General features: G+C 34.9%; 14 protein-coding genes across 20 annotated transcripts; 8 read left to right on the top strand and 6 right to left on the bottom strand.

The window, feature by feature from the left end:
* The first annotated feature begins 15,575 nt into the window (after positions 1 to 15,575).
* Positions 15,576 to 19,453, top strand: LOC111478209 (probable serine/threonine-protein kinase PBL1). Its single transcript, XM_023122371.1, has 5 exons — positions 15,576 to 15,829; positions 16,700 to 17,377; positions 17,894 to 18,151; positions 18,386 to 18,511; positions 18,677 to 19,453. Exons 2-5 carry the CDS (start codon positions 16,751 to 16,753, stop codon positions 19,304 to 19,306), a joined length of 1,641 nt encoding a protein of 546 aa, XP_022978139.1. The 5' UTR covers positions 15,576 to 15,829; positions 16,700 to 16,750; the 3' UTR covers positions 19,307 to 19,453.
* A 334-nt stretch (positions 19,454 to 19,787) lies between these two features.
* LOC111478274 (protein FATTY ACID EXPORT 3, chloroplastic-like) lies at positions 19,788 to 23,143 on the top strand. The gene is made up of 6 exons (XM_023122457.1): positions 19,788 to 20,501; positions 20,730 to 21,120; positions 21,273 to 21,440; positions 22,211 to 22,257; positions 22,367 to 22,404; positions 22,629 to 23,143. The coding sequence occupies exons 1-6, from the start codon at positions 20,247 to 20,249 to the stop codon at positions 22,699 to 22,701; spliced, it is 972 nt and encodes a 323-aa protein (XP_022978225.1). The 5' UTR covers positions 19,788 to 20,246; the 3' UTR covers positions 22,702 to 23,143.
* LOC111477724 (phospholipid-transporting ATPase 1-like) lies at positions 23,055 to 29,038 on the bottom strand. Its single transcript, XM_023121603.1, has 8 exons — positions 28,892 to 29,038; positions 27,304 to 28,822; positions 26,219 to 26,555; positions 25,302 to 26,076; positions 25,066 to 25,189; positions 24,719 to 24,938; positions 23,968 to 24,426; positions 23,055 to 23,860 (listed from the first exon to the last, which is right to left on the bottom strand). The coding sequence occupies exons 1-8, from the start codon at positions 29,036 to 29,038 to the stop codon at positions 23,653 to 23,655; spliced, it is 3,789 nt and encodes a 1,262-aa protein (XP_022977371.1). The 3' UTR covers positions 23,055 to 23,652.
* A 3,201-nt stretch (positions 29,039 to 32,239) lies between these two features.
* Positions 32,240 to 33,359, bottom strand: LOC111478322 (high mobility group B protein 13-like). Its single transcript, XM_023122525.1, has 3 exons — positions 32,841 to 33,359; positions 32,662 to 32,730; positions 32,240 to 32,557 (listed from the first exon to the last, which is right to left on the bottom strand). The coding sequence occupies exons 1-3, from the start codon at positions 33,270 to 33,272 to the stop codon at positions 32,477 to 32,479; spliced, it is 582 nt and encodes a 193-aa protein (XP_022978293.1). The 5' UTR covers positions 33,273 to 33,359; the 3' UTR covers positions 32,240 to 32,476.
* Positions 33,360 to 35,511: 2,152 nt separating this feature from the next.
* On the top strand, positions 35,512 to 39,874 carry LOC111478215 (serine/threonine-protein kinase STN8, chloroplastic). The gene is made up of 4 exons (XM_023122380.1): positions 35,512 to 36,158; positions 36,767 to 36,940; positions 38,038 to 38,442; positions 39,338 to 39,874. Exons 1-4 carry the CDS (start codon positions 35,586 to 35,588, stop codon positions 39,686 to 39,688), a joined length of 1,503 nt encoding a protein of 500 aa, XP_022978148.1. The 5' UTR covers positions 35,512 to 35,585; the 3' UTR covers positions 39,689 to 39,874.
* Positions 39,875 to 43,186: 3,312 nt separating this feature from the next.
* Positions 43,187 to 46,648, top strand: LOC111478170 (receptor-like protein kinase FERONIA). The gene is made up of 2 exons (XM_023122316.1): positions 43,187 to 43,342; positions 43,565 to 46,648. The coding sequence occupies exon 2, from the start codon at positions 43,645 to 43,647 to the stop codon at positions 46,339 to 46,341; it is 2,697 nt and encodes an 898-aa protein (XP_022978084.1). The 5' UTR covers positions 43,187 to 43,342; positions 43,565 to 43,644; the 3' UTR covers positions 46,342 to 46,648.
* A 431-nt stretch (positions 46,649 to 47,079) lies between these two features.
* On the bottom strand, positions 47,080 to 50,987 carry LOC111478337 (thioredoxin H-type-like). Of its 2 annotated transcripts, none has more exons than XM_023122544.1 (5): positions 50,767 to 50,987; positions 50,141 to 50,212; positions 48,661 to 48,783; positions 48,264 to 48,386; positions 47,080 to 47,564 (listed from the first exon to the last, which is right to left on the bottom strand). In XM_023122544.1, exons 2-5 carry the CDS (start codon positions 50,159 to 50,161, stop codon positions 47,412 to 47,414), a joined length of 420 nt encoding a protein of 139 aa, XP_022978312.1. In that variant the 5' UTR covers positions 50,162 to 50,212; positions 50,767 to 50,987; the 3' UTR covers positions 47,080 to 47,411. The 2 variants fall into 2 exon arrangements, with proteins under 2 accessions (XP_022978312.1, XP_022978310.1); XM_023122542.1 differs by lacking the exon at positions 50,767 to 50,987 and adding an exon at positions 50,610 to 50,701.
* Positions 50,988 to 52,351: 1,364 nt separating this feature from the next.
* On the bottom strand, positions 52,352 to 54,987 carry LOC111478335 (ubiquitin-conjugating enzyme E2 28-like). Its single transcript, XM_023122540.1, has 5 exons — positions 54,758 to 54,987; positions 54,539 to 54,611; positions 54,184 to 54,311; positions 53,967 to 54,071; positions 52,352 to 52,760 (listed from the first exon to the last, which is right to left on the bottom strand). Exons 2-5 carry the CDS (start codon positions 54,606 to 54,608, stop codon positions 52,617 to 52,619), a joined length of 447 nt encoding a protein of 148 aa, XP_022978308.1. The 5' UTR covers positions 54,609 to 54,611; positions 54,758 to 54,987; the 3' UTR covers positions 52,352 to 52,616.
* Positions 54,988 to 55,560: 573 nt separating this feature from the next.
* LOC111478191 (probable inactive receptor kinase At5g58300) lies at positions 55,561 to 59,544 on the bottom strand. Of its 3 annotated transcripts, none has more exons than XM_023122347.1 (3): positions 59,203 to 59,544; positions 56,518 to 57,829; positions 55,561 to 56,416 (listed from the first exon to the last, which is right to left on the bottom strand). In XM_023122347.1, exons 2-3 carry the CDS (start codon positions 57,758 to 57,760, stop codon positions 55,767 to 55,769), a joined length of 1,893 nt encoding a protein of 630 aa, XP_022978115.1. In that variant the 5' UTR covers positions 57,761 to 57,829; positions 59,203 to 59,544; the 3' UTR covers positions 55,561 to 55,766. The 3 variants fall into 3 exon arrangements, with proteins under 3 accessions (XP_022978115.1, XP_022978116.1, XP_022978117.1); XM_023122348.1 differs by lacking the exon at positions 59,203 to 59,544 and adding an exon at positions 59,095 to 59,202; XM_023122349.1 differs by lacking the exon at positions 59,203 to 59,544 and adding an exon at positions 58,963 to 59,070.
* A 4,991-nt stretch (positions 59,545 to 64,535) lies between these two features.
* LOC111478201 (uncharacterized protein YMR317W-like) lies at positions 64,536 to 68,317 on the bottom strand. Of its 2 annotated transcripts, XM_023122361.1 has the most exons (6): positions 67,878 to 68,317; positions 67,455 to 67,560; positions 66,550 to 66,673; positions 65,255 to 66,160; positions 64,750 to 65,170; positions 64,536 to 64,633 (listed from the first exon to the last, which is right to left on the bottom strand). In XM_023122361.1, the coding sequence occupies exons 1-5, from the start codon at positions 68,050 to 68,052 to the stop codon at positions 64,769 to 64,771; spliced, it is 1,713 nt and encodes a 570-aa protein (XP_022978129.1). In that variant the 5' UTR covers positions 68,053 to 68,317; the 3' UTR covers positions 64,536 to 64,633; positions 64,750 to 64,768. The 2 variants fall into 2 exon arrangements, with proteins under 2 accessions (XP_022978129.1, XP_022978128.1); XM_023122360.1 differs by having other exon boundaries at positions 64,536 to 65,170.
* An 11,631-nt stretch (positions 68,318 to 79,948) lies between these two features.
* On the top strand, positions 79,949 to 81,784 carry LOC111478301 (acid phosphatase 1). The gene is made up of 3 exons (XM_023122498.1): positions 79,949 to 80,402; positions 81,181 to 81,393; positions 81,477 to 81,784. The coding sequence occupies exons 1-3, from the start codon at positions 80,017 to 80,019 to the stop codon at positions 81,652 to 81,654; spliced, it is 777 nt and encodes a 258-aa protein (XP_022978266.1). The 5' UTR covers positions 79,949 to 80,016; the 3' UTR covers positions 81,655 to 81,784.
* A 904-nt stretch (positions 81,785 to 82,688) lies between these two features.
* LOC111478297 (acetyltransferase NSI-like) lies at positions 82,689 to 86,837 on the top strand. Of its 2 annotated transcripts, none has more exons than XR_002717429.1 (8): positions 82,689 to 82,945; positions 83,154 to 83,239; positions 83,669 to 83,729; positions 84,310 to 84,496; positions 85,049 to 85,148; positions 85,241 to 85,341; positions 85,459 to 85,784; positions 86,534 to 86,837. XR_002717429.1 is itself a non-coding variant. In XM_023122493.1 (8 exons), the coding sequence occupies exons 1-8, from the start codon at positions 82,833 to 82,835 to the stop codon at positions 86,611 to 86,613; spliced, it is 822 nt and encodes a 273-aa protein (XP_022978261.1). In that variant the 5' UTR covers positions 82,691 to 82,832; the 3' UTR covers positions 86,614 to 86,837. The 2 variants fall into 2 exon arrangements, 1 of the variants encoding a protein (XP_022978261.1); XM_023122493.1 differs by having other exon boundaries at positions 82,691 to 82,945; positions 85,691 to 85,784.
* A 2,484-nt stretch (positions 86,838 to 89,321) lies between these two features.
* On the top strand, positions 89,322 to 101,524 carry LOC111478168 (probable LRR receptor-like serine/threonine-protein kinase At1g06840). The gene is made up of 21 exons (XM_023122314.1): positions 89,322 to 89,533; positions 89,639 to 89,765; positions 90,875 to 91,025; positions 91,459 to 91,530; positions 91,642 to 91,713; positions 92,505 to 92,648; positions 92,756 to 92,827; positions 92,917 to 92,988; positions 93,648 to 93,719; positions 94,111 to 94,179; positions 94,279 to 94,347; positions 94,526 to 94,597; positions 94,771 to 94,854; positions 95,029 to 95,097; positions 95,432 to 95,937; positions 96,932 to 97,087; positions 97,154 to 97,437; positions 98,212 to 98,278; positions 99,384 to 99,640; positions 99,831 to 99,965; positions 101,024 to 101,524. The coding sequence occupies exons 2-21, from the start codon at positions 89,678 to 89,680 to the stop codon at positions 101,372 to 101,374; spliced, it is 2,862 nt and encodes a 953-aa protein (XP_022978082.1). The 5' UTR covers positions 89,322 to 89,533; positions 89,639 to 89,677; the 3' UTR covers positions 101,375 to 101,524.
* Positions 101,525 to 104,106: 2,582 nt separating this feature from the next.
* On the top strand, positions 104,107 to 109,397 carry LOC111478198 (putative zinc transporter At3g08650). 2 transcript variants are annotated; one of them, XM_023122355.1, is made up of 6 exons: positions 104,107 to 104,227; positions 105,070 to 105,797; positions 106,125 to 106,409; positions 106,907 to 107,035; positions 107,897 to 107,994; positions 108,274 to 109,397. In XM_023122355.1, the coding sequence occupies exons 2-6, from the start codon at positions 105,363 to 105,365 to the stop codon at positions 109,085 to 109,087; spliced, it is 1,761 nt and encodes a 586-aa protein (XP_022978123.1). In that variant the 5' UTR covers positions 104,107 to 104,227; positions 105,070 to 105,362; the 3' UTR covers positions 109,088 to 109,397. The 2 variants fall into 2 exon arrangements, with proteins under 2 accessions (XP_022978123.1, XP_022978124.1); XM_023122356.1 differs by lacking the exon at positions 104,107 to 104,227 and adding an exon at positions 104,878 to 104,974.
* Positions 109,398 to 109,967: the final 570 nt, after the last annotated feature.

Below are 109,967 nucleotides of genomic sequence, written 5' to 3' on the forward strand. Positions count from 1 at the left end.
TGTATATAATATAATTGTTTTAATGTTTAATGTATTAAATGAATAAATACATTTTTTTTCTCTTATCACTAATTTATTTTTTATCGTTTTACAGAGTGAACCGTATCAATAGCGTTACTCGAATATGGACTAACTAGTCAATCGCATACCGTTGGGCCACTTTTCTTGTCGGACGAGTATACTCTGGGAGCTTCTTAGGTTGGACACCTGTTAGAATTAATAACCGTCATGGCAGCATTAGGTAAACATAATAATCGGTTTCCTACCTGACCGTCACAGCATTATGATAAATATAATGATAGTTTTCTTGCTTGGTAATCACAGCATCATGATTACCATAATGATCGTTTTCCTGCCTCGTAAAGTACGCGTCTGTACTATCGTGAAAGGTAAGGAGTGTCCCTCAATGCATGAGTATACAATAATGCATGAGGTCCCAACATTTTTTCATTTTCATTATCATTTAATACAACCCCGCTAGCATTCCATACATATCATATCGTTTATCATATCATTTATCATATCTTCCATGCTTATGCCGAAGTTGTATTTCATGTTCGCCGTTTTGCATGACAATCATATCATATCATTCAAATTACATAAATGCATCTCATCATAATATTACATGCTTCCAAACATAACAATTTTCATCATATATATATCATACCTAACATATCGCATCACAATATATCATATCATAAACATGTTAATTTATCACATATCTCGTACCATAGTATATTTCATATCATATCACAATAAATATATATATATATCCGTCATTCACATGTCGTATTATAATCATATCATATCGTAAACACTTCGTGGTTATATCGTTACCTAACTTATCATAGCCTTAACATTCATAGTCATATTGTTATGTAAACGTATCTTAATCATATCGTTACAGGAAAGTATCCTAACGCTGTCATTCTATCAATCTATCTTAATCTGATTCCTTTCTATCCCTAACCTAACCATATTCTTTTATCAATCGATTGTGATCATGTCGTTTTTTATCAATCTCACATATCTGTAGCATTTCAATACATAACCTAACCTTAACGTTTCATGAACATATCTTACTTACTCCTATCATTACATTAGGTCTAATGCATACTTCTCATATCTTATCTCAAACATATCATTGAACACATCGTATCATAAATGTTATCATACAAGTCGCATATCATAACATATACATATCATAACATAAGTATATCGATCCATAAACAATTCACACATATCAATATATATGACACATGGAGAACCATAGGGCATGTGCCAACATCAAATACAATCATATCGATAATAAGACCACTTACTTGATTAGCTTACGTTGTTGTTACGAATTTATCCTTAATGAAAGTTCGATTATGTCTATTGAAATTCAAGTCAATCAATGTGAGCTCATGACATCAGTTAAAAGTTTTGACGTATACAAAATTGTTTCTCTAGTTTACGTTGGTCCATGTTCTAGTGTTTAGATGAGTTAAGTCTTGAATTACTTATATATGATTGTAATAATATTACACCCAATTTTTAAATCAATTATTATTTTTTCTCTAACGTCGCTACAAGATTTTCTAAAATTCATACAAAATTATTTTCATTTAATTCCTAATTTAAAACTAATTAAGTTTAACGAAATTAATATTATTTAATAAAATAAAATAAATATATAAAATACCACCGACTTTTTGAAAGGTTATCCCCTCGATAAAACTAACTTCTTAATTTTTTTTTGTTTTTTCTTTGTTTTTGCACAAAGGAATCCGACATCTGATATTTTATTACTCATAGGTTGACAGTTAGAAGAGGAGTGGTGAGAGATTTAGGAGGGAGGAGGGATCCTTACCTTTTTTCAATTTTATTATTTATTTTATTATTATTATTATTATTATTTTAAAATGGTTATATTTATCTTATCTTATTATCTGATATATTTTGTTTTAATTAGTAAAGTATATTAAAATGGGTTAAATTTAAAATATATAAAAATAGTTAAATATAAATTTAACTAGGAACTTCAAAGATTTAAAATTTATTTTTTTCATAAAAAAAATTTATGTAAATCCTATTAATTAAATTTGATTATGCATTATTCTTTTAATTCTTTAGTCTCATCTATTTTTCATCCCTCGTAAATCTTTAAAACAATTTTGTTTTACAGTACTTAATCAACTCTTATAAAACTAAATGAGTATGTGCGGGAAAATGACAATTAATCATTAAACCTGATAAATAAACCTTAAAAATATTTAGAGATTGTGTATCTATGCATTCATTTTTATGTGTTTATTAAATACTTGAGTTTTCATTATTGTATGGAAGAGATTTTTAATATATTCGATATTAAAAAAAATCATGTATTGGTGGGATACAAAATTTTAAGTTTTCGTCCTTCAAAATAAATGAATTTACTTTAACAAAACCATTCCTTTTAAAATGGTTGAAGTATTTCTATATTAACTATAAATATAAAAATTTAAAATTTTATTTGTCATATTTAAAGTTTAATGCTACTAATACAAAATTAGTAATTTAAAAAACGCTAAATTAATAAAAATACTCATAAATTTTGTACTTTGTCTCGAAAATATCTAACGTTTAAAAGTCTCAAAAATACCCTTAAACTTAAAAAAAAAAAAATCAAAAATACCCTCTTAACTTTTAATAGTGTTTAAAAAATATTCATAAATTTAAAAAGTTTTATTAATATCAGGCAAGGTTAAAAAATACGTTATCATTCGTACTATTTTTTAAAAAATAGCCATAAATTTTTTAAAATAGTATTAAAGCACTCTACTTTTATAAAATAATGTTTAAAATTCTTATATAGTAAGAGAATGGTCCGATGGATTATATATTAATAAAACTTTTGAAAATTTATCATATTTTTTAAATCCTTTTAAAATTAGTATTTTTTAAATAATGTATTAATGTTTTGAAAAGATAATGTGTTAATAATGGATTGTTGATTTTTTAGTTGGTATTTTAAAGATTTTTTTATTTTATTTTTATTTTAAGAGTATTATTGAAACGTTTGAAATTTTAATATATTTTTTTTAAAGGAAGTGTCAAATTTAAGAATATTTTTATTAAATTAGCATTTTTAGTAGAACTTTGTATACTAGGTGGAATTAATTAATAATTTAATTTCTTTTTAAAAAAATACTAAATTTATATTATTTACAAATAAAATAAAATGATTACAGAGACCATGATGTTAGTCTGATAAAGGAAGCTAAAAGTGGACAAACTTTTTATAACTAAGGTAAAACTAAAATAAAATTATGTTATATTAATCCATATATAAATAGGGTTTTAATATAAAATATTGTGGGTGACACTTAAATATTTTAATTTCATTTTATTAATTAATTTAGTCGAAATAATTTTAAAAAAATTATTTATCTATTTTTTATTTAAAATTTGAGGATAATATATATGACATAATATTTAATAAATTTTTATAAGTTACACAGAAAAAAATTACTTTAAAAAATTCAATATTTCAAACCGTATTTTAGAAATTCGAATAATTTGATTTTTATTTTTGTAAATTTATTATTACTTTGATCCGTCTCACTAATAAATTAAATATCAAAAAATAAAAATATAAAAGAAAAACTAAATTAAAACTTTAAACAAAAATACTAAAGACTTAAATATATAAGTATTTGAACTAATGGTACATTTATTGTTATTATTATTTTTGGATTGGAGTCATAGAATTGGTGGGCCATAGATATAAAAAGAATGAGCACACTCTTTTTGGACATAAATTTTATTTGGTTTGATTTGGTTCGGTTGAATTATAATTTATCAATTTTATTTTTAAATTTTTAAGTTTATTTTACTGATTTTGTTCTAAAAATATTTATTCAATCATTATTTTAAAAAAAATTGCCATTTTAATTTCTAAATTTTTTAAATTGAAAATATATATTTTCATAAATTAAAATATTCTTGAATTGCAGATATAATTTTGAGACAACAGTCACATTATCTACTCCTCTCTTGTTAAGAGTGAAGAGTATCCCTACAGACTAACACGAGTTCTTCTATATGCTTTGTTCTTACTCACATACATTTTAGAAAAATTCTGAAGAAGTCGCCAACATTAAAAGTTATCTAAAAAAAGAATACAATTAATTCACGAAAAAGAATATAGACTTTGTTGGTATAAGTCGTAATTTTCATTTTTGTAAAGTCTTTTTTAGTCATCATATTTTTAAGATCATTCTCATTTGAACGCAGTCTTCGTTCATTCATCCTTTTACTCACAGTTGAATTTATAGTTTCTTATTTTAAAACATAAGTGAATATGATCAACACATATTTTCTAGGTCAAATCCATCGTAACAAAAAAAAAAGGGAATAGAATCGTGATCCTAATTCTAAACTATTTTTTAAAATAAAATAATAAATTATTTTTCATCTTATCTTGCTAATTTAATTTGTTACATTAATTTCATATTTTTATTAAAAAAAAATCACAACTCTCCTAAATTAAATTAGTTCAAATGTTCATACATAATTTTTACAGTTTTATTTATTTTTAATATATCATCTTTCAAATTAAAAAAAAAAATAAGAATTAAATAGAAAAGAAAAGGCTTTAAATATTTTGTATTTTTTATAAAAAAAAAAACTTAAACAAACCAAGAGAGACAGAGGCATGGTCAGTCTTTATTCGTTCACTCGTTTTTTATGTAGCACAACTCAGATTATTATTTGTATTATGAATTATTAAATTTTATGAAAATACTTTAATTTTTCTTAATTTCAAATTTAATTTTAAAAAATGTGAATACATTTTTTTTATAAAAGAATGAATTTAGTTTTTAAATATTGATTAGGTAACAATTTCAACATTGATTGGAAAAAAAATTATATTTATACTTGAAAATAAATTAATTTTGACTTTAAAATTGTTTTATTTTTTAGAATTTAAATAAAAATTATTGTTACTCTTTTTTTTGTCTTATCTATTTATTCAACTCTTTTTTCTCTGTCATCTTTATTAGCATTTATTTCATTACACAAAATTCTATTTTTAAAAATATATTTGAATATTTAATTTACCTTTCATTTTTTAATATTACAAAAATTGATTTTTTTATCGGGTGGAAAAGTGTAATTTTGAGTTCGATTTAATTTTGAAATTATTTTTAACTATGTTTTCAATGGGAGATTTTTTTATCCATAAATGGGTGGAAAAATGTAATTTTGAGTTCTATTTAATTTTTGAAATTATTTTTAACTATGTTTTCAATGGGAGAGGAGAACGGAGCATTACTTGTAACGGTGTAAACATCTCTCTTTAGTAGACGTGTTATAAAATCGTGAGGTTGACGACGATATGTAACGAACTAAAACGAACAATATATACTAGCATTGGATTTAGACTCTTACAATATATGATCTTTTAATCTTTGATTTAATGCTTAAAGTTACGATTATATTACTATGTAATAATGGTATAAAAAATAATAATAATTAAAAAAAATAGTAACCCATCCCTCTCTTCCTTAATCTCTCGTAGCTTATTTCAACACTTATCATTATTTAATTCCTTGTTTTCTAAAACCAAAACAAACCAATTTTCTTTAAAAACAAAACAAACAAATTTCCTTAAAAACAAAACAAACATATTTCCTTATAAACAAAACAAACCAAAATAAAAAAGAAAGGTTTTAAGGAGATTTATGGATGCAAAAACAAATAGAAAAAACAAAAATGTTGCAATTTAGTTTTGCTCCGACCAGATTTTATTTTATTAAATGATATTAATTCAATAAAAATGAAACAGAGTAATAAAAAAGAAAATAAATGAAAAATGTTAAGGGTATTAAATGTTCGGTATGAAAATAATACTATAACAAACATATATAAATATTTCAAGAATTAACTCATGTTGTAACGTTCGCGTGAAGTATAACACATGAATCAATGTAATTTAGAGAAACAATATTGTAAAAGTTTAAATTTGAAATTGATGTCATAGGTTTACATAGGTTGACTTGGATTTCAATGAACAAAATCGAACTTTCATTATGTATCACATTGTGACATCAACCTAAGGTAATCAGGTAAGTGGTTTTACTATCGGCATGGCTATACTTGATGTTGACACGTGCCTTGTAGTTCTGCACATGTCATATATATTAATATGTGTGATTGTTTGCAAATTGATATGCTTATGATATGTTATGTACATGTTATAATATGTGAATGATAAGATAATACTTACAGTGCGATGTGTTCAATGATATGTTTGAGATAAGATACGAGAATGATGCACTAAACGTAATGTATCGATAGAAGTAAGATATGTTCCGCATAAAATGTTTATAATATGTATACAATAGTGACTTTAGGTTAAATAAAAATCTAGGGTCGCTACAAGGTTTCTACAAGAAGAGTTGCAACTCTACGTAGGTTTAGTCCGAAGTTCATGACGAGTAGACAGAAATGGTAACCAAATAAACAAAAGTCAACCAACTACGAATTACTAGAGCTAAAGGAATCACTTTATAAAGTAAAAAATAAGACTAGGGTTGGAGAACCCTATTTGTTCCGCTTCTCGAAATAATCTAATTAATGAAATTTTTTTAAAAAAAATTATACGATTTTATATTATATTTATTTTTTTCTTTCTTTTCATTCTTTCTTTGTTTTTTCTTCTTATTCCTATCAATTCTTTTTATTAATAATTTATTATAGTTAAATATAAAATTAAATAAAATATGTGAGGGAGGCCTAATGGGCCTCATGAGGTTTGGGCTTCTTAGTTTTAGGTAAATGAAGTCAAACTAAATTCATAATTAATGGATATTTCAATTACTATATGAATATAAATATAATTTTTTTCTTAATTATCTCTAATACTATTTAAATATATTTATAAATTTTATTAATTTAGTACTTTTTAAATACTCATTAAAATCTACATTTTCGCTAAGTTTATTTTTTCTCATTTACTTTACATAAAAACATCATATCATAACCTAACCTAGATAAAACAATTTTTATCATAATTTTTATTCAAAACAATTTTTTTTTTTCAGTAGTTAAATTTTTTTTTAAATTTCAAGAGTATTATTGAAACTTTTAAAATTTTAGTATTTTTTTTTTTTAAGAGAGTGGCAAATTTAAGGATATTTTTATTAAATTAGTGTTTTTAAGCATAACTTTACATATTATCGAAAAAATATATTAGACATTTTTTTTAAGTTGGTGGACTTAATTAATAATTTAATTAAAAAAATAGAGATATTTTAAAATGTGAGTGAATATTAGAAAAAAAAAATGGGAAGGGAAGAATTGGGAATAGAACCAACAAAAATTGAAAGGTAATAGTTCTAAACTATTTTTTAAAATAAAATAATAAATTATTTTTTTTATGGAATCATCATATTCTCTAGAATAATAAATTATCTTGTTTTTTTTGGAGAGGTCGTTAATTTGTTACATTAATTTCATATTTATTATTAAAAAAAAGTGGTAATTTAGTTTTCTCTTACATTAAAAATAGAGATTTAAAATTGAAAAGAAAAGGCGAATTTAAATTATTAATATTTTGTATTTTTTTTAAAAAAATTTAAGACAAATCGAGATAGAGAGGCATGGCTACTCAAATTGTTATTTGTATTATGAACGGTCAAATTTTTATGAAAATATTTTAATTTTAAAAAATAAGAATAAAATTTTTAAATAAAAGAATGAAATGAGTTTTTAAATATTGATGATCTACACATTTGAACATGGAAAGAAATTATATTTATATTTAAAAATAAACTAATTTTTTACTTTTGTTTTTTTAGAATTTAATTTTTTTTTTTTTTTTTGTCAAAATTATATTTTTAAAGATAGTTTTTATCAATTATTTTATAAAAATAAACTTGGATATTTGATTTACTGTCTCATTTTTTAAAATTACTAAAATTGATTTCTTATCCATGAATTTGATGAAAAATATAATTTTGAGTTAATTTAATTTTAAAATTATTTTTAACTATGTTTTCAACGTGAGATGAGAACGAAACATTACTTGTAATGGTGTGGACACCTCTCTTTAGTAGACGTATTTTAAACTCGTGAGGTTAACGACATATGTAACAGGTTAAAGCGAAAAATATATGCTAGCGGTGGACTTATACTATTACAATATATAATCTTTTAATCTTTCATTTAATGTTAGAAAAGTTCATATTCCCCATGTAATAATGGTAAAGAAAAACAACAATAATAATAATTAAAAAAAAAGATGGTAACCCATCTCTCTCTTCCTTAATCTCTATTCACTCATTTCAACACTTTATGTGTGAATTGTTTGGAAATCGATATATTTATGATATGTTATATACATGTTATAATATGTGAATTATATGATAATAGTTATAGTGCGATGTGTTCAATCATATATTTGAGATAAGATACAAAAATGATGCACTAAACGTAATGTAACGATAGGAGTCAGATATGTTCATGGAACATTGAGGTTAGGGTTCGTATCGAAGTGTTATGGATATGAGAGAGTGATAAAAACGATATGGTCACGATCGATTGATAAAAGAATACAATTTAAGTTATAGTTAGAAAGGGATAGGATTATGATAGATTAATAGAATGATAGCGTTAAGATACGCCATTGTAACGATATAACTAAGGTATCTTTATGTAACAATATGACTGTGATATGTAAAAGAACGTTAAGGGTATGTTAAATTAGGGAACGATATGACCACGAAGTGCTTACGATATGATATGATATGATTATGATATGACATGTGAATTGATATATCTAAACAATCCGTCATTCACATGTTATATTATATCATATCATAAACATCTCGTGGTCATATCGTTTTCTAACTTATCATAGCATTAATATTCTTATACCAGTTATAGTCATATTGTTACATGAACGTACCTTAGTTATATCGTTACAAGAACGTATCATAACGCTGCTATTCTATCAATCTATGAAAATCTTATCCCTTTCTATCCATAACCTAACCATATTTTTTTATCAATCGATTGTGATCATGTCATTTTTATCAATCTCTCATATCTGTAACACTTAGATAAGTAACCTAACCTTAACGATTCATGAACATATCATACTCCTATCATTACATTACGTCTAGTGCATCCTTCTCATTCTATCTCAAACATATCATTGAACCCATCGTACTATAAATATTATCTACAATTCACATATTATAATATATACATATCATATCATAAGTATATCGATCCTTAAACAATTCACACATATTAATAATATTAATAATATCATTTAATAAAATTTAAAATATATAAAAAATAGTTAAATATAAATTTAATTATTAAACTTCAATTTTTTTTTTTCATAAATTTTCAATTTAGTGTAAATTTTATTAATTAAATTTGATTATGCTTTATCTTTTTAATTCTTTGTCTAAGTCTTGAAATATTTATATAGTTTTTAATAATAATATCTTTTAATATTTTTAAGATATATATATTCTATTTAATATCTTTTAATAATTTAAAGATGTAATATTTTTTTTTTCTTTTTTTTTCTTCCTTTAATTATATTCAAAGTCTTCCCATTTTTTTATCCAAAATTATTTTAGCTAATTTTTAAATAAATTCTTAGGTTTTCTTTAACCATTCGTATAATTTTTTTTTCATTTAATCGGTAATTCAAAATTAATTTAATTGTTACTAAATTAATATCATTTAATAAAATAATTGAAAGACGTAAAATATCACTCATTTCTTGAAATATATATTTGCTCGTATGAAACTAGCTTAAACTTTTTTAGGTTAAATAAAAAAGATATGTATACAATAGTGACTTTAGGTTAAATAAAAATCTAAGGTCGCTACAAGGTTTCTATGAGAAGAGAAAAGTTACGACTCCACGTAGGGTTAACCCAAAGTTCATAAGAAATTATAACCAAACAAACAAAAGTCAACCAACTGTTCGGATGAAAGTTCCACACCGACTAATTAAGGAAATGATCATGAATTTATAAGGGGAGGTGTTGGATGAAAACCTAAAACAAAATCATGAGAACTTATACAAAAGTCTGACTAATTTTATGAATAAATTTTGTGACCATTTTTAACTCAATCTGAAATTAAATAAAATATGAGAGGCCCATTATAGGAGGCCCAATGGGCCTCGTGGGCTTTCGGCTCCTCACTTCTTAGTAGGTGAAGTCCAACTAAATTTAAATATATTATAGGAATATAAATATAGTTTTTTTTTTTTTTTTTAATTATCTCCCATGCTATTTAAATAAACTTGCGAAAATATGGATTTTAACGATCATTTAAAAAAGCACAAAATTAATACGAGCAATATTTTAATATATTTTCGGTTTCATTCACCTTCTTGCGACCCGCTCGAATCACATAGGATAAAAGGCTAAAAGATATTTTTTAAAAATAAATAAAATTTTGTCGCATGGCACTTTAGATGACTCGTAGATGATAAAAAGTAGGTGTACCATGCGTATATTTGGGTTGTACATTATGTCAATTGATTACGTAATTGTCAATTATATCATAGCTCTCGTCATGTCAAACATATGTCATATCATAAACATATATTTTCATTACATATAGCATAACATTCATATATCATGTTGTACATATATCATTTCATAAGCGTTCAAATATACGACCATATGACACATGCAAAGCCATGGGCACGTGTCATCATACAACAACATACAATTATAACCAGACCGATAATAAGATTACTTGGTTGACCTTAGCCGGCGTTTTTCTAAATTCAAGTACATTTGCTTTTCGTCCCTCAAAATTGCTCTAAGTATCGCCTGTTGTCGTTTTCTATTAGAACGTCCATCTTGTTTTGTAAATAAATCAAATTTCTTAACTCAATTTAACTTAAATCGAGGAATTGAACCTTAGACTAACCTCACCTGTTTTCCAAATATCTCACGTCAAATGAAATATATAACGAAATAACTCACAAAATTTAGGAGTTATTTATTTAGGGGAATCTAAAGACTCCATGAAATGAATCGCCCAAATATTTGGCAATCTGATGATTCCAAGCACAACTTAATTAGTAGTGAAAAGCGTTCGATGATTCCAAGCGCACAAAACGGTAAATTTGATCATGGTTTATGTTGTTTCCATTTGTCTACTCGCCGCTAGTGGGAACCTTGGTTTTATGAAGAAATTGTGATGTTGAGACTCACTATACAAGTGCTTTCGGCATCACAAGTGAGGGAGAGAGGTAAGCGGAGGAGCACGGTGGCCGAATCTCAAGTGGAGGAACGTCGAAAAGAGAAGCTTGGATTTGAAGAGAAAGAAAAAATTGGGTGAGAAAACGGGAGAGTCGGGTGAGGAAGAGAAGGGATCCACGGGTCTAGAGTCGGGTTCGAATTTGAAGCAACCCAACTCTACCTTGTCGAATCCACAACTTAGGAGCCTAGCGTCCAGACCACGAGATACGAACTACACACCCGAGACCAACCTGTTTCGATACACCTGTGGCTGTGTACACATCCCAGCCATTGCATGTGCACGACGTGTGCTTCCACCCCAGCTCGCTTGACGACTTGATTTGCAACTCGACTCAATGGCTCCGTCACTCGGCTTGGCAACTTATCTGACTCAATAAAGGGTATTTGGTACTATCTCCTATGTTTTGGACCCTCTTGGAGCTTATTTAAATAAGTTATGTGCGAGATTTTGTCTTGATACGATATCTTGGCAATATAGGTTGAAGCAAAAGATAAGGAGCGTTACAACCCAATTTTATGATTATTGAGTAAAGTCGATCCAGTCCAATCAAGTAAGTGATTCTAGTATTAGTTTCGTTAGAAAAACTATCTTATGTATCAGTTTGGTTAGAAAAACTATCTTATGTATGATGACACGTGTCTCATGACCCCTTCATGTATCATGTGATTGAATGTTATGTTATGTTGCTATGCTATGCAATGTAATGTTATGTTATGATATGATATTTTATGGTAGGATAAGTCTCTATTTTAAACAATATATATTTTTTATCTTTCAATTTTGTATCTAATAAATATTTGAACTTTTAAAATAATAAACCTTTAATATTTTAATTTTATAATAATAAATTCTTGCTTTTGTCTCAATATTTTATTTATTTATTTATTTATTCTTGCTAAATTAATAAAAATATTTTTATATTTTATATTTGGTCTTAAAATACCCTTAAATTATAAATTATAAATTAAAAATATCCTTAGTAATATTTATTTAAAAAATACCATTTAATTTTAAAAAAATATTTCAAAAAAAATATATATATTTTTTTTATTTTACATTTAAGTTTTCAAAAATTTTATTAATACTTTACAATTTTTAAACAAAATTTAAAAAAAAAAATCCTTTTGTAAGTACCACACTAAAAAATAATCAAGAACTTTCTTGAACGTTAAAAGTTTTGATAGATGATTTTCGTCCATACATAACAGTGATAATTTTTAAACTTTGTGGTATAAAGATAAAATTTATTAACGTTATTTTTAAAATTTCATGATTATTCTTAAAGCATAGTACTAAATAAAAGAGTAGTTTTTAGTTTTTTTTAAAAAGGTGGAGGGATATTAATAAAATATTTTAAAGTCGAAAAGTATTTTTAAAATAAATATTATTAAAAGTTTAAAAATATTTTAAAGATAAAATTGGAAAATTATGAATATTTTTATTAATTTATTAATATAAATCTCATTTAATTATTATTATTATTATTTTGAAGAAAATAAAGTAAAAAAAACACGTGGTGATAATGATAGTCTAACTTTTTTAATAATTAAAAAAAAGGAAGAAAAAAGGTTGAAAAAGCGAGTCCAAATTAAACACCGCCGGTGGGGCCGACCGCTAACGTCGACCGCCAACCGCCGACCTGCGACGGTGGAAACATCCACAATTTCACGGGATTTTTGCCGCCCCTCAATGTTTGTTAGCTGTTAAATGGATTTCCTTTTTTCTTTTTCTTTTTTTTTATTTCTTGACAAAAAAAAAAGTTATTATTATCTGTGGGCCCCGCGTATAATTCAATGCTACTGCATCGTGCCCGTCCATCTCTTCACCGCTACTGATCTGACGGCCTATGTCCCGAGTCAAAGTTTATCTAGATAGGTGTCGTTGACCATATAGGGAACATGTTTTTTTTTTCTTTTAAAAAATTAGTTTTTTTTTTTAAATAAAAATATATAATTTGAAAAACAATAATTTAAAAATAATATAATTGTCAAACTTTTGACTGGTGTTTTGCCACCTCCCCCCAATCTTAATCTAGGCGCTGTTTAAATTACCATTCTGCCCCTGCGCGTGCCCATTCCCTTTTTACCCTTTCTCTTTTTCTTTTAAAGTTAATTATTTATTTTTCTTTTACTTTCTAATAAATTTTGTGCTTTTTTAACCGATCTAAATTAATAAAAAAAAAAACCTTAAACTTTAGATTTTCTCTATATTAAATTTTCAAAAATTTCAATAATATTTCTCAATTTAAAAAATATAAATCTTTTTAAAAAAATTTAAATTTAAAAATAAAATAAAAAATATCATTAATTTTGGACGAAAACATTAAATTAATATTTCATTTCATAAATACCTTTTAACATTAAAAAGTGTGTTTTGAAAAATTTTATTAATATTCTTAATTTTTTAAAATTCCAAACCCTATTAATTTATTTTTTAAAAAAAATTCAAAAACTTCTTTTAAAGTTTTTCAAAATATTAAAAGATATCATTATCATTAGTATCATACTTCAAAAATACTCGTGAAAGTAACATTAAAAAAGGAAATGATTTATGAAGTGTCAATTGACAATATATTTTTTAATGTTTTTTTTAAAAAATTAATTAGGTTAATATTGTTTAAAAAATGAAAGATTTTAAAATATTAATAATGAAAGGTTAAGGGTATTTTTAAAATTAAAAAAAAAATGTATTTTTGACATTCTTTTTAAAATGTAAAAACTTTACCGAAACTTTTAAATAAAATACAAAATTTAGGGATATTTTTATTAACATAACCTATCTTTTATTATTTTATTAAAAAATAATTTATCAAAATAATTATTTTTTAGTTTATTTACGAGTTATCTTTCTAAATGAGTTTCACTTTTTGAGTGTGCCATTATTAGGTCGGTGAATTCATTTATATTCATATTTTTGCATGCATTTCACGACCATATTACAATGCCCCATATCTAAGAAATGAATTAGGATTTAGAATTTATATTCAATATCTAATGATACCGACAGTCTCCTGCATCTTTTACGACATGACACGTCTCTTACTCAATATTTGAGTGAAAACTATCATACTGACCAACACGAGTTCTTTCAGCATGTTTTGTCCTCAATCACACACTTTTTAGAAAAATTAACGTTAAGTCACCCAACCTATGATTGCTCCAAGCTAAATACGCACAACTTTTTACTCAAAACCAAATACACTTAACTATAAGGTTCCTATGATTGAGTCACCAAAAAAAGAAAATGCAAAAAACAACCTATTAAATCAAGTGGCTTGAAATGCAAATCTATATGATATCACACCAAAACGTTATAGAATGCAATACCAAAAATTATAATACGACAATCTTAAGAAATGTCGGACATTGAAATTACATATTAAAATTAAAACATATAGCAGTTTAAAAGTAAATTAAGCTGCAAGTTTAATTTGATCATATTCGGCGGATTCCAAAAATCAAAAGATTATATAATGAGTTCACTAGCACATATTGTCCACTGTGGCCCATTACGTATCGTCATTAGCCTTACGGTTTTAAAACGTATATGGTAGGGAGAGGTTTTCACACTGAATGCTTTGTTCCCCTCTCCTACCCAAAGTGTGATCTCAAAATCCACCCTCCTTCTGGGGCCTAGCATCCTCCGTGGCACATCACACAATGTCTTGCTTTTATACTATTTAAAATAGCCAAAACCCCTAATTAGTAGATATTATCCGCTTTGACCCATTACGTATCGTCGTCAGTCTCACGGTTTTAAAACGCGTTTGCTAGGGAGAGGTTTTCACACCCTTATAATAAATATTCATTCTTCTCTCCAACCCGTATGGGATCTCACAATCCACCCCTTTAGGGGCTAGCGTCCTCGATGACACGTCTCCCAGTATCTAGCTCTAATACCATTTGTAACAGCTCAAACCCACCACTAATAAATATTGTCCGCTTTGACCTCGTAACGTATCACTTTCAACTTCACAATTTTAAAACGTGTATGTTAGGAAGAGGTTTCCACGTGCTTATAACGAATGTCTCGTTCCCCTCTTTCCATGTAAGTGGGATCTCACAGTCAAATTTAGTATTGGGTTCTTGAATTTTTGATCAAATTTCAATGGTGTATGGCAAGTCAATTATGTAAAATAAATTAAGAAAATTGAGAGGCCAAATTTGCAAAACCTAGAAAATATAAGGACTAAAAAATAAAGAAGGGAGGGGTATAAAGGTCATAAGGAGGGGAATATGCTATTTTGGGAGAGCAATATTAAATAAAGATACTTTTTGTTAAATGTAATAATAAATATGTTTGTTTTGGTGAGAACTTCGACACTGTTCATTGGAGGCTCTTTGCTTTCTTTCTCCCTCTGTTTGCTAAACCAATTCTCAATCATTTTCCCTTTCTTTCTTTCACTGTTTTTGCTCTCCAAATCTTTGCTTAATCCTCCTCCCTCCATCTTCTTCCACTTCAATTCAATCTCACAAACCCCAATTTCTCATCCCATTCATTTCGCACTCCGTCGATCTGTTTACACTTACTTGCAACCTCTTGCTTTCTCCAGGTATGGATGATCGTTCCGTGTACTCTTTGAATTTGTTCCATTTCTTTTAATTATTATTTTTAATTCATTGAAAACTCCGCCACTGTTGAATTCTATCCGGATTGGCTTCATTTTCTGTTTCTGTTTTCTTGTCGGAAGATCAGATGGAGATGGGGTTTTTGTTGCTTGTTTTTGTGTAATCGGATGAAATGGTTCGTGGATTTTATCGCCGTGGAGATGGGGGGTTTTGTTTGCTTGATTTTGTTTGATTGGATGATATGGATAATGGGGTTTCCCCCAAAAGTTAGGGTAATTGAGCTTGTGGGTATGGTTAGAAGTTTGCGATGATTTCTTCTGTTGGTGTTGCTTTTTCTTGTCATTCTGAAGATGACAAGATTAATGGGTATACAGCTCTGAGGTTTACTTTTTAGTAATTTGCTGGAGCAGATTTATTTGGGATTTCAATTGTGAACTTGCTTTTGTTTTCGTTTTGGAAGGATGGATGTTCTCTTTTCTGGCAGCTGGATTGCTATTTGATTATTCATGGGGTCTATACGAGTTTCTTAGGAATTTCATTGTGTGATCCCACGTCGGTTGGAGGGAGGAACGGAATTTGTTGATTTTAAAATATTCTTTTAAATTTGTTGATTTTTTTTATCATCTCCGTCTTTGATTTGTATTTCGTGCAGAAGATAGGAAGTAAACAAAAATGGTGATTGAGGGCTTTAGTTGTATTTCGTGTATAGTTATTTCATGATGATATTTGAATATGAATGCACAAATAGTTAGCTTTTGTTTTTGGGTTTATTCATTTAGAACTTGTTTTATTTATGTCTTTTAATTTCTTTTAATTGATGGCTTTGTTCTATAATTTATTCTTTCTTTTTGCAGGTTGATTAAGAGTACGAGGCTTGTTTGCATTACTACCATCTTGAACATAAGATGGGGTGTTTCAGAGTTTCAAAGAGCAAGAAGAAAAATCATGCACAGAGTGTTCATGACAAACGGGTTAAGTCTAAAGAAATTGTGCCAACTATGCTGCCCGAACCCCAAATTTGTATCCGCACATTGCAGTCTGCACCACCAAGTTTTAACACCAGAGTGAAACCTGTACAACCAGCTAATGGAGCTGCTGGAAGTAGAGTACGTACATTGTCCGCCCCATCGACTCTCGATGTAGCAGAACAGGACGCTCTTTCATCAGTTGAATATGATGAAGCAGAAGAGTCAATTGGTAGATTCGGAATGAATAAGGAACAAAGATCCCCAAGTCCTCAACCCCTTCCTCTTCCATCACCCCAGATTATTGTGGCCTTAAAGAAAACTGGAAGCTTTAAATCAGTGGTGTCATCTGGCCCTCTGTATGCCTCTGGACCTTTACCACTACCACCTGTGGGAGCGGTCAGAAATTTTTCGTTTGAAGAAATATCTGCTGCTTGCCATAATTTTTCTGCCGAATCCTGTGTTTCAGAGACGTCTTCTTTAATGTATAAGGCTTCTTTTGGAGATGACGCGTCGACTTCAAAGAAGTTTGAAGCCACCGTTACTTGCCGTCATCCCTCAAACCAGGTGAGATATAAAGTCTGGTATATCACTTGTGCATGTTTCCATTTTGAATGGTCTATGTAGTTCATGAAATCTGATACCTCTGACAGCTCTTATTGAGTGATATGTAGACGAGTTTTGAAAGTTGGTTAGATTTAATTCTTCGTTACCGTCATCTGTTGATCAGACTCTTTGTAAATTACTCGTGTGGTCTCATTATGTTAGATTGGAGTCCATTCTTGTAGCTAGTGTTCTAGCTCCCGTTTATAATTTTTCATCCTTATTTTCTGTTTAAAAGCTTTCACCGCGAGCTAGCTTTCTACAACAAAAACTAGGACTGATCCTTTTATTCTCACACATCTATACATGATTTAGTTCGCACAAAAGCTCAGGAGTGTCATTTGGGCTTTTGACACATTTAAGTTAACTCAAAATGTATTTTGTACTGTCATTTAGGCTAGGGATAACTTTAGTTGATTTATATCACTGTGGTTGTGAAGCAACTGGAAATTCTTATGCACTTGCTACTCTATACAACAGGGTTTTAAGGAATTTGTTTCCGAGGTCAGTACTCTAGCATCCTTGCAACATCCAAACATATGTAAATTGCTTGGATTTCATGCCCATGAGGGTTCAGGGCAGAGAATGCTGGTGTACGAGAGGCTCTTTCACGGAAGCTTAGATCGTCTATTGTATGGACGATCAGATGGGCCTCCTATTGACTGGAATACAAGAATAAAGATTGCATTATGTGCTGCACAAGGACTCACTTTCCTGCATGAAGAGGGACCTTTTCAGGTGAGCATTTAGTGGTCCATTTTCTTGTTTTCCTCATTTGAATCAATACTACTTGAACCTAGAGTTGTTATTTTATAACTGATTTTGGATTGGAAGTGTTTCGATTGACCAAAATAATAACTAATAACATTCCGCACTCCCCATCCCAGCCAACATACACAGTCACTCTCAAGAAAAAAGAAAAAAACAGAGCGTTTTATTATTTTAAAGCTGAATGTGATCTTTATTTTACAGGCAATGTACAATGATTTTTCGACCGCCAACATACAAATCGACAAGGATTTTAGTGCCAAGCTTTCTGGATATGGATGTGTTGGACAGGTTCCTACACCCGAGTCAGACATCTCTAACAATTCTGTGGTGAGTTCTTGATTATAATAGTGAAATTTTACCTTTGATTTTCCATCATGCTATAGAATTTTTGGTGGTACATTCTATTATCATGGCTTCTTAAACCTTCATTTTTCGCTCAGACCAGTTTGAATGCAAGGCCGTTGATTGCTTTTCATGTTTTTACATATTCAGGCAGCAGCATATCTACCAATGGAGACATTGGAGAGGGGGCTGCTTACCCCAAAGAGCAACGCTTGGAGCTTTGGAGTCGTTCTTCTAGAATTGCTAACTGGGCGAAGAAATCTCGATTCTCGTTACCCAAAGGAAGAGAGGAACTTAGTTAAGTGGAGCAGACCGTTCCTCGCCGACGATGGTCGATTGTCGTTGATCATGGATTCTCAATTAAAAGGCCGCTTCCCAACCAAGGCAGCCAGGACAGTGGCTGACATTGCTCAAAAATGTATTCAGAAGGATCCCTCTGAAAGACCCACAATGAGAAATGTAGTTGAGCATCTGAAGACCATCCAAAATTTAAAGCAATCGAGCCGATTCCCTCTGCAAGAACCCTCTGCTTCCCCTGCAAAACAGATGCTAAGATCACCAAGCCTTGATGGATTCATTTCACCAGCAGCAGCCAGATTAAGTTTCTCGCCGTCTCCACCTTCTGGAATTCACCCATCTCTTTCACCTGGTGCGAAAACTTTCACTCCTACACTTCCGTCCCGGCTATGTTCAACCCTCTCCTTTGAGGATTTCGATCGACAAGAAAGGCGAAAATCATCTGCATCATCCCTTCGAAGACCTCGAATCGAAGGATACTGAGATTCTAAATTTATTTTATTTGTTTATTGTTTTTTAAACTTTTCTTCTTTGTTTTCTTCTCTGGTCTTCTGGTGATTGATTCAACACAATGTACAGCAGATGGGAAAAAAAAAAAAAAAAACATAAATATATGCTTATTTTTGTGTAGATATAGTTCTAACAATGTCATTAAATGTAAATTTTATATATTTTCTCATGCGCGAGTTTCAAACTATCTTCTTCAACCATGATTCTTATTTTCCCTCCAAAATTGAAGATTACTTATGTGATTAAGCTTTTGAGCAGGATGAGTGTTGGAGCAGATTGAAGATGCCATTCATTCAAGTCCCAAGCAAGCATGTCAAAAGGTTCTTGATTGTCGTCTTGTCTCAATCAGGTTTACCTGAAAAGTAGCAGCAGAAGAAGATAGGAACATGTGCTATTCCTTGCTTGCCCTGTTGACTCAATTAAAGGTAAGGCTGAGTATTGAACTCTGATTCACATGTCTATCTGTGGCCCATTTTTCCCATTTTGGTTGCTGATCATTGTTCTATTCTTTGTTGTAATGGTTTTACTCTGCAATTGAACATAATTTAATGAATAAGACGTTCATTTAATGAACGATTCGACTTCTCACCCGGGTTGAACTCAAAAAAAGAGGAAAAAGAGGGCTTGGAGTATTGTATTGTTATGAAACAAGGGGGTTTCACAAAAGCAAAAAGGTTTGACAAAGAACCATCAAATGTTTATTTGATGGTTCTTTACGTGATTCTTCCCACCAAACCCCAAATCCAAAACGTCAAAAAGATCAGAACTTTCTCATTGCTCCACCGGCGGTATCCTTGTTTCTATAACATCCTAACAGCCCTTTTCTCCTCATGACCCTTGAATCTCTCCCAATTTCCCTTCATCTCTTACGCCCTTAGCTTTTCTCTCTCTTTCTCTGCTTCTGTTGCTGCCAATGGAGTCGCTTTTGGTTCTCAATCCCACTCCTTCCCCCGGCCACCCATCCCCTTTGAAGTTCAGTAAGTCTGCTGCTGTTCCTGTCCGCTACCACCCCAATTCGTCTCTGCGGCTCGATCCCTTGATGGGTTATCGTGCTTGTAAGGTCTCCTCTGTCGCTAGCACTCTTACCCATAATGGGTTTCTCTCGCCGTATCGAAGGTGTGCGTTGTCTCAACGGGTTATGGTGTTTTCCGCGTCGCATGAGGAGTCGGTATGCTAAATTCTGTTCTTTTCTGTCACGGGTTAAGGTTTTTAAGCTAAAATTTGCATGTGATATGATATTTCATTTATTTTGAATGGAGACATGTATATATATACAAGTTCCTGCTTGATAAATCAAGATTTTGTTTATTTTAGTGAATTTTCAAGGTGATATAGTTGATTATATGCGTTGAATGTAGATTGATAGCCCCCTTTGTTTTTTTATTTGTATAATTAGCATTCAGAATCTCAAGGGGAGAAAGATGGAAAAGATATCAATTTTGATGCAGAAAAGCCACAAGAGTTATGGAAAAAAGCTTTAGATTCCTTCAAAGAACAAGCCCTGAAAATGAAAGCCATTTCAAAGGAAGCGTATGAGGAATACTCTGCGAAAGCATTAGTTGCTCTGAAAGAAACTTCTAAGCTTTTGAAAATTCAAGCTGATAAGGCAAAGAATGATTTGAACTTTATAATGCAAGAATGCGGTGAAGAATGTAAAGAATATATTGCCACTGTTGCAGAGAACTGTCCTGAAGAAGTTAAGGAGATTGTGGAAACATTTACTTCTCCAACTGCTGACTTAAGTGATATTTCAAAACTTCAAGACTTTCATTATGGGATACCATATGGTATGTATTACCGAACTTTATGCGAGGCTTGACGGAGTAGGGTCAGCCGTGACTTGTTTAATGGACATTGTTCTTGTGTCAATTTGTCTAGTCGTCACATGAGCTTACAAATCTCCTGCTGACCCCTTTTTTTTATTGCTAATGGTCTACAGGACTGGTCCTTTCTTGTGGTGGTTTCCTATCCTTTATGATAACCGGAAGCCTTTTTGCAGTTAGATTTGGAATGATACCTGGCGGTGCTTTGTTGGCCTTGAGTGTTTTAAGCTTGCAGTCATACAAAAGAGGACAATCACTTCCTCTTGCACTGAAGGGGCAGACAGGTCAGTTTGCCATTCATTCAATAACATAACATATGTAACATAAATGATTGTCACTATTTGAGTGGTGTGTTAGAGTAAGTGTGAGATCCCACATTTGTAACAGCCCAAGCTCACCACTAGCAAATAGTGTTTTAAAAACCTTGAGGGGAAGCCCAAAGAGGACACTATTTGCTAGTGGTGAGCTTGGGCTGTTACAAATGGACCAGAGCCAAACACCGGACGATGTGCCAATGAGGAGGATGAGCCCCGAAGAGGGGTGGACACGAGGCGGTGTGCCAATAAGGATGCTGGGCCCCAAAAGAGGGGTGGATTGAGGGGTCCCACATCGATTGAAGAAGGAGAATGAGTGCTAGTGAGGACGCTGGCCCCGGAAGGAGGGGGTGGATTGTGAGATCCCACATTTGTTGGAGAGGGGAATGAAGCATTATTTATAAAGGTGTCCCTAGCATACACGTTTTAAAATTTTTGAGAGGAATCGCAAAAAGAACAATATCTGCTAGTAGTGAGGCCGTGTAAGCATTTTGGTCCTTAATTCTACACCATTCAAACTTGTTTAACAATTCTTATTGGCAAATATTTTTCCTGTTGTCTTATCATGTTCATGTTTATTGAATTTTCATGTGCGTTCATAGTTCCTGCTCCGTTTTATGAGTTGCATTCTTTTTTAGTCCATCCGTTTCGAATCATCTAATCAGTTCAGTCTCCATCTCTTCTAGACTCTCTTCTTAGAACGTATTTTTAACCATTTCGAGATTTTTTTTGTACAACAGCAATTGCAAGCATTCTATTTCTTAGAGAGTTGCGCTTAGTGTTTCAGGTGAGTACTCGAGATACTAACTAAAGATGATCTTTACGTGGTAAATGATGCTCTCGAACCTACAGAATTTTCTAATGCTTTGTTTTTGTTTTTCTGTTTCTCAATGCAGAGACCATCATTTGTTAATCTCTTGACAACTTTGATCAGGTATGTCTTTTCTTTCTTCTTTCTTCTCATGTTCACTATTGCTTCTTTTGGATGGATGCCAAGAAACCAATCTTGTCGTTGACCCAATCACGATATTAATAGATCGGACCTATTAATGGATCAGCTTGGTCAACCCAATCACGATATTAATGGATCCGACCTATTAATGGATCTACTATGAAGGGTTTGTTGGCTGTTGGCTGAGACATTTCTTTTTTGTGCAGTGCAACTATGGTCTTACTTTACGTTCGTAGGATCATGCTGAACGCTCGCATCAAAAAGCAAAAAGATTTTTAGTACAGAATGAAAAACGGTTTTATAGATGCCAACGAACTTATTAATACTAATGGGAAGACTCTTCTCTTCATTCATTGCTCGGGCGAGATAGTAGAAGCTACAAGCTCGAGAGTCCTAAACAAACCCTAAGAAAAATATGGTAGATGTTTTAATGCTAGAGCATGGTCGTGATAGTTTTCACAATCCAAACTTGATCTTATGTTTTGAACTGGTTTCTGTAAGTGTCATAATAAACTCTAATGAAAACCACATTCAAATTGTTCTTCCTCTGAATGTAAACATTCCAAATCAACCAAGTCTCCATTAGGACAAAGGCAACAGCTTGGTTACAACGCACAAACAAGAGATGAGTATAATGCAAAGGTGTATGTGAGTGTTCATTCCTTATGTTGATGCGTAAAAATGTCTCCAATCTTTACAAGGGTTAAACAAACAAAATTAAGGAACAAAAAAAAAAGCCCCTATTATATACTTCAATTCAATCTCTCCTTTTTATCTCAGCACCCTAATGTCATATGATACAGTATATCAGAGAATTCGATTTCATCCTTCCCCACCTCCATTCCAACCAAGAACAAAACATATAACCCTACGACTCGAGATCCCTCCATCCCTCCTTGACCCAACCATAGACATTTCGTATGGTGGGGCATTCCACTGTCTCCCATCTGTATATCGCACCCGACTTCGAACTCTGTGATCCAAGTGATCCAACTCTCCCAATGCAGGTCATGTCTGAGGACGAGTTTTAAATTTGCATTATACGACCTTCTAAAGCAACTTGAGCCTTCAGAGTAGATATCTATTAACTAAAAGAATTCATCTCCGTCCAAGGACAAATGCATCACTTGGCATGTCTAACCTTCAAAGTTACAATCACGCATGTGCTCACCACAGGGAAGCCATCTGCAAATAAGTTTTTGCTCACAAAGATGGTAGAATAGACATGTGTTAATTGGAATCTCGACCTTGCTTTGAACTAAACTGTTCACGACCTTTTCGTTTTCTCAGTACCTCGGCTTCTCTGGCTATCTGAATATCCGAGGGCCAGAATCTTTGGTGCACAACTTTAAAAAGATAGCGTGGAAGCAATGCAACAACTATTATGAGCAATATAGATAACCAATAGGTTGGGGACTTAGCCAGATGAAAGATCGTCCTGCAAAACAACAAAAAAAGGTTATATCTGCAAGTAAATCAGACGAACTCGTTGAATTTGCAGCACAAATCAGACGAGATAACCAAGATTCGGTACAGGAAGCCAACCAGTAATTAGGAAAAACGGGTATCGAATCCAACACCACCATGCATGCGTACGTTATGACTATGGATCCCCAGACTGCAGCATGTGTAATATATACCCAACGTTGAACATCCATCGCTAAGTGAACATTCACAAGGATAACAACAGCTATGGTCCACAAACTTCCCAAGCTCCATATATCAATGGAACTCTCCTTGTAAATGAATAATGGCACATAGAAGAGAACAAGACTCTGCCAAAGGGTATCAATCATTGTGAACCAAAAGAGCCGCAAATTGTATGCCTCCTGTCTATGGCCAGCACCATAGAGCTTAGGATATTGGAGTAGGGTTTTGTGACTCAGGTCTTTGTCCAGAATACCAACAAAAATAGTGGGGATAGACGTATAAATAACAGAGTAAAACACACTACTCCAATCAGTCAAAGCTGAAGTTGTTGAGAATGCTGTGCATAGAATGTACCTAAGAAATACAAAACAAAAAGGCACATCAATAATGCATAAATTTCATCAACAGAAGATATAATGTTTCAGAGCCATGAACCTGTCCCTTCTTCATGTTCCAGATCTGGAGAGAAGGGAGGTCATTGATTTCCTTTTATAGCACAAATTATATTTTCCATTTTGAAGTATTTTACTCTCTAAGTTCGTTTGACGACATATAGTATTAAAGGAGACCATGAAAGCAGTTCAATGTCAATGGTTCGGGAATTGGAAAGCATGTATCCAGTCTATGATGCAAAAAGAAACCATACCAGAAGAGCATCAAGACGAAAACAGCATTGCGGTAGAAGTTGTATAGAACCATGTAGCCTACACGTTGATAGTTCCAATGTCCATGCACTAGAAGTAATCTTTTTAAAAAGCGAAATTGTCCCATGGCAAAATCAGATGCCATTACCGCTTGACGCCCTTCCTGTCCACATATACCAACGCCTACATCGGCCATCTGAATCATTGAGACATCGTTGGCCCCTAAAATAATTGCCATTGGACAGCAGATGAGTGTAGCACATAAAGCATTTGTCAGTTATACTCACAGTTATACTCAACAAACAAAGGTATAATCTATGATATTTTGGGAGTTAGAGAAGAAATTTACCATCGCCAATTGCCAATGTCATATCATCAGTTCTACTCTTAATCAGATCAACAATTCCAGCTTTCTGCAAAGGAGCGACACGACAGCATAGCACAACGTTGCATGAAGTTGCAAGCTCAAAAAGCTGCCATAAAATAGGAATCATTCCAACAATCATTAACAAGTCATAAAGTATTAAAGCAATATTGATGATGCTAAAATGTATAGGTTTTCAAAGGTAATAACAAGATTCTTGCCTCTGACTCCAATTCCTTTTCCAAAATGTACACCAAACTGTTTCCATCAATTATTAGAGCTAGTGGTTTATCAGTCACTTCTTCTTTCTCTTCATTAAAATCTGACATACTGGATGTCTTTGGTGTATCATGGCGTTTATTCTCACAATTCATCTTCTGTGTTTGACTTCTGCCTTGTGTTGATTTAATACCATATTTTGCTATAGCATCAGCTAAAAGTTTCCTGCAATCATACTCGGAACTTCCATTGACAATAATTGACTGCATATCGGGAGTCAGCAATTTGCAGGAGAGACCGATTGATATGGCTGTCTCCTGCTTATCTCCAGTCAGAATCCAGACCTTTATTCCAGCCTGCCGAAGAGATTCAATGGCTTCGGGTACACCGTCTTGAAGCTTGTCCTCAATAGCAGTTGCACCCAAAAGCTTTAGATCACATTCTATAAGGGCTGCTGTCTGACGTAGTTTTACTGCTCTTTCAGTCAGTGAAGTGCTAGCATCCTCATATCTGCTCTGCCACAGCTCAAATTCAGAATCTTCCAAGTCTCTGGCAGCAACTACAAGTGTTCGCAAACCTTCCATTGAATATTCACTCAAATGGCGTCGAGTAGCATGCTTGATAAATTCTTCCCTATCAGAGTCATTGCCTAAAATACTCAACATCGAAGTATCGGCACCTTTTACCAGCACCTTTATAGTATTGTCAGGGAATCTGATGACAACAGACATTCTTTTGCGAACGCTATCAAACTCATGTAAACCCAAAACATCCAACCTAGAATCACAAAAAAGAAAGACATGATGTAATGTTGTATAGCAAAACCGTCATAAAAATGGTCAACACAACAAAACAGGGTAGGAATAGAAAATAATCAGACAAGCTAAGAAATAAAATTAGAAAGCAAGGGATTATCTACCTTAAGTTCTCACCATTGACATCTATAACAATATGCCCAGACGTGCGCTCAAAAAGGGTATATCCATAAGCAGCGGCTGCAGCAACTAGTGCCTGCTCGTCAGGGGATTCCCCCTGATAACCAATAGTTTTGACATCCTCGTGCAATTCACCATTTTCATAACTAGATTTGTCATCCATGAGAATGGGAATTACAGTATTGCATGCAGCCAATGTAAGAAAAAATTCATGTGCAGCAATCTTTTCGTCTCCATTTAGGTCCTTGTGCAATAATTGGACAAGTTCGGTATCAACAGCAACTTCAGATTTAAGTTTCCTCCTCCTCCCCCCTATAGCTGCTGTTGCAAAAGATCACACTAGATGAAGGAAAAAGAAAGAAAACACATGATACAGAATTTCATCTACCAGAAGGTTTTGATTACTCTAGGAAGAACACCACAGGACATAGGCTGGCCATATAATTGGAAATCATGCTGACACCAAAAACTAGAGCTAATTTTATTGTTATCAGAAATGCAAGTAAACCTAATTCTTATTAGTTTTGGAAGTCATGTGCCAACCCCTGCCTTTTAAACTCTGAAGATTATAGATATTCCTTATACCATACAACTCAACAGTAAAAATGTTATAATAGTTTGTAAAATTGAGATGTTACGGAGGTCACCGACAAATCTTGTTATGTTTATACCAAGTACGAAGAAATTACCCAACAGTATTAGTTCAATTCAAGAGTTCATCTAATATATACTTGTAACTACAACCACTTAGGACAGTAAATTAGAAAAAATGCAAGATCTCCCCAAAAAAATGTAAGCTCAATAACAAACACGCATTGAACAACAAAAGATAGAGATCAGAGTAAAGAAATTTAGTGCACTTAGTTAGCATGTTGGGCAAAAAATAATAATAATAATAATAGCAATAAAAATAATACTTGAAACATTTTTCAACCACCAAGCTAAAAGAAATCCAGAAACATTAACCAATGGCAATTGCATTGGCAGCTTATAGGAGTTATCTTTATGAGCTCACTCAAACATGGATTACAAAATTATGATGATGGTAGCAATGAATTCATTTTCGTACCTGGAATGGAATACATTGATGCATAACCCCCAGTCAAGTTGTTCCCGTAATTCTTCCCGTACACACTTGCTTTTTTAAATTCCATCTTATTTTCAGTAAGTGTTCCTGTTTTATCAGAAAATACGTAGCGAACTTGACCAAGATCCTCATTGATATTCAATGATCTACACTGAAACCTTGAGGATGAGTTTCTGCAGTACATGTGCTTATCTTCAATCATGAAATATGACTGCCCCAGTCTCACCATCTCCATTGTAATATAAAGGGATATCGGTATCATAATCTGGAACACTATAATAGAACTCAAAAAGGAGAAAAAGGTTTCCATAGGTATTCCATAAAACCTGTACTTCTTACCATCGTCGGCCCCATTTGTGAAATACCTTTTCCTATAATATGGCAAGGTATCAAGCTGTTCCTTGTGCCGAACAAGCCATAACCCCATTCCAAGGGCCACAACTAGACACATGACAAAGAGGAAGATTGACAACCACAATGTTTCCCTGTTCATGTAACCCTCCAGTTTACTTCTCTTGGCAGGAGACATTGCACTGTTTAACATGGCTTTTGTCTCTTGTCCGGCATAGACAACCACCCCAATAATCCATTCAGTGTTCTTCAGCTGACAACCACGCAAGACTATGTTTGACTGGCTGAGGGGAAATTTATGGTTGTTGAACTCCATATTGGCAGTGAACTCATAAATGTTCCTATTAGGTTGTTCACATCGAATAAGACCAGAATATGAACACCCCTCAGCTACTGCAAATGCTGTTTCCTGCCTAGCATACCTTGTCTTCAAGTTTGATTCACCGTCCAAATTCATTGTTTGTATGTAAGCAAGGCCACTAGGATCACTTGTCCCCAATAAAACCATGTCACAAGGAATGACCTCGTCTGCACAGATTTTCACAACTTCACCTGCTCGTATTTTTTTCCACACTTTCAATCGGAATTCATCAGATTGAAGCACGAGAGCCTGTCTATTGTTCTCATTACGATCAGATCTATGTCTACGCCAATCCTCATAGCCATCTTTAATAGCTGTAACACATAGCACAAACAGGAGGGGAAAAAGAGATACCGTTCTCCCAAAGACTGCCAAAGGTGGAAGCTGGTTAAGAGCTGCAATAGCAAGAAAATAAAGATAGGCAACCCTATGGAACTGAATAAAGAGATTCTTTGGCAAGAAGGTAATCAATGTATATTTGCTGGTGGTTATCTCATTTCCTGTGAACTCATACTTATCATTAGTTCTCCTTGGATCATTGATGTATATCAACCTTGGATTATCGTCATGCTGTAAATTATCCTCAAACTGTATACTTTTATGACGACTTCTTTGTGCCTTATGTAACTTCTCCTGGACCCTAGAGAGTTCAAAGCTTTCAGGGTTATCATTAATATTATGTAGCTCCATTGCACCCCACTTGACCAGGCGTCTTCTATCCTGGGTGGGGTATGAAAAAGGAAACTGCTGAGGAAAACAGAGGAGCCAACAGTATAAAACTGCCTCTTCCTAGATAGCGAAGTGGAACTTCTTGAGACAATTCTCACTACTCCAAGTGTTATCTCCAAAAGGGCTGACGCAGTTTTCCTTCACATCCACAATGTCATTCTGAGAATCGTCGTAACTGGAAGAGGTAAAAGAAGCACTGCGACATAGACAACCAAAGGAACCACGATTTTGAGATGGGGATTCTGATGAAGCCAGCAGGGGCTGATCAGATGTCATAAATATCTTTTAACAACATTGCGTAGTCTCACATGCAAATCAAACGAATCCCCAGCACACATTAAACCTTTCATCCCAAATCCATCCAAGAAAAACACAAAGAACCAAAAGAATTTGAACTCCATTTCACTAAGAATCCGCATCCCATTATCCTCCTAAACCCATATTCTTGTTCTACCAACAATCAGTTCCCTCTGAATAACGTCCACGCCTCAGCAGACTAAATATCAGCACGATTCAAACGAAATATTTTAAAAGAATCCCTAAATCTCTGTGCCTGGAAATGAAGAAGACAATGAAATATAATGGAAGGGCTTAGCAATGGCGACACATTCAGATTCCTGCCTTTCCCTGGAACACTGTTTCCAAATTGATGACAGAAGTGACAAACTAACATGCAAGAAAAATCAGATCAGAGACCCGCCTTCCAAAATCTCCAACAGAGGCCCACAGAAATCTGATCGAAGGGGGAATCAATGATGCACAAACAGCTCGATTCGATGGAGTATTGACAACACCCTCTCGTGGATCCAAATATCAACGCCACCCTACGATTCGCCAAGCACGCAATGCCAAAAACTAGAAATCAAATGAGACAAACGCGAATTAATAACCAACCCTAGACTTGAAAAACAACCCCCCTTCCGCCCAATTTTCTTTTCCTTTAAAAAAATGCCCCAATCGAATCAGACCCAGTTATGCAATCATCGCAAAAAAAAAAAAAAAAAATGTAGAAAATGGGAAAAAAAAAAAAAGAGAAATAAAGAGAAATGGTTTACCTGCAATAAGGGATGAAAGAGAAGGGTTATCGTCTCGGAATTGATGAAAGGAAGTAGAGAAGCAGAGAGATCAGAGGCCCCTTCAATGCACTGAATACGAAATCATAGTGCTAAATGGCAGAGAAGTGAGAGAAGAAGAAGGCGAAGGCGGATCGAGGGATCTCCCACCTGAAATCGCCGTCACCGGAGATAAATCGGGGGCGGGAAGATCAAAAACACCCAAAAGAAAACAAATTAATTAAGAACTGGGAAAGGTAAAGAAAGGGGCAGAGGGATAAGAATAGAAAAGAAAAAGGGAGAGATTGAAACCAGAATGAATTGGAGAGAGAGTGTGAGAGAGAGAGATGCTAAGACCGAGGAAATCGGAAAACCACCCATTTTGCATTCGGCTCGGTTCGGTTCTAATTCAGTGAAATACTCCACCGTCCCGTCCTTACCTAGAGATGTTCTTTAAATCCGAATCGAACCCATAAAGATCCACCTCAAATCACTTGGGAAATTTCCATTTAAGCACGGAATGATAAACATTTCCTTATCAAAATTATATTCTCAGCTTCTGCTCATGACCGTCATCACGTCATAAGATATCTATTTTCAACAAATAATCCTCCTGCTATCTTCAATCAAAGAACAAAAGAGTAGCTCAATTAAGAGACCGGACTTGTTGTTCGATAAATCCGCAATGCTACAAAAGGGTGAACTACTACCTCTAAATCCAAAGTGGGTCCGTCTTCGACTCGAGAAGCTATTCAAACTGATTGTCCTCGTGTTGATCTCTCTTTATTTTCGTATCTATCGTTTTTGATGTTCTATAACTCTTTTACACGTTGAATCAACTAAGACACTAAATTAATAACCATCGAGTGTTAAGATTTATCTAACCTTACATTCCCTATAGTCAAATATACCTGATTACACAAATTCTCTACGTTCTGCACAAAACAATGCCAGTGTATAAATAAATACGTCACTGATAAACCGCCATAGATAAGAAATTTGAAGTCGGATATTAAAATTTCATAAACTATTTATTTTTATTTATTTTAATTAAATTATTTTTAGATGAATTTAGATTAGACTTAGTAGCTAAGGAACTTTTATTGCTATCATTGTCATAATTTCACATCAAAATTCCATTAATCACTTAGTTAAAGAAAGTGCAAAAAGAGAAAAGATTTGAAGAATATTAGATAATATTTAAGGATTAAGAAATGGATTATAGATTCTAAACCAATCGTACAAATTTAATATTTATTTTTTATATTTGTACTATTTAAATTTTAGGGAAATTCATATGACTCGATAATCTGAACTACCAATCAATTTCTGTTAAGGAATATTATCTCTATGGGTACGAGGTCTTTTGGGAAGCGTAAAATAAAGTCATTAAATCTTAATATCATACTATTGTGGAGAGTCGTGTTGATCTAAGAGGTAAGTAATTTAGAATAAATTTCATACAATAAATTTATGAGGGAAAAAAGATTTTTTTTAAAAAAATTATAAATAAAAGCAGAGAGAGAAAGATACCCTAAAATTTATTTTAAGGAGGGGTACGGAAATGTCTATTTTGGTAATTTCAAGATGGATCTGAATAAAAACGTAAGAAAGAGGAAAAAGCGGACGATGGGGACAGTTTCTGCCGACTTGTCGTTCACGTTTTTTAAGTCTTTTAAAACTTAACAAGCGCCTGTTATTCGTGTCGGTTTCCAGATATTATAGTCTTTTTTTTTTACCATTATAATTTTTATTTACTGTAAATTAATTTAAATTCTATTTTTTCTATAATAATTTTCACTTGTTAATATTTGGTAATAATGTATTATTAATTTTTTAAAAATTTCATAAAAGTCGATTATTTAGTATTTTTAAAGTATGAGGTCAAAAATAGACATTTTAAAAATTCATGGACAAAAATATAATTTATTTAAAAGTTTAAGGATAAAAAAAAAAAATAAATAAATATTTTTAAAGTTTAATAATTAAAAATTAGAGAAAAAAATATTTTTTAATAAAAATAGGTGCCACATCATTCTTCTTCTAATTAATGAAAAAATTGATGAATTACAAAAAAATGCCACTAAATACAAATGGTAGGGATACTAAGCTTGACTTTGGAGGGTAAAAAAGTAATTTTGCTACTTTTTAATTAACATTTAAAGTAAAGATACTTATATATTGTTATTTTAATGGATTAAAATAAAATAATTTAATTTAATTTAATTTAATTTATGATTGCATCAATTTATTTTGTTATTTATTAATTATACTTTTTTTAAAAAACAAAAGTGGTAGTATTATTTATTGCAAAATTAATCTATTCAATGGTGGATTCGATCAATCTCTCTTCAATTTCTAAACTCATACAGAAAATTCAATTCAGATCATAAAGGCGCGAGAGAAAAATCATGAACAGGCACTGATTTGGAATTTCTTCATTTTCAGACATTAATTGAAGTGAAGAAGACGGAGATTGATATTGATTACAAACTCAATGTTTCAATCAAAGCATAGAGAAGCACATAATGAGGTATTACATTGATTTCTTTCTTTACCTTTGAAATCATTGATTGAATGTCACTTTCAGAAGAAATCCAAAGAAGATGAAATCGGAAAGTAAGGGAAAAATCGAAAGCGATGAACAAAACTGAGACTGATTTCAAAAACCTGTGACGAATTCTGAAGAATCCAACGAGGAGTTTTCGCCGACCGATTCTTCTCCGTCGCCGATTTCATATTCCTGAAACAATCGGCGGATTGTAGATTGATTTCACATTGAAGCGGATGAATCCGAAGTTTTAGAAAAATCAAGAAATCGCTTCGAAATTAGGGATCGGAACTTACAGGAAACTGCGCATCGGCAAAAATCTTCTCTCGCTCCTTCTCTCTGAGACTCCGAATCGGAGAAATCCTCTGATCCAAATCATCCAAATCATCCAAATCATCCAAAATCAGCAAACGAACAACAGATAAAACATGAATCAACGGATCGAAACTTCAAACGCGCAAAACAGAACGTTTACCATACAGTACAATCTGAGTTCCTTCAATCTGAACAACCTATCGACCTCCATCTCCAGATCTCTCTGCTCCTTACTTCTCTGCAACAACTCCTTCATTCGCAACTCCAAGATCATATCTCTTTCTTTCAACATCTGCTCCGTTCGCTCACGTTCCAATCTCAATCTCTCGAGTTTCCTCTTAACCGCATTGAGTTCATCCGCCAGAGACAAATCACAGGACTCGACACTCGCGGCCTTCGCGTGAATCGGTGGATGGTTCTCCTTGTTGGCATCGGTAGGGAGCGAGATCTGGATCCGTTCCGGCTTGGATTTGATGACTTTAGCGACAGCAGGTACAGGATTCGGGAGCGAGTTTTTCGGCTGGAGTGGCCGGCGGCCGGACTTGAGAGGAAGATCGTGAGGTGTGGCTAAGGGTTGGTGAAGAGCCTGCATATTGGTGGAGACGGAGAATTGGTGTGGAAGAGAAATGGAATCATAGAAAAGAGATGATTGGGAGAGAGTGCTTTTGGATGTATTGTGTTTGTGTTTGTAGGGTTTGAATTTGAAATTAGACAGGCGGCAACGGCTACTTTATTTAATAATAATTTCTGTTGGATTACTTTTAACACTCTACCATGATCGACAGACATGTCTATTTTGCACCTATTTTACGAGGATTCTCGGTTTAAATGGAGAGGGAGAAGGGAACATTTTTTCCCTGTTAGATAAATAGGGTCGGGGACAAGATTATATTCCTGTCTCCTCATCATTACAAAATGTGTTGTAATATTAAATTTTGATTTTTTAAAAATTGCTTTCATTTATTAGATTTTTTTTTTTGGAAATTTTAAAATAACCCGTAGGAAATCCGATTCCTACAAGGTCTCGTGGGGAGTCTCGGCCCCGATCACGACAAAAATAAATGAAAAATTTTGCGTGAATAAAGATGGGAAAGATTTGTTTGAAAGGGAAAAAGAGAGAGAGTTTCATTTACTTACTAAGCTACTCTCGAGCCTCCTGTAGCTTTTCCCGTCCACCCTTTATCGAGGGGTGGTTGTGTACCGGGAATGTTATAGCAAATAAGAAAGTTTAAAGTTTAAAAAACTATAATTATTAATTTGAGAATTTAATTGATACTTGGGTATAATTAATATATGTTATTTAAAAATGTTAATAAAATACGTAATATATACTTAAAAAAGAGAATATTCTCTGTTCCTTAAATAATCACAAGAGATTATTAAAAAAAATATGTCACATTCAATCAATTTAATATAATTAAATTCCAACTAAAGAAATGTGGAGGGTAAAAAAACAAAAAGAAAATGACTTTTTTTATTTATTTTTTTATTTTTTACCAGTCTCTTTTTACTGTTCCCTTCCATGGTTTCATTGCATTTTTAGGTTCATACATCTTTTTTTATTTATTCTTGTTCCTTTAAATATTTTATTTTAATTCTTAAACTTTACGCTACGGATCATTTAAGATAATTCTAATGTGACAAGCCGAACATTCTCTAAAATAATTTATGAAAAAAATCATAAAATATATTGAAATCTTAGATGAAAATCGAGACATGAAATGGGTGTGACAGTGACATAAAACGGTGTGATTGTGAATGTTCAGATCCTAATTTTTGTTTCGGGTCACTATTGCATTGTTTCAACTTTCAATTTGCATATAGCATTCTAACAAATTTATATTTCAAAGACAGCGTTAAAATATTTATGAAAATTTTGAAAAAACAGATGGATATTTTTATAATTTAGCCCGACATTCTTAACCCTAAACTTTCAATTTCAATTTTATAAAATTTGACAACATCCTAATACATATGTACTCACCTGAAATGGTTTCGTGAACTATCAACTTGTAAAGGACATGATGTTCGGTAAAGATATCACAAGATACAAACTAATAGGAATGAATCTTCATATTTGTGGACATATGCAATGCATTTACAAAGATCACTTCACTTATAGGCTCTCGAAGGACGAAAGGAATAACCAAATGAATCGAGTTTCAGAGATTCAATGGCACTCGAGTTAACGCTGAAAGTGTATTCATGTATCTAATCATAGAATTTTGAAGTAGATGAGAAATTAGCAACAAGTAACAATTCTAGAATCTAGAGCTTTGTAGAGTACATGAGTACCTCTCCAATATTCCGTCGACCTAGTGTAACTATCATGTATTTGTGGGATCCCAAATCGATTGGAGAGGAGAACAAAACATTGTTTATAAGGGTGTGGAGACTTTCCCTAGCAAATGTGTTAACCTTGAGAGGAGGCTTGAAAGGGAAAGCTCAAAAAGGACAATATCTGCTAGTGGTGGGTTTGGACTGTTACAAATGATATCAAAGCCAGACATCGGGTAGTGTGCCAGCGAGGACGATGAGCTCCAAAGGGGAGTGGACACCAAACAGTGTTCCACCATATTTTATTTCTCTAAAAGGTCTCTTTACATAAAATTTCTCCAAACAAAACATACTTATCTTGATTCATTTAGGTATCCAATCTTATCCATTCCATTCAGTTAGTTCGTTTACTAAATAAGAACAACAGATGCAAAAAGAGAAAAAGGAACCCAAAGGGACCCACTTACCCACATCTCAGCGCTAAAGATTTTGGAACTCACAAGTGGATAAAGTTGATAAAGCCACGCGGCCTCAGTGCAGCCACTGCCCCACGCCACTCTCGCAATCTGTAAGATGATGCCGCGCAACACCCTCCCATCGCGACACCCATTTACTCGAAATCACGCCAATGGCCTCTCTCATCTTCCCATTTGCAATTTCCCTCCAACAAACCCACCAAACCCGATTCTCTCCTCTGAAACCCATTCTTCCAACAGAAATCCCCCTCTTCGCCGGAACTTTCAGGCCCAAACCGTCGGCGGGCAAGTGCCGAGCATCATTCTTCGGCGACATCTCTGATGATCTCCTCAATAACCTAGACGGCCCTCTGCGAATCGATCAACTTCCAGTTTTGCAATCTGGGTATGTTCAATTTCAACGATTCTCTGGGGAATTGAGCGATTTGCAGAAATGGGGTTTCATTGTTTTTGCTGGGTTCATTTGGGTTTATCTCACTGCTCGACCAGGGGTTCTGTTTGGCGCCATTGATACGTACCTTCTGGCTCCTCTGCAGCTGGGGCTGTATAGTTTGATAGGAAGAAGAAACTTGAAGAGCTCTGACTTTGTGATTGGCTCAAAACTAGGAGAGGGTTCGTTCGGAGTTGTTTATTCGGGTGCATTTCTTCCGAAGAATGTGAAGATTGAAAATCGAACGAGCAAAGTTTTGGAGTTGGATGGGAAGGACAAAGTGATTCTTAAGAAGGTAACACTCTATACAATGATTTTTTGTGGCTGTTTCAAACTTGTTTGTGGCTGTTTCCTTCGATTACGTTTTACTCTTCAAAATTCATCTACTGATTATGATATCAGTTGATCTGGTCTCACTTTGATTAGTTGCGCTTTTTCTGAGCCTATAGGAGGAGACATCTTTGCACGCTTTCATATAGAGGGGTCGATAATAAACCTTATTCGATTACGTTTCACTATTCAAACTTCATCTATAGATTTCCGAAGCTGGAGTTGGTTACACACAAATTCCCTTTTCTTCGATATTCGAGTCGAGTTGGTCTCTTTTTAAGCCTATAGGAGAAGGCATCTTTGCACGCTTTCATATAGAGAAGAGGGCCTTATTCGATTACGTTTTACTATTCAAAATTCATCTATGGATTTCCGAAGCTAGAGTTTGTTACACACAAATCCACTTTTCTTCGATATTCGAGTTTAGCTGGTCTCTTTTTAAGCCTATAGGAGAGGGCATCTTTGCACGCTTTCATATAGAGAGGTCGATAATAAACCTTATTCGATTACGGTTTACTCTTCAAAATTCAACTACGGATTGAGTTGGTTACACTGTTTGATGGCAATTTACAGATTAAAGTTGGAGTTAAAGGAGCTGAAAAATTTGGGGAATATGAAGAGTGGTTTAACTACAGGCTTTCAAGAGCAGCGCCTGAAACTTGTGCTGAGTTTCTTGGCAGTTTTGTAGCTGATAGAGAAAACAGGCAATTCTCTGCAGGAGGAAAATGGCTCGTTTGGAAATTTGAGGTACTTGAGTTTGGTATCATTTTTTAGAACACTTTATTCATATGCTATCTTATCATCCAATAATGTGCACCTCTGGCCATTCATCTTCAGTAACAATTCAAGTTATATGCAATGGAGAGGTAGGGACGTAGAAAGTTTTTGAACTCGTGATTTATCAATAACATTTTGTGAAAAATTTAGGCTCGGTTTGATATTGATTTCGTTCTTTGTCTTTCGATATTTGAAATTTATGTTTGTTTTCTCCAAATGGTGTGGTGTGTTAGATGATGCACCATCCTCCTTGGTCGCATCATAACACCTGTCTAGGCCCTCGCGTTTCCGTGTGGGCGCCACTTGAGGGTCGCCGCTTCTTTTGTTGCAACGTAAGGGTCACAACCTACTCTCTTCATAGGTAGGTTGACATTGGGCCCCCAAGGGGGTAGATTGTGAGATCCCACATTGGTTGGAGAAAGGAACGAAACATTCCTTATAAAGGTGTGGAAATCTCTCCCTAGTAGATGCATTTTAAAACCGTGAGGTTAACGGTGATACATAATGACTCAAAGCGGACAATATCTGCTAGTGGTGGGCTTGAGCTATTACAAATGGTACCAGAGCCAGACACTAGGCAGTGTGCCCGTTAGGACGTTGGTCCCCAAAGGGGGTGGATTGTGAGATTCCACATCAGTTGGAGAGGGAACGAAACATTTCTTATAAGGGTGTGGAAACCTCTCCTTAATATACGTGTTTTAAAACCGTGAGGTTGACGACGATATGTAACAAGCTAAAGCGGACAATATTTGCTGGCGATGAGCTTGGGGTATTACAAATGATATCAGAGTCAGACACCGGGTGGTGTGCCAGCGAGGACGTTGGACCCTCAAGGGGGGCGGATTGTGAGATCCCATATCGGTTGGAGAGGAGAACGAAACATTCCTTATTAGGATGTAGAAACCTCTTCTTAGTAGACGCGTTTTAAAACTGTGAGACTGACGATGATACGTAACGGGCCAAAGCGGATAATATCTACTAGCGGTGGGCTTGGACTTGGAGGACTTGGGCTTGGAGGCAGCTTTCCAAAACCACTAGGTTTAATCTCAAGGATGTTTTATATGCAGGGAGATCAGACTCTTGGAGATTACATGAAAGATAGAAGCTTCCCCCTAAACTTGGAAACGCTAATGTTCCGACGTGTCTTACAAGGCATGAACTCGACCGAAAGAAATGCATTGATAATCAAGCAAATACTCCGCCAAATCATCACATCATTGAAGAAGATCCATGACACAGGCATCGTTCACAGGGACGTAAAGCCAGCAAACTTAGTAGTAACCAAGAAAGGACAGGTAAAGATTATAGATTTCGGGGCAGCCACCGATCTCCGAATTGGCAAGAACTACGTACCAAACCTTGCTTTGCTGGATCCCGACTACTGTCCTCCCGAGCTGTACGTGATGCCCGAAGAAACACCTAGCCCTCCTCCAGCTCCCATTGCTGCACTTCTTTCTCCTATTCTCTGGCAGGTAAGCTGATCTCCATGGATCTTTTCTTAATGCTCAAAGTTTGGGGTTCTGATGCTTATTAGAAATGATGTATCTTTGATGCCAAGTTCTGTTTAAGTTTAGCTTATTCATCTGTAGAATGATCCTTGCTGTTCAAAGGCTGTTGTTGGACCTTGTCCAAGCCTATCGCTAGTAGATATTGTCTCCTCTTTGAGTTTTCTCTTTTGAGGTTTCCCTTTCCCTCAAAGTTTTTGAAACACGTCTACTAGGAAAAGGTTTCCACATCCTTATAGGTTTTTATTCTCCTTTCCAACCGAGGTGGGATCTCACAATCCACCTCCCTTCAGGGTCCAGTGTCCTCGCTGGCACTTGTTCTCGAGACCCCCCAATCCACTTTGGGGCCCAGACTCTTTGCTGGCTCATCACCCAGTGTCTGGCTTTGATACCATTTGTAACCGTCCAAGCCCACTGTTAGCAGATACTGTCCTCTTTGGAGTTTTCCTTTTGGGGTTTTCCTCAAGATTTTTAAAACATGTCCGTTAGGGAAAGGTTTCCACACCCTTATAAAGGTGTTTCGTTCTCCTCTCCAACCGACGTGGGATCACACAATCCACCCCTTTGTGGCCAGTGTTCTCGTTGGCACTCACTCCTTTCTCCAATCGATGTGGGACCCGAATCCACTTTGGGGCCTAGCCTTCTTGTTGGCACATCACCCAGTGTCTGGCTCTGATACCTTTGTAATGCTAGCAAATATTGTCCTTTTTGGGCTCTTCCTTTCGGGCTTCCCTTCAAAGTTTTTAAAACGCGTCTGATAAGGAAAGGTTTCCACACCCTTATAAAGTGTGTTTCTTTCTCCTCTCCAACTAATGTCGGATTTTAAAGTATTTTGTTTTGGAAACTGTTTGTGTTATTGCAGCTGAACAGCCCTGATCTGTTCGACATGTATTCTGCTGGTATTGTGCTTATGCAAATGGCAGTACCAAGCTTGAGGAGTAGTGCTGGGTTGAAGAATTTCAATATGGAAATTAAGAACTATGGATATGACTTGAATGAATGGAGGGAGAGAACACGAACGAAGCCTGATTTGACGATACTCGATCTCGACTCGAGGAGAGGGTGGGATCTCGCAACGAAGCTCGTTTCGGAGAGAGGCTCGCTTAGAAGGGGGCGTTTATCGGCTTCCGCTGCTCTGAGGCATCCTTATTTCTTGTTGGGGAGTGATCAGGCAGCAGCAGTTATTTCAAAACTAAACTTGGTCAAGAAATGAGTTTGTAAGTAGAAATTTATATATTCATTTGCAAGATTATAACCTTTAAGCCAATGCCTTCCAATGCTAAATTTTGACTCTTGAGAGAATCTCGACCAATATCAAACATATATGTAGCTGCTTTTCAGTTGGGTTGACTTTTTTTTAAAGTGAAAAAGTGAAAAATCGGATCAGTTCGTGAGTTGACATTTTTTTTTGTCAAACTGACTAATACGAATCCTATTCTCCTCAACTTTTAAGATTACTACGAAGATTAAAAATTATTGACATTTGTAACCCATGTTAGTGATATGTTATTATTGAATGTTTAATATTTGAGCCTTACGAGATTTTAGTTATTAATGTAATAAATATTAGAATATTTTCTTGCACGATAATTATTATTATTATTATTATTATGTAATTAATATAAAATATTATTGAATGATATTTTAACAAGAAAAAAATATCATTTTGATATTTTCAATTAGTCTATGGTCGAATTTCACCCCTCTACTAATCTATATATTAAATAATTGATGATAAAATAATAACTGAACCGAATTAGGTATTCATTAAAAAAAAATTAATTAATGTTTCAATGTTTTGTTTTTATTTTAAAAATTATGTTTATTTTCTTGCAATTTCTTTGTAATTATTTGTATTTTTCTAAAAAAATTATTTTAATTCTTAAACTAAACTTAACAAATAAAAAATAATTTTTCAAAAATATTTAATAATAGTTTATAAACTTTATTTTTAAAAATAAAAGACAAAAACTAATTAGTTAGCAAACTAACTTCTAATTCTGACCCAAACGGTGCGTTGCATGTTATTATTATTGTTATTTTTTTTGGTAACCAAATAAAGATTATTTATTTATTTATTATTATTATTATTATTTATGCTTCAAGATGGTTTGTGAAGTTATAGGTAATAATAATATAAAAAAAATTAAATTAAGTAAAAATATCTATAAATTTATACTTTTATCTCGAAAATAATATTCAATTTTAAAATATCAATAATACTCTTAAAATTTTTAAAAAATCTATCAAATATTTTTAGAGTTAGTTTTAGATAGAAACGATAATACTTTATTTAAAAAATGGTCTTAAAGTATTTTTGTCTTTTAAAAAATTAAAAAATATATTGTAATATGTTTTAAAATATCCATGAAATTTTAAAAATAGCATTCATCTTTTACCTTTATAAAAAAAAATTAAAAAAAAATTTAGCTATCTACACCTCATAGATTATCTCCAAACTTTTTAATTTTTCGTCATGGTGAAGCTGGTGACATGTGTTTTTAAATCATGAGTCTGAAAACGATGCATAACGGACTAAGACAAACAAGATTTGGTAGCGGTGACATAGACTATTACAAATAGTATCAGAACTAGACACCAAACAGTGTGTACTAGTGAGAACACTGGAAGCTCGATGAATTGTGAGATCTCATATCAATTGGAGAAGATAACGAATTCGATACATAAAAAACTCTCTTTGAATTTGTTTACCATACATAAAAGAAAAGAAAAATAAAATATATTTTCTTGGTTTTATTTTATCACAACTTTATTCCTTTGAGCCTAATTCTTTTTAATGGTTAATTTAAAAATAAAAAAATAAAGAAAATGAAAATAAATCTTAATATATATAAAAACATAAACTATTATTTATTTTTTTCACACATTGTTTTTAATATTTTTAATATCTGTTAATAAAAAAATTTCAATTTTAAGACATACTTCAAAAACAAAATATAAGCTTTTAATAACTATATTCTTTAATTTTTTTTAAAAAAATTGACACGTATGAAAATAAAAAAAGAAAATGACAAATTATTTCACCTACAAAAGGTGAGATTTTATCATTTTAAAATGATGATTATTTAAAAATGAAAAAAAAATGATTTATCCACGTAAGCCGGGAATGGGAAGACAGGTGGAAGTGGGCCCCACCCACGTTGGTATTTAGCACTAAAAATAGCTGGCGCCTAATGGGCGTCACGACGCGCCGACTGATAAACCAAATCCAAACGCGTGTACCTTTATTCCCATTAAAATTAATTTTAAAAATAAATAAAATAAAAAGGAAAACGCGTAAAATCAGGAATTTATTTGATTTATTCAACACAATTTTTATTAATATTATTTTCTAGTTTCATTTTGGCTTATCTTTCTCTAAATGTTTCTGACCGTCCGATTAAACTTCTCTCTCAGATCCACCGTCCATTGAGTCATAGCGTACCATCCACCACAAATTCAAACTTTTCCGCATATGCCATCAAACCCAACGACACCAGACATATATTAGTTGGCCGCTTTTTGTTTCACAAAAGGCTATATACGTAATTTTGCCTTCTCTCAAAAATGTCCAAAATAATTAATGTTTTATTTAATATTCCCTCCAAAAAATAAAAATAAATAAAAATTTTAAAAATGATCCGCTTATTGAACAATATCCAGTAATAATTTTTTTGAATTTTTTATAAGTTCAAGGGTATGTTTGAGACAAAGTACAGAATTTAGAGTATTTTTATTAATTTAGTTTTCGTAATATAATGCGTTTAACTATTGAGTTATATTTAACTTAATTTTTTTAATATAATCCTACACGGAGTATTTACGATATGGTGACTCGGTTAGTACACTGGATTGATTGATTAGTTAGATTACGTAACTTAAAAGGTAAAAATGAATGTTAAGTCAAAATATGGATAAAACACGTCGATTGGTATAACTATTTGGTCTATGTTTTTTCTATTTCTTTTAGAATAAGACATTTTGTAAAATCTGAAATTTTCATCCCGATAACTATCATGGTATATCCAGGTTAATTATGATTGCAATAAGATGATACCAAGTTTGTCAGGTTTAATAAATACCTATCATAGTAAAATCCAAAATGTTCATATCCACGATTCACAATTTGACCTAGGTCAAACAGGATATGACATTACTCGATTATGTCTAACTCAAGGATGCCTTTGCTTTCCGCCTTCTATCATTGATAAGTTAGCTCGGCTTGTCACATCTTTCACAACATGACATCCAAACCTACTAAAGTACGACGTGATGCTCGAAAACTCTGTAATTGGATCATCAACATCTGTAGCCCAACAGTAATTTTTAGTAAATACAATTCCTACTGTCACACGATGTATGATTTTTTATAATAATAGCCTCTACTAAACTTTTCTTTCATTCCTTACCGAGTAATGTAGTTCGAGCTACACAAACTAAAAAACATGTTCTTACAGCTTATAAACACACACTTTATTTCCTTGATTTCAAATTATGAATTTTTATTTTTTTTAAAAAATTTAAGTTTAATTATACCACGGTAGAAATTAAATAATTGTTAGTATGTTATCGACGTTGAACTATTCTTAAATTGGTTAGAGGGAGTTGTCTCACCTAACCCAAAGAGGTAGTGGCAAAATCGTAGATAAGTTGAAAATCCAAGGGCGTTATTGTAGAACAATTGGAAAGCTGATTGAATGAGACACTGAATATTGCGGCCCGCACCGAAGCTCTTGGCTGGCACCATCTTCTTCCCCATTTCCTAAGGTTTCGGGTCTTTTACTTTTGGGCTTTCCACCATTGTTTCACAGTCATCTCTCTGCTTCTCCTTCCTCTTCAATCCGGTTCCTCAATCGCCTCTCTCCAGGTAAGCTTTCTCCTCCAAATCTCTACTTTCTGGATCCATCGAAGGAGATAATTTGCTTTAGCTTTGTGTTTTTCCTTTGCTTGGATCTGATTCATCTTACATCCTTTTTGATTTTCACTTCATTGGCTTGTAATTTCTCGGATCGAACTCGTATGATGATTGATTGGTTGCTTGCTGATGCTGGAAGTTGGTGATTTACTTGTTCTGTTGATTTCTGTGTAGGAAATTTTGGATTCTTGTCAAGTTTAATCGGCTGTTGATGTTGTTCTGATCTAGAGAGGAAGAAGTTTTCGAGTTGACTCATGAAGGAAATTCATAAGTTCCGTCTTGCATTTGCATTTGCATCGATCTCTGTTTTCGTTTGCTTGTTCTTCGATGTTCATGTGGTTTTAGCAGACAATTACGTTCCCCGGGATTTCATTCTCCTCGATTGTGGAGGGCCTTCGACTGCCAACGACGTCGATAACCGGAAATGGATGACCGATGACAAATCCAAGTTTATTCCGGCGAGGGGGAATAGCACCGTATCGAAAGCCGCTACACAGGATCCTTCAGTTCCTGATATCCCTTTCATGACGGCTAGGGTTTTCAGCTCTAATTTCACCTACAGCTTTCCTGTGGCCCCTAGTCGTTTATTCGTTCGTCTCTACTTTTACCCTTCTTCTTACAGTGGCCTTAATGCATCTGATGCTCTTTTCTCTGTCTCCACTCAATCCTATACCCTTCTTAAGAACTTCAGCGCTGCACAAACTGCCGAGGCTTTGAATTTTGCTTATATCATTAAGGAATACTCAATCTATGTTGAAGATGGATGGTTGAACTTGACTTTCGTTCCATCCTCCAGTCATCCAAAGGCCTATGCATTTGTGAATGGGATTGAGATTGTATCCATGGCTGATATTTACAGCGATACTTCTGGGACTCTTCTGGTTGTTGGCCCATCTACTCCATTCACTGTGGATAACACCACTGCGCTTGAGAATGTCTATCGGTTGAATGTCGGGGGCAATGATATTATGCCTTCCGGTGATACGGGAATGTATAGGTCTTGGTTTGATGACACACCATATTTGTATGGTGCAGCACAGGGAGTGACAATGACTACTGATCAGAACACGACGATTAATTATCCGCCGAGTATTCCTACTTATGTTGCGCCGGTTGATGTCTACTCCACTGCTAGAGCAATGGGACCTGATAACAATGTCAATTTGAATTATAACATGACATGGATATTGCCTGTTGACTCTGGGTTCTTTTACCTTGTTAGGCTCCATTTTTGTGAGGTTGCTGCAAATATCACAAAAGTCAACCAAAGAGTCTTTGACATTTACATCTTTAATCAAACTGCTATGGATGGTGCCGACGTGGTTGCCTGGGCTGGAAGTAATTATATTCCTGTGTACAAAGATTATGTGGTTTTCATTCCTAGTGGTGGAAGTCCACAGAAGGATTTATGGCTCGAACTGCATCCAGACAAGTCTATGGTCCCCAATTACTACGATTCAATCTTGAACGGAGCGGAGATTTTCAAAATCAGTGACTCGAATGCTAATCTTGCAGGACCAAATCCTATTCCTGCGCCAAAACAGGAAATTATTGATCCATCATTAGCTAACCCAGCATCTTCTCATGGTAAATCGAAGAATAAGGCAGGGATCATTGCTGGAGTTGTTTGTGGAGTAGCTGCTTTAGCTCTGATCATTGGTTTCTTTGTTATTGCTAAACGTCGCCGTGGGCATGGGAAAGATTCTAGCTCGGTTGAAGGACCGTCAGGATGGCTCCCTCTTTCTCTCTATGGAAATTCCCATTCAGCTGGATCTGCTAAGACAAATACAACTGGAAGCTATACCTCCTCCCTGCCTTCCAACCTTTGCCGCCACTTCTCATTTTCTGAGATCAAGGCTGCCACAAGGGACTTTGATGAATCTTTACTACTTGGAGTGGGTGGTTTTGGAAAAGTTTATAAGGGAGTCATTGATGGTGGGACTACGGAAGTTGCCATTAAGCGTGGGAACCCTCTCTCTGAGCAAGGTGTGCATGAATTTCAGACCGAGATTGAAATGCTCTCTAAGCTTCGCCATCGCCACCTTGTGTCGTTGATTGGCTACTGCGAAGAGAATTGTGAAATGATCCTGGTTTATGATTGCATGGCTCATGGAACACTGCGAGAACATTTATACAAGACTCACAAGCCACCATTGTCTTGGAGGCAAAGGCTCGAAATATGCATTGGAGCTGCCCGTGGTCTGCATTATCTCCACACTGGTGCCAAGTATACAATTATTCACCGAGATGTGAAGACAACCAACATCCTTTTGGATGAAAAGTGGGTGGCAAAAGTATCTGATTTCGGGTTGTCGAAAACGGGTCCTACATTGGATCACACCCATGTTAGCACTGTAGTGAAAGGTAGTTTCGGATACTTGGATCCTGAATACTTTAGGCGACAGCAATTGACTGACAAATCAGATGTTTACTCCTTCGGAGTCGTTCTCTTTGAGGTCCTATGCGCTCGGCCAGCCTTGAACCCAACACTCCCCAAGGAGCAAGTGAGTTTAGCTGAATGGGCTGCACACTGCTACATCAAGGGCATTTTAGATCAGATAATTGACCCATTCCTTAAGGGGAAGATTGCATCGGAGTGTCTCAAGAAATTTGCAGAGACAGCAATGAAATGTGTGTCTGATCAGGGCATTGACAGGCCATCGATGGGCGACGTTCTCTGGAATCTAGAGTTCGCGTTGCAGCTGCAGGAGAGTGCCGAAGAGAGTGGCAAGGTAGGCAGCGGGATGGACATAGAAGAAGGTCAGCTCGATGTAGTTTACAAAGGAAAGAAGGATCTAGATGCTTCCCCAGGCATTGATGGAAACATAACCGACTCGAGAAGCACTGGAATCAGTATGAGCATCGGAAGCCGAAGCCTTGCCAGTGAAGATTCGGACGGCTTGACGCCGAGTGCTGTATTCTCACAGATCATGAATCCAAAAGGTCGTTAACATCTGAAGAAGAGGCAGAACTCACTCAACTCTGTAAGGCCATAATACTTTTATAGTTTTGATTGATCAAAAGTACAATCTGAGGCTACGAATTGTTTCAATCCAAAGCAAAATATCTTTTATTATTCTGCCTGGTAGTATGAATTGTATGTATAAAGTATCGATAGAGATATCGGTATATTCAAACATATTTTTACTTCTTACTCACTTTCTTGTGTGGATTGATTTTTTTTCCCTTTGCCTGCACTGTTTCTTTATTATTGACTGCCTAAGTGTATTATTTTGTACTAATCTATGTCATTCTTTTTACTGTCTTTAATATATTTTTTTTAGTATCAATTCCATCTTTTTGGAAATGGAACGAACCGTTATAAAACCATTCTTTATAAAGTAGAAATCTTTTCCTAGTAAACACGTTCTAAAACCATAAGGTTAACGGGAATACATAATGAGTCAAAACAAATAATATCCACTAGTAGTGGGCTTGACATGTTACAAATGAGATATTAGAGCCAGACATTGGATGATGTGCCAGTGGGGACGCTAGGCTTCCAAGAAGAGTGGATTGTGAGATCTCACATCGGTTGGATAGGAGCTACTAGACGTTTTTTAAAGTCGTGAAGCAGATGACAATACGTAAAGACTAAAACGGACAATATCTACTAACAGTAGGCTTCAGCTGTTACATATTAGTGATGTTGTGATTGAACACCAAATTAGAGCGGTTATATATTTATAAGTTTAAATGAAAACTTCAATATGAACACCATCAAAAACTTGAAACTCAAGGACACAATTATACGACCTATAAAACAGATCCCGAACAAGTAAAGTCACAGAAAAGGATTCAAATGATCCATCCATTTTTTTTTTCTTTGCAAAGGGGAAGAATTATTAAAAGCCTAAAGCTTTACAAGAGTTCCAATGAGTTAAAAATAAATATTACTCATAGCCAACCTCACATGTCTACACTTAATAAGAGGGCGTAGCATTATACAAAGGGGAAAAACACCATAAATCCACAATACAAGGAAGATACTTGCAGGGTTCATAATGATATTTACCAGAAGTCATACTTGATTGGGAGGAAGAGAATCCGCTAAAGCAGTGACTTTCAGCTCTAGTTCGGGTTTATTCGCCCCGACGAGCTTGTCGATTTGCTGTCCTTCTTTGAGGAAGAAAAAGGTAGGAGTAGCTTTGATATCCCAAGTGGTGCTGAAGTCCTGCAACACACCAAAGCATATGCTGAGAAATGTAGCCCAAACAGGCTTAATCTATACCTGAATATGACATGAACGGAGGGGTAGTGAATTAGACAAGCTTCACCTCACAATCCACCCTCCTTGGGGGCCAGCGTTCTCGCTAGCACAGCCCGGTGTCTAGCTCTAATATCAATTATAAAAGCTCAAGTCCACCGCTAGTAAATATTATCTGCTTTGGCCCATTACGTATCACACCTCACAGTACGCATCTACTAAGGAGATGTTTTCACACCCTTATAAGAAATGTTTCGTTCCCCTCTCCAACCGATGTGGGATCTCACAATCCACCCCTTTGGAGGCCCAACGTTCTCGCTGACACACTGCATGGTGTCTAACTCTGATACCATTTGTAACAGCTCAAACCTACCGCTAGCAAATATTGTCCGCTTTGGCCTATTACGTATCGCGTTAGCCTCACGGTTTTAAACGTGTCTACTAGGGAGATGCTTTCACACCCTTATAAGAAATGTTTTGTTCCACTTTCCAACCAATGTGGGATCTCACATATCTACTGAGTTGACGATAGTTAGTATCTTACCAATTGAGCTATGTTCAGATTGACAAAAACAATGCATTCCCAACGTACAAGAACAAGAAAGAAAATGAAAACTAAGAGTTGAATAAATTCTTCCATAAATGATATTGTACTTCATTACTCACAGTTAATTCATCAACATCGACTACTAGGAACATCAAAGACGGATATTTCTCCGACAATTCGCTGTAGAATGGAGCAACCACCTTGCAAGGACCACACCACCATGCACTGAAGTTCGCTATCACCTGTGGATGCATAATCTCGATTACGAAAGGATTAAACCCGTTTTGATAAGAGAATTTTCATTACCAAAGGCAGGGGAGGATCAAGCCCACCTCCCTTGCAAAGAACTGAGCAACAAAATAAGGACATGACATAAAATAGACTATCTATTATACTCTCTGCATCGTCCCGATAAATAATTAAAGAAACGAACACGAACGGGCCTGATTTTATCTACGAGATAACATCCAGAAACAACAGCAGTGCTCAAAGGCAATAAACTAAACAAAATCTTACAATTTTGCCATCCTTATTAGCTTCTTCCAACTTTTGCTCCCAAGCTTCTTTGGTTGTGATGAGCTGCACATTTCCGGTGGCAAACTCGACATGATGCTCAGACTCATCGTCTTTGGTTTCGGACTAGAAAAAGGGAACACAAAAACTTCCCAGTTAGATGAACGTTAACGAGCATAAAACAGGCAGTGCGCCGAAATCTCAGAAATGATCCTTTTTCTATTTTATAGGATCATCGACACAAAATTACGAGGAGCTGACAAAAGGTCGGGTAGAATAGAAGTTTTGGGGCATTGCTGAAGTCAGTGTATAACTGTGGAAAATGTTGAATAGTACCCTTCTAAGGTATAATGCTAATGACTATAAAGCACCATCTTCAACAATATTCCAACAAATAGGGCCAACAGCCCAAGCCCAAGCCCATCGCTAGTAGATATTGTCCTCTTTGAGCTTTCCTTCAAGGTTTTTAAAACACGTCTGCTAAGGAGAGATTTTCACACCCTTATAAAGAATGCTTCGTTCTCCTCTCCAACCGATGTGGGATCTCACAATCCACCCCCCTTCAGGGCCTAGCGCCCTCACTGGCACTCGTTCCCTTCTCCAATCGATATGGGACCCCCCAATCCACCCCCTTCGAGGCCCAGCGTCCTTGTTGGCACACCACCTCGTGTCCACCCCCTTTCAAGACTCAACCTCCTCACTGCACATCGCCCCATGTCTAGCTCTGATACTATTTGTAACCGCCCAAGCCTACCGTTAGTAGATAGTGTCCTCTTCGAGCTTTCCCTTTCAGGCTTCCCCTTAAGGTTTTTAAAACACGTCTACTAGGGAGAGGTTTCTACACCCTTATAAACAATGTTTCATTCTCCTCTCCAACCGATGTGGGATCTCACAATCCACCCCCCTTCAAGGCCCAGTACCCTCACTGGCACTCGTTCCCTTCTCCAATCGATGTGGGACCCCCCAATCCACCCCCTTCGAGGCCCAACGTCCTTGTTGGCACACCGCCTCGTGTCCACTCCCTTTTAGGACTCAACCTCCTCACTGCACATCGCCCCATATCTAGCTTTGATACCATTTACAACAGCCTAAGCCCACCGCTAGCAGATAGTGTCCTCTTTGGCCTTTCCCTTTCAAGTTTCCCCTTAAGGTTTTTAAACGCGTCTACTAGGGACAGATTTTCACACCCTTATAAAGAATGTTTCGTTCTCCTCTCCAACCGATATGGGATCTCACATATCTAGTCCTCCTTTGAACCTCACGGAGCCAGGCTCTAGCCAGATTCTTTAGGCTGTTAATTTATAGTCCACATTTAATCATTCCCCCGTTCTAACTCACAACTTCGGCCTAATCCATAATATTATATTTAGGTATCACAATTGATTAAAAAAAAGTTCCAGGTACAAACATCAATCCAACACGACAAACCAACAGAAAGTCCTCTACTAACATTACTAGATTAAATGTTCCAAATGGCTCTTACCTTACTAGCACAAAGTCCCATTTGGCGGTCCAAGTGCAGATGTTTGAAGTGTCCTAGGTACCACAGGTTAGCCTGAAATAACGAAAAGAAAATATCAGTATAACCATATGCTATCAAGGGAAGGAAACATAACATTTAATTCACAGACATGTTACAAATTCTGGGGAAAAGACACCAAACAAAGACTAGCTCCACTTTTATCACAGTGCTAAAATAACCTTAAAAGTTAAGAACGTTGACAAACTGCAAAGTTCATCAATCAACAAACAAATGGATAAGGAGCCAATGACTGCATCATTCAAAAGAAAAAGAGCATTGGAGAAGAAAGGAATAGAACAGAATCATGAACATAATAGAATTGAAAAGGACACAGCTACCCATCTCATTAGATTCATAAACAAACCACTGAAAAACAATTAAAAAAAATGAGTAGAGCAGGAGGATCCCATTACAGAGACAGAAAAATTACCCTCAAGAACCCCCGAATTGGAGCCTCGAGTCAATTCAGTAGTCCGTGGAGGGATGATGACATCCAAAAATCGTGGAGAAAACAAAAAAAAAAAAAAAAAAAAAAAAAAAAAAAAAAAAAAAAAAAAAAAAAACCAAACAGGGATTCGTGGATGAACCTTCTTCAGGATATTGGTTTTAATGGGAAGCTGTCGGAAAAAGGGTCAAATCGGAGAGGGATAAGACAACGTCGGTCAACGACGATCGGATTGCTTGACGAATTGAAAATTTTGAAGGATCTCTCTCTCTCTCTCTCTCTCTCTCTCTCTCTGAATTGGGAATCGAAATGGGTGAAAAAGGGAGTTCGCCCTAGAATTTGAAATTTGACCTTTCTTTCTTCAAGGTCCAAGGAGGTGAGTTGGGTCCGGTAAAAATGGAAACTTTAAATTTTCATATAAAAAACATGTCATGTCTTTGGTTGTCGTTTTCTTTAAAATAAAACATTTTTGTTGTCGTTTATGTTTTGTAATAGTTTTGTGCATACCTAAAAATGATTATTTTTAACGTAATTGTTGTTTATGTACTAATCCCAATTAATAACAGATAGGTTTTTCTTTCGTAGTAGCTTTTTCAGGATTATCAAGAGTTTCAGTTGAACAGACAGACTTACTGAAGGAAGTCTTCTATCTCGTAAGAGACCTATTCTACTAGTTTGGAATGGAAAAGTGTAGGTACTGATCTTCTCTTTTAACCCTCAAAAGAGTGATTGTCAGGAATAGCAGGATAAAGACTCCTTTTCATATCTTGTAAAAACGAGACTCTGGTCTTTGACAAATCAAGCTATAAATTAGAATAGAATTTCATAAATTAATGAATGGTCGAGATCGCTATTGTCGGGCTAGTGCAGCTTGAGGAGAAGATAGGTGGCTCGACTCCTCGAGGAAAGGGCTAAAATGGCTTGACAGAGAGGGAAAGAACAAGGGTTGGAAAACGTGATTCGGGTGAAAGTACTAAAAAGAGGAAAGGGGACTAATAATGTTATAAGTTTAGCCCAAAATCTTTTAGATTTGTGGCTATAAAAAGTTAGGTCGAACTTAAGATTTAGTAGTCTAGCCATGTCAATTACTTACTCTACATGACATCCATGAAATTACACGATTTAGTAAGAAAGAATGTTTAAGTTTAATCGAGCTATTTATATACTCACTCGTACTATTATTATAATTATTTTTTTTTTACAGGTAGAGCCTCAAGTACCAATTGAGGACGGTGACATGAAATAGTTGATGAGCTTTGGAGTTTGATAGACCATAAAATTTTAATAAATATATATTTTATAACATTTTTTTTATAGATATTTCATGTTAAATATAATTGTTAAGAGAGAAAATTAAAATTTTTAACATACAGTCATTGAAACTATACTCAAGTTGACAATCCTCCCTTTCAATCACAATTTATTATTAACACCATAATTTTTGGGGCACAAAAAAATGTATGGCTAAACTCAAAATTCACGATAATTAAATACCGAAATAAAATAACTAAACTCAAAATACAACAATAAATGTAATAATTAGAAACTTAAGGACCAAATGAAAATCATACTCAAAGAACGACAAACCTTAAAGGACCAAATGAAAATCATACTCAATAACGAAGAACGAAAATCATACTCAATAACGAAGAACGAAGAACGACGAACGTACTAAGGTACGGAAAATCCCAAAAAAAAAATGTAAAGAAAAAAAAAATGGACAATAATTGTTGTAAGAGATGAATAACTGCTTGCATGAAATTCCAAGGAAGAGGAATGTTGAATCCGTTAATTTGACAAAGTGCTTGCATCTTTCATTCATAAATTCCAGTGGTAAAGAGAAGAAAACCACAAGGCTTGTTTGTTTCTTTGGTTTTAAGTAGTACCTACACAGCCCAAATAACTGGAGAAACCACGAAATACAGAAGGATGGCAGGCCGAAGATACCGCCACCAGCGTCATCCATCACCGACACCAAGCTACAATACCGTCTCAACCCATCGCGTACTTCTGAGTCCAGCTCCGTGCGCTTGCTTCATACTTGGCTCGGTCGGTCTTGTACATGTGTGCAATCTCCGGTACAAGAGGGTCGTCTGGGTTTGGATCGGTCAGCAATGAGCATATGGAGAGCAGGACCTGTTTCATGAACAACATTATGTTTAGAATTTGGTTCGAAGTCGATATGAAAAGCGAGTTTGTTGCTGAAATGGGCTTTTGTTGAATGATCAAAAGGTTATAGTGAGGGTATAAAGCTCAACTATTTAACTTGTTCTTTATTAGAATTGTGGGGTGTGGGTAGAATGAGGGCTTAGATAGCATTTTTTATAAGGGTGTGGAAATCTCTCCCTAGTAGCCGCGGTTTAAAACCTTGAGGAGAAGCTTAGAGAGGACAATATCTACTAGAGGTAAGCTGAGCTGTTACAAATGGTATTAGAGTTAGACACCGGGCGGTGTGCCAACGAGAACGCTGGACCTCCCAAGAGGATGGATTGTGAGATCTCACATTGGTTGAAGAGAGGAACGAAACATTTCTTATAAGGGTATGAAAGCCTCTCCCAAGTAGACTCATTTTAAAACCTTGAGAGGAAGCCCAGAAGACAATATCTCTTAGCGCTAGGCTTGGGCTGTTACAAATGGTATCAAAACCAAACACTAGACGGTGTGCCAACGAGGACACTGGCCCCCTGAGGGGGTGGATTGTGGGATCTCACATCAGTTGGAGAGGGGAACGAAACCTTTCTTATAAAGATGTGAAAGTCTCTCCCTAATAGACGCGTTTTAAAACCTTAAGGGGAAGCGCAGAAAGAAAAGCTCAAAGAGCACAATATCGGCTAACAATAGGCTTGAGCGGTTAACAACACAATTACTTCCTTCACGCTTATTGGAGTAGAAACACAAGTTAACAACGATTCTCGACTTGCTCGAATTAATAGAGTGTAGACCATAAGAACAATGCAATGGGTAGGACTCGGAGACCCAACATATCAACAAACAAAAAAAGACCTCCCAATTGCATAGAGAAACCATGGCTCAATCAAGTCTTCATATTGTTTATGTGATCAAACAACAGACACCCAAGAAAACAAAAGAACAAATTGAAATACGCCATCCATTCAATGAAGATTTTAAGCCATACAACCGAGGTCGTGAATTTTAAGCCATACGAATAGGGACTTCAGTCGAGTAGGCATCGATGATACACATAACTTCACTAATGACAGAAGCATATAGATCTCAAACACGACATTAAACAGCTATGTCTATGCAAACAACACAATCTCAATCCAGATTTAGAAACCAAACGAAAAGCCGAGGGTGAATTCAAGAAAACGCCAAACGAACCTTAGAAATCGTAAGCGCGGGGCTCCACTGTTCTTTAAGGATGTCGAGACAAATGCTTCCATTGCTATTGATATTTGGATGAAACACTTTGGTCCTAAAAGCAACCTGAACAACAAAACAAAATCATTAAACCTCGCAATCCTATTTACTCGAAAACAAGACAAGAAACATAGAATCATATTACACAGATCATAAACAGAAGACAAACATCATTCACCTTTGGTGGCTTGAAAGGATAATCTGGAGGGAAATGAATATTGACTAGAAAAACACCTCCTGAATAAGGACTATCAGATGGTCCCATAATGGTTGCTTGCCAATGGAACATGTCTTCAGCTACAGGACCTATCCTCAAAAGCAAAGATAAACAAAAAAAGAACAAAAAACAAAACATCCCAAGCTCAAAACTAGAAAGAAAAAACATGTTCACATCAAGACAGGATCTAAAGGTCAACAACACAATCATACCATCTGCTAAGAGGAAAAAACGATAGAACAAACAGCAAATGAACAGAAACCAATTCATTCAACATAGATCATCAAATAAAGAGATCAAGGGCTTAGAACCATACCAGCGCTGCAAGATGTGGGCGGATCCTTCTGTAAATCCTTCAGTTCCTTCAAGATACGCTTCGAAGCCATGATCTACACATAAAATCGATTAGAAAACGAGATGATTCAAAGAATCCATCAAGCTCAGAACAGAGCAAACAAAGGGATATGCGATTAACAAAAAACAAAACAAAACAAAAAAAAAAACCAACAAAATCGGATGGAAATGAGAGAAATACCTTGAGAAAACAAAAGGGTTTGCGATCGACAAGGGGATGAAGATCAGGATCGGCGGGAAAGAGCTATGGAAAGGGAAATAAGCTCCGAATCAGATCGATGGCGGCCCCCAGAAACCGCTGCTTGTTCGTCGGTCTCTTTACCCTCTGATTTTTTGTGGAATTTGACAAACTTGAGAGACCGAAGAACTTTGCCAATCGCTAAGCAATGATAGAAGACTTTAAATATTTATAGCGATCCCAAATCCTCCATTTCTTTTATCACCGCATTCTAATCTTATCCATTCCTCTCTTTTTTTTACTTCACATTCATGTTTAGGAATTTTTGTTCTAAGAAATTGTTAGTCCATCAATTTTGATTCCTTTACAATGAATTTGTTATCGAGTTACCTTCATTTCAAACCCTAAAATGTCAAATTTATTAAAAATACAACTTTTATTCGTATCCATTCATGTCCGGACCCAAAAAGTTTTTAATGTCTCTAAACTAACCTAATGTCACGTCTTTAAGCTCGACCCTTCTGACCAAAATTTGGACTAAGCTTTTAGATTAGACGTATTTCAAAATCCTATTGCATAACGTTCTAAATATCAGAAAAAAGTTTTGAAAAACGAACACGAATGTAACCAAATGTTTAACGTATCTGTATATCTTCTAAAGAGGGCCGAAGATTTGTAATATAATATTCTAAAAAATTAATTTTTGCAACTTTATGTAAAAAAGTCAACGCCCTTGTGTAAAAAAGTCAACCTGTTATTGTTGTGTTGGGAAGTTTTAAGTCAACCCTGTAACAAGATGATGTTCAACAGGAAACCTAGGACTCAAATTTGATAATTAATGATTAAAACTTTGAAATGGTTATTACAAGAGACAATACAGACAACCAATCATAGCCCAAAACAATAAGACCCTCCAAATATAAAAAAATTGCATCACACACACAATAACTTACTGTTAGATGAAGGTTTCGGGTTCTCGAGAACAGTAGATGCGTTGTGAACGAATACAAGGTCAGGTCGGAGTATTCAAGTAATCGTCTCCGTCTCCGTCTCCGTCCCCGTCTTTGTTATCTTCTGATGATGGTCGAGTTCCCGAGTCAGATGGTCGGATTTCCTCGATCATCCTAACAACTTCCTCCATCGTTGGTCTCATATCTGGCACTCGTGACACACACGCCATTGCTATTTGGAGCATTTGAACCAGCTCTTCTTCAATGTTTTGATACTTCATTAGTTCTACATCAAATACCTCAGAGGTCCATTCTTCTCTAACCACAGATTGGACCCATCTAGGAAGGTCCATGACATCATCACGGCCTGGCGATTGGGATGGCGCTTTCCCAGTCAACATCTCGAGCAAAACGACTCCGAAACTGTAAATGTCTGACTTTTGAGTTGACTTTCGAGTCTCGATCACCTCTGGAGCACGATAACTTACGCTTCTAGAGGGAATGATTGGAGAGTTCATCAAAGGAGTCAAGCCAAAATCTGAAATACAACCATTCATGTCTTGTGTAAGAAGGATGTTAGAGGACTTTATGTTGCCATGGATCAATTTTCCCCCACTTGATGAATGGATATGTGCAAGGCCTTTGGCACACCCAAGTGAAACCTTCACTCGTGTTTCCCAGTCCGGTGGCCCTCTTCCACCATCTCGGCTTCCTGCGTAACGAGACACGAGCTGAATTATTTTTCGGTTCATCTTGAAGAAGCAAAAGATCCATAAAAGCAAGAAATAGGATGAGAGATTCAATAGAGCATACCATGGAGTAATGAGGAAAAGCTTCCAGCAATGGCGTGATCGTAAACTAAAAGCTTCTCGTCTTTCGAATAGTAATAGGCACGGAGAGGCACGACGTTCGGATGCTGGCCGATTCTCCCAACAATCTCCATTTGTTGATCAAAATCCTTCTTCCCAGCTACCACTTCCTTCAACCTCTTTACTACCACTGTAATTCCATCCTCCAAGATCGCCTTGTAAGTAGTCCCGTAACTCCCTTTTCCGAGTACTTCGGCGGAGGCCCTTAACAAGTCCTCGAGATCAAAATTATACGAACATCCTTCAAAGAACACGAGCCTATTTTTCTCGGGCTCTTGCACCCCGCTTCCGAAATCCTCCTTTGGTTGCTCACTCCTTTTGCCCTTTCCTTTCGCAGCAACGGTACTACCTTCGCCATCTTTTTTCTTTATACAACAGACGACAATCAATATCGTGACGAGGAAGAGCAATGCAGAACCACCCAAGGCAATGGCAACGATGGCTCCAATGTTTATCCTCTTTTCGTTCTTCGGCCGGGTCGAAGAAGTGGGAGATGGAGAAGGTAAGGGAGCACCAAGTGAGCAATTTTTCAGAGGTGAGCCACATAGCAGTGAGTTCCCTTCAAAGGAAGAAGGAGGAAATGATTGCAGTGAAGCGGGAATACGACCGCTAAGATGGTTGTAGCTCACATTCAATAGTTTAAGCTTTAGGTGACCGATATCAGGAATGGATCCGTTCAGGGAGTTGTTTTGAACATTGAGGCTAGTGAGCTGCGTGAGATTTTGTATCGATGTCGGAATGTTTCCCGTGAGAAAGTTGAACGACAGATCGAGGAAGGTAAGGCTAGGAGACAGGGAAGAAGATATTTGACCAGAAAAGTTATTATGTTGAAGATATATAAACTTTAGGGAGGGAAGGGATAGCACATCCGATGGAACGTTCCCATTAAGATTGTTAGATCGAAGACTCAAGGTTCTAAGAGCGTCTAACTTTCCAAGTGTATTGGCGGGTATCGGACCAAACAGTCCAACAGCAGGCAGCCTGAGAGCAAGCACATTAGAGAGGTTGGAAGTGCACGTGATGCCAACCCAAGCCGTGCAGACCGGGGTAGAGGGATCCCAGTTGATTTTTCGACCGTGGGGAACCGTCGAAATAAACTCGAGAAGAGCTTGCTTGTCTGAGTTTAGATCAGCCTCGATGAAGGAAAGTAAGAGTAAAAATGCTGCAAAAAGGGAATGTAGCCTCATGGAGGATTTCTAATGGAGGCCTATTGTGGTAGCAAGAGATCTGGGGGTAACCTCAACAAGTTCTATTCCCTGCAGAGTAATAACCATTATCAGGAATTATTGCTATCAATTTCAAACTCGAAAACGATCGGAATCAGTGGAATCGTCTCAATGCAAAGAAAAAGAAGCAACGTTCGATCACATGCATGGTTATATATAACAAATATGTGATCAAAACAATAACAGCCCAAGCCCACGTCTAGCAGATATTGTCCTCTTTGAGCTTTCTCTTTCGGACTTCCCCTCGAAGTTTTTAAAACATGTCTACTAGGGAGAGGTTTCCACACCCTTGTAAAGAATGTTTTGTTTTCCTCCCCAACCGATGTGGAATCTTACAATCCACCCCCTTCGAGGCCCAGTGTCCTTGTGGCACACCGTCTAGTGCCCACCCCCTTCAAGGCTCAAACTTCTCTCTAGCACATCGCCCAGTATCTGGCTCTGATGTAATGGCCTAAGCCAACCACTAACAGATATTGTCCTCTATAGGTTTTTCCTTTCAGGCTTCCCATCAAGGTTTTTAAAACGCATTAGTTAGGGAGAGATTTCCACACTCTTATAAAGAATGCTTTGTTCTCATCCCCGACCGATGTGAGATCTTACCCATCGTCCTAAAATCAAAACAACAATCCAGAAAGTTCATGTGAAATGGGAACAAAGAAAAGAAAACGAAAACAAAAACTCTACTTTGTTTTGTCCAAATGGAAAGTTTAGCTCATTAGAATCCTAGATTTCTACTTGTCCAGGTTCACTACCTCATTATCATTTCATATGCGAAATTAGACATTTAAAACTCCTATCATAAAACGTAAACTTCATCATAAAACACTATCATAAACTTACATGTTCGAAAACATAGAAATGATTACGTTATGATAACAATAGCAACTCTACTTACCCAAAGTCGCTACCCTCATCATCATCTAAACTCACATAGAATTAGACACTTATAACTTCAACTCAAAACACTGCCACGAACTCGAAAACATGAAAATGATTACGTTATGATGACGATAATAACAGTAGCAACTCAAAATAAGTAGAAATCTAGGATCGTTACATTACCCTTTTTCCGAAACAACATAAAATTCAGGCATGGAAGAACCAAAAAACCCAAACAATCCATTAATCTTTCACTCATTTTCAGTCACTACAGAAAGCATTACCTCAAATACTCCAAAACCCATTTCATAGATCTGAAAACCCAATTAGGAAACCACATAAACAAGCCAATCTACATTAGAAAACACAAAATCCAACAAGCAGACAAGGGGAAGAGAGATAGAGAGAAAGGAAACCTAGAAGATGATGAACAGCATTGAGCAAGAGCATTGTAGAGCAGCCAAATTGAGTGGAAATAAGAACAAAGAAATAGATAAAGAGAGAGATAGCGAGAGAAGCCGGACCTTTAACGGCATTGCTTGAAGAAGAAGACGCGATCGTAAGAAAGTAAATTAAAGTCGGACACCTACTGAGTGAGCCATGGTAGTTGGGGTTTGGTTCCATTGTTAATACCTTTCCTTCTCTTTCTTCTTTAAATTCCCTCTTTTAATTTTTCTTTCTTTTCTTTTTCCCCTTCTTTTTGAGGTCTTCAGATTCTCTTCTACCCAACCGTTGCGCTCAAGCTTCACCGTGAAGCCACCACCGCCGCTGCCTCCGCCTCTTCTGTTTCGCCAACGCATTTCCCTCCCCTGAGTCGCCGCCCTGAATCGGTTTTCTCTCTTCGTATTGGAATCTCTCAGCCAATTTTTTTAGCATACCCCAAAACTCCAAAAGGCAAAAAAAATTAATTTCTTTTTATTTTCTTTTGGGTTTTTTTATTTATTTATTTTATATTCCTTCGCGGGAGATTTTTGAGAATTAATTTGGAGTGGGAAAGGGAATTTTTAGGTAATTTTTAATTAAGTTAAGTTGGAGAAGGGAACGAACCTTATAAGTATGTAGAAACTTTTCTTTAGAAGAGGCGTTTTGTGAGGTTGGTGGCTATACGTAACAGGCCAAAGCAATCAATCACTAGACGATGTGAGGCACTAATCGGAGTAGGGCTAGACCCTCTCCATAGAAGACGGGTTTTAAAACCGTGAGATTGACAACGATATGTAACAGGTCAAAGTGGATAATATCTACTGACAATGAGGTTGACAATGATATGTAAAGAGCCAAAGCGAACAATATCTACCTAGCTGTGGGGTTCAACTCAATATCTACTAGTAGTAGGCTTCAACTGTTTAATGGGATCAGAGCCTGATTTCGACTGGTGTGCCAATGAGGACGCTGGTCCCCAAGGAGTAAATTGTGAGGTTTCACATTGTTTAGGGAAAGAAACAAATCATTCCTTCTCTATGGTGACACGAAGATACGTAACAGACCAAAATGGACAATATTTGCTATTTGTTAGCACTGGGCTTGAACCGTTACAAATGAGCATACTGTGTTTTATCTACACTCACAAAAAAAAACACTTAAAACACTTAAATTACCAATTTGAACATAGCTGAGTGAATAAGATACTAATTATCATTCCAAATATAGATAGTTTAATTTTCACTCTTGCACTAAAAAACAGACGCCTATCTTGCTAGGTCGGTAAGAAAGAGAATGACAACAAACTAATAATAAAAAGAATGGAAAAAATATTATATAACGTCTCATAATTCAAAATTATTTTCGAACATCTTTGAAAGCTTTCCCTCTATTAGTAGGAATGACAACAAAATTGATTATTATTTTATTTTTATTTTACTTTTTAAATTTAGTTTATAAACATTTTAATTTTTTTTATTCTCATTATTTTCTTTATAAAGGTTATTAAAATTCAAATATTTTTTTTACCGAATAGAAATCATTATCTTAAATATATATATACATATAATATATAAACAAGAACAATTTAAAAATTAAAATAAAAAAATAAATAGATAAATATCAACCTTTTTAATTCACATTTCAATTGGGTAAGAATTGAATATTCATAATAATAATAGAAAGGTGGTGGTTGAAAGCAATTTTCAAAATATATGGCTTTATTTAATTTATTTGTTTATATATATATATATATATATATATATATATATATATATATATNTTTTTTTTTTTTTTTTTTTTTTTAATTCAACCGACAAAAATTTCCAAGCTTTTGGTGAGTTGTTCTCATAAAAATACAAAATAAAAATAAAAAAAAAAATGAATTATTGTACTTTATTATCTTTATTTTATTTTATTTTAAACATTTATTGTATATACGCTTCAGTTTCTTTTTCTACGTGTAAAATAAAATGAATTAAAAAAACTATAATTCTTTTTTTTACGAGTTTAAAATTAAAACGTCAACACGAGTATAAGTCGCTTTATTATAGATTAAGAGATTTGAGCTTTAAAACTCTCCACGCTCATATGTTATTGAAATTAAATAAAAAAAAACGAGTTTCTATATTTAATAAATATTAAATCTAGTTATTTAAAGTTATTTTTTCTTTTATCGATATTTATTAAATAATAAAAAAAACGAATAAAATTTTAAAATAATAAATAATAAACCAAGATTATTTTTAAGATTTAAAATTAGATATTTGAAAGATACGAATAATATTCTTTAAATTAAGAATGACCAAACCCATATTTGAAAGAAAATATATATATATATATATATATATATATATATATATATATATATATCTTTCATGTTAATAATAAAATAGAATTATTTATCCTATAAAATATAAGAAATTTGACCATAATTCTTTTTTTTTTTTTAATAAAATAGAACAAATGCTCCTCCTTAATTAAATGATTGGCTATCTTTTTTTAGAAAATAAAATAAAATAATTTTATAAAAGTGTTCATGGGTTAAGTGGGCTCGAGTTTAAACATTTTTTAAACTTAACCCCACGATTTTGATGGTAAATTGAACGGGTTCTGGTCATCGAATTATTTCAAGACCGTAAATAAATAAATAAAATATTTAATTTCTATTTGGAACAAAAAAAAAAATTAGAAAGTACAATAATGTTGTAGCTAGGGTAGTGCTACGCATAGCATTTTTAATTATAATATTCAATGCATAATAATTAAATAAGGAATGCCAACCAAATTTGTGTTTTTTATTAATAATTATTTTCCATAAATTATATTACCGTTTGAAATTATTTATATATATTTTTTAAGGTAAGACTTTATTTTAATAAATATATAATAAAAGTGGAGGAAACAAAATTAGATTCTTTAAATAATTAAATTCACAACAATTATTGTTTAATAGGGCATTGGATGCCCAATGTCTTTGGTGGGGGACCAAAATTATAGGTTGGGATTAACCCATTTTTATTAAATTTAATATATTAATGATAATTTCTTTTTTTACTAATTATTTAATTAAAATAAATTCAGAAAATAAAATAAAAATGATAATTAAAAAATAGGAAATATATTCCATTTTCAATGAAAGCTCACCAACCAATACTAATTTATTTAAAAAGTTTTAAAAGACAAAAAATAATAAATTAATAATTAATAATTAATAATGTTTAGTGACAAAAATGGTGATATTTGTTTGTACATTTGTTTTATTTATTGTCTTAAACGAGGTGGAAGTGGTTGACCTAACATAGTTTCTTATTAATTTTTTACTTAATATAATTTTAATTTTAATTTTAATTAAATGAATCTTCATTTATACTCTTATTCATTTAGAAGGAAAAAAAATGTTGTTGTTTATTACTGAGCCTGAGGAACAACGGACTTAAGGAAGTCTACTCTCGTCCTTTGGACCAATTTCTAACTGAATAAAAAAGGGTGAGTCACTCTTTTTCACATATACCGGGAGAAAAGGTTACGATAGCAAGCCTCCCCCCCGGACAAGGGGGCGGCGATCAACCATCCACTCTCGAGATTCATATGGATCAATCGATCTCTGCGTCCTACCAGTTTGCTATATAGACTCACTCTACTAAGTGGCAACAAATGCTCGAATTATTCTTGTAAAAAACAATGGACCTATTTCTCATCCTAGGAGTTACAATAATCATAATAATTGCTCTGTTTCATTTTATTGGCGGTTCGGAGTCAGTAGTAGAATATATTCTTTTACAGTTTCAGCTCGACTGATCCAACTTGGGTTTGATATGTAGTCATTTTTTTTACACCTTTCGAGGTGTTTAAGGTAGTATGGCTACTCAGATCAACCAAGTAAAGTGGTTGTACTATTGGCTTGGTTGTTGATGAATTGTATGTAGTATGAACGGTGTGTACCCTGTGGCCCTTATAAATGTCGTGTTTTGTGATTGTTTGACGTGTATTATGTTGTGTTTATTACTATGATATATGTTATACCATGAGACAGTTATATTATGTTATGAATCGTAGTGTGAATTCAATGTTACATGATGCATGAAACCTCTGTATGTTATGTTACACACATTATGCTAGCATGTTCACTCCAAATTTATATGATACTATTAAGCGAGGTATGTTATATAATGAAAATTATGTTTATGAAAAGAACAGAGGAATGAGGATCTCATGCATTTTGTATGTCACGTACATTAAGATACTTTTCATTATGATTAGTAACGGGTGCATACACTACAATATTATGTACACCATGATATTATGTGCGCTCATTTCTCTCCACGACTTTCTAGCAACATGAGAGTACGCTAGCCTAAAGCTAGGTCCAAAGGTACTTATACAAGCCCAACTGGGGTCTACATTGCACATCTAATTTGCCTTACACTGAAAAGTAAAGACTAAAGTCACGTTGTTTTATGAAATGATAGGTTTCATCATGATTGCATTTTCTAATACCAAAGTTACTATTGGAATAAACCATAAAAATATTTTTGAAACAAAATATTAATTTATATTGAAATTTTTAAAAGTTTTTTGGAAATAGAACGCAAAATAAATATAAAATAAAACATACAAAAGAGATTGCTTTGGGTTGGGCCTTTCTCTTTATGACCTGTTTGTTTCAAGGGATTTAAATATGAATATGGGCTTTTAAATGTCGTACTTATCATTCAAGCTACTTGCTTCTTTTATGACATGATCACGTTTCTTACTTCTTAAGAGTGAAGACTATCTCTACAGACCAATAAGAGTTCTTCCAAAAAACTATCTTTACATACCACTATGAGTCATTCCAACATATTTTGTCTTCACTCACATGCATCCCGAGAAAATAGTGATTTGTGTAAAACATCTGAGTCTTTTGAAATTAAGTATTGGGACATAAAAAAAAATTTCTAACTTGATTTTGTTTATATTTAGTTGTAATTTAATGTTATTTAAAAAAATAAAACATGTATCATTAGTTAATTTCTTATATGTTTAAATAAATTAAAGCCTACAATTTAAAGCATATTGTTTGTAATATAGTCGTTAATAAACAAAAATTAAATCAAAATTAAAATTGATAATTCAATCAAAATCAATTCATTGACAACAATTAATTATCTAAAATTAAAACTACTTTAGAAAACCAAACAAAAATAATTCTAATAGTTACATACTAACATCAAATTGTTACAACTAAAAGAATTTAAGGACTAAATCGTTATGTACTAAAAATTTAAGGACTAAATTGTTAATTTAACGAAATTACAGGGACGTAAACGTGTTTTTAAACCAAAGAAAAAAATTACCCCTATATAAAAGTTGAAACACAAATTTTCTGAAGACAGAATGACATGCCACTTTATCCCAAAACAAATTGTTTGGGATACACAAAAAATACTTCAGATTTGCAGATAACAGAGCCTCCTAAGAGGATAAAACTAATTTATCTTCAGAAATCACATACAATCTCCATATTTTTATCTTCTCTCCTATGAGGATTCACTGCACAATTGGGCAGATTCCATCATTTTCATATTTCAGACCCAAAATGATGCCAAAAATAATAATGATGATGATAATTAAATAGAAAAGGAAATAAAGAAAAATACAGTACAAACCCCATCATCATCTTAGATGTTACAAGAGGCCAAAAGGCTCAGGCAGAGCTTCAAATCCATTATCCAAAATGGAAGCCAAATCCGTTTTATCATCGGCACTGTGCAGCCAATTCGTGTTTTTCAAGTCCTCTTTCAGCAATATTGCATCATAACGGGAGCTTTCATAGATGTCCAAATGATTCAAGCTTGCACAAAATCTTCCATTTTCTCCTCCTTCGGTTCCCATTGTTGCAGAGTGTCTGTGAAAATGGTTTCCTCTCTCCATGTTGTTGTTAATGCTCATTTGGAAGTCGGTATCGATAGCTTCGGGGTTACTCGAAGCAATGGACTGAGTTTTGGGACTGGCTGCTGCTCGGATGCTGTGTGGAAATAGAGTACTGCCTGAACCTGAGCGCACATTCCCAGGGCTATTTCTTATATCCTGCACCATACAAGCAGATTGGATTGTTGAAATTCATTACAAAAGATAACATATAACCAACTGCACAAAAAAGATGAAGCATACCATATTTCTGATGGCCACATCAAGGGATTTCTTTGAAATAGACCTCCCAAATCCGTTGCTTTCTGCTGTAGTTGTAGAAGGCTTCACAGGTCTCCTTCCGCCCAAATCAGAGGAACTTGAAAGTCTCCTAGTTTCAGGACTATTGGTATTCACCCGGCCCCTTCCAGGAGCGTCAGTTAGTCTTCCCCTTGAGACAGTTGGTGATGATGCTCTTCTAGGCATAGTAACAGTCGATGTAGTCTCTGGACTCCCTCTAACTGATGTAGGAGTTGGGCGGGATCTACCAGCAGAAATCGGCCTGTCGGGCAATGTTGTTCTGAGGTTTGGAGGAGTATCAAGAGGAAAATCAGGGAGGACAATTGGCTGAGGTGCAGCCCGGACCCGAGGACTAGGGGAACTTGGTCGAGATGTAGATGTTGAACTGCGTCCATTCGTTGATAGAACACGTGATGTAGAAGATGGAGTGCTGACAACAGAAGAGAGTGAAGGAGCGGAATTTCGTCGAGTAGGAGTAGATGGACGGGAATTCGACCGAGCTGCAGGAGAACTCAAATTTGCAGGAATTTGAGGCCTAGAACTAGGAGTGGTTGGCCTTGAACTTTGTAGTTGCCTTGGTTTGTCAATGGAGGAGCTGGTGGGGGATGGACGGGCTCTTGAAGGGGTCGAGGACCTCGATGGTGTCGAGCGTGAAGATGGAGTAGAAGGTCTTGCAGTAGATGCACTGCGTGTACTCGGGGAGGCAGGCCTTATGTAAGAGGAAACTGAAGCTGAGCTTGTGTTAAGAATTGATGAAGACCTATTGGAGGAATAGCTACTATACTGGGGAGTGGAGACAGAGGACCGAGACACAGAACTGCTCCTAGCTGGCCTTGAAGGATTGTTACTCTCTGATTGTGAAACTGAAAGCTGAAACAGATATGGGGAAAGCAATTACTACCACCCTAGATAATTCAACTAAAGAGGGATCATGAATCTCCTCATTTGAGAAATGCTTTTGTATAGTAACATTAAAAAGTACTTTAGGAGTTACACAATGTCATGAACAAAGAAGCACACAACATAGAAGGAAGAAAACTGTAACGGCCCAAGCTCACCGCCAGTAGATATTGTCTTCTTTGGGCTTTTCCTTTCGGGTTTTCCCTCAAGGTTTTTAAAACGCGTCTACTAGGGAGAGGTTCCCACACCCTTATAAAGGGTGTTTCGTTCTCCTCCCCATCCGATGTTGGGGATCTCACAAAAACTGAAGTGAAGATACTTGATCATATGCAACTCAGGAAGAGAAGGTTGAATTATACCCTTGAAGCTTTTGTTGTCGAAGATGACCTGACTAAGCTGCTGTTTCTTGGCGCTGCTACCGTGGATTGAACTTCACTTTCAGAGGATGAAGGGAAAAGAGGAGTACCAGGTGGTGTGAGAAGCCTATAGCACAAAGGTTAACCAGAGAAGAATCATGCTTCGGAACACATTGTGCATCACACTAAGATAGGTAAAGTTCGAGCTTAGAAGTTTCAAACATCAATCAAGATCTACCCCTTTTTTTCCCTAGAAAAGAAAGATGTTCACGCTTATTAGAAACACTCCGTCAATCAGAAATATCACCAAATCGCCCGCCCTTCAGGGATACCCTCAGCATCGAGGAACATGTACTGGGTGTATGTGCGACTCGTTCAGACCATAGACCAGGACAAAAGAAAGTACAAAATTTTGCCCATATCAGTGATAAATACCAGTGAATAGGATAGAATAAACGGAAGAACTACCTGTTAAAAGTAAGATCAGGATAGCTGGAATCTACTTCACATAACCCCTCATCAACCATCAGTATTCATATTTTTGATAAGTCATTGACATGTACTTGCAACTTTCTAATTACAATATATGTTTTACTTCTGTGTCATTATCACTCTTAAAGAGATACTTTAAAGTTTTAAGGATTATACAAAAGGGCCCCCCGCTCATGATCACATAAATAGATCAAGTAAAAACATAGCATTTCTAGACTCTGACATTTTTTCAACTTCTTCACCATCTCCATAATTGATAATCCTACAAAATACCTTGGTTATAGATGAAATCTTAGATAGCTTCGAGACTACTACATTGATAATTGATGAAAGAGAGCGTCAAAAGCAGTAAGTTCCAGAGCAAGAAAAAAACATAGAAATCATTGAAGCCGTTACTAATTTGCCAAATAAGTTACCAGTCATAATCGTGTTTTCCTCCCTCAGTCGATGACAGCAGATCGTCGATCCCACTCTTAGCCAATTTCACCGATCCAACTGAAAGCCTCCCCAATTTCACCGGCACTGACATCAAAATCAGATCAAACAACTTAATAACCACAGTCACGCCGAGCAACAAACAAGCAGAACAACACTAATCAAGAACGATCCAAGCAGAACAACAAAAGGATTCCAAATTCACAACCACACACAGTTGAATCCGTCCATAGAGTCATAAAACCATAAAATCAGAACTACAACAGCCTCCAAATCAAGTCACTACAGACTTCAAAAACCTCATTCAACGGCCAAACGCAACAACAACAAAAAAAAGAAAAAAACTCACATCCAGCAACATTACATCAATCCACACAACTCCGTTAATCAGAAAGGATCATTACCATCAGTGGAGCCATCAGAAGCAGCAACAGAGAGACTCCGTCGATTCTTAGAGAAGAGATCCAGATTCTCATCGGAATCCCTAGAGATTCCAGTGAAGCTATGACCACGACGGTGCTGCGACAACAGAGGAGCATTCCGTCCACCAGAAAGTGACTCCCTCCAGTTCCGGTTCATGACGGCGACGATTCGAAGCTCCGATCAGAAAAACGACATATAGGTATCCGTAGAGAGAGAAATCGAAGGAGATGGTAATGAAAATGAAGGTAGAGAAAATGAGTAAATGCAAATGGAGGAAATCAGTCGCAGAACTTTCTATATGTCACAAGGAAAGAGAGAGAGACGGAAGAGTCAGAGTCAGAGAGACGGAGTCAGCGTTCAGATCCATATTTGGTTTTGGTAACGGCGGTTTTGGCCGAGGCTTGATCTGAATAGTACAATGGAGTGATTTTTTTTTTTTTTTCTATTTATTTATTTATAATTTATATATAATTCTTTTTTTATTTCTATATAAAATTTATATTTACAACTGGTTCAGATCTAAGATGTGTATTCGTGACGTGCATAAAATACACTTCCTTTACTTCTTCCCATTTATTTATTTATTATTTTTTTAATTATAATTTTGCTTTTATTTAATCGAGATTTTAATTTAATTTCTAACTCTAAACACGATTGGAATTCGAGAGATTTACGAGATTGAGCTCCCAGCTCGATCTTCCATTATGGATGTGTACGAGAAAAGGGATATAACCTACATTACAGGACGATTGTAAGACCCAATTGAAAGAAAGGGTCGTTACAAAATGGTTATAGTTCCCCGCTCTTGTGGACTTTCTTTTCTTGAATGATTGAGACTAGTATAATGCCTTGTGTCTAATATTTTGATCAAGATTTAGAATTCGAATGCGGTACCATATGGTCCCACTTTTTTCCTACATCGCTTCTTAAGAGTGAAGAATATCCATACAGACCAACACGAGTCATTCTAACATGTTTTGTTCTCACTCACATGTCTTTTAGGAAAATTCTTAGGAGGTCACGTAACATCTAATTATTTCAAGTAAAGCACGTTTAACCATGTGTTTCTTATGATTGAGTCATCGAAAATGTGATGTCCCACATTGATTAGGGAGGAGAACAAACCATCATTTATAAGGGTGTGGAAACCTTCCCCTAACAGACAGTTTTAAAGCCTTGAAGGGAAGCCCGAAAGGGAAAGCACAAAGAGGATAATATCTGCTAGCGGTGGATCTAAGTCCTTACAAAAAAGGAATGTTTACGTCCTAAACGAATAGGGTCGAGTTGGCTAAATAGTGGAACCTCAAAAAAGAGACAAACCGTAAGACGGTAAGGACAGAGATATAAAGCAATGTAGCCTATTCAAAAAGCGCCCCGCACCAGAGACAGACCATAAGACGGTAAGGACAGAGATATAAAGCAACCAGAGACAGACCGTAAGACGGTAAGGACAGAGATATAAAGCAATGTAGCCTATTCAAAAAGCGCCCCGCCCCAGAGACAGACCGTAAGACGGTAAGGACAGAGATATAAAGCCAACCAGAGACAGACCGTAAGACGGTAAGGACAGAGATATAAAGCAATGTAGCCTATTCAAAAAGCGTCCCGCCCCAGAGACAGACCGTAAGACGGTAAGGACAGAGATATAAAGCAATGTAGCCTATTCAAAAAGCGCCCCGCCCCGTGAATTCTAAATTCCATTAGGATCGAAGAAAGCAATGTAGCCTATTCAAAAAGCGTCCCGCCCCGTGAATTCTAAATTCCATTAGGATCGAAGAAAGCAATGTAGCCTATTCAAAAAGCGCCCCGCCCCGTGAATTCTAAATTCCATTAGGATCGAAGATGGATAAAACGTAGAATCAAACTTTGAAAATCTTATTTTCTTCAGGGTTTTATTTTTATTTTTATTTTTATTATGAAGGTTGAAAGAAAACGTGATATATAATTAAAATATTTAACAAATTATTTAAATCATTACATTCACCGACTTATAAATAATTGAGGCCAATAATTAGCAATCTCTTTTCCTCTTTCTTTCATTTTGGTTATTAATTATCGATCAAACATTTAAATAATATTTTGTCTCACCAATAAAAATAAGTAGTTGAAATTAAATAAATATTTTTTTCAAAATTTTAATTTGTCATGAATGCCGTTTTTTAATCCTAATATTTCTCTAAATTAATAAATAAATAATCTTAAATTTTGCATTTTATTTTGTGTAACAACCACAAAAAAAAATGATAATAATAATAATAAATAAATAAATAAAATAATCAAAAATAATAATGTGATGATGTTAAATGATGATATGTTAATGTAAAATGCATGATGATATTTTATATTAAGATGATGTGCATGTATTAAATGACATGGTGCATGATGACGATGAGTTTTTTTAAGACACAACCCTTGATGTTAATGATGATGAACGTATGAAGGCCAATTTATGCATGTTATCTAGGGTAATGTGTGAATGATATATAGGGTTGTGTGTAAGAATAATTTAAGATGAAAATTGTAGGAAATTCATGCATATTGTGTATTCATATACATCGGGTTACTTCCCATTTATGATAATGAGTATGGACGTATGTACTGTGATGATGATCATCATCATGCCACGTATGATACTCAGTGTGATATGAACTAAAAGACATCAATCATACAATATACTTCAATGAAGGTGCGAAGAAAATGTTGTTGAAATTATCAAAAATATTTCAAGTCGTGCACATTGAAGAAAATAAAATTTCATTGTTATAAATTTTCGGTGGATTTAGAGTAATTTAGAGTTATTGTATTTCATTGATATATTTTAAGACTTTTTATTTACTTTAGATTACATTTACCTAATGGTTAATTATGATCATCGAATATGAATGTTAGAACTATTGGAATGTCTTTAACAGTTTTAGTTTGAGGCCTGGCTAAAGTTTCTTTGCAATTGTATGTAGTTTAGGTTGCATGTAGAATCATTTAAGCTCGACATGATCAATCTTGCTTGTAGAGTGATTCGAATATCAAACAAGTGTTATTGCCTTGAGATATTTGATCAACAAAAATCATTCAAGCTAGACATGATCGATTTTGCTTGTGGAGTGATTCAAATCTCAAACAAGTGTTATTCTTCTTGCCTTGAGATATTCGATTAACAAGGTAATCTGAATCTTACTCCTCTTGTAGTGATTCCATATCACGAGGGTTCGTTGACATCCAGACGTTTGGCTACGGATAACTAACCTGACTATGATGGGTAAAGGGGTCTCGGCAATCACACAAGTAAATAGACTTTCAATGGCTTCTTCTCTACGGCATTGTTTTTTTCTTCCATGCAAAGCTCTAAAACATTTGTGTGCGAACTACATGGAGACTCACACTCGCACGTGTAGATTGTGTGTAGGAAAGTATTACACATCCAATTTTGTTCGGATTGGAGGTTACCTCTATAATTTGGAGCCAATTATAAGAGGATGAGACTTATTGGGAGGAGTCCTACATTGGCTAATTACGGGGATAATCATGTATTTATAAGTAATATAACATTATGGAGGCCGTAGTTCCTAACATGGTATCAGACCTTACCCTTACTATATTAACAATTCTGCGTTAAAAATGATTTTTTTTAATAAAGTAAAATATATATATATATATATATATATATATATATATATATATATATATATATAATATTAAATTTTAGAAAGGAAATAGAAAGAATTATCCCAACGTTCTTAAAAGTTTGAAAATGACTCGACACCCATTTCAACCAAACATTCCACGTGGAAACTTTATTTTCATAAAATTGGTGGAAATAATAAAAAGTAACATTTATGCAAAGATAATTATAATAACCAAATAATTTTTATTCAACATAAATTTTAATTTTATATTTAATAATGTTTTTTTAAAAATTTAAATTAAATTCAAATTTCAAACTAATAATTATATTCATATATTTCTGCGTGTATGTCGCTACTGATGGTAATAACTTTCATTTCTTTTTCCATTTTCTCGATTCTTAATTGTTGGCGTCTAGTTACTCGAAGTTACCGGTTGCTGACGAAATTATCTTTTTTCTCCTTTCTTTCCCCTTCTTCTCGATTGTTAATTGTTGGCGTCTTGCCACTCACAGTCACCAATCGCTGACGACAATACTTTTTTTCTCCTTATTTTCTCCTTCTTCTCGATTCTTAATTGTTGGCATCTCGCCACTCGTAGCCACCGATCGCTGATGACTGTACTTTTTTTCTCTTTACTTTCCCTTCTTCTCAATTCTAATTGTTGACGTCTCCCCACTCGTAGCTACTGGTCGCCGACGACCGTACTTTTTTTTTCCTTTCTTTCCTCTTCGCCTCGATTCTTAATGGTAATGACAGAGAGAAAAAAATAATCACAATAATATTTTTTTTATAAAAAGTTTAATAATTAAAAAAATTATAACAAATATTCTTTAATAAAAATAAATGTCACATTAACTTTTAATTAATAATTAAAAGAAAAAATAACTAACTTACAAAATATAAATTTTTTAAAATAAAATAGTTAGAATTTGAGCAAATAAATATATATATATATATTTAAAAAAAAAGAATAAAAAGAAGATAAAACACGTGGAGGTGCATGTGAATGGTCCAGCAAAGTTGGGTTATCAAATTCGTATCTACCAAGAATCAGACAGCACGTGTCNTGGTTTTTTTTTTTTTTTTTAATTTCCCAATATTAAATAATTATGAATAATTGTAGATATAAACAAAATTAGCTAATTATTAAATTTTTAAAATCTTAGTCCAAATAATTCATAGTTAATTATTTTGCCAAATTAATAAAATTAGCATAGTTTTATCGATATTTTAAAAGTATTTTTAAAATATTTTGTAGCTCTAAATTTTTTAAAAATTTTCAAAAAGTTTTAAATTATTCTTTAAATTTTTTAAAAATTAAAAAAAATTTAGACAGAGATAAAAAAATCTTGATTTTTTTTTTTTTTAAATAAAGGTGAAAAATATTAATGAAACCTTTTAAAGTTAGTATTTTTAAAACACGGTTAAAAGACAAGGCTATTTTTTAATCAAAATATTAATCTGCTTCATCTTAAACGAACGGTAAGAGTATATTTCAATTTTTTTTAAATTAATTGAAAGTTTAAAATATTTTTTTATTATCATTATTATTATTATTATTATTATTATTAATATATTAAAACATTATCTTTTTTGTTTCATAGGTTTTAGGTTTATTTTTAATTTAATTTTCATTTAATGCCCACACCTTTCTCCTAATTGCCCATTAAATTTGAGAGAGAGAAAGAGAGAGCCCTTAAAATTAATTATAGGGATGGAGGAGAGAGAATGCCCTTAAATCTTAGGTAGGGAGAGGGATAAAAGCAAATGTCAATAAAGTTAGAAATATTATTCAAGGAAGCCTTCACTATAATAATAATAATTTAAGGTTGTTCGTTTCTAAGAGCCGAGCGCTCTCATTGGCGTGGGAGAGGTTTCCACACTCTTATATCCTTCGCAATCTACCACTCTTCGGAACCCAACATCATCGTTGGCGAGAGGTTTCCACAGTATACCCTTCACAATCCACCTCCTTTCGAGGCCCAACGTCCTTACTGGTTAGAGAGGTTTTCACACCCTTTATACCCTTCGCAATCTATTTTCTTTTGGGGCTTGGGGCCCAACGTTCTCGCTGATGGGAGAGGTTTTCACACTCTTATAAGGAATGTATGCTTCATTCTTCTCTCCAACCAATGTGGGATCTCACAATTTACCCATTTCGAGGCTCAGCGATCTCGCTAGCATACCACCTAATATTTGATTCTGATACATGTATCACCCAAGCCCACCGGTAATAGATATTACGTTTCGTCGTCTAATGAGTATTCAAACTTTCAATTTTGTGTCTAATACGTCACTCAACTTTAAAAATGCTTTTAAACTCTCAATTTTATGTCGTTTATGTCTATATATTAAAAAAAGATATCGATCATAAAAAATCTATTAAACACGAAATTTCTTAACATTTAAATATTTACACACAAAAATAAAAAGTTCGAGAATCTATTAAATATTTTTTAAGATTCACGAATCAACTAGACGTAAAACTGAAAGGTCGGTGACTTTCTCGAATCGAAATTGTGAATGTGAGAGAGCAAGAATAATTGAAGTGTTTGGTTGCTTTCATGAGTAAGGTGAGTTGCGACCCATCGCCCTTCGAAGTTAGGGTGTGGTCCTCTTCTTGGGTACTTCAACTATTTGGACCCATTCTTGCCCAATCTAATTTACAATAATACCATTTTTTTTTTGTTCCATTTTTTAAAATTATGTCTATTTATATTAATAATTATGTCGAGATTGTCTCGTGTATATTAATCAGAGGAACGAGATATGCTCACCAATAAAATCTAAAATCTGAACCACTTCTTAAAATAAGTGTAAAATCTTGAGGGAAGCCTAGAAGAGAAGAAGGGTTTGCACTGTTACATTCATTTTCGGCAGATCAGTTATAGGAACTTCATAGTTAAGCGTTAAACGTGTTTTTCTTAGAGCAATTTTGTCGGTTTTAAAATGCGTTTGCTAGGGAGAGGTTTCTACACCATTAGAAAGAGTGTTTCATTCTCCTCCCAACCGATGTGGGATCTTACAATCCACCCCCCTTCGAAACCCAGCGTTCTCGGTGACACTCGTTCCTTTCTCCAATCAATGTGGGATCTCTACTAAATCCACCCTCATTCGGGGCCCAGCATCCTTACTGGCACATCACTGACACATTGCCCTGTGTCTGGCTCTGCCCAGACGCACTGCTAGTAGATATTGTCTACTTTGGTCTGTTACGTATCTTCGTTAGCCTCACGGTTTTAAATTGTGTCTACTAGGGAGAGGTTTTCACACCCTTAAAAAGGTGTTTCGTTCTCCTCCCCAACTGATGTGGGATTTTACAATGTCGCAAGACAATGTCGAGTGTCGAATTCTAAGTATTGGTCATTACAGAAATGGTGAAATTTTCTTTTTAAAAAATCGTGACTTTGAGTGAAAACTGATAACACCGAAACGAAATTTACAAATTAACTTAAGTTTTTTTAGACCTCCGTAACTCAAATATGGAAAAGAACGAACGATATCGAACCCGAATTGGTTAAGACGTTGTAATTGGAAGTAGGGCTTTGGAGATGACACAAGGAGCCTCCATCAGAGCCCCCACCCACTTGAAAAAATGAGCATTTTGGCCTTTAATTTGCCTTTTTCTCATCTTTCACGTGCATCTCCATAATCGCCTCTTTCCCACATGCACACGTCCCTTCAATTATGCCCACCAAACTCCCCTCCCAACCACCCGTTACAATCCTCTCCCGTTTAGTCCGTTCCGACCTAAATTTTATTTTGGTCGGTTTATTTTATTTCGATATTATGATGTTCTACATTGGTTTGGAGGAGAACGAAACACTCTTTATAAACGTGTAGAAACCTTCCCCTAGCAAATGCATTTTAAGTCCGTAAGGGAAAGTCCAAAGAGGACATTATCTGCTAGCGTTGGACCTAAGTCGTTACAAATGGTATTAGAGCTAGACACGAGGTGATGTGCTAGCGAGGAGGCTGTTCTTCGAAGGGGGGTCCTATATCGATTGAAGAAAGGAACGAGTGCCAACAAGGACACTGGGCCCCGAAGGAGGGTGGATTGTGATGTCCCACATTGGTTGGGGAGGAGAACAAAACATTTTTTATAAGGGTGTGTAAACCTTTCTCTAACATATGTGTTTTAAAGCTTTGAGGAAGCCCGTAAGGGAAAGAGAACACACGTGAGTGAGGACAAAGCATGCTAAAATAACCCGTATTGGTTTGTAGGGCTAGTAGCTAGGGTCATAGGGTCATCAGATACCGAATCTAAATTCCAAATCCTGAACATCGAGGACGAGCCTTTTGAGAATTTTATAAGAATACAAAGCATCTATTTCCAATAGTTTTTGTTTGTTGACCCATTCGTGGGATGCATGTTTTGTTGGGGGTTATGATGCCTCCTTCATGGCCACCCACCATCCCTACAATTAGGTCAAATTTGAAAGCGGCAAAATTTATAACATTTATCGATTTATCGTAATATTATCTGTTTTCGCCAATTATATATAGTCGTCAACCTCATGGTTTTAAGGGTGTGGAAACTTCTCTCTAGTAAACTCATTTTAAAATCGTGAGCCTGACGACTATACATAACGGGCTAAAGTGGACATTATCTACCAGCAATGAGTTTGGACTACTACATATAGTATCAAACCTAAACACCGATTAGTGTGCTAGCGAAGACGCTGGACCCCCAAGGCTAATGACGATGATACGTAATAGGACAAAGCAGACAATATCGACTATTTGTGGGCTTTAGCTGTTACACATTCCTAGAACAGTGATATCATTTCTCTCCAATTAGTACTCATAGACATTATCTACCAGCAATGGGCTTGGACTACTACATATAGTATCAAAGCTAAACACCGATTAGTGTGCTAGCGAAGACGTTGGACCCCCAAGGCTAACGACGATGATACGTAACACGACAAAGCAGACAATATCTACTATTTGTGGGCTTTAGCTATTACACATTCCTAGAACAGTGATATCATTTCTCTCCAATTAGTACTCATTCTCCACATTCTATACAACTTCTCTACGACCCGTTAAAATTATCTATACTAATTTCTTTATAATATTTTAAGTAAATTATATATCTAACGGTGTAAAACGTTTTAACTAGCTAACCCGTCACTAAATTAAATTTAAAAAAAAAAAAAAAAAAAATTTAGGAATTAAAGTCACTTGAAACAAACGCAAAATGGAAATGGCATCATATTATATAGTTCCTTGTTCTTCACTTCAACGACAAATCAAATCCTTGAATGCTTCAAAAGGTTTTTAAACCAACAAAAACTTTATTTACCACAACAATCTTCTCCTTCACTAAAAGATAAAAGTAGAAATATGTTCGTATATGACCGAACAAGTTAAACAAAAATTTGGTCGATTCAAGCTAATTTTTGTCGAAATTAATCTAGAATTGACGTCGAAATCGAGTATTTATCCAATCCAAAATTGATCGAAACTGAAGCAATGAGGGGTATTAAAAATTTAATGATCTAAAAAATCCAATTAATCTAGCATAACCCGAACAGTTTGGATTGACTTATGAACTTACTTTGGTCTGGTCGAGTTCAAATAAATGAAAACTTTAGATTGAGTTTAACTGAGTTTATTTTTAAATTTTTTAAAAAATATTTTTATTTACGATATATATATATATATATACATATATCAATTTTAATTTTATAATTATTGTTATAATTACTTTTTTTTTACCCTCTTTAAAAATAACTTTTAAAATTTTTAAATATATATTAAAATGAAATTAAGTCAAATGAAAATATAATATTGATAAATTGAGAGCCCATGAACCATAGCCCATCTACTTTGGTCCATGTAGAGCCCATGAAACATGGGCCTCTCTTTTTCAATCTCAAGGCCCACTAAAATTAAAGACTACGAACGGGAAAGGTCATCTTTTACCTAGCTTTGGTCTTGACACGTGACTTGAGTATTTTAAGAAATATTTAGTATGACCTTACTATTAGGGTCAGAAAATACATACATAAGCAATCGTAGAGAGACCTATCATTTTATTAAATCATTTCATACCCTTGAACTTTGCTTTTCAGTTCGGGCTAAAATTGGATGTGTAATACTTCTCTACATATAGACTCGTTAGCGCGGGCATATATGTACCCATGTATATGCCCTTCAGCTAGTGCGGGAAAGGAGTCTGCATGATATCATGAGGCACATAAATATCTTAATGTGCATGTTCATACTCGTCATAACACGAAAGTGTCTCAATGCACGTGACATACCAACATTTTATAGTCTTGAAAACAATCATGCGAACATGATGTACATGGCATAACAGAAGTCGTAACACATTATCCTATAGTCGTCGCATAACATAATATAACATGTGTCATAACATTCATAAAATACTGAATATTGAAGGGTCACAGAGCACGTGTTGTTCAAGTCAACAAAATTGAAATCCAAGTCAACAAAATTGACGATTTTTCCTTCACGAATCGGTTAGAAAGACAATAAAATAACGTTAATTTAAATATAATTCAACTTGTTAAGATATATATTATCAACGAATAGGTCAAATGATTTAAATCTTTTTACCGATACTTAATGTTAAACTTTAAAAAATGTAATAAATAAAATATAATATAATATAATAATTTAGTAAATAATTTAAATTACATATATAAAATAGACACCGTCCTAAAAGTTTAGAGATTATTTTATTATATAACCTAATTTATGTATATTAAAAAATAGAAATAAATAAATAATTAAAAAAAAACTTTTTATTTTTTTATAAAAACACCCATGTACTATTATTTTTTTAAAAAAAAGTAACATGACTTTTGAAAAATTATATTAGACATATTTAAAAAATTAGTTATAAATTTAGTGAAAAATATAAATAAACCAATAGACGGTGTCCACATAAGCAAAATAGTGAACGAGAAAGAAATAGGGTGGACTATGACTCGGTCTCCAATAACTCAACCTAAACCACTGTTCGATAACATTTTATTTTTATTGTAACAGTCCAAACTCACTGCTAGTAGATATTGTCTTTTTTGGGTTGTTCCTTTCGAGCTTCCCTCCGTCTGCTAGGGAGAAGTTTTCACTTTCTTATAAAGGGTGTTTCGTTCTCTACCCCGAACGATGTGAGATTAACGATATTATTTTATTTTAGATTTAAAATTTGGTGGTATGGGTTTTTTTAAATTTTAAATATCAATTTTGGTGGGTGTAAAGAGCAAATGACCTTTCGATTTTGCTATCTGATGTCATCTCCACTCACTTTCCCATTCTCTAAATTTTTATATTATAAAAATAATATTTTTTAATTTTTTATTATTCATATATATTTTTAATTTACTATTTGGATATAAAAAAAATATTAGTAATTTAAAATAATGTTATAATTTCATGGATCTTGCTTCAAAATTATTTTAATTATTAAACAAATTTAATTTTTTTTATTTAATTAATTTTTATCTTCATAATTCTCGTGATTTTGGTTTGGTTTCAATCTAATCCTCGATTAGATGAAAAACTCACATATATAAATAGAATTTATATTTTTAGAGACGACTAAATTTATAAATAAATAATAATATTTGTCGAATAATAGTAATTCAACAATAAATTTATTATAGAGGTAGAATTGATATATAAAATATTATCTTTAAAAAATTAAGTTTTTTTTTTTAATATTTTTATTTTTAGGTTCAATGGATCAAAATCAACCCATAGTCATCGGAGTTTTTGTCCTGTTACATCTTAATTTTTTATCCTAATGGTAGATGCAACCGCTATTGTCTATTATGACCCGTTACGTATCGTCATCAGTCTCATGGTTTTAAAACACGTCTATTAAGAAGAGGTTTTCATACCTTTATAAAGAATGTTTCGTTCTCCTCTTAAACCGATGTGAGATCTCATGTCATTTGTTTAATACTAATTGAACCAATTTGAACTACATTCGAGCATGTTGAATAGCTGATATGGATTCCTCATAAGAGTTTTTAACAATCGGGCTCGACCTTGCAATGCCTACAAATAGAGTGACAACTAATTGAACTTGAGAGTGTCATCAGTAGGAGTCTTATGGTGATCGTTGTTAGATGTATTCATAAGTTTGTGGGATTTCACAATCCAGCCCTTTAGGGGCCCAATGTCCTTGCTGACACACCGCTCGATGTATGACTATGATACTACTTATAATAGCTCAAACACACTACTAGTAGATATTATCTGTTTTTGCCTGTTATGTATCGTCGTCAGCCTCATAGTGTTAAAATGAGTCTACTAAAGAGAAGTTTTTAGTCTTTTATAAGGGATGTTTCGTTTTCTTCTGTCACGTGAGACTAAATATATTTATAATTTAATAAATTAATAATAATAAATTTCTCTCTATTTATTTCAACATTTGGGCGTTGCCTTTGTGTTCCTCTTTCTCTCTTTTACACGGTGGCGGTTTTGAATCAAGAACAAGCGGCCGCCGGAGTTACATATGATCTTAATCGGAGAAATGGTCCGGCGAGCGCGAGAGATAATAGCGATGATTATCTTCGCCGTGTTTTCGAGCGACGCCGGAATGACGCCGCCGTACTGGAATCGGGGCGGCGGAGCGAGCTGCAGTCACTGCTTGAGTTGGCGGCTGGCGGCGGAGACGAACAATGTACAGCCGTGGAGGACGGTGCCGGCGCATTGCTGCAGCTGCGTCGGAGCATACATCACCGGCGGGCAGTACCAGTACGATCTCCGATTCGTGGTGGAGCAGATTCTAACCTACGCCGACGAGATCCCGGTCGCCGGCGACGGATTAGACGCTTGGATCCTTGATGTGGATGATACTTGCATCTCCAATGTTGATTATTATAAAAGCAAGAGATATGGGTAACGCTTTTCTACTCCAATTTAGGGGAAATTCATCATTTTTTAACATATTTTTATAATTTTTTTAAATTTTAAATCGAACCGAACACGAACATAGGTTAGCTAATTATTTTTTATACAATTGTTGGTATCGAGATTTGAATCTGAATCTCCGACCAAAAGTCGTCAATTATCACCAACTATACTCACTTTTAACTAACTCGACCAACTAAATTTTGTAATTAACTTAAATGAGGATGAATCGAGTTTTATGAATAATTTTTTTTTTGCAATTTAGTCCCTATAATTTCGACTTTTAATTTAAAAATTTTCAGTTTAGTACATTTAATTTGAGTATATTTTCAATTTAATCAATGTAATCTTAAAATTTATCATCTTAATAGTTTTGAAATTTTCAATTCAGTCCTTATAAATTAGTAAAATTTCCAGTGATAGCCCTTCAACTTTAAAATTTTTAATTTTTAACCTTTGAATTTTACCGTTATTTCAAAAAGTCTCGTGGCGTTTTAAAAAATACAATTTTTATAAATTTTAAAAAATAATAGTGGTAGTGGTTGAGAGTATAATTTTTTTAGTTTTTATTTAGTCGTTGAAGATTAAAATTATTTTTTTTTAGAATAGCATAATTAAAATAATTAAAATAATTAAAATCTACATTTTGTGTAATTAATTTAAATTAATGTTATAAAAGTGGAATTTCTTTTTAGAAAAAAAATATAATAAATTCAACAAAAATCGAAAATTCATATAAGGGGGAAAAATTGATTGGATGAAACAGGTGCGAGCCGTACGATCCGGCGGCGTTTAGGTCATGGGCGATGGAGGGAGAATGTCCGGCGATCCAATCGGTGGCGGAGATGTTCGCAAAGCTCATAGAAGGCGGCTTCAAAGTCTTCCTCGTCACCGGCCGCGACGAAGAGAATCTCTGCCAAGTCACCTCGGAGAATCTCCACCGCGAGGGCTTCGTCGACTACGAACGCCTAATCTTAAGGTATAATCAAAATCGCAGTTCCTTTCCACGCCATACATTCACTCGATTCACTTACCGGATTCCATCTGAATGTTTCTGGTTAGGTCCGCGGCGGAGAAAGGGAGGAGCGCGGTGGCGTTCAAGACGGAGGTACGGCGGCGACTGGTGGAGCAAGGGTACCGTATTTGGGGCAATGTTGGAGATCAGTGGAGCGATCTTCGAGGGGAATTTGTGGGAAATCGTACCTTTAAGTTACCTAATCCTATGTATTTCGTTCCTTAAATGTCAATAAATTAGATGAAAATGTCTTAAAATATGGATAGCTAAAATTTCGATTGTCGACAAAAGATATCGACATTCGTGATATGGACATTGTTTTAATTGATAATAAATGTTATACTCTTTACGTGAACCGAACATCTTATTAGTTAAGCTATATATTTAATTTGTATTACAACAATTTTAGAAGATTTGATTTGATCTCTGTGAATGTTTGATTAATCCACCACACCTAAATGATGTGAAAGTTATCTTATTTATAATTAAATGAATTACAAGGATATGAAAATAGTAATAAATAGAAATAACAATAAATGGAAAGATACCTATGATAATAAAACAAATATTAGATATTTGCCTTATAATAAAATATCAAATATAATATATATGGTAAACTATAATTTATTACTAAATATCCTATATTTAATTTGTATTACAACAATTTTAGAAGATTTGATTTGACCTCGATGACTCGTTAGGAAGTGAGCTACTAGTGCTCATCGGGCTAGGCTTGGCTTGGCTTGGCTAGTAGTGTCTGTCCTCTTTATCCTATATGCTTGTCAACCTATGACTTTTTTAGAACGAATTGGTAGACTAGATGCACGAGGACTGTTGACGAAGTGCCTCGATGCACCACATCCATTACTTCTCTTTTTATGCAATTATGATCTCCACGAAACTTTATAGGTTGAAGAATGTGTAGGCTAGTAGGTTCAAAATCTAGCATGACTGTGGTGTCACACCACTCTTGTAATAGCGAGACAACGATTGTGTAACACATGTTCGGACAATGTTAGAGTCATGTTTTATTTTCGAGTCATGTTTTAGAAAAATGTTATAAAAAACGCGGAGAGGAAATAAGTTGAAAATAGAATAAATAAATTTTAAAAATTTAAATTTATGAAAAATCTATTAAAAATATTTTAAATATAAAACTAAAAGCTGATGTGAAAATTAAAAAACCAAATAAATACAAATTCAAAATCTAAACATTTAAAATAAATAAAAAGAAAAAAAAATTGTTTTCTGAATTTTGTTACATTTTAATTGGATAGCAGCCAGCTGAAGAAGAAGATGACCAAAGCGACTCTGTGGAGAACAGACAACCGCGAGGGCACAGCTGAATCTTCAACTACAGCAAACCGCCTCTCCTTCATTGCTCTGCTACGGCGATTTCTCTGATGCTCCGATTTGGATTTGAGGTCTCAAAACTATTCTCACCAGTGGACTTAATCCCGGTCCAGTCACGTTATCCAGAGATGATGTCTCAGAAGCTCATCGCCGCCTCTTCTCCGTTAGTACAATTCTCAGCGTCCATTCTTATACATCTTAGTTGTTCCTGTTAGTTTTTTCAAATTTTATTTCTCTGATTACCTGTTGAGTTGTTCTTCGTAGCGGGAGCTAAATTTGGTTCCGTTTGTAGCTTAATTCCGTCGCTTATTTGTATGATTTCTTAGGGTTTTTTTAATTTTTTTTTTGTTTTTTTTGTTGAAATGTTGCAGATGCCAAGTTGTTCTGTTGGATTGTAACTCTAAAGGATCGAACTCGTTTCTGGTTCCTCGCAATCTGAACTACCGGCTCACTAAAGGTATCCTCCCTGGATCAGCCTTTTTGTTCTGTTTCTAAGTTGCAAATGTTTTAAGCCTGCAATTTCCTTTTCAGTTTTCGACATTGTCCGTTTCTTCGTGTCTTTAGTGATTGAAACGCTTTGTTGCTAAACTCGTTCAATTTAGGGATTTTGATGCACTTTTTCATTCAGTTTTAAGTGTCACTCTGTTTGCCACACTCGTTCTACAGAACTTGACTCTCGTTTTGCTCTTCCTTTGGGATTCTGAGTATTTAAAAGGAGATTTTGAAGTATGAGTTTCAGTCTAACGTTTTCTTGGTAACCCACTGTGTCTATTATTAAAACTCTCGAGCTAACTCTTAAAATAACGCTAATATCTCTGTCTCTCTATATACTAATTTTGCGTGCGTGTGTACGTGCGTTCGTGCGTGCTTGCATATTATTTTGTAGTGAGCAGGAAGCTGAGTGTCTGTCGACTCAGGGCTAGCTTCTGGGAATCTATCAAATCCGGGTAATTGAAGATTTGGCTATTGTGGTGACCTTTTTGCTCACACTGCAATTTTATTGTAAGCATGCTTTGAAAGATTTCTAGATATACAGAATTTTTAATGCTCTCTTAGTCTGCTAGATGTAGGATATAGCTATTTTCAGTTTTGTTGTTATATAACTTGGGACCCCTTGACGTTGTTTTTGTTGAGGATTGTTGGGAAGGAGTCCCACATTTAGCTAATTAAGGATTTTATTATAAGTAAGAAATACATCTCTATTGGTAGGAAACCTTTTGGGGAAACCAAAACCAAAACCAAAGCCATGAGAACTTATGCTCAAAGTGGACAATATCATACTATTGTGAAGGGTCGTGGTTTCTAACCATTTTGACCACTTGTAACTATCGGGGTTAGATAATTTTTTCTTTTTCTAGGATGAGAAATTGAAGAATCTACATGTACATTATGATACTTTTGTCAAAACCAGCTTTTTTTTGGATAAGAAACAGAAATCTCTTGGTGGATATCTTTCACATCCTACTGACTAGCCTGACCCACAATTGCTACTCTTTTTTAAAAGAGAGTTTCTGCTTCTTGTTGCAGGTTCTTGAACAATAATACTACCCAAGTGGTTGATCCCCCTTCCACACTTCAGGAAGAGGAAGAAGAACCTTTGCCTGAGGAGTTTGTTCTTACTGAGACGACATTATCAGATGGAACAATCGAACAAATAATATTTTCTTCAGGTGGAGATATTGATATATATGATCTTCAAGCCCTTTGTGATAAGGTTAGTCATCTAACTACCTAATCAGAAATATTATTTTTTGTGAGATCCCACGTCGGTTGGGGAGGAGAACGAAACATTCTTTATAAGAGTGTGAAAACCTCTCTCTAGCTGATACATTTTAAAAACTTTGAGGGGAAGGCTGAAGGGGAAAACCAAAGAGGACAATATTTGGTAGCGGTGAGCTTGGGCCGTTACACATGGATTGTGAGATCCCACATCGGTTGGGGAGGAGAACGAAACATTCATTATAGGGGTGTGAAAACCTCTCCCTAGCAGACGCGTCTTAAAAACCTTGAGGGGAAGTCTGAAAGGGAAAGCTCAAAAAGGACAATATCTACTAGTGGTGGGCTAGGAACGTTACAGTTTTGCAGACTATGAGCTCATTGATGGGATCTGGATTTGTCTTCTATTTAGTTAATTTTTACATTCTTTTTCGAAATAAAGTATGTGCTACTTCATCCATCCTCTCAGGCTTGATGTTATTGCAAATTGTTATGATGCACAATATTAAGAATAATCAAGTCATGAGTAAATGATAGATTATTTTGACAGGTAGGTTGGCCTCGTAGACCACTACCAAAGTTGGCTGCAGCCCTTAGAAACAGTTATATGGTAGCTGCATTATATTCGACACAGAAGTCTCCTGTTTCAGGTATTTTGTTGTGATTTTTCATTCATTTTGCTACATCTACGTTTGAAAATATTTATGAACATCTTATTGTATTTTGAGAAGTTATTTGACAGATGAAAATGCACAAAGGAAGCTGATTGGTATGGCTCGTGCCACATCAGATCACGCATTCAATGCTACAATTTGGGATGTTCTTGTGGATCCTTCTTATCAGGTTATCAATTGCTACACTGAAGACTATAGGAAATTTGTGTATTTTAATGTCGATTCACAAATAATAATAATTATCAGCTAGATGCATTAAAGAATAACCAAGTGACATGGAAAACAGGCATTTGGGGCTGCATTAAAAGTAAGCTCAGAAGACTGCAAATATTGAGATCATAAGATCTGGGACAAAAATTCATTATTTTCATTGTACTAATCAGAGAACAACTCGAGGGCGTAAATTTGACATAAAACCCATGTTCTTGGACTATCTTGTACATTAGAACCTGAATAGATATTATTTTTTATGCTATGCTAAACATACTAATACAAGTGATGATGCTTTTGTGGTTCAGGGCCAAGGCCTCGGTAAGGCCCTAGTTGAAAAGCTTATAAGGGCACTTTTGCAAAGGGATATTGGCAATATAACACTCTTTGCGGATAGTCAAGGTACAGTAGTCTCTTTAGTGCTGTGTGAGATCCCACTTCGGCTGGAGAGGGGAATAGAACATTCCTTATAAGGGTGTGAAAATCTCTCCCTACTAGATGCCTCTTAAGAACTTTAAGTGGAAGGTCGAAAGGGAAAATCCAAAGAGGACAATATCTACTAGTGGTGGGTTTGGGCTATTACAAAAGGTATTAGAGCTAGACACTGGGCGGTGTACCAGCGAGAATACTGGACCTTCAAGGGGTTGGATTGTGAGATTCCACATCGGTTGGAGAGGGGTACGAAACATTCCTTATAAGGATGTGGAAACCTCTCCCTACTAGACTCGTTTTAAAAATCTTGAGGGGAAATCCGAAAGGGAAAGCCCAATGATGACAATATTTGCTTGCAGTGGGGGCTTGGGCCGTACAACTTTCCTATAAAACCTTTATTGCAACCTTCTTCGCCATTTAAACTATCATATAGTCTATTACTATTGTTTTCTTTAGAATATTGCATGAATGAGGCTATATTTCAACTCCAACTTTTAAAGGAAATAAAGACGCCTTAACTGCTAGTTATATTCATGTTGATTCAAATCATGTTCAACATCCTTTTTTTTTTTTTATCGGTTTCGGGCAAATACTTCCCCCGACACCCCGATGTCACGATTGTAGGAAGGAAAATTTATTCTGATTCAAATTTTAGCTTATGCAATAACTTAGATTGGATTTAGATTCAGCTGAAGTCTGAAATAATGTGATTGTTGCAGTGGTAGAGTTTTACCAGAATCTAGGTTTCCAACCAGACCCTGAAGGAATTAAAGGCATGTTCTGGTACCCGAGACATTAGAAGACTCTCGCTTGGACAAGGTCACATTTCTTTCTCCCTATGTTCTTCTGTTGTATAACACGAGATCTTGGATTGAAAATAGTACAAAACGTTATTATTGATATGATCATTGTTGAAGTCTGTATATCCACTTCATAGTTATGAGTAGCAACACTAAGCTAAATGAACTTCACTTGTGTTTTCATAAGTACTAGGAGGCCGATGAGTTGGGCTCCTCTTAGCGTTCTATTTGGCCACTTCCCCCATAAGTATTTATAGATTTGAGTAAAAGAATGACCTAATACATACAAGGAAATAAACCAACACTCCCATTGCTTGACTCTGTTTTCTAAGTTTCTTAGAAGTTATGTATGTTTGATTTGTAGGTTTATTTGTCTCGAGTCATGGATTTCTAATGTACTGACTTCTATGAACTATACGTTTTTTTTTTTGTATGCTCGAATCGTTCTACTAGACTAAATGTCTTGTTTTAATTCATAGATTTTAATTTTTTTTCTAATCATATACGATCAAGAATTTGAAAATTTATCGAATCCTCAATACCCATCTTTGTCCATTCAAATATGTCTCGCTTCCTAAATTTATCTCTCTCCCACCAATGTTCCTAGGTTTTCGAAGATATTTCATGAAAGAATATGAATATCTTCTAGCGTACTACATGGATAAGTCGATATCAACATTAAGCTTCCTAGTTAGAGTATTTTCATGAATATGAAAATCTTCTAGTGTACTACATGGATAAGTTGATATCAACATTAAGCTTCCTAGTTAGAGTATTTTGTACTTTTAGGGACTTTTGGCATTTATGTTAGATATCTTAAGTTTAGATTGAAGATTTAGGAAGTGTTATGTATCTGAGTTTGAAGTAGAGATGGGCAGTGTGGAGATGGGGAAGCCTTACTCGACCCGTCCCCACCACCTATTTAATCCTCCATTCTTGCAAAATTCTTCAAGAGATTATTTGTGGATAATTTTTTCTCATATATATATATATATATATTGAAAATATATCTATATTAAGTGAAGGGGCGGGGACAGGAACTAGAATCTCGTCTCCAAACCCATTATCTAATAGGGAAAAATGTTTCCCCCTCTCTATCTCATTCTCTGTCTAATTGTAGAGGGGATTTCTTGTTTAGCGCGAGTCTTTGTCGGTAAAATGGACATCTTTTAGTTTACGATGTCTATTCATGTAATTTGAGTTTTTAAAGAGAGAAAATGAAAAAAAAAATGTAGGTCCTACTAAATTATAACAAATAAGTAGAAATTTATTGTTTAGATGATTACCCCGGGTTTTACTAAACCCATGCTCGGGCCAAATGACACCTTTGAAATAGCCAAATTTGAGAAAATAATTACCAAAACTACCCTTGGATTTTCTTAGATTTTAGTTGGATATATAATACAACAATAGTCAATGAACCCTTTTGTTGCCCTTTCCCATATCTTCTCAAAAGATAATAATAATAATAATAATCATAATTAAATGATTATGAAATTAGAGTAAAGCGATTATATAGAAGACTTTTAGGCATCCTCTTGATTATTCCTATTATAATATAATTAAAGAATGTTCAAATTTTCCTCCCACGTGCAAGACAACCTCTTTACGAGCTTCAATTGTCCCCCACGCGCCTTCTCACCAAGAAGAATTATTTAACAAACAATTATTTTTACCCAAATCATTTTATCATTTTTTTTTTCGTTTATTTAAATAAAATAATGGTAGACGTTGATAAAAATAATATATTTGAATTTTATATTTTGCTTAAAAATATATATTTAAATTTTTAATATTTTGATTTGGTCGTTATTTTTTAAATAAATCTAAATACGTGTTCGCATACCTTAAAAAAACACGTTATTCATCTATTAAATAATTTGTATTAAATTAAATACAAATAAATAAATTATAGTTTTTTGGTATATATAGTTTTCAAATGAGTATATATAGTTTTTTGGTCAAATATTTATTTACTAGTACTAACCTGACTTTAGGAGCGATTATGTTCATATTTTTAAAATAAAATAATATTAACGTAAATAATAATAAGGCTAAATTAATAAAAAAAAATAACATTTGAATATTTTTTAACTAAAAAAATTAAAAAACATTCTTAATGTAAACCATTAATATTTTATTTTAAAAATAATTTTAATGGTTAGAAGGGTAATAAATATTAAATTTTCAAAAATTTCATTAATACCAAACTTTAAAAAATATTCTTACGGTACCATATTTAAAAAATTCAGAAATATCTATAAGGATGGATAGATTATTATTATTATTATTATTATTATTTTATTATTTTATTTTTTAAAGTAAATGATATTTTTAAAATTTAATGATTGGTCTAATATTAACTATTATTATTATTATTATTATTATTTAGCTTTTAAAAAAATTTAAGCATGTTAAATGAATTTTTTTAAAGTTAAAATATATATTTGAAATATTTTGAAAGTTTAAATGGTATTTTTGATAGATGTAATTTTTTGTTTAAAAATAATTTAAAGTATTATCAGCATATTTGATAATAACAATTTAATAATAATACAAAACAAAGTTTTAATAATAATTTTAAAATGATGAATTTTAATGATTGGTTTGATAAGCCCACTCTCGAAAGAGCGCGTGGAGTTTACATCATCGTCGAGATACAGAAAAGTCAACAACAACCTCTGCGCTGGTTCAACTTCACAGAGAGAAGAGAGAGAGAGAGAGAATCGGCGATGGTGTTGCTGTCAATGGGTGGGCTCTAATGTGAAGCAAAAGCAAAAAAATATTAGTAAATTGGAAGCGCCAACGAAACCTCCACAATGTCGCTTTCCCCTTTCATCCGATGCCCCCATTTTCAAACTCACTTTCCTTTTCTACTGCCCATCCTTCTTACTTGCTCTAACCTTCAATCTCCTACAGGTCTCAATTCTATGAGTTTTTTTTCTGATTTCGATGGATTTTGTGTTGAATTTGTAGAATCTGATTGCGTATTTTTCTTTGTGGCTAATGGTTTGAAATTGGTAGGAATTCGTTTCTTTGCTTGTGATGCTGTTTGGAAGCTAAATGAGGAGGGATCGTGTGTGCGTTTTTCTGCTCTTGTGTTTCTGCTCCATGCTACTTTCTGGTGCTGCAATCACAGAGCCATCTGATGGTAAATTTGTCTCGTTTGTATGGATTTTCATGAATTTGATTCCACGTTCTTGGTTGGTTTGAGTTTAGGGGCTATGGCTTGTTTTACTTTTGCAATGGCCTCAGTTTTGGTGATTATTTCCTTGAATTTGAGGTGAATGTTCTTGGTAGTATGACATGTACAAAGGAATTCCATGACTCAACTTAGGGAGCTTTTGAAAGTTTGAATAATATTAACCAAGTTGCTAATGACTATTCTTTCGTATTAACCGTATTGAGTTTGATTGAGTGGTCGATGAGAGCTATTGTAAATTGTAAATGTAAAAGTCCAAATTGACCGCTAGTAGATATTTTCCGTTTTAACTTGTTACATATCGCAGTTGGCCTCACAGTTTTTAAAACGTATCTGCTAGGGAGAGGTTTTCATACCCTTATAAGGAATGTTTTGTTCTCCTCTCTAATTGATGTGGGATCTCACAATAAATGACTTAAAGGGAATGAGTTCAAATCATTGTGATCGTCTATTTACAAGTTTCCTTGACAACCAAGTATGGTTGGGCTAGGTAGTTGTCTTGAAATAATAGTCGAGGTGCACATAAGGTGGTATGGATATTTACAGACTAAAAAAAAAAAAACTCTGATTGAGTGGTGTTCGTGCTTTATATGTTCTACTAAACAACGGTCTGTAGCTTTTATCGTATACAATTGTTAACCATTTGGGGTAATTATCTTGAATGTGATATTTATATGTTGGATATTGTAATCAAGCACCTGAACCACTTGATCTAGGAAGTGAGTTGATTATTGTAACCACCCAAACCCACTACTAGCAGATATTGTGAGATCCCACATTGGTTGGAGAGGGGAACGAAGCATTCCTTATAAGAGTGTGGAACCTCTCCCTAGTAGACGTGTTTTAAAACTGTGAGGCTGACGGCGAAGCAGACAATATCTACTAGCGGTGGGCTTGGACTGATACAATTATCCTCCACTTTGGTTTCTTTTTTTTCGATTCTGTGACAATTTTTTGTTCTGCTAACCATTATTTAAAAAGGCCATGTTAATAGGGGCTAATATCATTTAGAGCCTTTATAAGTCTCCTTATCCTAACTCATGAATAAATATCTGCAGTTGAAGCATTGCTAACAGTAAAGAGGAGTCTGATTGATCCTATGGACAATCTTAAAAATTGGAATAATGGAGATCCTTGCACAACTAATTGGACTGGAGTAGTATGTAGCATTTTCAATGGAGCTGTCGGGAACTTACGTGTCAAAGAACTGTATGTTTTCTCCAGCACTCTATCCCCTTTGTTATTGTTTCTGTATTTTTCCAGTCCTAAGTTAAATTTTTTGACCCACAAGAAACTCACAAGTTGAGGATTTTAAAAAAATATGTTCTATTTTGTTGCAAGTTTTGTTTTCTGAAAAACAGAACAATGATCATTGGAAAAATATAATGGCTTAAATAATTTTGTAACACTCCTAGCCCACTGCTAGCAAATATTGTCCTCTTTGGGTTTTCCTTTTTGGGCTTCCCCTCAAGGTTTTTAAAATACGTTTGCTAAGTAGAAGTTTCCACACCCTTATAAAAAAATGCATGCTTCCAACCAACGTGGGATCTCACAAATTTTATGCGTTCTAATGTCACTCAGCTATTGCTATATTGCATAATGGCTTAAATAATTTCCATTTATTCTCCTTCATTTGTTGCAGCCAGCTACTGAATATGAACCTATCTGGAAACTTAGCCCCTGAGATCAGCCAATTGTCTCAGCTTGAGAATTTGTGAGTAGTTGACAATGAATTTGGCATCTTAATGAAGCTTCCATTATTCTCTTTATACTTCCCTAAACATTCTTTCTGATAATGATTTTTTCCCCTTGTTTCTCCTGGAAGAAATTTCATGTGGAATAACCTAACTGGTTTAATTCCGAAGGAGATTGGCAGTATGAGGCCGCTGAAACTTTTGTAAGTTATCTCACTGATTTCTTCTTGTTTATTTCTGTAGCTTGCTTGTGTGCCCCTTTTTTCCTTCATAGTTCATGATAGTCATGTTCTAATTTAACTATTTTAAATGACTTCTGTTTATTATTAAATATTATTGCAGCTAGAGAACCTTCACGTTCTCAAGTTAATTGTCCTCTTTTTTCTGATTACCTACACCTGGGGCTTGCTTCTGTTACTTTTCTTGTTCATTGTGAGAGAGATCATTCATGAATTTAGGTGTGAGATCCCACATCGGTTGGGGAGGAGAACGAAACATTCTTTATAAGGATCTGGAAACCTCTTCATAGTAGACGCGTTTTAAAACCTTGAAGAGAAGCTCGAAAGGGAAAGCCCAAAGAGGACAATATCTGCTAACGGTGGGCTTCGATTGTTACAATTGGTATCAGAGCCAGACACCGGGCGATGTGCCAGCGAGGAGGCTGAGCTCCGAAGGGTGTTCACGAGGCGGTGTGCCAGCGAGGATACTGGACCCTGAAGGGGGTGGATTGGGGGATCCCACATTAATTGGAGAAGGGAACGAATGCCAATGAGGACGTTGGGCTCCGAAGGGGAGTGGATTGTGAGATCCCATATTGGTTGGGGAGGAGAACGAAGCATTCTTTATAAGGGTGTGGAAACCTCTCCCTAGTAGACACGTTTTAAAAACCTTGAAAGAAATCTTGAAAGGGTAAAACAGGATAGAGGCGTTTTCTTAAATGCTACCTTTTTTAATCTTAGTTTCTTCTCACAGTGTGAATTTTTGTGATGCACAGGCTCTTAAATGGAAATAAATTCTCCGGTTCTCTTCCGGATGAGCTTGGTAATCTTACAAATCTCAAACGATTTCAAATAGATGAGAATCAAATTTCAGGGCATATCCCAAAATCATATGCCAACTTGACCCATGTGAAGCACCTGTGAGTGGATCTTCATCTTCTTTTCATTTTAAGTTGATCCAAAGAATCATTTTTGTTTCTTTATTTTTCTTTAAAAAAATTTCCCCATTTCTTCATTTACTTTGCAGCCATTTCAATAACAACACTTTAAGTGGTGAAATTCCATCTGAGCTTTCCAGATTACACAATCTTCTTCACTTGTGAGTATTTAAATATTTCTTATCCAAAAATGTGTGTATAGGAAGTGATGAGAGGGCATAATTCCTATGAATTTTTGTGTTCTTTACAGGCTTTTGGATAACAATAACCTATCGGGTTCTCTGCCACCAGAATTTTCGTCCTTGCCAAAGCTAAGCATTCTGTAAGTTCACTTTCGTCATACAGGCAAGTTGCTTATAGCATATTCAAAACTTTATATTGTCTGCTTTCTCAACAATTATATTATATAAGACCGTGCAAGCACACTGCGTCAAGACCACCATGAGGAGTCAACATTGCAAATAAGCGACTTCGATCTGTTTACAATTAAAAATAACTTTTAAATCACAGAAACGCTATACGCTAGATCCACATAGGGGCAATTAAGTGCACACTGCTCATAGTCTCCTCCTATGAAGCCTCAAAAACATTCTCCTGTTAAGAAAATGGCCTGCAACAAATGCATGCCTCTTCTATGATGAAATAGAAAGGGACCCCTCCATCATGGCTCTAAATCCCTATGAAGAACCTAAGATGCCTCAATAAGAGGAGACTAAGCGTTCCTTATAAGGGTGTGGAAACCTCTCCTTAATAGACGTATTTTAAAACCTTGAGAGAAAGCCTAGAGGGAAAGCCCAAAGAGGACAATATATGTTTAACTTCGTAGTATTATTATTGATATGGAAGGATAAATGATTCAAATGTGTCTACGTCAGTATTTTACCTCGTTAGCTGCATGTGTTTTTCCTTGATGAGAAAAGGATCACATATAATTTCTGTTGCTTTTTTATATATTTCTCACCTCTACGCTGCCTTTGGCAGGCAACTTGATAACAACAACTTAGAAGGTGAAATTCCAGTTTCTTATGAAGAATTTTCTACATTAGTGAAATTGTAAGTGTTAATTATTTGGTGTTTCTTTCGGTTTTCACTTTCCATGCTATTCATTTCTATATTTCTGCAATAAAACGACTCTAAATTCTAATGACTTTTTGAAAAAGGCTATCTTAATTTTTACATGCATGCTTCTCAACATCAATCATGGTCTTTGTATATCTTTACCTTACCCACCAAGGTGGTCTATTAAGATTTCAATATTTCATTATTGTATTTTCCACAAACATATATGCTTTGAATGTAAATCATGGACATATTTCCTGGCTTTTGAAGACATTCCAAGTTTTTTCTTTAAATAAAAAGAGGTAACAACCAATAAGCAATTGGCTTCATGAATCTTCTTAAAGATTGCTAATGCTTTTCTCTTCCACCGTTTTGGTTCTCCCAGAAGTCTGAGGAATTGCAGCTTGGAGGGGCCGATTCCTAATTTCAGCAAAATTGCAAACCTCAGTTACTTGTAAGTTACCCTCTGTGTAGGTGTTTAGTTTTGTTTCAGTAAGTCTTGAATTGACTAATGATCATAACTATGGTATTTGTTACTTTGCATGTTCTACAGGGATCTTAGCTGGAACCATTTTACTGGACCCATACCACCATATAACCTCTCTTCTAACATGACAACAATGTATGTCAATGACTGATGTTGATTATCGATTAATACTGTCTTGTTCTCATTTTTGGCTCTCATTTTGTTAGAAATCTTTTGAATAACATGTTTTTAGAAAAGTATCATGGTCGTGCTGCAGACATTCACGATTTTCTGATGGGTTTTCTCATGCTTAACGAATCCGTTGATGTTGTAGAATTTTGTCACACAACCAGCTGAATGGATCTATACCCAGAAGTTTCTCCAATCTTCATAATCTCCAGAAACTGTACGATTCTGTCTGATTTTTATGCATGGCCTTATTAATGTTTGCATGACAAAATAGCTATGCTGTCAAAGCATCTTATTACATTTTTTTCATCTCAGTGATGTAATTCTTCAGCCTGTTCTTGCTGTGTTCACTTGATATAATTCAGCGTTCTCAATGGCTCTTCCTTGCAGGTTACTTGAGAGTAACTTTTTGAATGGTTCGGTACCTGCATTATGGGAGAAAATGTCCTTCAATTCAAGTGCTCGACTTACACTGTAAATCCTCGAGCCAAAAAATAGGATAGTATCTTGTACTTCTTGGAGTTCCATTTCTCTTTTTTAGGCGTTAAAAAGCTGTACTTTATGGAGTGAGATCTGATGTCATTTCTATTTTTGTAGTAAATTTGTTCATGATTGATTAATGATCATCTCTCTTTCCTTTTAATCCAGTGATCTTCGGAACAATTCGTTTTCTGACATTTCTGGAAGCACAAACCCTCCAGCTAATGTCACCCTAAGGTACACACTTAATTCACTACTGATTAATATTGGCTTTGATGTCCAATGAAAGCCAATGGAATTTCTCATGTATCCTATTCCAGAATCTTAGCTTTTGTCTCCTTCCTTTCCATTTTTGAAATTACAAATATTTTAGTGCCTTATAGTGACGAAAGCTCTCTCTTTCATTTTAAATCATCTTTTTTAGGCATGGATTTAAGGTGCTATCATAGGAAAGCACCTTAATATGCCATTTTCAGATGAGAATGAGTTATCTTTTTCATCAGAAATTTGGCTTATTACTTTCAGAAACCTTCTTTCTATAATCCTCATTCAACCATGTTTCATTCTGTAGGCTTGGAGGAAATCCATTCTGCCAAAATTTGAACCGACAAAACTCTGACCTGTTCTGTACGTCTAAAATTGTAGAGGACCAGCTGCATAGAAGCTCGAGGAACTCCAATGAAACATGTCGAAGTTGTCCAACAGATAGTTTCTTTGAATACGTTCCAGACACTCCTGACCCGTGCTTTTGTGCATCACCTCTTGGTATTGGATATAGGCTGAAGAGTCCAAGTTTTTCCTACTTTCCTCCTTACATATATTCATTTCAAGCGTATCTGACAAAGGAACTCAGTTTGGATAAGCAGCAATTGTTAATCGATTCATACGTTTGGGAAGGATCTCGACTGAGGATGTATCTAAAGATATTCCCATTATTTGATAGTGGTACTCATGTGTTGGATCAAAGTAAGGTATTTCAAATTACAGAAAAGTTTATGTCATGGAATTTCACTCGTGATGACTTTTTTGGCCCATATGAGCTTCTCAACTTCACACTCCCTGGCCATCATCAGACTGGTATGTATTTTGTTTTGCAATGTTCCTTTTAAATAATGGCGAGTACACCTTAACTGGTCTTGTGACTTAGTTACCAGTCTAATGTGAACATTTTTTTTTCTTTTGTTTACTAGAGTCCTTAGTAGTTGATCATCTTTTGTATACTCTGTTAAGATATTTTATATATTTAAATCTTCACCAAGTGTTGAATGGCATCTGTAAGACATTAGATAAGTATGCCACATCCTTAAGATTAAAGTGGAAGGATACTTGAAGTTCAAAATTTTTATAAGGGTAGTATAATGTGAGATCTCAGATTGGTTGGAGAAGGGAATAAAGCATTCTCTATAAGGATGTGGAAACTTCTTCCTAATAGACACGTTTTAAAATCATGAGGTTGACGGAGATACGTAACGGGCCAAAGCGGACAATATATGCTAACAGTAGACTTGGACTGATACAAATGGTATCAGAGCCATACATTAGGCGGTGTGCTAGGACTTGGGCCCCAAGAGGGGTAGATTGTGAGATCCTATATCGGTTGGAGAGAGGAACAAAACATTCATTATAAGGGTGTGGAAACCTCTCCCTAGCAGACACATTTTAAAACCTTGAGGGGAAGCCCTTGAAGGGAAATCCCAAAGAGGACAACACTTGCTAGCGGTGGGTTTGGGCGGTCACATATAATATTATTAAAGCCAATTGTATAAATTTTGGGGCCCACAACATCTAAGGACATTGGTGACTTAGTGCTGTGTGTCAGCTGAGATGAGCTCTAACATCTTTTGGCAAATCAAAATGTTATCTAAGAAGATTCATATCCGAGTAAATATGTTGGTGTCACTGCCTCTATAATTATATTAGACAGTTACACTGGCTGAGTTTTGTTTAGTGGGTATGAATATTTCTTAATTTGTGTCCTCGATTGCTTGAAACGATGAGTTTCATTCATTTTTATTATTATTTTAGATATGAATATTTCTTAATTTGTGTCCTGACAAGTTTATTTGTGCAGTCATTTTCCAGACAGTGAAAACGGGCATTGGTGCGGGCATCCTGGCTGCCATTGTAGTTGGATCTATTACCTGCATTCTTATGACAGTAGCGGTAGCCATACTCCTATTCACTAGGCATTCAAGATACCATCGAAATTTGTCGAGGAAAAAATTCTGTAAGTAATGAAATTAAACTCTGATAATTATCACATAAAGTGCTCTGAAATTTTCTTTCCTTGCAGCTTCAAAGATTGGTCTGAAAATTGATGGTGTAAAAGCATTTTCATTCAAGGAAATGCAATCGGCTACTGGAAATTTCAACCGCTCAACTCAAGTTGGCCAAGGAGGTTATGGCAAGGTCTATAAAGGCATATTGTCAGATAATTCAGTTGTCGCCATCAAGCGTGCAGAAGAAGGATCCTTACAAGGACAAAAAGAATTCTTGACGGAGATAGAACTCTTATCACGATTGCATCACCGAAACTTAGTTTCGCTGATCGGATATTGTGATGAAGCAGGAGAACAAGTAGGTTGCTGACTTTATTTTACTTTATTTAGGTCCTATGATGTTCTTGATGTTGTTCTCTTTTCATGGGGCTAGGTCTGAGCTTATCATGTGTAACAGCCCAAGCCCACCACGGACAATATCTGTTAGCGGTGGGCTTGGAATGTTACAAGTGGTATTAGAGCTAGACACCGGGGACGCTGGGCCCTCAAAGAGGGTGGATTGTGAGATTCCACATTGGTTGAAGAGGAGAACGAAACATTTCTTATAAGGGTGTGGGAACCTCTCCCTAGGAGACGCGTTTTAAAAACCTTGAGGGGAAGCCTGGAAGGAAAAGCCCAAAGAGGACAATATTTACTAGTGGTGGGCTTGAGCTGTTACAAATGGTATTATAGTCAGACACCGGGTATTGTGCCAGCGAGGATGTTGGGCACCCAAGGGGGTGGATTGTGAGATCCCACATTGGTTGGAGAGGAGAACGAAACATTCCTTATAAGGGTGTGTAAACCTCTTCCTAGCAATCGCGTTTGAAAACCGTGAGGCTGATGGCGATACGTAACGAGCTATTACACCATGTGATTAAATCATGTCCCTTTACATATGTTTAGCATCAATTTTAAAGTCAACAAGGTTCTTTGATGAGTTCCATGAATTGAAGCCAAAGTAGTGAGATGGTTTCAGAAAAGTTACTCATTCTGGGAAGTAATTCTATAGGGAGCACATGCATTAGGAAGATGTTGCTATGTTTTTCATTGATTTCTGCAGTGATTTATTTTTTGTTCCATCTTTCCACAGATGCTGGTTTACGAGTTTATGCCAAATGGAACTTTGCGGGACTGGCTTTCTGGCTTTGAATTTTCTGGTATTGGCCTCAGCAAATATTTTATTTATTCCGAACCTTAATCTATTCCACATGCCCATGCCCCCATTATGTGCTTAATTTCAAACTCTCTTGGGACTATAAATTATCCTGCTTTCCCTGTGCCCCCATTATATGTTTTTCTTTCTATTATTACGGTGGGTTCTGTCCTTGCGTTTCGTGGAAAATATAACACCTTTCTCATATTAGAAATATATACACATACAAATAGTATATACTCTGATTTCCAATTATCCTAAAAATGAGACTAGCTGAAGTGACTGATAATATAGACATTGAGTTAATTATGGTGTTCATTTTTCCTTGAGGTTTCTGTGATGGGGTTATCTTTTTAGCTTCTAGATGGGTTGTGGTTGAAGTCTTTCTGTATTTACTCCTTTGTTTTTTTTACCTATTCTCGGTTGGGGAGGAGAAAAAAACATTTTTTTTTAAGGGTGTGGAAACCTCTCCCTAGTAAACGAGTTTTAAAAACCTTGAGGGAAAGCCCGAAAGGGAAAACTCAAAAAGGACAATATTTGCTAGCGGTGGGCTTGGGCTATGACAATGGTATTAGAGCCAAACACCGGGCGATGTGCCAGTGAGGAAGCTGAGCCCCGAAGAGGGGTAGACACGAGGCGGTGTGCCAGCAAGGACGCTAGGCCCTAAAGAAGGGTAGATTAGGGGGTCCCACATCGATTGGAGAAGGGAATGAGTGTCAGCGAGGAGTTGGGCCCCGAAGGAGTTGGATTGAGAGATCCCACATCTATTGGGTAAGAGAACGCATTCTTCATAAGGGTGTGGACCTCTTCGTAGCAGACACGTTTTAAAAACTGAGGGGAAGCCCGAAAGGAAAAACCCAAAGAGGACCTTTTTACCTATTTCTTGATGGAAAAACCTCTTTACCCTTATTTTCAAGACTTTCAAATGGTGAAATAAGAATTTCTTACCGTTTTTGTGTGTGCAGAAAAAATGTTATGAACATTGTTCATCTATTCCTTGCTTTTATATATATATATATCAAATTCCGCAGCATGATGGCGTAAGATTATTCGAGTTTTTCTTTTATGACGTTTTAGTTGCATCATTAACCTCTACTGTTCTATGGCAGCCAAAAGTAGAACGACCGTAAATCTGAATTTTCGTATGAGATTACAAATTGCACTGGGTTCAGCTAAAGGTATACTGTATCTCCATACTGAAGCAAATCCTCCTATATTTCACCGAGACATCAAAGCTAGAAACATACTCCTCGACGCCAAGCTCACAGCCAAAGTGGCTGATTTCGGATTATCACGTCTTGCTCCCGATCTAGATTTCGAGGGGGATGTTCCTGGACATATATCTACTGTTGTGAAGGGTACCCCAGTAAGTTTATCTTGATGAACATGGTATACATAAAGCATCCCAAATTTATAGGAATGTCCCATGATGTTTTTTTGTCCATCTGATCTTTCTCAAGTCATGCCTTGTAATTTGCAAAATCAATATCTGGTTGTCATTGTTCAGTGCCATGAGGAGTGAATACTTGCTTCTGAGTGTTCTATGTATTATGCAGGGTTATCTTGATCCAGAGTACTTTTTAACCCGCAAATTGACGGATAAAAGTGATGTCTATAGCCTAGGAGTTGTGTTATTGGAGCTCTTGACGGGAATGCACCCTATATCATACGGCAAAAACATTGTTCGTGAGGTATATTTCCTTCCACCATTCGTCTTCTACGTCTCATTTTCTTAATCAAAACTTTGTGCTTGCTTGTATGGTTATTGTGAGATCCCACGTCGGTTGAAGAGGGAAATGAAATATTCTTTATAAGGGTGTGAAAACCTCTCTCTAGAGGACAATGTTTTAAAACCTTGAGGGGAACCCTGTAAGGGAAAACCCAAAGAGTTCAGTATCTGCAAGCGATGGGTTTGGGCTGTTACAAATGGTATCAGAGCCAGACACCGAGCGATGTGCCAACGAGGAGACTGAACTTCGACGGGGGTGGACACCAGACAGTGTGCCAGCGAGAATGCTTGGACCTGAAGGGGGTGGATTGGGGAGTCCCACATCGATTGGAGAGGGGAACGAGTGCCAGCGAGAACGCTGGGCCCCGAAGGGGGGGGGGGGGGGGGGGGGGGGGGGGGGGGGGGGGGGGGGGGGGGGGGGGGGGGGGGGGGGGGGGGGGGGGGGGGGGGGGGGGGGGGGGGGGTTGTGAGATCTCACATCGGTTGGAGAGGGGAACAAAACATTCTTTATAAGGGTGTGAAAATATCTCCCTAACAGACGCGTTTTAAAAACCTTGAGGGGAAGTCCGGAAGGGAAATCCCAAAGAGGTCAATATCTTCTAGTGGCGGGCTTGAGCTATTACAAATAGTATCAGAGCCAGACATCGGGCGATGTGATAGCAAAGGGCTGAGCACCGAAGGGGGTGAACACCAGGTGGTGTGCTAGCGAGAACGCTGGCCCCGAAGGGGGGTCCCACATTGATTGGAGAGGGGAACGAGTACCAGTAAGGACGCTGGCCCCAAAGGGGGGTGGATTATGAGATCCCACATCGGCTGGAGAGGGGAACGAAACATTCTTTACAAGGGTGTGAAAACCTCTCCCTAATAGACGCATTTTAAATACCTTGAGGAAAAGCCCGAATAAGACAACATATGCTAGCGGTGGATTTGAACTATTATAGTTGTTCATAATCAAGACTTTTATAAAGTATAAGCTTTACTTCTTTTCTCTACTTTTAACATGCTATGTTTACATATCAGGTCAAATTGGCACATCAAATGGGAACGATTCTTTCAATTGTAGACACCAAGTTGGGTTCTTTCGCATCTGAGTGTTTAGAAAGGTTTGTTGCTTTGGCCCTCAGTTGTTGCCATGACAAGCCAGAAGAGCGGCCGTCCATGCTGGTTGTAGTGAGGGAGCTGGAGAACATACTGTACATGATGCCTGATGACAGTGGCGCCTTGTATTCAGACCCGTCCCTGAGATCAAGTGCCGGTCTTCCCTCACCAGTTTCAATGTCATCCTGCATCACCCGAGACCGGTTTGCATCGGGAAGCATTTCGGGGAGTGATCTCATCAGTGGCGTCGTCCCAACCATCGCCCCTCGCTGACATTCGGTTTGGCTTCTGCTTAACATAGTTGTGCTTACTGCTTGCTTGATGCTTGTTAGTTGTAACTGTGTTATTACAAATCCCAACATGTTTAGCGAATGTTTCTGATACAATGTTTAGAAAAGTGGTCTATGAAGAGAGTTCAACTCAGTATATATATATATGAATCGAAAATCGTGTTAGTAGAGATATCTATGTGATAGGAAATTGGGTAGGATCAAAGTCGGCTAACATAATCTCCGTCCTCAATCCCATTTAGCTAAGGAGGAGAAATGATAAAATTCTCCTTTTAGGGTCAGAGACGGCTAACATATTCCAATTCTCTATGTGGTTGGAAATTGGATAGGGTCGAAGATGGCTAACATAATCCCCGTCCTCAATCCCATTTAACTAATGAGGAGAAAATAAAAAAATTCTCATTTCAAGCTAACATAATCTCCATTAGGAAATTCTCCATGTGGCAGGAAATTGGATAGGGTCAGAGACGGCTAACATAATCCCCGTCTCAATCCTGTTTAGCTAATGAGGAGAAAATGAGAAAATAATTATCCTTTTAGTCTATATATATACTAACAAATTGGCGAGCCGAGTATTAGTAGAGATATCCATGTGGTAGGAAATTGGATAGGGTTGGGGACGGTTAACTAATCCCCGTCCTCAATTCAAATTAGCTAATGAGGAGAAAATGAGAAAATTCGAAAAAATTCTCTTTATCTCTCTCCATTCTCCGTTTAAACAAACATTTCTTGTCCAGTCATGAGCAAGACAAACAACAACATTTTACATTACAGAAGGTTCTCAAGCTCTAGCTATTCGAGAAGAACAACAACATTTACATTACAGAAAGGTCAAAGTTACTAACTTCTAGAAGACAACCAACAACAAGAACTACATTTACAAGCAAGAAGCTCAAGCTAACCTAACGTCTAGAACAACAACATGAATTACATACTGATTATCTGTTCATAAAAATTTAAATTAAAAGTTCCAATAGAAAAATGAAATTTTCCTTCAAAAATATATATTTTTTTTTAATCCCCAAATATTGAAATTGGTATCTAATATATATTTTAACTTTTAATTTATTTTTGTAATAGGTAATTGAACCTTCACTAGGCTACCAATTTAGAAATTTAATAATTCACATATAATTTAATTTTATGTGTAATATATCTTTTAATTATATATATATATATAATTTGAATGACAAAATTAATGCAGTTGATCTTTTTTATACGTAATTAAAATACATAAATTGACTCATTTATAGCCATTAAATTGGTATAGTTGACTTAAAATTAAATGAGAAAATATCTCATCACGAAAAAAAAAAAAAGAATAAAAAGAATAAATAGTCTAATTTTGATGATCAACATTTTTTAATTTAATTCTTAGATTTTAGAATGGTAGCATTGTTTCTATTAGATTCAAAGTTTTCAGATTTACACTTTTATCCTTGTTCTTTTTACTAATTACTCTTTTTTTTTTTTTTTTTTTTTTTTTTTTTTTTTTTTTTTATTANTTAATTTTAAAATAATATTACTAATTTTTCATCAATATTAAAATTAATTTAAAATGTTATATCATAATTATTTTTAATTAATTAATTAAAAGTTAAAACTTATAAGCTAATAGCTAAATTTCAAAACTAGAATCGCTTAAATTTTTGTTTTTAATAAAAGTAAAATATTGATTTGTTCGAATTTTAATTAAAATAGTTAATTAATGTTATAAATATTAAAAAATAACTATAAAATTAAATAAATATATGCATGAAAAAAATATATTTTAAAATTAAAAATAAATTCATATGAAAAATTTATGAAATTTTTATTACTTAATTTTTTTTAACCCTCCTAAGAAAAAAATAGTTAAAAATAAAAATAAAAAAAGAAGTAAATGGGACAAATTCGGAATATTCTTTTTCTATATTATTCCGTTGACTAAATACAAAACACAAAATGGGACTCAAAAGTTGGATCAAAACAGTGTGCTGTTTTCCTCTCTCTATTATTATTATTATTATTTTTTTTTAATATTTCCAATTCTAGGTTTTTTCTTTAAATTAATTAATTTAAATTATAATAATTCTTCCTAATCCATATTTAAAGTTTGAATATATTTCTAAATTAAATTTGGTATTTAATATATTTAATTTTTAAATTAATTTATTTGCTCCTTACTAAAATTTGAATTCTATATTTGATATATTCATAAATTCTATAAAAAAAATTATAATAAAACAGGAGGCTATTCGTTGGATAATTATTATTTTTTAAATTAAATTTATGAAGAACACTTTTAAAAATGTTTTCAAATTTGTTTTTATTTTTAGAATTTAGATTCCAATTCAAATGCTCCCATTAAAAAAAATAAAAATATGATAAATAATAGTTACAAAATAAACCTTTTTTTTTTTAATATAATATGTTTTAATTTGAAGTCCAATATATTTGAAATATATCGATTAAATTATAAATTTATTTTAATATAATATGTTTTAATTTAAATTAAAAAAATTCGATAATATTATTAAGCTAAAGTATACTCATATTCAATTTAATATAACACGATAGATGATTAGTATATATAGTAATTTAATTTAAATTTATATCATGAGTAAAAATTGAGGGACATAATTGAAATATTTGAAAGTATAGGGACTAAATCATAAATATTATATAAATTTTTTAAGGGGGTTATTTTTGTCCCAAATTAAGATCGGCGGTGAGGTGAAGTTTCCTATTATTCCACCAACCACCTTACGAAGAAAACCGCTCTTTTTCTCATTCGCCCAAAGTTTGAAGTCTGGGGAGCGCCATTTTTTGTTCTTCATTTCTCCAATTCTTCAATGTAAGTTCGATTTCCCCTTCCTTTCTTTTCAATTTTTCGTCTTTGATTCATCTGTAATTTCCATGTCTGTTTTTGTTTCAATTTCAACTTGTTAGGGTTCTGTTTGCATTTGTATACATTGCCTTCAATTTCATTCAAGAATGCGTTTCTTCCCTTCTTTATTTTTCTGGTCATTCTTTAAAGGAATTGTTGCAATTTCGTCTTAAATTTCTTGAAATGCCTATATTGGTGTTGGGAAATTCTGTTTGGTGGGTTTGATCATGGAATTGGTTGATTCTAGCGTTGTTTCATGATGGGATTGTTGTTGACTTTGTGGTTAGCGTCCATTGCTTATCCTCTGTAAATCATTTCTTTTTGTATTTTGTGGAAGGGATTTTCGATGGATGGTTATTGTCCTTCGCGTTGTCCCCCGCATTTTCGTTGTGTTATTTAATTTTTATTTTGGAGAAGGTTTTTGCGAATTTGTATAAGTCTGTTGATGTAAAGTTCAGTAATATTGCATGGACGATTGGATTGGCTACCTTTTAGGTGAATCTATCTCAACACCTCTTTGTTTTTTTTTTTTTTTTGATTGCCCTGCTTTCTTTATCTTCGTTTTTTTTTTTTTTTTTTAACAATTGGATCTGCTAATAGTATCTCTTATGATTTAGAAATACGAATACCATTCATGGTGCGTCTGTTTTGATGTATGTACTCAACCTGCATCTCGGTTGACACTCTGTGAAAGTGAAGAGCATAAACACCATGGTTCTATTGTTGAGAAATTTTGTATTTTTTTCTCATTTTTGGTAGATAATGTTGTAACAAACTTTTTATTCTTATGATCATTCTTTGATTCACAGCATAGCTGAAAGGCGTCTCCCTAGCGTTAATCTAACAAGAGAAGGTGGTTTTTAAAATTTTGAAGTGAAGGATGCATGCAGCTCCTGGAAGTTTTATGCTATAAGCTCCTTGACTAGGAAACAGTGTCTAATGCTCTTTTAGGATTGTGGTGAAGTAGTAAAGACCGTTCTATCTGGTGCTTGGGAGATTGGGCAAATTTGTGTTCCTAATTTTCTCCGTGAGAAGATTACTGTTCATCCGTCTAATTCATGAAGTTGTAATCACTGAGTGAAATCTGCTTGAGAAGGAAAAAATGAAAGTGGCTTTTAAGCATGTTCTGCTGTTTTCTCTACTGTCCTTATTGTTCTGTGGTCGTGCTATAGCTGAGTTTGAACAAGGGAATTCACAAAAGATAATATCTGCCCCAGATAAAGATGGAATAAAAGTTATCGATGGCTCTGGTACAGAGAATTTGTTGCTGCATGAGAGAAAAGGAGGGAGTAGAGTTTCAGTATCGACTGTTGCAGTATTTACATTAGCCATGGCTGCTGCCACTGGTTTAGGTGCTGTTCCATTCTTCTTTGTGGAACTCGATACACAGTGGGCTGGTATATGCAATGGAATGGCTTCTGGGGTGATGTTGGCTGCTAGCTTTGATCTTATTCAAGAAGGGCAGGAACATGGTGCCGGCAATTGGGTGGTAATTGGGATTTTGGCTGGTGGAATTTTTATTTGGCTTTGTAAGAAGGTGATGGACCCCATCTTTCTACTTAAATATTGTTTTATCCTATCCCTTTAGATTTTACCATGTAAATTTGCTTGCTGCTTCTTGGGCATTCTCTACTTTTGCCGAATGTTAATGTGGAGTCTTAAATAATCATGCTTTTTTTTTCTTTAAATATAAAATACGATGGAATTGTCGGTTCATAGCTTATCTTTTGCATAGCATATTTAAAGTTAACCTGCTCAGTATATTGCTGTTTTGTCTTAAATCCATGTTTTATGCATTTGTTATCCCAATCATTTGATTAATGCATCAAGATCTCATTTCTTCTTGTTATATGTTGATTTTCAGTTTCTTGAACAGTATGGTGAAGTGAGTATGTTGGATATAAAAGGTGCAGATGCAACTAAAGTTGTTCTTATAATTGGCATAATGACTCTTCATTCATTTGGTGAGGGCTCTGGTGTTGGTGTTTCTTTTGCTGGGTCAAAGGGTTTCTCTCAAGGTCTTTTGGTGACTTTAGCTATTGCTGTGCATAATATACCTGAGGGATTAGCTGTAAGTATGGTTCTTGCCTCAAGGGGTGTCTCACCACAGAATGCCTTATTATGGAGTGTGATTACATCATTACCGCAGGTATTGCATTTATAAAATGTTAACTTGTTTATCCTCTATGAAAAGAACATTATGCCATGTAGACAAGAATTTATATGTTCAAAAGCACAAGACAATCCTACAGTCAGCATTTTTAGATTGTTTTCGAGTGATCTTTTTTTTGGTATACTTCGACATCTTAGCCAGATTCGATATCCAAACACAGTGGTTTGATTTCTTTCAGAACAGTTTTAATTATTTTTCATAATGAAGGTTCATGTGCCTGGGTGGCATGTTGGATAGCCCATTACATTATCAAATGCTTATTCTTTTAATGTTTTCATTATATTTAATCCATAATCTCCGTTATCTACCCGTCACGTCAATAGATTCTAATAACTATCCAGAGAATCTACAATTTATTGTGCTGTAAGTTAGTGCTTAATGTTGTGATTGTCATGAAAAATTCTATTTTGTCTCTCCTTAAATGCGGTTGTATAATTTTAGTTTTTAACTCTGTTGCAATTTAAATGTCTCAGCCTATTGTAGCAGTTCCCTCTTTCATATGTGCTGATGCATTTAATAAGTTCCTTCCCTTCTGTACGGGCTTTGCTGCTGGATGTATGATATGGATGGTGATCGCAGAAGTACTCCCAGATGCATTTAAGGTACTCTTAGCTTTAAGATCGTCAATTTCATGTTTTTTTCCCTATTAACCTGGAATGTAGAATGAGAAACTTGAGGGGGTCTAAATTTTCTGCCCTAAAAATGATTTACATTTAACTTATTCTTCTAAATAGAACTATTTAGGGGTGTCTGGGTGGCATGAACTTAGGAATTTTGGAGATACTCTAGCTCCACAAGGTCTTAGGAATTTTCAAGATGCACTAGCTCCGCAAGGTCCTAAGTTTGAGCTCCCAAGTTGAAAATTTATCTACTTAAAACTCTTGTTGTCCCGAAAACTGGCATTGGGGTGGGTAAGGCCTAACCATAGATCAAAGGGTGTTGGGCAAAAGCACATGCAAGAGAATGAGGTTCCTGATGCCTAGTTATCCGTAAAAGAAAGATCTGACTATCATTGAACATTTCCATGGCTCAGTAGTCGAAATGTGGTCACTCTTGTGATATTCTTTTTAAGACGGTGAAATTGTCTGAGCCCAAGTTTGAACCTCTTGTGATATTCTTTTTAACTGTTCGTTATTCTTATTTCTTGAAAATGAAATTTTAACTGTGTAAAGTTTAGCTTTATGCTATTAGTGAGAACTTTGTGCGATGATGTTAAGATTTGCTTCATTCATGTATAATAGTTTTGTTACTTTAATATCAAACAGGCGGGCATCTATTGGACTGATTATCTTGTGTTTGTATACTATTTCTGCTCTGTCTTAATTTCTATTTTGTTTATTCAAGAAGTTTGTGTTATATTAAAAGATCGAGGGAATTTGGAATCATATGAAGTGGGTTTACTGCTAAAGAGTCATTTAACTGCTCGGATAGTAATTTTGGTTTTCTCTGCTTTATGGTGACAGGAAGCCTCACCATCACAAGTTGCATCCGCAGCCACACTTTCTGTGGCGTTCATGGAAGCTCTAGGCACATTGTTCCAGAGTTTCACCCGTGAATACAAGTGAGTTTAAAATATTTGAACTTCATATCGTTTTTTTCCTACTCTATTGTCTTTAGAACCTACCTTTGCGAGAAAAAAAATGATTACATTCTAGGAAAGGCTATTAAAAGTTGGCATGCATGATGAAAATGATTTGATTATTAGTTTAGCTAACAATGAAGTCAGAAGTGCATGCTGGTTGTGTGCAAAAATTGGCGTAATATCGTTCCGAATACTCGACTATGTAGTTGTCCTTGCTATTTTCTTCCAATTGATCGATTCGATATTTTTGTATTTCAGCTCTGAAGTTGTTTCTGGCTTCTTTGTTTCCTTACTTTTTGGCGTCGGACCACTACTCGGTGGTCTTGTTCTAGTTGCATTTGCTCTTGCTTTCCATCTTCAGCATGCCCTTCTCATGGGTGCTGCTTCTGGGATTGCTTTCATCCTCGGTGCCTGGCGACCGATGCAGCTACTATTTTCTTCAAAAATGGATTTCATCCCTCTCGTAATCCTTTTGATTTTAGGAGCGGTACTCGTCCACTTCTCGAATTCCAGTCTTCTGAAGCTTGCTGGCGGGAAAAGAGCTTCAGTGAATGATTTACCTGCTTCAACTAATTTTTCAGCAAGTGTGCACACCCTTCAATCTTTCCTATCATGTGGAGCAGTTGCATTTCATGCTTTAGCCGAAGGGCTTGCACTAGGAGTCGCTGCACCGAAAGCTTACGGATTCGGTCGTCACATGGTTCTTCCTGTTTCTCTACATGGCCTCCCTCGGGGCGCAGCAGTAGCTAGTTGTGTATTCGGGGCGACTGATAACTGGCATGGATCTCTCATGAGCGCAGCCCTCATTGGATTCGTTGGTCCAATCTCTGCCATTGGAGCCATACTTGCAGGTATCGACTACAGCGGGTTAGATCACGTGATGGTGCTGGCTTGTGGAGGGTTACTTCCGAGCTTCGGAAGTATAATCAAAAGAGCAATGCAATTGGATACACAGAAAAGTAGCAGCGGACTTGTGCTTGGTTTGGGGTTCGCTATCTTGTGTTTGATGTGCACCAAGCTGGTTTGCTTGCACACGCCTTACTGCAATTCTGCACCAGAGGCAGTAAGATGATGAGCGAGCGAGCGGGTTCGTCGTCTTTGTAATTATTTTGGCAGGTCGTTGCGGCATGCTGCTGCTGCTGCTGCTTCTGCTTGAAATGGGAGATACACATTTTAGAATTGTAGCACACACATGAGTTTAAAGAGCAACTCATGGCAGTGGTTTTTACTCAAATTTGCAAGAGAGAGGAGGGAGGGAGCGGCCAATTTCTAGAGGTGTGTGTTTAAGTTCTTCTATACCATAGGGGTTCTGATTTATCTTTTCATACCTTAGGAATTTTAGATTACTTTTCTTATTTTTTGAATAATTTTTTATATTTTTAAAATTTCAATACCGCAACTTTTCTGGCGTAGATATTATTTTCTTTGAATTTTTTCTTTTAGATTTCTCTTCAAGATTTCTAATATGTGTCTATTAGGGAAAAGTTTTCACACTATTGTAAAGAATGTTTTGCTCCTTTCAAAGTTTTTTAAACACATCTGCTAAGTACAGGTTTCCACACCATCGTAAATAATGTTTTGTTTCCCTCAAGGTTTTTAAAGTGTGTTTGCCAGGAAGAGGTTTTCATACTATTGTAAAGAATGTTTTGTTCCCCTCAAAATTTTTAAAACGCATCTGCTAAGAAGAGGTTTTCCACATCATCGTAAAGTCGTTTCTTTAAAGTTTTTAAAATGTGTCTACTAGAAAGAAATTTTTACACTATTGTAAAAAAAAAAATGTTTTGTTTTCTTCAAAGTTTTTAAAATGCGTTTACTTTTCACACCATTATTAAAATTTTTTTCTTATAGATATTAAATAAAAATTAGAGTAGAAATAAAGAAGAAATAGGTGAAAGGGAAGTGGATAGAGAATGTTGCTCCACCCATAGATATATCTAATCTCAACTCGTGAT

This window comes from Cucurbita maxima, unplaced genomic scaffold (genome assembly GCF_002738345.1).
Source record: "Cucurbita maxima cultivar Rimu unplaced genomic scaffold, Cmax_1.0 Cma_Scf00004, whole genome shotgun sequence".
Classification (NCBI taxonomy): Eukaryota; Viridiplantae; Streptophyta; class Magnoliopsida; order Cucurbitales; family Cucurbitaceae; genus Cucurbita; species Cucurbita maxima.

Excerpts from the sequence above, each read along its gene's own strand:
- LOC111478209 (XM_023122371.1), top strand. The coding sequence starts at position 16,751 with ATGGGGTGTTTCAGAGTTTCAAAGAGCAAGAAGAAAAATCATGCACAG. Across the intron at positions 18,152-18,385 it reads ATGAAGAGGGACCTTTTCAG|GCAATGTACAATGATTTTTC; the intron begins GTGAGCATTTAG and ends TTTATTTTACAG. Across the intron at positions 18,512-18,676 it reads ACATCTCTAACAATTCTGTG|GCAGCAGCATATCTACCAAT; the intron begins GTGAGTTCTTGA and ends TTACATATTCAG.
- LOC111478274 (XM_023122457.1), top strand. The coding sequence starts at position 20,247 with ATGGAGTCGCTTTTGGTTCTCAATCCCACTCCTTCCCCCGGCCACCCA. Across the intron at positions 22,258-22,366 it reads AGTTGCGCTTAGTGTTTCAG|AGACCATCATTTGTTAATCT; the intron begins GTGAGTACTCGA and ends TTCTCAATGCAG. Across the intron at positions 22,405-22,628 it reads CTCTTGACAACTTTGATCAG|TGCAACTATGGTCTTACTTT; the intron begins GTATGTCTTTTC and ends TTTTTTGTGCAG.
- LOC111477724 (XM_023121603.1), bottom strand. The coding sequence starts at position 29,038 with ATGACATCTGATCAGCCCCTGCTGGCTTCATCAGAATCCCCATCTCAA. Across the intron at positions 26,556-27,303 it reads ATCAATGTATTCCATTCCAG|CAGCTATAGGGGGGAGGAGG; the intron begins GTACGAAAATGA and ends CTTTTGCAACAG. Across the intron at positions 23,861-23,967 it reads CCCGTTTTTCCTAATTACTG|GACGATCTTTCATCTGGCTA; the intron begins GTTGGCTTCCTG and ends GTTGTTTTGCAG.
- LOC111478322 (XM_023122525.1), bottom strand. The coding sequence starts at position 33,272 with ATGCAGGCTCTTCACCAACCCTTAGCCACACCTCACGATCTTCCTCTC. Across the intron at positions 32,731-32,840 it reads AACTCAGATTGTACTGTATG|AGGATTTCTCCGATTCGGAG; the intron begins GTAAACGTTCTG and ends GATTTGGATCAG. Across the intron at positions 32,558-32,661 it reads TTGCCGATGCGCAGTTTCCT|GAATATGAAATCGGCGACGG; the intron begins GTAAGTTCCGAT and ends CGATTGTTTCAG.
- LOC111478215 (XM_023122380.1), top strand. The coding sequence starts at position 35,586 with ATGGCCTCTCTCATCTTCCCATTTGCAATTTCCCTCCAACAAACCCAC. Across the intron at positions 36,159-36,766 it reads ACAAAGTGATTCTTAAGAAG|ATTAAAGTTGGAGTTAAAGG; the intron begins GTAACACTCTAT and ends GGCAATTTACAG. Across the intron at positions 36,941-38,037 it reads GGCTCGTTTGGAAATTTGAG|GGAGATCAGACTCTTGGAGA; the intron begins GTACTTGAGTTT and ends TTTTATATGCAG.
- LOC111478170 (XM_023122316.1), top strand. The coding sequence starts at position 43,645 with ATGAAGGAAATTCATAAGTTCCGTCTTGCATTTGCATTTGCATCGATC.
- LOC111478337 (XM_023122544.1), bottom strand. The coding sequence starts at position 50,161 with ATGGGACTTTGTGCTAGTAAG. Across the intron at positions 48,784-50,140 it reads TGGGACTTTGTGCTAGTAAG|TCCGAAACCAAAGACGATGA; the intron begins GTAAGAGCCATT and ends CCCTTTTTCTAG. Across the intron at positions 47,565-48,263 it reads TCGATGTTGATGAATTAACT|GACTTCAGCACCACTTGGGA; the intron begins GTGAGTAATGAA and ends GGTGTGTTGCAG.
- LOC111478335 (XM_023122540.1), bottom strand. The coding sequence starts at position 54,608 with ATGGCTTCGAAGCGTATCTTGAAGGAACTGAAGGATTTACAGAAGGAT. Across the intron at positions 54,072-54,183 it reads ATCCTTTCAAGCCACCAAAG|GTTGCTTTTAGGACCAAAGT; the intron begins GTGAATGATGTT and ends TTTGTTGTTCAG. Across the intron at positions 52,761-53,966 it reads CCGCGCTTACGATTTCTAAG|GTCCTGCTCTCCATATGCTC; the intron begins GTTCGTTTGGCG and ends TTCATGAAACAG.
- LOC111478191 (XM_023122347.1), bottom strand. The coding sequence starts at position 57,760 with ATGAGGCTACATTCCCTTTTTGCAGCATTTTTACTCTTACTTTCCTTC. Across the intron at positions 56,417-56,517 it reads CTTTTCCTCATTACTCCATG|GAAGCCGAGATGGTGGAAGA; the intron begins GTATGCTCTATT and ends CTCGTTACGCAG.
- LOC111478201 (XM_023122361.1), bottom strand. The coding sequence starts at position 68,052 with ATGAACCGGAACTGGAGGGAGTCACTTTCTGGTGGACGGAATGCTCCT. Across the intron at positions 67,561-67,877 it reads TTCTGATGGCTCCACTGATG|TGCCGGTGAAATTGGGGAGG; the intron begins GTAATGATCCTT and ends TTTTGATGTCAG. Across the intron at positions 65,171-65,254 it reads ATGTGGCCATCAGAAATATG|GATATAAGAAATAGCCCTGG; the intron begins GTATGCTTCATC and ends TGTATGGTGCAG.
- LOC111478301 (XM_023122498.1), top strand. The coding sequence starts at position 80,017 with ATGATCTTAATCGGAGAAATGGTCCGGCGAGCGCGAGAGATAATAGCG. Across the intron at positions 80,403-81,180 it reads TATAAAAGCAAGAGATATGG|GTGCGAGCCGTACGATCCGG; the intron begins GTAACGCTTTTC and ends TGGATGAAACAG. Across the intron at positions 81,394-81,476 it reads TACGAACGCCTAATCTTAAG|GTCCGCGGCGGAGAAAGGGA; the intron begins GTATAATCAAAA and ends GTTTCTGGTTAG.
- LOC111478297 (XM_023122493.1), top strand. The coding sequence starts at position 82,833 with ATGCTCCGATTTGGATTTGAGGTCTCAAAACTATTCTCACCAGTGGAC. Across the intron at positions 82,946-83,153 it reads CTCATCGCCGCCTCTTCTCC|ATGCCAAGTTGTTCTGTTGG; the intron begins GTTAGTACAATT and ends GAAATGTTGCAG. Across the intron at positions 83,240-83,668 it reads GAACTACCGGCTCACTAAAG|TGAGCAGGAAGCTGAGTGTC; the intron begins GTATCCTCCCTG and ends ATTATTTTGTAG.
- LOC111478168 (XM_023122314.1), top strand. The coding sequence starts at position 89,678 with ATGAGGAGGGATCGTGTGTGCGTTTTTCTGCTCTTGTGTTTCTGCTCC. Across the intron at positions 91,714-92,504 it reads ATGAGGCCGCTGAAACTTTT|GCTCTTAAATGGAAATAAAT; the intron begins GTAAGTTATCTC and ends TGTGATGCACAG. Across the intron at positions 99,966-101,023 it reads GCAAAAACATTGTTCGTGAG|GTCAAATTGGCACATCAAAT; the intron begins GTATATTTCCTT and ends TTTACATATCAG.
- LOC111478198 (XM_023122355.1), top strand. The coding sequence starts at position 105,363 with ATGAAAGTGGCTTTTAAGCATGTTCTGCTGTTTTCTCTACTGTCCTTA. Across the intron at positions 105,798-106,124 it reads TTATTTGGCTTTGTAAGAAG|TTTCTTGAACAGTATGGTGA; the intron begins GTGATGGACCCC and ends GTTGATTTTCAG. Across the intron at positions 107,995-108,273 it reads AGTTTCACCCGTGAATACAA|CTCTGAAGTTGTTTCTGGCT; the intron begins GTGAGTTTAAAA and ends TTTGTATTTCAG.